The sequence below is a fragment of the Camelus bactrianus genome, chromosome 6 (genome assembly GCF_048773025.1).
Source record: "Camelus bactrianus isolate YW-2024 breed Bactrian camel chromosome 6, ASM4877302v1, whole genome shotgun sequence".
Classification (NCBI taxonomy): domain Eukaryota; kingdom Metazoa; phylum Chordata; class Mammalia; order Artiodactyla; family Camelidae; genus Camelus; species Camelus bactrianus.
The window spans coordinates 35,797,090-35,916,184 of record NC_133544.1 but is presented as its reverse complement, the minus strand read 5'-3'; the positions used below and the strand labels follow the sequence as shown (position 1 = coordinate 35,916,184).

Here is a 119,095-nt window from a genome sequence, read left to right as displayed (position 1 = left end):
AGCTTTACTAATTTTATTCTAATAAAGTGCAAAGTACAAACATACTGGAAGAAATTAATTTTAACCACCAAATAGCTATAGCAAGTATTTCAACAAAATGTTCATTCTGACTGGGTCATACATAATTCAGAGTGACAAAAATAGGCATTACAAATACAGCCTCTCTACATACACATAATCACTCATCCTCACTAAGGACTTGAGCTGTGCCAGTTACCTTACTAAGTAATTTAAAGTTATTTGATTTAATCCAGTTTACGCAACTCCGTGTAGGGCAACTTCTGTATCTATTATTAGCCCAATTTTACAAGATGTGGAAACTGAGCACTAGAGAGATTAGGTAACCTCAAGATCACACAAGTAGTGAGGTGTCTGGGTTCTGTCCAGGATGGGGAAATTTCCCCCTCTACCCTCACTCGAGTTCTTATGGTTGGACTAATAATAAAATTGACAAAAGGCAGATTAGCAAGAGAAAAAGAAACAAATGTTAATTTATGTATATGGATGTCCCATAGAAATGAGGGCTAAGAAGCGGCAAACCAGGCAGCTTTTATACTTTTTAGACACAGAAACAAACTTGTGAGGAATTGTCAGGCGAAAGAAACTCAGGCTTCAGGTGCTTAATCAGTGAAGAACCTAAACAGAATTTGGGTTTGGGGTAGTAAATTAAACAAATGACAAGCTCTGTTTATATAGACTTTGCCTATCTCTGATGGTAAGGGTATCTTCCTACTTCCTAGTACAGGGAGCATCCTATTCACGTAGGAGATTTATTTCCTGGTTTCAGGGACACAAGAGGGTCAAAGTGTCACTCTTGCATCAGCCATTCCTCAAGTAACTTTAATTCAAAATAATCAAAATAATCAATAATCATATTTTGGGGTGGCCTGCCCTGGGCCCCAACACTTCCAACTCAGACTTCTGAAACCCAGAGCCCCTACTCTTAAACACACTATACTGACTTCCTAGCAATAGCTGATGCTTCAAAGATGCTTAATGTGGTACCCTGACGCATGATGACTGATGTTATGTCTTCCCCCAGACTGGAAACCATCACGGATGGACCAGGAGCACACTTTCCACACCAAACTGACAAGTTCTATCTGCAAACGGTACCCTTGAAGGTATGTGTACTTTGCGAATGCACAGGGTTTTTTTTCACATGCTTTCAATAAACTACACTTTTCCTCTAGATAGAGTTATATCTGTTTTTTGTTTGTTTGTTTGTTTAATAAGCCATGGCTTTCTTTCAATTAACACCAAAAGGTCTTTCCCATTGTGGCCTGAAAACCTAAAAGCTTAACAACTAAGCCATCATTTTCAGTAAAACCGCAAAAGAAAAAAGGCTCATTTACAGTTTTGAGATCAGAGATCCAAACGAGACAGTCCTCGAGCCAATTAGGAGTCTCACGAACGCAGAACTGCCAGGTTATCAATCACTTGGGGGAAAACTCTGGTACCTTGATCCCGACAAACTGGCTTCAGAATTCCGTTACAGGAGCCTCTAAATCGTTTGAGACCAATTTAAAGAGCTCAGGGGCCGTCTTGCGGACTTCCAACCAGCAAACTTGGAAGGTGTCCCAACATGGGGAAGAAATCAAACTTCGTGGAAAATGGAAGCGGTGGGTGATGGGCATATGTTTAACTTTTAAACCAACAAAACCAGGGATTTTGAGGCTACCCTGTAAAGATTCCCATATCTTCAGTGAACGTCACGAATAAGTTCGCCACAGCTTTTTTTTCTTCAGGTGAAACACAGTAACTTTGCCTTATTAAGAAAGCGATACCTTAGTGGTATGTTTCACTTATTTTGGTTCCTTGCGTTAACAAAATGCAGACACAAATTCACTCATGGTGGGGAATGCAACAAAAGGGGCAGTAGCCAGCACGTATATGTATGAAGTATCACTTAAAAGCATTTATTACCGTCGCTGTGTGTTGCTGGTGACAGCCAAACTACGGATGTGGTTAATGTAGGTCGAAGGACCCCCAGCGGTTGGAGTCGCACTACCATCCTGACTCGTCAGTCAGACCACAGGGTACCACACATTCTCAAAATGGCGGCCGCTCCTCTTTCCGCGGGAGAGCACTACCCGGCGGAGGACGTCACGTCACCAGGGCAACGACGCTCTTGCGTAGGGGCGCGACCCGGGTGAAAGTTCAGGGCTGGCGCTGCGACCCCAGCCGCCGTCTCTGGGCCAGGGCGAGGACAGAGTCCAAGCGACTTCCACGGTCCCCGGCCAGGCGAGCCTGGGCCCAGGCCTGCAGCGAACGAAGCGCGTATCTCCCCGCACTCCGCCTCGCGGGGCCAGTTGGAAGCAGGACGCTTGGACGCGAACGCAGGCCGGGGGGCGGGGCGAGCCGGGCGCCCGGCCCGCCCCCGACTGCGCCCTGGGTTCCGCGCCGGGCGGCACCAGCCGGAGTTGACGTTAGCCATGGAAACGCGGAGCGGGCCCCGACGCCACCGTGGTGAACTGGTAGCCCGGCTGCTACAGCTTCTCCGCCTCCGCGTTCGGACCGCAAGCAGTCTCAGCGGGAGCGCCCAACCCGGGTCTGCCTGCAAAAATGCAGTCCCCGGGATGCCTTCGCATCGCCTCTTCTCTTGGGTGACTCGAGGTACGTTCGATCCCCGACGCCCACCTGGGAGCTTCTTGGTCGCCCTTAATTTTCAAAGCCTGTGCAGAGCCACGTTGTTCTTACAGTTTTAATTGCCATAGATATTTTTGTTCTTCGTTATGAAATCTTTTAAGTTTGGTTATTGCCAAATGGAAAATGGACCTTTCATTCTAGATTTCGGGATGGCTTTGTTATCCCAATGATGTTTACAGACTCTGCCCTTAGTACTGTATTCATTCTCTCTTTTATCTCCACTTTTGCCCCAGATTAGTCGTATCATGGCCCCTGAATATCATGGGCCCCCGAATTTGAGTAATTCCTTCCTCACTGTTCTGCACAACACTCTGTCTCTCAAGGACCAGCATTTACTTAAGTGAAGTTTGCTCCTCTGAAGTTCCTTATCAGGGCTTTGAATTGATTTGCTGCTGTATACCAGTCATTTCTCTCTTATTCAGCTGTGTAATATTAGGTGGATTTTTTTTCCTCGTTTACTCATACCTGCAGTTAGGGCAAAGGCCATCCTTTATGTTACTACGTATCCACTGCCACCCATGCCAAACCTTTGTCATAGCATCCAAAGCCAGACTCCAAGTTCAGATATAGCTGCTTTAGTAATTTAACTGGGCACCTGTCCGCTACTTTTAAATTTCCTACTTAAAGGAGCTGCCTACTAGTTACAAACTGCCATAGAAAATACCAGGTAGGGAACTTTTTCTGTTTCTGTTTCTTTTTCTTTTGTAAGAACTTTATTGTTTTCACATTGCATACCATTCAATTTTGGAACATTTTCATCACCCCAAAAAGAAACCCTGTAGCCTTTAACAATCAGTCCCTCAGCCCCCCAGTTCTCACTGTCCCCACCAGCCCTAGGCAGACACTTACCTCTTTTCTGTCTTTATAGATTTGTTTATCCTGGACTTTTCATATAAATGGAACTATACAATATGTGGCCTTTTATGATTGGTTTCTTCCACTTAGCATTCTGTTTTCAAGGTTCATTCATGTTGTAGCATGCAGTAGTGCTTCGTTCTTGTTTATAGTGTAGTATTCCATTGTATGGGTATACCACATTTTATTTCATCTGTTGATGGACGTTTGTGTCGTTTCCAGTTTTTCGCTATGAATAATATTTCTGCTATGCGTGTACAGATTTCTGTGTAGACTTAAACGTTTTTATTTCTCTTGGGTAAATACCTAGGAGTGAAGCTGCTAGATAATATGGTAACTCTATGTTTAGCCTTTTTGAGAAACTGTCAGACTGTTTCCAAAGCAACTGCACCATTTTACTACTTGAGATAATTTCTCCATAACCTTGTCAATACTTGTTATTGTCTGTCTTTTTTATAGCCAGTCAGGTGGATTTGAAGTGACATCTCATTGTGATTTTGGTTTGCATTTTCCCAATAAGTAATGTCAAACATCATCTTTTGTGCTTATATTGGCATTTGTATTTTATCTTTTGAGAAATGTCTATTCAGATTCTTTGCCCTTTTTAAAATTACTTGTTTTTTCATTATTAAGTTGTAAGAATTTTTTCTATATTCTAGATGTGAGTCCCTTTCATATATATGATTTGGAAAAATTTTCTCCCATTCTGTCAGTTGTTTTCTCTTCTTGTTGGTGAGACCCTTTTCTTTCAGATACTTTCCCCACTTGTGTTTCTTTATGTCTTATCAAGCAGTCCTACCTGCCATTGCCAAACAAGATCTTCCTATTCTTACGTGTGTAGCTAACAAAATCTTCCTATTCTGACGTGTGTAGATTCCTCTAAAGCTAACCTTTCTTTGAACACCCATTCTCCCAATTTATCCTTCTATATCTGAATCCTCAAAAGGAAATTCCCTTTCATATGGCAGTAACTTGGTGTGACTGAAAAACCCAATCTTCCTCCAACTGACATTGGGTATTGATTGAGTCACTTAATATCACTGGTTCTCAATTTTATTTTCTATAAAATGGATGGATTTATTTCTGGTAATTCATATGAGTGGTAGATTTCATTTACCTGATACTTGATTTTGAAAGAGAACTTGTTAATCCATTTGAATTTATAATGGGTAAAATAAGTAAGGTGTGAGAAGGGTAGACTGGGATAGGAGCAGAAGTATTGCAGACTGTGCTGCACACTTATGATGCTCTGATGTGACCTTTGGGTATTTCCTACCATCTTAGTTTTCCGTAAATAACGGAATGCTGTCGATTCATATTTTAATGTTCTACATTTGGAAAGTGTGAATCACAGATCCAACATCTCATCATTCCACCTGTAAAGCATTGCCAATACATATTCTGCAGTAAATAGATCATTTTAGCTATCTAATCACCCTTCCCACCCAGTCATAGTTTTCCCTACAAATGAGTTCCTGTGAATTTACAAAAAACTCTTAGATTCAAAGACCCTTCAAAATCTGGAATTTGAATAACTATTTAATATATCCAAAGAGATGTTAATGTTCTTGTTCTTTTCTTTTTAGGTGTTTGGGTAGATTTTTGTTTTGTTGCTGGGAGGAAGAGAGTGCTTACTACATAACTGATAAACTATAACATGAAATGTATTTTTCATGTTTCAGCACCAAGTGTTTTTCAAAAGAATCTTCAAGAATTTAGCTGTTTGTCCATGGCATAGCATTTGGTTAAGATCCCACAGAGTATTTTCATAATTATAGGGGTAGCTGTCTTTGCATCTCTAGATTCCTACTAGGACCCTCAACAGTTAGTACATGACTATCAAAAAAGTCTACATATCTGTACTTTTTAGAGCTGTTCTGGTAGTGTCAGATGATTTTTCTCTAGAGCAAATGAAAATTAAGCTGTTTCATATTTTGCTTTTTGAGTAGTTAGGTGTAGACCATTTTGCTTTTTTTCCAAACATAATGTTTTTTGTTTTCCAAATTAGTAAAGGTGATGATGGAAAAGTAGAACTTTAGTGTATTTCCTTTCAAATTTTAAAAAACACTTTTTAGGAACATGGATGAGTGCATTCTATTCATTACTCTACTGACAAAGATTGTGTAGGCATTTTTAAACATCAGCAGGAATTACTTTTCTTAACAAGTTTAATATTTAAAATAATTTTAGGTTATTTATATACTAACTTTCTATTCCTTATTTATTCTCTTAATAATGAAAATTAAAATAATTCCACAGTTGCTTTTAACAGTAACAATTATTTGAGAGGAAAATGATCTCTACCCTACTGGACTGTAAACTCCTTTGGGTCAGAGAGCAGTCTTAGTACCATCACCTAACACATTGTAGGTATTCAGAAGTTATACAGAAGTTTACAATTGTGAAAAGTACTAATTTATCATTTAGCTGTTTCCTGTGAGAAGGATAACTCATTTAGTCTATTTTAAAGACTATCAAAATGTAGTCTTTAATCCTTGCCAAAATCTTCTTTAACAGTGCTTTTCAAGAGAAAGTTAACATAGAGGGGGAAAAGGGACTGTAACATGTCAGAGTTAATATCCTTCATATATAAAAAGTTCTTTCAAGTTAATAAGAAAAGTGAACACTTCAGTAGAAAAGAGTCAAAGGACATAAGATAGTGTACAAAAACATAGCATTTATCTACACACACACATACACATATGTGTAATGAATATTCCCTGAGAGACAGACTATATTCATGAAATAATAATAGGATTCTATAACATTCTCTAACACTATATACAAAAATAAACTCAAATGGATTACAAACCTAAATGTAAGACCAAAACTCCTAGAGGAAGACATAGGCAGAACATTCTTTGACATAAATTGCAGCAATTTTTTTTTGATTTGTCTCCTAAAGAAAATAAAAGCAAAAATAAGCAAATGGAACCTAATTAAACTTGAAAGATTTTGCACGCCGAAGGAAACCATCAGCAAAACAAAAAGACAACCTACTGAATGGGAGAAAGTATTTGCAAGTGATAGACCTGTAAGGGGTTAATATCCAACATTTATAAACATTTTATTCAACTCAAAAGAAAAAAAAAACTCAAGTAAAAAATGAACAGAAGAACTGAATAGGCATTTTTCCAAAGAGGAAATGCAGAATGACCAACAGGCATATGAAAAGATGCTCAGTATCACTAACCATCAGCGAAATGAAAGTCAGAACTGCAGTGAGGTATCACCTCACACCTGTCAGAATGGCTGTCATCAAAAAGAACAGAAACAACAAATGTTGGTGAGGATATGGAGAAAAAAGAACCATCATACACTGTTGGTGGGAATGTAAATTCCACAGCCACTGTGGAAAACAGTCTGGAGATTTCTCAAAAAACTAAAAGTAGAACTATCATATGACCCAGCAATTCCATTCCTGGATATATATCCAAAAAAAAAAAATTACTAATTTGAAAAATTACATGCACCCCAGTGTTAATAGCGTCATTGTTTACAGTTGCCAAGATATGAAAGCAACCTAAGTGTCCATCAACGGATGGATAATGAAGATGTAGTGTGTGTGTGTATATATATATATACACACACAGCAGAATACTACTCAGTCATAAAAAAGAACAAAATTTTGCCATTTGAAGCAAAATGTTTTGATATACAGAGAGAGGAGAGGCACATTTGGTCTAAGTGCCCTGCAAAATTTTCAGAAAGGGTTAGACTGAATTTTTAAAGTTGACTAAAATTACTAATTATGAAAGGAAGAAGAAGACATCCTGGGCAAAGAAGGGGGTCATGAGCAGAGGCACCCAGAAGGATAAGCATGGAATGTGTTTGCAGGGGATCGGCTGAGAGTTCTAGAGGATATTTGGTAATTTGAAGAGGTGTCAAAATGTTATGTTTAAAATACACACACAAACATAGCCTAGTGTGTATGACTTCTGAAATTTTTTACACTTATATACACTGAACAACCATGTATACATGTGTGTGTACTCTTTTTGTATATACAAGTGGGATATCAGTATGTTTATTTTACTTTTCAATATATTGTGGGCATCTTTCCATTATTCCACATCAACAGTAAATCTTCTTCAGAATATTCCACTGTTTAGAATATAATCACAGAGTATTCCATCGAATAGGTAAGAACATTTAAACTAATTTAAATTGGAGTATAGTTGATTTACAATGTTGTGTTAGTTTCTGGTGTTCAGCATAGTGATTCAGTTTTTTTTCATATATATATATTTTATTTTATTTATATTTCATATTCTACTGAACGTAGTTCTCTGTGCTGTATACTAGGACCTTGTTGTTAATCTATTTTATATATAGTACTTTGTATCTGCTAATCCCAAACTCCTAATTTATCCCTCTCCCACCCCTTCCCTTTTGGTAATGGTAAGTTTGTTTTCTATGTCTGTGAATCTGTAACTGTTTTGTAAATAAGTTTATTTGTGTCATATTTTTTAGATTCTACATACAAGTGATATTTATATGATATTAAATCGGTCTCTGTCTGATTCACTTCACTTAGTATGATAATCTCTAGGTCCATCCATGTTGCTGCAAATGGCATGTTTCATTCTTTGTATGGCTGAGTAGTATTCCATTTGTGTGTGTGTGTGTGTGTGTGTGTGTGTGTGTGTGTGTGTGTGTGAATATTTGTATACCACAACTTCTTCATCCAGTTATCTGTCAGTGGACATCTAGGTTGCTTCCATGTCTTGCTATTGTAAATAATGCAGCTATGAACATTGGGGTGCGTGTATCTTTTTGAATTAGAATATTCTCCAGATATATGCCTAGGAGTGAGATTGCTGGATCATACTGGTAACTCTATTTTTAGTTTTTTAAGGAATCTCCATATGGTTTTCCAAAGTGACTGCACCAAATTATATTCCCACCAACAGTGTAGGAAGGTTCCCTTTTCCCACTCCCTCTCCAGCATTTATCGTTTTGGGGCTTTTTAATGATGGCAATTCTGACTGGTTTGAGGTGATACCTCATTGTAGTTTTGACTTGCATTTCTCTGATAATTAATGATATTAAGTATCTTTTCACATACCAAATGGCCATCTGTATGTCTTCTTTGGAGCGATGTCTATTTAGGTCTTCTGTAAACTAAACTTACGAAAGACTCAGAAGTACTAAAAGGTAAATGAATATGGTTAGTAACATGCAGCTAGATAATCTAGTTTATAAGTTTATCTTCAGTTTTTGGCTTCCTTTCCCAGTGAGCCACATCACTTTGTTCCTGACTTGCCTCAGTAGAGAAGGGGCCAGCTTTTACCTAACTTCCTGGAGAACTTTAAGGCACATCTAGATTTTTTCAAAATGCCCAGGCCAGCTATCCAAGCTCATTTTCCTCTCTGATAGCCTCTTCCATAACTAACTGAAATAAGAATGTTTACACATGCTCACAGGAGCATGCCCTTACTTACCTATGGCTTCTACTGAACAATCATATCAGAATGTAGTACACTGAGCCTGACATCCATACAGGAAATATTCTCATTCAGAGGGGAGGAAGGCAATCTTCTCATTCCAAGATTGAACCATCAACCACTAAGGCTCCATTTGGCCCACTGGTTCTGTAATTTTTTAAGTACTTTCAGGACTGTCATGAGTAAAAGCTATGACTTTCTGTGCAGAAGTAAGACCAGTAGCTGGGGAATATGAGATGATAAGTGTTTGCAGTATAAAAGACTTCCCAACAGTATAACAAGAGGTGCTGTAAGGCAGTAATTCTTAATGGTGACCAAAAAACCTTCTGTGATGGCCAGAACCTCTCTCCAGGGCTGATACTGGTTGGGTAGAAGTGACTTGAGGAAAGACTATGTTAAACTCATTGGAAGAAAGGTTACTTTAAGATGGCTGTAAATTTTGTGTGTGTGGTAAAATGCATACAACATAAAATTTACTGTCCTAACCATTTTTAAGTGTGCAGGTCAGTGGTATTCAATACGTTCACACTGTTGTAAAAACGTCATTGCCGTCTATCCCCATGACTTGTGATCTTATAGAACTCTATAGCCATTAAACAATAGCTACCCATTCTTGTCACCCCACCAGCCCATGGCAACTACCATTCTTCTGTCTATGATTTTGACTACACTAAGTACCTTGTATAAGTGAAATCATGCAGTATTTGTCTTACTGTGACTGGCTTATTTTACCTCACATAATGTCCTAAAGGTTCATCCATGACATAGCATATTGCAGGATTTCCTTCCTTTTTAAGGGTAAATTATATTCCGTTGAAAGTATTTTAACATAGTTTACTTATCCATCCACTCTTCAATGGTCACTTGGGTTGCTTCCACATTTTAATTATTGTGAATAATGCTGCTGTGAACGTGAGTATACAAATTATCTCTTTAAGACCCTGCTTTCAGTCCTTTGGGTATATATCCTGAAGTGGAATTCCTAGATTATATGGTTATTTGATTTTTAATTTTTTGAGTAACTACTTGTTTTCCACAGCAGTTGTACCATTTTACCTTCCCACCAACAGTGCACAAGGGTTCCAAATTTTTAACATCCTTGCCAGTACTTATTTTTTGTGGTTGTTTTTTTGGTAGTGGCTAGTCAGATGAATGTGGGATGGTATCTCATTATATTTTTGATTTGCATTTCCCTAAGATTAGTGATGTTGAGCATCTTTTCATGTGATTTTTGCTGTTTATATCTTTTTTTGAAAAACGTCCATTCAGGATCTTTGACAATTTTTTAATCAGTTTGTGTTTTTGTTGAGTTTTAGAAGTTCTTTATATATTCACATCTTATCAGAAGTATGATTTGCAAATATTTCCTCCCATTCTGTGGGTTGCCTTTTCACTCTGTTGATAGTGTCTTTTGATGCACGTAGTGTTTTAATTTTCATGTAGTCCATTTTGTCTATTTTTTCTTCTGTTACCTGTACATTGGTATCATACCCAAGAAGTCACTGCCAAATCCAGTGTCAGAAGTTTTGTCCTATGTTTTCTACTAAGAGTTTTATTGTTTTAGGTCTTCAGTACTTGATCCATTTTGAGTTAATTTTTGTGTATGGTATTGGGTAAGGATCAAACATCATCTTTTTACATGTGGTTTACCAGTTTTCCCAGTACCATTTGTTGCAAAGATTGTTCTTTACTCATTGAATGGTCTTGGCACTCTTGTCAAATATTTGACTGTATATGTGAGAGTTTATTTCTGTACTCTCTATTCTTTTCCATTGGTCTATATGTCTGTATTTAGGAAGATGGCTTTAAACTTAATTTTTCTTTTCTAACAACATATGACTCCTAAGGTAATGCTTTCCTAACTGATCTTGTGGCAGACAACTTTTTTTTTTTTTTCAGAATAAGCTACTGAGTATATCCCAAGAAAAGAGAAGTTTGACAAGAGAATTCATATTATTTGATCTTAGGCTTTTATGTCTGTTAAATGAAAATAATCTAGGCTAAAGCATGTATGAGTCCTATTATTATTTCAGCTTTTCCTAGTTCTGATAGATTTTGGTAATTGACAACAGAAAGAGAGACTAAAAATTGAATCATGAAGTGGTTTGCATGTGGTAATGTAGTTAAAAATAAGCATTTAATCTGACTTGTGGAGTCTTTTGGTTTCCAGTTCACTGTTCTTCCTACTACATGTTGAGCTGCCAGTACCTTTTTATTGAAATGCTACTATTTTAGCAAGATTTGACTTTTTAAATTATCAGAAAATCCTAAGTTTACTATAATTGTAAGTGATGTGACTACACACTGAGTATTTCTATTTTCCACTTCTATTTCCATTTCAATTCAACAGCATTATAGAGAATATCCAATTTTATAGAGCAGGGGTGGGCAGACCTTGGCCCACAGGCTAAATCTGGCCCCCAGCCTTTTTGGGTAAATAGTGTAAAGTTATACTGGAACACAACTACTAATATCCACTAATGTATGTATTATCTGTGGCTGCTTTTCTGCAACAACAGCTGAGTTGAGTCATTGTAACACAGACCGTATGGTCCACAAAGCCTGAAATATTTACTCTTTGGCCCTTTATAGAAACTTTGCTCACTCTTGTAATAAAGGAAAAAGTTCAAAAACAAACAACAGAAGCACTCAGGGAAACAATCGGTTAAACCACCAGCGGAGTTAAACTGGCTTTTTGAACTTTCCTTTGATCTTAAAATCTGACAATGTGAGTTACTTAAGAAATTCCAAATTTATCTAAGTTCTAGATAAATTAATAGTGAAACGTTTCTTTTTAATAAATAAAAACAACTTAGCAACTATTTGTTTTGTGCCAAGTGTGTGTAAGACAATGGGAAAGAACTAGAGAAGTGAAGTTACAAATCTTGTCCTTGAAGGAACTAATAGAAATGTGGAATTTTTCTCCCCCATGTCTCAAGTATGCCAGTTTCAAACAGTGACTTTTTTCTTTTTCTTAGAGACTGCTGTGTTACAGAAAAGGATGTGACTTTCAGAATAATCCTGAGTGAGAAGGATGAGTCCAGATGTCCCTCTGCTGAATGATTACAAACAGGACTTCTTTCTGAAGCGCTTTCCACAGACTGTTCTTGGAGGCCCTCGACTCAAATTAGGCTATTGTGCCCCTCCTTACATATATCTTAATCAGATTATCCTTTTTTTGATGCCATGGGTTTTAGGTGGAATAGGAACACTTTTGTACCAATTAGGCATCCTGGAAGACTATTATACAGCAATACTTTCAGGTGGACTAATGCTTTTCACTGCGTTTGTCATCCAGTTCACAAGTTTACACGCCAGAAACAAATCGGTAACAGTAGAAAGAATGCTGACAACAGATATCTTAGCAGAAGAAGATGAGCATGAATTTACAAGTTGTGCTGGTGCTGAGACCATCAAATTTCTAATTCCTGGCAAAAAATATATAGCCAATACAGTTTTTCATTCTGCTCTTGCTGGGTTATTGTGTGGTCTTGGAACATGGTATTTGCTCCCGAACAGAATAACCTTGTTGTATGGCAGTGTAGGAGGCACTGTTCTACTGTTTGTCTTTGGATGGATGACGTTATGTATTGGAGAATATTCATTAATTGTAAACACAGCTACAGAGACTGCGACTTTCCAAACCCAGGATACTTACGAAATCACTCCTCTTATGAGGCCTCTTTATATTTTTTTCTTCTTTTCAGTAGATCTTGCACACAGGTAATAAGCTATCAAATATTTTAAACTTGCTTTGTTTTTAAGCATACATAGTTAAAGCACTCTCCTTAGTATTAAAAAAAAAAAAAAAGAATCTGTGAATTGAAGGTCACCAAACCATTGGGTGATAGATTGTTTTGATGATTAATCTCTTAGGACTAATCTCTGTTAAACACACATCCTAAAGCAATAATTTAATCTTATTGAAGAATGAAAAAAAAACCTTTTTGTATGATAAGATAAATAAGCAAAATTCCAATCCTGTGTTTTACTTTAAATAAAGAGCTATGAATCTATAAGATTGCCTGACTGAAACCTGTGAAAAAAGATGAAAGTCTCCTGTTAGGGGAAAATGAAGAATTTAAAGTTTATACAAATAAATATTATGCATAGTTGGAGTGGATTTAAGATGAATAGAATAACTTACTTCATTTTGTTATAGTAACTATATAGAAGGAATCTTGATTTTTTAAAATATAAAGAAATAGAAAATAGCAATTTTAAACAAAATTGTTTGATAACTCCTTTTGCTTGCCTTTTCTAAATCTGACTTTTCTCTGTTTCTTTGGATTGTAGCTTTCTCTTTCACAGGTTAGTGTCCAGATAGAAATGTATAGGCATGTTATGGGCTGAATGTTTGTGCCCTGCCCCATCCCTGTTTCAAATTCATATGTTAAATCCCTTAGTGTGGTGCTATTTGGAGGTGGGGTCTTGGGGAGCTAATTGGGATAATGAGGGTGATGCCCTGGTCTGATGGAAGTAGTGCCCTTATATGAAGAGAGACCAGGGAGCTTGATTTCTTCTTCCAACATGTAAGGATAAAGTGAGAAGGCAGCTGTCTGCAAGCCAGAACAAGAGTTTTAACCATACTCTGATCATGATGGCACACTGGTCTCAGACTTCCAGCCTCCAGATCTGTGAGAAATAAATTTCTGTTGTTAAAGCCACCCAGTCCATGATACTTCATTTTGGCAGCCTCAACTGGCCAAGACAGATTTTGATATGAAAAAGGTGGGTGCTCCCATAACAAATACCTAAAACTGTAGAAGCAGCTTTGGAACTGGGTAATGGGTAGAGGTTGGAGGAGTTTTGAAATGCATGCTAGAAATGTGAACGTTAAAGGTAATTCTGGTGAGGTCTCAAGACAGAAACGAGAACATGTTACTGGAAATTGGAAGAAAGGGCGATCCTTGTAAAGTGACAAGGGACTTAGCTGAACTATTTTTTAATGTTGTGGAAGGTAGAACTTGAGAGTGATGAAGTTAAATATATAGCTGAGGAGATTTCTAAGCACAGGGTTAAATGAATAGCTTGATTTCTCCTGGCTGCTTGTAGTAAAATATAAAGAGAGAGAGATGTATTGAAGAAGGAATTGTTAAGCAAAAGGGAACTAGAACTTGAAGATTTAGGAAATTTTCAGTCTATCCATATTACAAAAAATAAGAAAGCATGTTCTAGAGGGGACATCAAGGATGTGGCTAGACTATCACTTAATAAATAGTTTGTGGGATTAATGAGCAGAAGCACTTCCAGTTTGAACTTAAGATGTAATGAATGAAGGCTGTCAACTTCTTAGATTTGACAGGTTGGGGATAATAGAGCTATTTGGCTGCGAACATGCACTATACTTTGAGAGGAAAATTACCCCAAAATGATTCAGAGATTATCACATGTCAAAAAACTAGGACTCTGCTGGAAGGCTTGGGGCTGCTAATGCCCTGAAACCCTGTGGGGGTGTGGCTCCCCACCTAGCGCTATTTGAGTGACATTACCACACTGGGGACCTGGAGGGCAGAGTATGTAGCCAAAGAGGATTATTCTTCAAACTTAAAATCTAATGGAATTAGCCATGCTAAATATTGGATTTCTTTGGGACCTATCACCGCATCTTTCATTCTTGTTTCTCCCTTTTGGAATGAGAATGTCCATCCTGTGTCCTGCCATTGCATTATGGAAGCACATAGCTTGTCACAGGTTCATAACTGGGGAAGATTTTGCCTCAGGATGGATCTTTCCTCAAGTCTCACCTGTATATGATTTAGGTGATATTTAAATGTAACTTTGGGCTTTAGTGTTGATGCTGGAATGAGTTAAGATTTTTGTGGCTGTTGGGAAGGAATCAATGTGTTTTGCATGTAATTTGTAACCACGAATTTGGGATACCAGGGTGGAATGTTAGGGACTGAATGTGTATGTCCCTTCAAAATTCATATATTGAAGCCCTAACCTCCCAATGTAGTGATACTTTGAAAGGGTCTTTGGGAGGTAACTAGGTCCCTGATGAAATTAGTGCCCTTATAAGAGGAGATACCAGAGAATTTGATCTCTCTCCACCATGTGAGGATACAGTGAGAAGTTGGCTGGCTGCAAGCCAGGAAGAGAGTTCTCACTTGAATCAACCAAAATGGCACTCAGATCTCAGACTTCCTACCTCCAGAACTGTAAGAAATAAATTTCTATTGTTTGAGTCACCTAGTCTATGGTATTTTGTTACGGTAGCCCAAAATAAAACATGGCATTTAAAAGTATTTAGCTAGTTTGTGTACTGAAACTGACCAGTTCTTAGGTGGTCTGTCTGCTATTCCTTAACTCTTAATCTCTTCTAATTGTGCTGCATTTATGGGTCAGAGGACACTCTTTAATACCCTTGTAATTCTTCACTTAATCAAATATGTAAGGGGAGAATTAATTTGTGGGAAGTTCATTTATAATTGGTTTTTTAGTACCACTACCATTTACTAACTATAAAATATATTACAGTTAAATGCTTCATTTTGAAAAGTTAGCAATAAAATTGAGTTTAAATGTATGTCTATATGACCCCTTTTGAAAGATTTAAGTTTGTAAGTTTATTATTTTCAAAATACAGACTATTGAGTTACTATCTCACTGCCATTTCTGATATCAGAAATTATATACCTGCTATAATGCATCTTTATGTTTAAATGATGCTCTAGGTTCTTTAAATGTTTTAAAAATCTCAGTTAATTTATATTTGGTTTTCTTGACTTCCTGTGTTACTTATTTCTAAGTGAAAGAGAATAAAATGTTTTTTTACTACATTCAAGTTGGATTTAATATACAGTTTTAATGTTTACATTTTAATAGTTACAAATAGGTTTTTTTCAACTATAGCTAGAAGAAAGGACAAAGGCAATCCTCAAATCTATTTTTGAAGGGAAAAATGAAGATTGTGCAGAAAAATTACAGTTTTAGAATAATCTTAGCTTCTGATTAATAAAATAATAAAGGATCAAGGTATTCTTTATACAGTTGGTGTGATACTGCAGATAAGTACTATCTGAAATGTGTGACTATTCAAATTTGGTGAGTTGTCAGATATTTCAAGTTGTATCTTAATTTTCTTTCAGAGAATGTAAAAGTTGAAGAGATAAGCCCGAGAGTGTAATAATCTTTTCTCTTTTCTCATTCTTTATTCTAACCAGTACAGTTGTATATTACTAATTTTAAGTGACTTTTTCTATGCATTTTTAACAAACACCAGGGTTAAACCTACCATGCTTGCTCATAGACTTACAGGAATTGTTTGAATGGTGCTTGTTTATATCATCTTAACCATTATGAGGAACATCTTTTTTCTGGGCATGTGGATCTTAGAGAGTGTACAGAATTTGAAATATTTTCATGGTTGTTAGAAAAACAAAGTTTTTTTCTTACGGATTTAGTTTAGGTTTTTTTTTTTTTTTTTTTTTCCCCTAGCAAATTCCTGTTACATTATCAAATGTTAGAATTTAAACATTTTTCCATTTAAAAGAACCATAGTAATCATCTATTTGGGGCTGAGTCATACACACAGGAAAGTAATCACAATGTTTGGTTACTTCAATTATGTATTCTTGTATTTATTTATGATATCCTTATACTTGTGTATAAATACTTTTCCATACTATTGGTTGTTGTTTAAGAACAAAAAGATTGGGTGGGTGAAATAGAACTTGACTGAAATACTTCCTGCTTATACTTGATTTTTACATAAATTATCCTTTCCTTGAATATGTCGGCAAGAGAAGTGTTGTCTTTAAGGAAAAAAAAAAAACTCGACAAATCTACATGTTTTCTTTGACCTTCCTATTGCTTATTGTGTGTGGTTCGATTTTCTTTTTTGCTACTTGGGTGTTTTCTTCTCAGAATGAAATGAATTTTATTTTAAAACTACTTTAGAGAATGTAGTGCCCTCTAGTTTAGCATCACATTGTTAACCTTGTAGTCATTCATTCTCTCGGCTTATAAAAATTTGAAGGACATACATTATGAGGCAAAATACATTAGCTAGCCTAGTCCTGATATCTGTGTGAGCAACCACATTATGCCATTATTATAATCGTAGTTGCTGTGCATTTGCTTCTGGGCTATTAACATAAAATTAAGTATATAATTATTCTAGAAGTTGCCTTTCTCCTTGACTTTGATTCCTAGCAGCTCAGGTATTGAAGAACAATGATAAGTTTTGAGATTTAGTTTTCTCTTTTGTAAGTTGTCTTTGGAACTCCATAAGTACTACAGCAAGTGTTGGTTTCCAGGCAAGGTGTTTGGTCAGCCTTATTCCAAAATCTTAGTAACATACTGATAATGTTAATTCTTATGTGCTTTCAAGTTCTTATTACATTATTTGAAACAATTTAATGATGTTATGTTTAACGTAAGGGCAGTACCAAAAACCAGTTTATCCACTTTAGAAGCCTTCACTAATTTATGAGATTGTATTTCACAAGTTTGTGTTCTCAAACCCATACCGTTATTATACAAAATAGGAACAATATTATGTGCCTGTTAAGTTCCCAGGCTAACCAACTGAGATACATTCATAACCTAATGTTGCTGACCTCTGATATTAACTATACTGACTTAAAATTCTAGCACCTGGGAGCAGTACAGGAGAGAGTAGGAGAAAGAGAAGAGCTTTCTTTCTTTGCTAGCTACTAATGTGTGAACAGTGGAAATGCTTTCACTTTCCCAGAGTTGCTTAAAATTTTAAATTTAAAAATATTAAACTCTAAAGAATCATTGGTAGAATTTCAGCCAATGTGGTTTAGACATTTAAGGGAGAGATATTTTTGCCTTGGACTCAGTTCAGTTTTACAAATCCCTAAATTAAATTTTATTCAGTATTACTTCTAATTACTTCTTTCTTCTTTTCACATTTGAATATACATATTCTCTAAGTACTATACTTGTACAAAATTGAATAGTTGCTGGTATAGGGAAAGGACCATGATCACAATTTATATTTGTTGATCTTTTGTAATTTGGGGCTGTAATTTGTTTCGGGTGGGAGTGGGGTGTGGAGGTAGATGTATGTGTTGTTTTGTTTTTTCCTGGAAAGATCTTCCATATATTGCTTTGTATGATTTAAATTTTTTTTATTGTAGGTTTATGGTAAATGTACCAGTTCTACAACAATTGAATCAACTTTTACACATCTTGTTTATATTTTTACCCTTTCTGTGGGCGCTCGGGACTCTGCCCCCACCTGATGCGCTTTTCTTATGGGCAATGGAGCAGGTTTTAGAGTTTGGCCTTGGAGGCTCATCTGTGTCAACCCACCTATGGTAATTATTTTAAATATTGAAGTTATATGTAACTCATTCTTAAAGAACATTTTTTCTTTTCAAGCAAATCTTTTTTTTTTTTCCTCTGCAGGTTATTAATAATGTTCTTCATTTCTGCTGGAACAGCTGTAACATCGTATTTCATTCCCAGCACTGTTGGTGTGGTTCTTTTCATGACTGGACTTGGGTTCTTACTGAGTCTTAATCTAAGTAAGATAGGTTTTGTCTTCAAACTCAACGTGATCAGACACAGAGTTGGAACCAAATCTAAGACTTTACCCAATTGTTCAGAAAAACAGTTTACTTGGAAGGAATACCTTTTCTACATCATTGTGTTAGTCTTGGCTCTCTTAGAAACTGGTTTGTTGCATCATTTTGCTGGTTTCTCACAGATTGCCAAAAACAGTCCCCAGGCTATTCTTGGCTATATTTTGATGGTATTATTTATAATACTATGGATACTTAAGGAAATTCAAAATGTCTATATCTTTGGAATTTTCCGGAACCCCTTCTATCCAAAGGATGTGCAGACTGTGACTTTATTCCTAGAGAAGCAAACAAGGCTCGCGAAGATTGGTGTTGTCAGACGGATTTTGCTAAATCTAGGTAGGAAGATAAAATCTAATAAACTTGTATTATATCTGGGAAGTGAAAAATATTATGGAATTCCTGTATTTGTATAATATTATACTACATACAAGTGTTTATTCTTTCATGTTTTGGGTATTATTTTTTTTTTTTTGGTTAGTTGCTTAAATGTGCTCATAAAAATACTCATACTGACCAAAATAAAATATGGTGGAAGGTGTTATTTTGCCTTCATTAAATTTGTTTTTTTGTTTGTTTGTCTTAGTGTCACCTTTTGCTATGATAGCATTTCTTTCATTGGACAGTTCCTTGCAAGGGCTTCACTCTGTGTCTGTCTCCATTGGATTCACAAGAGCTTTTAGAATGGTAATCCTAATATGCGTTTAGTAGTATTTTCCTATTTTCAAATTTAATTATAATTTTATTTACTCTCACAGTTTACTTAGATTATAAAATTCTGCCTAATAAAGTAAATTTGTGTACTGCAGGTATGGCAGAATACAGAAAATGCTTTATTGGAGACAGTCATTGTATCAGCAGTGCATTTGTTGATCTCTAGTACAGATATATGGTGGAACAGAAGCCTGGATACAGGAATCAGACTCTTACTGGTAAATATGTTTTTTAACAGCTTTAATGAGATGTATTTCATACACCATAAAATCAGTCACTTAAAAAGTATAAAGTTCTGTGATATATATTCAGAACTTTGCAGCCATCACCACAATCTAATTTTAGAACATTTTCAACATCCCAAAAAGAAACCTCATACACATTCATAGTCATTCCCCATTCCCACTCTCCAATCTACCCACCCCTCACTCCAGCCCCAGAAACCATTAATGTACTTTCTATCTTTAAGGATTCGCCTATTCTGGACATTTCACATGAATGAAATTATATACTATATAGTCTTTTGCATCTGGCTTCCTTCACTTAACGTGTTCACGTTTCATCTGTGTCGTAGCATGTATCAGTATTTTATTCCTTTTTATTGCTGACTAATGTTCCATTATGTGGATATATCACATTTAATTAATTCACTCATTAGGTAATATTTCTACTTTTTGACTATTATGAATAATACTGCTATGAACATTCATGTACAAGTTTTTATATGGACATGTGATTTCTCTCAAATATGTTTACCTAGGTCTGGAATATCAGTTATTTATGAATTTTATGTTTTAATATTTTCAGGGTATTGCCAAATATTTTTCCAAAGTGATTGCACCATTTTACATCTCACCAGCAATATATGAGGATTCTAATGTCTCTGCATTCTCACCAAGAGTTGTTGTCTGACTTTTTCATCATAGCATTTTTATGGGTGTGAGCTGCAATCTTCATAATTTTGATTTGCATTTCTCTGAGTGCTTATGATGCATATTTACATATGTTTACGGGCCATTTGTGTATATTTGGGTGGGGAATGTGTATTCAAATTCTTTGTCCATTTTTACTTGGGTTATATATCTTTTTATTGTTAAGTTTAAGAGTTCTTTGTATATCCTGGATCCAAGTTCCTTGACAGATATGTGATAAGCAAAAATTTTCTGCCATTCTTAGGTTATCTTTAGCTTTTTTGATAATGTCCTTTGAAGCAAAAGAGTTTTGATTTTGATGAAGTTCTGGCTGAAAGGTATAGCTCAATTGGTAGAGCACATGCTCAGCATGCAAGAGGTCCCAGGTTTAATCCCCGATATCTCCTCCAAGCAGACATCAATGAAAAAACCCAATTACCTGTCCCTATGAATACAAATAATTTTGATGAAGTTCGGTTTATCTTTTTTTGTTGTTGTTGCTTGTATTTTTGGTTTCATATCCAATAAACATTGCCTTTTCCAAGATCATAAAGATTTACTATGTTTTCTTCTAAGAGTTTTACAGTTTTAGCTCTTAGATTTGGGTTTATGATCTACTTGGAGTTAGTATTTGTATATAATGTGAGGTCAGGTTCCAAATCCATTCTTTTGTATCTGGATTTTCGATTGTTCCAGCACCATTTATTGAAAAAAAAAAATTCTTCCCTCAATGACTTTTTTTGTCACCCTTGTCAAAAATCAAAGAACAAATGTAAGGGTTTATTTCTGGACTCTCTTTTTTTTTTTTTTTTCATTCATCTATATGTGTATCCTTATGCCAGTACTATACTGTCTTGATTGTAGTTTTGTAGTAGGTTTTAAAATTGGGAAGTAGTTTTTAAAACTGTGAGTCTTACGAGTTTGTTGTTCTTTTTCAAGATGGTTTTGACTATTCTGGTACCCTTACATTACCATAGAAATATTGATTTTGGCTTCTCACGTTTCCCAAAAAGATATCTAAGACTTTGATAGGGATTGACTTGAATCTGTAGATCAATTTGGGGAGTATTACTATTTTAAAAATGTTAATTCTTCCCATTCATCTAAGTGACATGTCTTCACATTTAATTATACCTTCTTTAATTTATTTCACCAGTGTTTTATAGTTTTCACTTCACACATTATTAAATATTAGCCCTAAGTATTTTTTTCTTATTTGATGATATTATTAATGGATTGCTTTCTTAACTCATTTTTTGGGTTGTTTATTGCTCAAGTATAGAGGGATTGATTTTTTTAATGTTAATCTTATATCCTGAAACCTCACTGAAGTATTTTATTGTTTCTAATAGGTTTTTAGTGGATTTCTTCAGATGTTCTGTATATAAGTCATGTCATCTACAAATTAGATATAGAAAAGATAAGTTTTGCTTTTTCCTTTCCAACCTGGATGTCTTTCATTTCTTTTTCTTACATAATTGCCCTGGCTAGAACCTCCAGTGTAACATTGAATAAAAGGGTAAGAGTGGACATCTTATGAGGAAAGCATTTAGTCTTTCTCCATTAAGTTGATGCCAGTCTTTTACCATTAAATGTGATATCAGCTCTGGGCTTTTTGTAGATGCTCTTTCTCAAGGAGGAAGTTCCCTTCTGTTCCTCATTGAGTCTTTTTATCATGACAGGTGTTGGGTTTTGTCAAATGCCTTTTCTGTGTCTATTGAAATGGTCATGTAGTTTTGGTTCTTTAGTCTATTAACATGGTGTAATACATTGATTTTCAGTTCTTAAACCCATGTTGTATTCCTGGAATAGATCTCACTCAGTCTTGTTGTAGTCTTGTTTATATGTTGTAGGATTCAGTTGGTTAGTGTTCTGTTGAGAATTCTTGTGTGGTATATATATCTGTAGCTTTCTTTTCTTTTTATATCTTTGATTTAGATATCAAAATAGCACTAGCCTCATAGAATGAGTTGGGAATTTTATATCAATTCTTAAATGTTTGTGGTATTTAGTATATATCATAAATATCTTATAGTATAGGTATTTTGTAGTATGGAAGCCATCTGGGCCTCAGCTTTTCTCTTTGGGTAGCTTTTAAAGTACTAATTCAGTTTCTCTACTTGTTATAGGTTTATTCAGATTTTCTATTTCTTTTTGAGTCGGTTTTGATAATTCATGTCTTTCTAGGAAGTTGTCAGTTTCTTCTAAGTGATCTAATTTATTGGCATACTGTTGTTTGTGGTATTCTCTTATAATCCTTTTTAATTTTTCCTTAAGATTGGTGGTAATGTTACCTCTTTCATTCCTGATTTTAGTCATTTGAGTTTTCTGTGTATTTTTCTTGGTCACTCTAGCTAAAGGTTTGTCACTTTTGTTGATCTCATTGATTTTCTCTATTTTTTAAATTCTCTATTTTATTAATTTTTGCTCTAATCTTTATTATTTCCTTACCTCTGCTTACTTGAGATTTAGTTTTGTAGTTTTTGTTTTGTAGTTTTTCTAGTTTCCTAAAGAGGAAGATTAAGTTACTGGTTTAAGATCTTTCTGCTCCTTTAATATTGGCATTTATAGCTATAAATTTCCCTCTGAGCACTGCTTTAGCTATATCATAGGTTTTGGTATGTATTTCATTAATCTCAAAATATTTTCTTATTTATCTTGTGATTTCTTCTTTGTCCCGTTGGTTATTTAGGAATGTGTCTTTTAATTTCCAGATTTATTTCTGTTGTTGATTTAATTCGGTTTTGATTGAAGAACGTACTTTACATGATTTGTATAAATATACTTAGCATGACTTCAGTCTGTTGAGGTTTGTCATATGACACAATATCTATTTCTTAATCAGTAAAATACTCTCTAAAATAAGGATAAATTGAGGATAGTCTCTTAACTGTTTACTATTTCTGGGTCTCATGACTTAATTAGCATGTAATGCCAAGCTTAATCAACCTTAAGATAAACATAGCACTCTGTCAGTTCTCTTTTGTACTACTTTTTTTTTTTGAAGAGCCCAAACTTTAAAAAATGTAGTTTCATTTATTAATTGTGAGATTGGAGAAAATTATAACAAAGAATCTCAAATAAGGGCTATTTTATCAAAAATATTAGCACAATAATAAAATTATACAGTTGTTCTTATATGATCTTGAAAATTCATGAAAAGTCTTTAAGAATAAAAAAGACATTTTTATGTCTCTACAGGTTGGTATCATGCGTGATCGTCTGATTCAGTTCATCTCTAAATTGCAGTTTGCTGTGACTGTGCTTTTGGCATCATGGACAGAGAAAAAACGTAGAAAATCAACCACCACTTTATGTATACTCAATATTGTCTTCTCTCCATTCGTGTTGGTCTTGATAGTTTTTTCTACACTACTCTCATCTCCCTTACTCCCTCTGTTCACCCTTCCTTTGTTCTTGGTGGGGTTTCCTCGACCTGTTCAGAGTTGGCCAGGAGTAGTGGGCACAACAGCCTGTGTGTGTGCAGATACAGTGTACTACTACCAGATGGTCCCTAGTTTGACCACTGCACTACAGTCTGCAATGGCGGCTGGAAGTTTAGGTAAGTAAATGAGCCGTGCTTAAGAAATCCTCATTAATGTATTTAAAATACAAAAGGATGAACACACAAAAGAACAGTCTTGATCCACCTATTATACAGATTCTAATACTTTTGATGTGTAGGCAGAAGGACTAAATATAAAGTAGAAGTATAATCTCCTACTCCTTATTTTGAGGTAAATAAAGTTATAAAATAAAAATACTAAGGGAAAATTTCATTAGGGTGATTTAACAAATTTTAAAAAACATTTTCTTGAATAAAATCAGGTGATAGTCCCACTATGAAACATGAAAACCCTTTATCTCCCCAAATTTCCATGAATTTGTAATGAGCTCATGCCAAGTAGATGGAATAGCTTAGACCCACTGAGAGTGAAAACAAGCATTATATAATATCACTGAAATGCTTAAGGTAATTTGCTTGTATCTTATTAGTTACTGTCCAGCAACTTAAGCAGTCTGATAAGATCAGAGGGCAGGTAACATAAAAGCTTTGGTCAATGATCAGTAGCCTCCCAAATGAAGGGCTGTGCGAATATTAACAACATTTTTGATGAGAATGAATTTATTTTATGGTAATTATAATTTTGTGATAATCTTATAATTTCATCATATACTAACTGTAAATTTATATTGTACTTCCCAAGATTGGTTTTAGATAAGGTACAAGCTGATGACAATAGTGTGTTGTCTCCCACCATGTGCCTTAGCCCCTGAAACTTGTTTAATTATGTCCAGTGTCTTCCTGGCAAACTTATTCCTGGCAGAGTAGCAATTTAAAATTAGAATTTTAATGAAATATTTATTGGGGTTGAACTTTTCTAATTATCTATTATATGAGATAATTTAGGAAAAACTTTTATTTTTGTAGTATAAATTTTTATAAATAATCATTTCCCTTTCTTAAAGGAAATATTCTACACTTCTAATACTTTTATCCAGCTCTAGTTAATTTTTATTATATAGTGCAATGCTACTTTTTAAAATATCTGTAAGTTTTAACTCACATCTGAAATAATAAATATCTTAGTAATGAGGTAGAAATTATACTTTATTATCCAATCAATTATATTCAATCAAGAAGTGTGTTATAAAGTATTTCCTGGGGGGAAAAAAAGTGAGGTAACATTTCACACACATGTGATTGGCAAAAAAGACTGACATTAACAAGTATTGGTACGGGAATGGGGAACAGGAACTCTCAAACCCTGCAAGAAGGTAATGTGTAAACTCATACAGCCACAGAGAAAAGTAAACTTAATAGTCTGTAGTAAAGATGTACATATCCCATAGCCTAGGGATTCTAGTTTTAGATTCCGTGATGCAGTGATTCCAGTTCTAGAGAAACTCTTACACATGTGTTTTTGGAGGGCCCCCAAACCATTTCCATTTTGATGATTTTCTAGGAGGACACACAAGACTCAGCATATAGTTGTACTCATAGCTAAGATTTATTAGGGCAAAAGGATGCAGAGCAAATACAGCAAAGGAGAAGTCACATGGGATGAGAGACTGGCTGAAAACTTCCAGGTGTCCTCTCCCAGTGGAGTCACATACAGCATGCTTAATGCCCCAGCAACTGATTGTAACAGTATGTGTGAATACGTTGACTACCAGGGAAACTTATTTGAGACTCATTGCCTAAGGCTTGTTTGTATTGAGGAGTTGATCAGTAGGCACCCTCTGCCTGCCACATACCAAAATTCCAGAATCCCAAAAAGAAAGCAAGTATTCAGTATGAACTATATTCTTTGCAGAAACAGTTTAGGCACAATGAGAGATTGTTTATCAGTTAGGGTGGTGTGAACGGTCTTGAAATTCAAGTTTCAAGTTGCCAGCCAAGAGCCAACTTTGTAAGCAGGCCTTTCAAAGGACAGCAATCAGTTCTGCTGTGTTAACTCTTTTTTGCATAATATGTTGTACAAGCAGACTTGCACAAAGATAATTTATACATCATTATTTATAACAGTGAAAAATGAAACATCTGAAATGTTTAAGTTAGAGAATGAATATTTAAATTCAGCTATATTCAGACAGTGAATTCTCAGTGCAGTTACAATGAATGACTGAGCTGTTTGTCGTTGACATAATGTCTCAGAGACATAATGTTGAGAAAAAAACTAAGTTTTAAGAGTATTTGTAAAGTGTGGTAGATAACATTTTATGTAAATTTTTAACACCATAAAACATTTGTATATGCTTGTATATAAAAATATCCAAAATGTTTTAAGTCATTAATATGAAGTTGGCTTATATATATTTAATATGTTTTCCTAATATATTTAACATGTATTTAGGATTTTATATAGCAGGTTCTAAATTGTTGTTTTTTGGAAAATATATCCTTGAATTCTTATATATAGTCACCTATAGATTTTTTTCTTCCAACTGTTCCTGTAAAGAGCTTAATTTAATGCCTCCTTATATGCAATGAATAGTTGTTTTTATTCTTAACATAAAAAGAAGGTAGAAAGAGTTATGAATTAGTTCCCAGTGAGTTATTGATTTTGAAGATTCACATGGCAAAATAAGACAAACTTGAACAATTACTTAACTTTTTTTTTCTAATTTGTTTTAGGTCTCCTCTTACCTGGGTCTCATTACTTGGGCCGTTTTCAGGATCGTTTAATATGGATAATGATTCTAGAATGTGGCTATACTTATTGCTGTATTAACATTAAGGTCAATGTGCATTTGAAACCTCTCTAGTACATGTTTAAAAATTTTGTTTGTTATGCACACATCACTTAGTAGCTCACTTTCAAAAAGTATCTTTTAATTACCTGTGAAAACACCTAGGGATTTTTAAAGTATATTTCAACATGCACATACTGAAAGGCAGACTAGTATTGATTGTATAATAGAGCATAGTAACAAAGTACACTTGCCCCCTTTTCGTCCAGTTGTATTATTTTTATCCCTGTCTAGTTGAGTGTCTCAAAAATGGGACTCAGTAGTAATATTTTCCTCACTCCTATATCATTTAAGCACTCTCAACTTTATAAAAACCTTCTTTTGACCCCATTGCCCTTACCTGCTAACACTCAGTTTTTCTCCTTCCTATCAGAGCATTTGAGTTGCTTATATCTCCAATTTCATTTCTCCCATTCTCTCTTTAACTTACTCTAGGTTTTTGACCCTGTTACCTATTACTTCACTAAAAACCACTGTTGACAAAGTCTGCAATGGCTGTCACATTGCTAAATCCAGTGGTCAGTTCACAGACCTGACCTTACTTGACTTGTCAGCAGCATTTGACACAACTGATCTCTTCACTTGTTTCACCGGTTAATCCTTGTCAGTCTCCTTTGATAGTTCATTCTCTTTTCCTTGACCTCTTAAATCAGAGTGCCCCAATCCTTGCTGACAATTCCATCCTTCTGGTTGCTCAACTCAAAAACATTTGGGCTTTAGTCCAGTGATATTTGACTCCTTGTTTACTTCTGTACCCCACATCCAATCCAATAAGAAATCCTGTTTACTCTGTCTTTAGGTCGTAGCCTGTGTCCCACTGTTTCTCACCACCCTGCTCTCCACCACCTTAGTCCCTTTCCTGGGTAACTGCAGTGCTTCCTAATTGGACTCCCTGCTTCTACTTCTGCCACCCTACAGCCTATTATCAATCAGAGTGATCTTTAAAATCTTAGTAAGATCATGTTACTTTCCTACTCAAAATTCTACAGTTGATCTCTTCTTTCATTCAGAGTGAAAGCCAAGGCCCTAAATGGTGAGACTCCCTGTTCCCTCTTTGGTCTCATCTACTACTTGAACTTTCTTACTGTAATCCAATATATTAGCTGTTCCTTCTGCCTGGAACACTCTTCCTTCAGATAACCACAACAGTTAACTCCCTAACCACCTTCAAGGTTTTGCTCAGATGTCACCTTATCAATGAGGTCTACTATGCCCATCCTATTTAAAATTGCATACGCACTCCCATACCTGCTTACACTTCCAGTCCTCCTTGCTTGCTTTACTTTCTGTCTATTTCCTTAGCACTTACACCTTCTAAAAAACTATGTAATTTACTTATTAATTTTATTACTGATTGCCTGTGTCCCTCCACTCTCTAATGTAAATGTCACAAGAGCAGGGATCTCTCTCTCTTTTTGGAGGATGTATCCTAAGCCCCTGGAACAGTGCCTAGCACATAATAGGCCCTTAATAAATATTTGTTGAGTGAACAGTGAATGAATGAATTTTTTTGTCTTAGCACAGATTGGATAAAATTGCTGGTAACTAAAAAGCTTTTCCTTTAGTCCCGTGATTCTCCAAATGCAGTCTCCCAGATTAGTAATATTGACATCTCCTGGGAACTTGTTAGAAATGGAAATTCTTAGGCCTCACCCTGGATGTACTGAATCGGAAACTCTGGGGGAGTGTCCAGCAATCTGTGTTTTAACAAGCCTTCTGGTAATTCTGACTCACCTAAAGCTTGAGAACTACTGTTCTAGTCTAACATGCTTAAGTAGGAGAAGGCAAAACAAAAAATCCTGAAAAATTTAGAGGATGTTTTCATTGCTTAATTTAGTTCTGTTTTTTAAATGGTATAGTTTTATAATACCTAGTAATGTGAGACCTTTATTGATCTTTTGTGCTCTGTGACATTTGTTGTATGAACACAAATGGTGGCAGTCTTTTTTTTTTTTTTTTACTTTTTTGGACATAGGCTTGCTTAGCTACTACTAACATTTATATAATACTTTAAAATTTACAGAGGACTTTAATTACTATCTTCATAACCCTATGTACTAGGATTACTTTTCTTTGAAAAAGAAGCAAAAGGAATGTTAGAGGATAAGTGATCTACTCAAGATTGTGTACTAGAATCTGGTAGAGCCATGGTTTAAAAGCAGGTTCTGATATCACATTCCATGTTCTTTCCCTGGATCATAATACAACCTAAAAGCCTTGTCTTTTATTAAAGACACTGGTAGTTTTATAAAAATGTATAAATAAATAAACAATAATTATAATAATAATAGTAAACAGTGACCTGGCATATCCTCTTCAAGTGATTCATTCTAGGGAAGAAATCAAAATGTGTTTAAAATTTATATAAGAACTTATTCATAATATTCATTCTTTCAACATACATTTGTTCCATACTTCACTGTGTGCCAGGTACTGGTTTAGGTACAGAGGATATAGTAGTAATCAAAAGAGAGCTGTTTATGTAGTTGGAGGAGATTGACAATAACCAAATACATAAACCTTTATTTTTTTTTTAAAGACCAGAAGAGAGAAATGGTTAAATAAATTATGGCATATCCATACCATAGAATAATGCTCTCATATAATGCAGGATGGAAAGGATACAAACCTGTGCCTATTGTGTAACTCCAATTTTGCTTCCCCCTCCAATTTTTTACAATTTAAAAAAATTTTTAAAAGTGTGATTCAACCTTGACTATAGATATAGTCTTATAATTATCATCATGCATTAAAATTGTTTTATCAATTTCTAGTAGAGTTTTTATATTATTCTTCATCTCTGTAACCAACATCAAATGTATTAAGTGCCATTAAGTTTGAATTAAGGTGTAGCTCTTGTGTTAAAGAATTTTTTTCCATTATATATATTTTTATTATGAGAATCCAATCCATGAGCATTTACAAAACTAGTTAGTTTTCTCTGTGTAGTAAGGGATCATAAGCTTAAGTACTTATTTCCTCTTTAGGGGTTAGAATTGCAAGAGACTTCCTGTCATACTGCTGAAGCTCGAAGAGTTGATGAAGTTTTTGAAAGTGCCTTTGAGCAAGAAGAATATGCAAGAGTATGTTCCATAAATGAACACTTTGGAAATGTCTTGACACCCTGTACTGCTTTGCCAGTGAAACTGTATTCTGATGCCAGGAATGTCTTGTCTGGCATAATTGATTCTCATGATAACTTAAGAGAATTTAAAGGTGACCTTGTTAAAGTACTTGTGTGGATACTTGTTCAGTACTGTTCCAGAAGGTCCAGCATGCAGGAGAATGTTCACAAAATTGAAAATAAAGGGAAAGCATCTCTAATAGTTCTGCCTGCTTTGAATACTCCACCGCAAACTGAATCCCCAGAAGACACAGACAGTTTAAATTCAGAAACTTTGGATGACTGGTCTGATGATGTTTTTGGTGAAGAGCCAACTATCAAAAAAGGAAGAGAAAAAGATCAGTTGAAAATTTTGCCAGGTATAAATTTGCCTATTCCAGGATCAGTAGAATCACAGAGGGTTGGTAATCATTCTACAGGCACAGTTACTGAAAATAGTCTTTATAAAGCAATTGTATTGGGATACCCTGCTATTGACAAAGGAAAACAAGAAGACATGGCATACATCCCTCTCATGGAGTTCAGTTGTTCTCATTCCCACTTGTTAAGCTTACCTGAAGAGTGGATGTCTAACTGTTTGCCTAATTCCAAAGTGAAGGAGATGAGCTCATTATTTCCGGAAGACTGGTACCAGTTTGTTTTAAAGCAGTTGGAATGTTTCCATTCAGAAGAAAATGCCTCAGTTGTCGTGGAAGAAATTGCAAAGGACAGAGTTTTAAAAGACTTTTATGTTCATGCAGTAATGACTTGTTATTTTAGTTTATTTGGAGTAGACAATATGATTCCTAGTCCTGGTCATATATTGAGAGTTTACAACGGTGTTTTGCCTTGGTCTGTTGCCTTGGATTGGCTCACAGAAAAGCCAGAATTGTTCCAACTAGCACTGAAAGCTTTCAGGTAATTCTTTTTGATTACATGCAAGTTGAAATATTGGCTGGAAAATGTTGATTTTTTTTTTTATAACCTAGGGGATACTCCTTCATTTCTAATTTTAAAATCACTTTCCTAAAAATGTAAAATATGTTTTGTGTAAGAAGTACACTTTGTTTTGAACTTCCTTTTTTTTTTATGTGGAGAACCTATTTTTCATATTGCTTACTAGATTTCTTCCCTTTAACTCTACCATTTCTCTCTGATCTTTTTTTCTGAAATGTGTATGATTTTACTTCAGTGTCTTATAAAAATACTGATTGAACAAAATCTATTCATCTATAAGGTTGATTTTTAGAATTCTAAAATTCTCTGTTTCTCCATTATTTAGGTATACTCTGAAACTCATGATTGATAAAGCAAGTTTAGGTCCAGTAGAAGACTTTAAAGAGCTGACTAACTGCCTTGAAGAATATGAAAGTGACTGGTATATTGGTTTGGTATCTGATGAAAAGTGGAAAGAAGCAGTTTTACAAGAAAAACCTTACTTGTTTTCTCTGGGGTATGATCCTCATATGGTAAGGTTAAAAATGTGTTTTTGAATGATTTTTATATATTAACCTTAAAGAACAAATCATTTATAAGGTATTTGATCTAAGTTATAGAGATATAATATTCTACTTATGGATATAGTAATTATAATATTAAGGCATTTGTAATCAAGACTTTATGGTCAACATAACCCAGTCCTAGAATGACTGATTATTTACTTTGCAAACCTAATAAGTGCCAATTAAGAATGCTGTATAGCCATTGTGCAATAACTAAGCTATAAGATAGTCAAGTAAATGTAATCTGCTATATAGCATATTTGACTAGATGGATTATAGTTATGACAGTATAAAGTGTATGAATTATCAATTTGGGTTTGACTCCTAGAAGAAAAATTAATTTATAAGTGGCAAAGTATTTCTCTTGCTGACATTCATGCTTTGAAGCAGATCTGACTTGTGAAAATATAGGAAGACTCTAAATAAGGAATGACTTTTTAAAGATTAAGTACTATTCTCGTTGCATTTAAAATGTCATTGAGTGTATGCAATATGAAAGATTCATTGTTACAGGCTTATTGTGGGTTCTGTGTCTGGTATTACTGCAAATGCTCTTCCCAATGAAAATGATGAAAGTTATTTTTAAAAGATAACAATTTGCAGTCTTGGAAATGGTCCTAAAGGCATATAGCAAGTGAAAAAACATTTATTCAAGAAAATCTACTAAAACCTAGGAAGAACAGTTAGAGACTGTATTATTGAACAACACTTATGCCCTCCCAGCTCAGCAAGGCAGAAACTCCACTCAGAATGGTATTGCCAAGAACACAGGGCTCCCTCTCCCCTCAATTCCCAGTTGGAGGACTATTTACCTAAAAGAGGAAGGACATCAGAACTTCTCATCTTACTCCTACCTGCCTATTGTGAGACTTGTTTCTAAACATGTGTAGTCAAGAGGTGGGAACTCCCTTCTGGCCACCCCAACTTGTTGGATGGAGGCTTTAACTGGGCATGGTTCCAGTGAGAATAGTGGGGCTCTGATGCCCCTTGCCTACCTGTAAGGTGAAGGTTGCACACTGGGAGAGGCAAGCCAAGAAGACCTGAGTTTACTGCTCCTCTTCTACCAAACACGTAAGTCCTAAAGCACAGGTGTCACTCAGAGAGAAGTAAGCCATTGTCTTACCCCCCAGTTACAGAGCTCTGGCTCAGAGATTTTGCCCACTAGAAGAAGCAAACCATTTGAAGAAAAAAAAAGAAAAGCTCCAGATCTCTTTCCAGAGGAAGTGACATTTGCACATAGTGTGGACCCACCGAAGCTTAAGATGTTCTCAAAAATAGTGGCTGTTGTGGTAAAAAGTGGTTAGAGGCAATTGGTAAAATCACTTGAGATCCAAGTTAAACTGTAGGCTAGAGAGATTAACAGAGAGAACCAGGGAAAGAAATAGCAGAGAAGAGCCCTCCAGGGGTCAAAACAAACTTCAAACATTGACCTCCAAAACTATTCTTTCAGAGGAGCCCAAATTTAATTGGATCAGCTTTTGGAGCAATTTAGGTCGCAGGTCATTGTAGAAAATGTAGAGCCACCAGCTAGGTGTGACTATTTAAAAAAGGAGAACTCTGCCAAAATCACTGCCGTCTCATTGTAACTGTGGGCATTCACAAGGCTGCACTCCCTGAGAAACAGTATCAGAGACTTTCTCATTTGGGGGGAGATAGGGATTAACTTCACTAAAGTCATCCAGCCATTCACCAAGTAAATATGCAAATAACAATAACAAGGCCTGGGATAGGTCAGTACCCAGAATTGCTAGAGTGTTATCTAAAATGTTCAATTTTCAACAAAAATTATGAGACATGGGGAAAGACACAGGAAAGTCTGACACATACACAGGGGAAGTGAGGTGGGGTGGGACAGGTGACGGAAATGGCCTGTGAGAGTGACCAAATGTCAGATTGAACAAAGATTTCAAAGTAACCATTATACGTATGTTCAAAGGACTGAAGGAAATCCTGATTAAAGAACTAAACAAAGTGGGAAACACAGTGAATATAGAGGGAATCAACCTCAACATAATAAAGACCATATGTGACAGCCCACAGGTAACATAATACTTGTCAGTGAGAAGCTGAAAGCTTTTCCTCTAAGATCAGGGACAAGACAAGAATACCCACTCCCATCCCTTTTATTCAGCATAGTTTTGGAAGTCCTAGCCAGAGCACTTAAGGCAAGAAAAAGAAACAAAAGCATCCAGATTAGAGAGGAAGAAGTAAAACTGTCACTATTTGCGGAAGATGTGATATTATATATAGAAAATCTTACACACTAATCACAAATGATCAGAAAGAGAAATCAAGAATACAGTCCATACAAAAGGCACATGAAAAAATGCTCAATATCACTAATTATCAGAGACATGCAAATCAAAACTACAATGAGGTATCACCTCACACCAGTCAGAATGGCCGTCATTCAAAAATCCACAAATGACAAATGCTGGAGAGGCTGTGGAGAAAGGGGAACCCTCCTACACTGCTGGTGGGAATGCAGTATGGTGCAGCCACTATGGAAAACAGTGTGGAGATTCCTCAAAAGACTAGGACTAGACTTACCATATGACCCAGGAATCCCACTCCTGGGCTTGTATCCAGAAGTAACCCTACTTCAGGATGACACCTGCACCCCAATGTTCATAGCAGCACTATTTACAATAGCCAAAACATGGAAACAGCCTAAATGTCCATCAACAGGTGACTGGATAAAGAAGAGGTGGTATATTTATACAATGGAATACTACTCAGCCATAAAAACCAACAACATAATGCCATTTGCAGCAACATGGATGCTCCTGGAGAATGTCATTCTAAGTGAAGTAAGCCAGAAAGAGAAAGAAAAATACCATATGAGATCACTCATATGTGGAATCTAAAAAACAAAAACAAAAACAAACAAACAAACAAAAACAAAGTGTAAATACAGGACAGAAATAGACTCACAGACAGAGAATACAGACTTGTGGTTGCCAGGGTTGTGGAGGGTGGGAAGGGATAGACTGGGATTTCAAAATTGTAGAATAGATAAACAAGATTACACTGTATAGCACAGGGAAATATACACAAAATGTTATGATAACTCACAGAGAAAAAAATGTGACAATGAGTGTGTATATGTCCATGAATGACTGAAAAATTGTGCTGAACACTGGAATTTGACACAACATTGTAAAATGATTATAAATCAATAAAAAATGTTAAAACAAAACAAAACAAAACAAAAGAATACAGTCCATATATAATTGCATCAGAAAGAATAAAATACCTAGGAATAAATTTTTTTTTTTTTGGTAAGTTTGTACCTCAGTCTCCCTCACCTATTTCTTTCCTCCTTCTATCCCCTTCCTCTCCTCCCTTTCCTTTGGGAAGCACTTGTTCATTTCCTATGTCTATAACTCTTTTTCTGTTTTGTTTTTTAGATTCCACATACAAGCAAAATTGTACAGTATTTGTCTTTGTCTGACATTGCACTTAGTATAATAGCCTCTAGGTTCATCCATGTTGTTGGATGGAAAGATTTTATTCTTTTTTATGGCTGATTAATATTCCATCGTGTATATATACCATGTCTTCCTTATCCAGTCATCTGTTGATAGGCACTTAGGTTGCTTCCGTAGCTTGGCTATTATAAATAATGCTGCAGTGAACATAAGGATGCATATATATATATTTTTCTAATTAGATAAATACCCAGGAATGGAATTGTTGGGTCATATGTAGATCTATTTTGAATTTTTTGAGGGACCTTCATACTATTTTCCATAATGGTTGCACCAATTTACATTCTCACAAACAGTGTACAAGGGTTTCCTTTTCTCCACATCCTCACCAACACTTGTTATTTATTGTCTTTTTGATAATAGCCATTCTGACAGGTGTGAGAGGATATCTCATTGTGGTTTTGATTTGCATTTCTCTGATGATCAGCAGTGTTGAGTATCTTTTCATGTACCTGTAGGTTATCTGTATGTCTTCTTTGGAAAAACATCTATTCATGTCCTCTGCTCATTTTTAAATTGATGTTGAGTTGTATGAGTTCTGTGTATATTTTGGACATTAACACCTTATCAGACATATTACTTGCAAATATCTTCTGCCATTCAGTAGGTGGCCTTTGCATTTTGTGAGTTTCCTTTGCTGTTCAAAAGCTTTTTTAGTTTGATGTAGTCCTAGTTGTTCACTTTTGTGTTTGTTTCTCTTGTGTAAGGAGACATATTCAAAAAAAAAAAAAAAACATTACTAAGACCAATGTCATAGAGCTGACTGCCTATGTTTTCATCTAGAATTTTTATGATTTCAGGTCTTCTGATTAAGTCTTTCATTTATTTTGAATTTACTTTTGTACATGGTGTGAGAGAGTGGTCTAGTTTCATTCATTTGCATGTAGTTGTCCAGTTTTCCCAACACCATTTATTGAAGAGGCTGTCTTTTTCCTACTGTATATTTTTGCTTCCTTTATCATAGATTAATTGCCCACATAAGTGTGGGTTCCTTTCTGGGCTCTCTGTTCTGTTCCATTGATCTGTGTGTCATTTTTGTGCCAATACCATACTTTTGATTACTGTAGCTTTAGTATATATTTTGAATTCAGGGAACATGATACCTCTAGCTTTATTTTTCTTTCTCAAGATTGTTTTCACTATTCAGGGTCTTTTGTGTTTCTGTACAAACTTGGGAATTATTTCTTCTTGTTATGTGAAGAATGCCATTGGTATTTTGATAAGGATTGAATCAGTAGATTGTCTTGAGTAATATGGTCATTTTAACAATATTAATTGTTTCAAACCATGAACATGGTATCTCTTTCCATCTGTTTGTGTCATCTTCTGTTTCTTTCATCATTGTCTTACAGTTTTATGAGTACAGGTCTTTTACCTCCTTAGTTAGATTTATTCCTAGATATTTTATTCTTTTTGATGCAATTGTAAATGGGGTTATTTTCCCCAAAGAAATCTGGGGTGGCAATGCTTTATATCAGACAAAAAAGACTTTAAATCAAAGACTGTAACAAGAGACAGAAGGACATTACATAATGATCAACAGATCAATCCAACAAGACAGTATAACAATTGTAAATATTATGCACCCAACATAGATGCACCTAAATACTTAAAGCAAATACTAACAGACATAAAGTGAGAAATTGACAGTAACACAATAAGAGTAAGGGACTTTAATACCCCACTTACATCAATGGACAGATCATCCAGACAGAAGATCAGTGGGAACCACTGGTCTTAAATAACCCATTAAACCAAATTGGCTTAATAGATATATATATAGAACATTCCATGCAAAAGCAGCAGAATACACATTCTCTTCAAGTGCACATGAAACATTCTCTAGGGTATATCACATGCTAGCCATGAAACAAATCTCAGTACATTTAAGAAAATCAAAATCATATTAGGCTTCTTTTCCAACCATGACACTAGAAGACTAGAAATTAACTACAAGAAAAAAAAGCTACCAAAAAAAAAAAAAACCCACAAACACCTGGAGGCTAAACTGTATACTACTGAAAAGACAGTGGATCACTGAAGAAATCAAAGAGGAAAAAAAAAAAAAAAAAAAACCTGGAAACAGATGAAAACAAAAACACAATGATCCAAAATCTGTGTGATGCAGTAAAAGCAGTTCTAAGAGAGAAATTTATAGTGACACAAGCCTACTTCAGGGAAGAAGAAAAATCTCACATAAACAATGAGCCTTATGCCTAAAAGAACTAGAAAAAGAAGAGCAAACAAACTGCAAAGTTAGAAGAAAGGGAGGGAGGAAGGAAAATCAGAGCAGAAATAAATGACATAGAGACTTAAAAAAATAATAGAAAAGCTCAATGAAACTTAGGGCTGGTTCTTTGAAAAGATAAACAAAATTAATAAAGCTTTAGCCAGACTCTTTAAGAAAAAGAGAAGGGGCTAAAATCAATAGTCAGAAATGAAAAGGGAGATGTTATAACTGACAACACATAAATACAAAGGATCATAAGAGATTACTGCACATGACTATATGCCAATAAAATGGACAGCCTGGAAGAAATGGACAAATCCTATAAATGTACAATCACCCAAGACTGAACCAGGAAGAAATAGAAAATATGAATAGAATAATTACCAGTAATGAAATTGAATCAGTAATAAAGAAACTCCCAATAAATAGAAGTCCAAGACTAGATGAATTCACAGGTGAATTCTACCAAACATTTCGAGAAGAGTTAACATCTGTCCTTCTTAAATTATTCCAAAAATTGCAAAGGAGCGAGTGCTTCCAAACTCATTCTATGAGGTCACCGTCACCCTGATACCAAAACTAGACAAGGATATCACCAAAAAAAAAAAAAAAAAAGAAGAAGAAGAAGAAAAAAGAAAAAAAGAAAATTATAGGCCAATATCACTGATGAACAAAAATGCAAAAATCCTCAACAAAATATTAGCTAACTGAATTCTACAATGCATTAAAAGAATCATACACCATGATCAAGTGGGATTTACCCAAGGATCCAAGGATGGTTCAATATCTGTAAATCAATCAATGTGATACACCACATAAACAAATTAAAGAATAAAAATCGTATGACCATCTCAATAGATGCAGAAAAAGCTTTTGACAAAATTCAACATTCATTTATGATAAAAATTCTTAACAAAGTAGGTATAAAGGGAACATACCTCAACATAACAAAGGCCATATATGAGAGGCCCACAGCTAATATCATACTCAATGGTGAAAATATTTCCTGTAAGATCAGGAACATAACAAGTATTCCCACTCTTGCCACTTTTATTCAACATAGTATTAGAAGTCCTAGCCACAGCAGTCAGATAAGAAAAAGAAATAAGAGGAATCCAAGTTGCAAAGGAAGAAATGAAGCTGTGACTGTTTGCAGATGAGATGATCATATACATAGAAAATCCTAAAGGCACCACCAAAAAATTACTGGAACTCATCAATGAATTTGGTAAATTTGCAGCATACAAAATTAATATATATAAATCTGTTGCATTTCTATACACTAACAAAGAACTATGAGAAAGAGAAATTATGGAAACCAAGGAATAAATTTTTTAAAGGATGTGAAAGATAATAAAAACTATACGGCGTGATGAGAGAAGACACAAATAAATGGAAAGATATTCCATGCTCATGGATTGGAAGAATTAACATTGTTAAAACGTTCATACTACCCAAAGTGATCTACAGATTCATTGCCATCCCTGTCAAAATCCAATGGCCTTTTTTACAGAAATAGAACAAACAATCCTAAAATTTGTATGAAACCACAGAAGATCCCAATTACCCGAAGCAATCTTGTGAAAGAACAAAGCTGAAGGCATTATGCTTCCTCATTTCAAACTTTATTACAGAGCCATAGTGATTAAAACAGTGTGGTATTGGCATAAAAACAGACACATAGGTCAGTAAAACAGAATAGAGAGTCCACACATATATGGTCAATTTACAACAAAGGATATGCAGTGGGCAAAGGACAGTGTCTTCAATAAATGGTGTTTGGAAAACTAGACAGCCACATTTGCAAAGGAGTGAAATTGGACCACTGTCTTATACCATACAAAAAAGTTAACTCAAAATGGATTAAAGACTTAAACATAAGACCTGAAACCATAAACTCCTCCTAGAAGAAAACATGGATGGTAACGACTATGTAAACATAGGTAAGCAAAGCCTTAACATCAGTCTTGGTGATGATTTTTTTTTGAATTTGACAAGAAAAGCAAAAATAAACATGTGCGCCTACTTCAAACTAAAAAGCTTCAGCATAGCAAAGAAAATCATCAACAAATTGAAAAGACAACCTACAAAGTGGGAGAAATATTTGCAAAACATATATCTAATAAGGGATTAATACCCAGTATATAAAAAACTTATATACTTTAGCAGAAAATCAGTCTGATCTTTAAATGGTCAAGGGATCTGAATAGACTGAATCTGCATTTTTCCAAAGAAGATATATAGATTGCCAACAGGTATATGAAAAGATTTTCAACATCACTATCATCAGGGAAATGCAAATCAAAGCCACTGTCACCTCATACCTGTTAGAATGGTTCTTAACAAAAAGACAAGAAATAACAAATGTTGGCTAGGATGTGGAGAAACGGGAATCCTTGTGTACCTTTGGTGGGAATATAAGTTAATGCAGTCACTATGGAAAACAATATGGACATTCCTCAAAAAATTAAAAATAGAACTACCATATATATGATCCAGCAAGTTCACTTTTAAGTGCTTATTCAAAGGAAATGAAAACACTAACTCAAAAAGATACCTGTACCCCCATGTTCATTGCAGCATTATTTATAATAGCCAAGACATGGATACAACCGAAGTGTCACTTATGGATGAATGGATAAAGAAAACACACGCACACACACACACACACACACACACACACACACACACACACACTATTACTCAACGATAAAAAAAAAGAAATCTTGCTATTTGTGACAGCATGGATAAACCTCCTTAGAGGTTTTATGTTAAGTGAAGTAAGTCAGACAGAAAAAGATAAGTACCATATAATCTCATATGTGGAATCTTAAAAAAATTTTTTTTGTTTAGGACTGGGGGCATTAAGGTATAGGCTAATAGCTAAAGAGCACAGGGTTTCTTTTTGAGGTCATGGAAATGTTCTAAAATTGACTGTGGAGATAGCTGTACATATCTGAATATACTAAAAAGCCATTGAATTGTACATTTTACATCCGTAAATTATATGGGATGTGAATTTTATCTCAGTAAAGCTATTTTTTAAAAAGAGTCTATTGGATGACTGTTCACTGACTAGTAGTTATGACTTATGCATTGCTGAGGCCGGATGGGGTGAGGGAATAGAGAGGAAAGGAGAGAGAAATGAGTGCAGTGTCTGTCAGGGAACTTTCTTTCTCATACTTACTCAGAGAACTACCGAATAGAAGTGATTCTTGATTCTGAAGACAAGTAACTTGTGTGTACATTTTGATAACACCACTTTCTGTTTGCCTAACTACAATAGAATTTTTCTCTAAGTTTGTATAAAATATAAAGGCCTGAATGTTATCTCTCTTATTTTTCACTCCCTCCCACCTCCTTTATTCTTTGCAGGGAGTTTACACTGGGAGAGTACTTACCCTTCAAGAATTACTGATCCAAATCGGGAAGTTAAACACTGAAGCTGTTAGAGGTCAGTGGGCCAATCTTTCATGGGAATTGCTTTATGCCACAAATGATGATGAGGAGCGTTACAGTATACAAGCTCATCCACTTCTCTTAAGAAACCTTACAGTACAAGCGGCTGATCCTCCCCTGGGATATCCAATTTATTCTTCAAAACCTCTCCATATACGTTTGTTTTAGAGCCCATTTTGACTTGTAAATGTATTATCATCAAATGAGATGTTTTTATTTTTTCACTCTAGAAAAGTAACAGTGTGATTCCTCATAACTTCACTGGACTTCCCTCTCTCCTTCCACAAGTCACATGCCTGAGAAAAGCTAAGCTCTGTAAAGTTGATTCTCTTAGATATCTCAATGGTTTAAAACAACAACAACTTTATGTCTAACATAAAAGTTAGAACTAGTTGGCCAATATTTGTGCCCTATAGATTGTGGTAGGCTTTGGTAAATGTAAAGCATTTGTATGAGATTAGATAGTTTTTTAATGCTTTCTTAAATGTGTGATGATAAGTGACTTGCCTTAGAGGTGTCAACAGCTATGTAATTTTTACATACTTAAAAGATACACATATTGTTTTTAAGATGCTAATGGATCCTATTGAAGGTTACATAATGTATATATATTTATTTCAAATATAATTAAATTTTATAGTATTTTCAAACTTTGTACTGTTATAACATTTAACATGGTCTGAATGTTTTCACATAATCTATGTATTTTCTTTTCTTTACTTCAATTCAAAAATCTTCAAAAATTTTAGTCAAATCTCTTTAAAAAAAATCTTTTTTCTTCCAAGTGTCCTTTTGATACATGTGAAAGGAAAAGAGTTCATCCCATTCATCATGTGAATACTCACAGGATTAGCAACATTAGGGCAATCTGCTTGTGACTATAGAAGCCATTCTTTCAATCTGGGTCCTTCTGCGTTTCTTTTCAACTGAATATACTGCTTCAGTCCTTATCTAATAGGACTACCAGTTACAAGCGTCTTAAGGTATCTAAACTCAAGGCAGAAAGACATGAGAGAAATTTTTTCTTAATGTGATCACTATTTTATTTTCATCCTCTTGCTGCTTAGGAACTTTTTGCATGTTCCTCCTAAGGGGGATGAGCAATGAATCTGTGTCATTTGAGACATGAATTTCCTCTACCCCTTACTTTATTTCCACCTTATTTAATCTATAGTAGCCTCCTAGGTTGGTAGTACAGTAGTATATTCTTTTAGAAATTATTGAAATGATTTGAAATGTACCAATTAGGTTTTTATTACTATTATTCCATTTATTTGTTATGTGGAACAGTTCAATACAGCAGTGTTAAAGGATAACAACTTTTGAACTGATTTCAATTAATGAATTCATGAGATTTGTGTGTTAGTCATTTGGGGGAAAGCAATATAGTATAGTTATTAAGATGGTATTACATCTGAGTTTAGATCTCAGGCTTATGATTTACATAACTGTGATTTACTAGCTAGAAAATTATATGTGTGTGTGTATATATATATATATATGTCACATAGAAGATGTTCTCATATCATTAAAAACACTATCAGTTTTAATGATTGGCTAACATTGACAGATACAACAGTTTATTAGACTATCCCCCCAATACTGGGCATTTTAAGTTGTTTAAAGATTTTCACTATTATAATAATGCCAAGCCATGCTTTCCCTTTACCTTTTATTCTTCTCAAACTGCTCCCATGTCTCTCCATTTCATTCCTGGCCAAGTTTCCTCATCTTCATTCACTTGTCAGACCATTCCAGTCTGGATTCCATCTCTACTATCCCCCCAAATAAAGAAAGTTTTTATTAAGGTCATTATTTACCTTCATATTGTCAAACCAACTACAGTTGACCCTTGAACAATGCAGGTTTGAACTGTGTATGTCCACTTGCATATGGATATTTTTCATTAGTAAATACTAAGGTACTACCCGGTCTGCAGTTGGTTCAATCCATGAATACTATATGTAGATTAACCCCAGTGCTGTTCAAGTTTAAATTGTAGTTACTTTTATATTCTCATCTTACTTATCCTTTTTTCTTTTTTTCTTTTTTTTTTCCTTTCCATTATCTTCATTTTCGTCTCATATCCCTGACTACTCCTTCTCAACCACCTTGGCTGCTTTTCCTTTTCTACCTTAACTCTAAATTTTGGAATTTCTTAACAACTGGTTCAGGCCCCCTCTTCTTATTCTACATTCACAGTGGACAACCTCATTCACTCCCAAGATCTAAAATATCAGCAATAATTTGATGCTGTTCAAACACAGGTACCTAGCTCAGCTTCTCTTAGCATCAAACCTGTATGTGTAACTTATCTCCATCTCCACCAAATTTTCTCTAAAACCAGCTTTTTTGACTTTCACTCTTAGTAGTTCATCGGTAATTCACATCAGGCATCTCATAGAGAACTGGCTGGGCAAAATTATATTTTTAAATCTGCTTAAGATATCAGAGAACCAAGAAGACAGTGAAGAATTACATCACCAAGATCCAAGGTAGAAATGAAACTTAGAGACCTGAGCTCAGCTTTTGAGCTGCTTTTCTTCTAGGAGCATTTGCCAATTCAGGAAGAGGTGGCTGAGAAGATAACTAACATTTTTGGCATCCTAGCTACTAAGTTAGAGGGTTAAAAATTGGAGTTCAGAGCTCTCCAAGGAAGAAGGGACCCTAGTAACTGAGCACACAGTGGATTGGGACCTCAAAGACTACATCCTCATTGTAAGGGTGAACAAAAGAATAGATGCAGTTTGAATCTTTTCAGTCCCTAAAACTGAATTAAGGTGACCCTGGATTTGTAATGTACCTAGCTACTAATCAGAGCAAATGTCAATCTTCTCTGGACCTTTTAAGTTATTTTTATAATTTTTCATATTTATGTTAGACAATCTAAAAGCACCTGAGGAGATAAGACAACATGATCAAAATCCAAGAGAAACAATAAACAATAGGAAGAAACCCATAGGGGTTTATAACTAGAAGTTTATACCTCTTAATCCCTTTCACCTGTTTTGCCCCCAACCCTCCCCACCACACCCAGCCATTTGTTCTCTGTATCTATGCATGCTTTTTATTCTGTTTTGTTTTTTAAACTCCATGTATAAATGAGATCATGTGGTATTTGACTTTGACTTATTTCACTTAGCATATTACCCTCTAGATCCATCCATGTCTCAAGTGGCAAGATTATTTTTATGGCTGAGCAATATTGCATTGTGTACATATGCCACAGCTTTATCCATTCATCAGTGGACATTTAGGTTGCTGCTAAATTTCTCAATCTTGCGTTTTATATCTTTAAAAGTACTAAACATAATTTTCAAGCTTATGTTTAATAACTCCATTATCTGGACCCACTGTGGGCAAAATGACCACTATCCTCTATGCACATAAATTTAAGTGTATGTAAACAGGATTGTGTTATAGTTCATCATTTACTTTTTTCACTCATCACCATGCTTTAGGATATATCCATGTTGCCATGTGTGCATTTATTCCATGGCTTTTACTTGCTGTGTCCCATGGTATAACCCCACCATGTACCACCTTCCCAACCTCCTCCACCAAAGTACAGCCACCAGGGTGGCCTCCAACTTCTCCAAAAACTATTCCACAGTTATTTTATGGGTGTTACTTTGCCCATAGCTAAACAGTGAACTGCTTATAAATAAGAACCATGTTTTTCTTCCCCTCTTATACCTCCCTTGACAGTAAACAGTCAAGGAATATTTGATTTTCTTTTGTGGCCTATGCATGTTTTCTCCTGTAAGGTGCTAAAGATTAAAGTAAAATTAATTATAATAACGAAAGTAAGGAGTTGCCAATGGAGTCTTCCTGAACTGAGTTTAACTCAGGCTTTACCTTCTACTAGCTCTGTGACCTTTGGAAAGTTACACTTAATTTACTTTGGGCATTTCTTTATTCACGTATAAAGGTGGATAATACCACCTACCTTAGAGGGCTGTTAGGAGCAATAAGCACCTCAGTACAGCAAATGACATACAATAGGTTTTTAATAAATTATGACTGCTATGAGTCCTACCAACTGCTTCGAATTATAGTCATTTGTATCTGTACTCTTCTGAGAGACTGTAAGCACCTTGGAGGCAGGACCATTTCAGATACTTCTTTGTATCTGCCCATTACCCAGCACTCTGCTTCCTGTAATAGTCCATGCATTTATGTTAAATGGATTACTGTAATTCTTTGGTTAGCATTCTCCTAGCCTAGGTTTTAGGCGTATATGCTAGAGTATGTTAAAAATGCTCTTTTATCCAAGAATATCATATCTGCTTATATCTTTATTGCAAGACTCATGGCAATCTTTTGTTATTTACTACATATTGAAAGTTGTGTCTATTAAGAAGTAAAAATCACAAGTTAGTTTTCAGTGTATAAGAAGATCACTGTTATCATGTTTTCCATTTCTCTCCAGTGGCTTAAAAAATGCAAATACTCCTTCAGTCATGTTTTGGCTTCCATATTTTAAAATAAGAAGAATCCGCATCCTGTAACAGAGTGGCAGAAACATGAGTCAGTCCCTCTCCTCCAGTCCTGATGATTGATTCCTTCTGCTTTGAGGAGCTCTATCATTATGATTCACTGTTGAGAATCCTTATAAAACCTGGTCAAGAGCTTAAATAAGAATAAAAATCAGCCAAAATTCTACATCTACACAAAAATTTTTCTAATGGGCTTAGTTAGCATCACTGTTTCCTCCATCGTTGGTTAGCATCTGCTTATGCTAGTTCATAAATGCTGAAATCTATCATTTCTCTTCTGGATCAGCATGTCATACCCACACCGACTTGCCTTAATAAATACAAAGAATAAGTCAGAGTATTTAGAATTGAAATATTTGACAGATAACTCTAAAATGACTTGTGAACTTTTAGTATATTGCTTCAAGAGTAAAACAAGGCAACTCAATAATCCCGAAGAGGTGACATTTCATGTGGGAAGATATGCATTTACCACTTGCAAGAATTTGCACTAGATAAGGCAATAAATTATAACACGAAGTTCAATGCAGCTATTGTTCTTGATCCCTAAAATTAATAAAAATTCATCAAAACAAAGTTCCAGACATACTGTTCCTAGCCTAAAAGACAGAAACAAATTCAAGTATTATCAACAAGTACATTTAATTTGGGTTAATACTGGCATTCTCTTAACTTAGATGCTTATAAACAAATCTAAGAAGATGGATATGTACAATAGAAAATAACAGTGGCGAGGAAAGAAGCAGGGAGGAGAGAACTGAATTTAAAGAAGTGAGGAAAAACTTTTAGAAGTTTCTAGAGTTTTGTGTAAAGAATGAGGTATATCTCAGAAATAGTTCTGAGAAATAAAAGGATGCCCAGTTTATCCTAGAGTGATAAAGCAGTAAGACTATGTAATAAGCAACATTTTAAAGATATTGGTAGGGAGAGAGAGGTCATCATTTTTAGCAAATGTTAGATAGAATCAAATGCCTTTTACTGAGTGATGTTTATATTTTAGAGGTAGGTATTTTGTAAACAAAACAAAATAACCTTATGGACATTCCCGAAAGAACAACAACTTCTACAGTGGGACTGAAACTCTAGCCCCTGGTTCTTCCTTCCCTTCTGAAACAATTAATTCTATCATGTATTCTCTCTCTGCCATATAATTTAACTCTTTGACCTTTGCTATCTGTTCACTGAATATCCTGCTGCCATCAAAACAAAAGCATTAACAGCTACTACCTTAATAAGCATAACACTGCATGGTATGTTTCAAGAGCTTTCCACATACTAACTCATTTAATCCCCATAACAATCCTATGACTAGACGCTATTAACATTGTTAATCTCTATTTTGTAGATGGGGAGATTGACTTACAAGAATTAACTTGCATGGGACAAGTATGGGGTAGAGCTGGTGTAGCCTGGCACTAGGCTGTATGCTCTTTACCAGGATGCTGGGTCACTTCCCTAGTAAAGTGGCCTTTCCCTCTCAACTCTTACCCATCACTAGGCACAGTGCCACTATATCTGCTATCCTTCAAATTTCAAACACAGATGTAATATTTGATGAAGCCCTACCTTTAGAACCATCCCACAGTACCAAGTCCCAACATTACCAAAGCAAACTGGTCCTTATTATAAGTTGGTTGAAAAAGAATTATCCCCTTTGATTTTTCAAGCTCTAGACACATGAGTGCATCATGAGAGTTTTATAACCTTTAATCTCTTGAAGTATTTTGTTTTGTTTTTTGCTTTTTTGACTAATTCATTTTCACTGTCCTACAAAAAGTTGGAACATATTTAACATCTAACAATTTGTGATTGCTTAAATAGTGGTAGGTTATAAAATGATACAAATGGTATGATCCTATTTTATAATTTTCTTTATATACAGTCCCTACTAACATTTCTAAAGAAAGTTAGTGATCATTGAAAGAAATACTTTAACAGTAAAAACCAGCCACAGAAATAACCTTTCTTCACATAATCATGTTTATAATTTTTGGCTTAACTTATGTTTCCTGTGCTGTTTATTCATTAAACTCTTTTGATGGCCACAGTTTTCTCAGAGTTTATAACATTCCTCACTTTTCGGTGAGAATGAGTGTTGAAAGAATGATCAGCATATCTTCTTAGACATGGACATAGGCACCTCAGATGTGCAAAGTACTTCTGGGAAAAGGTTGAACCAGTACTACACATGAGAGTACATCTCTTTTAATAGTGTGGCAAGTGCTTTGACAGAAGTAAGCAGAAGGCTGAGGTTCACCCAGTTGGGGAGAAAGGAGAGGGGAGGCCAGGTATCAACCCAAGGAGGTGACACTTGTAAGATGCTGAGACTTGTAGGATGCATAGGAGTTAGTGGGGAGAAATGGTGGAGAAAGTGCATTTTGGCACAAACACTGGCCAAACAGTAAGTGTAGAAGAAAAAAATAGCAATCTTTGGTTTGATTTTACCTTGTAGAAAACTTTTCCCAAAACCAGTAGCAATTTATAGTAAACCAACAGTTATGCTTGGGGGATGGAAACCTTTTTATACCTTTTGTATTCATACCATGAGGTTGGTGAGGGGTTAGTAAGAAAAGTGTTTAAGCACTAGAAAATTTCATACTTTCCTACAAGATTGATAGGTTTTTTTAAAATGTATAAATTGGTCTTACCACACCACTCTTAAAGTTCTCAATCCTTTTCTTCCCTAATTTGTTGGTTAGCCACCAGGCCCAGGTTGGCATATATTGCCACAAATATGCCGTTAACAGAAAAGGCTGCTCTGCGATCCAAACTTCTTTCAAGTCATTGGCCATGCATATTAACATGAGCCGTACACAGCGACTGGTTGCCATCTTGTGGGACTGGTCTGCCTCACTGCCCAGAGTCTAAGAAAATTTTTAAAAATTAGTGAGTGGTGACTATTTATCCAAGGCATTTCACAGAACTTTTAAGCTAGAAAGGACCCAGAGGACATCTAGTTGAGTGACCCCCTTAATGCAGCCTCATGCCCCTTAGGAGTCCCCATAGGTTCGAATGGCTGTCTATAAGCTGTTTGTAGTATTTCAAAAAGCATGAGGGAATTCACAGACTTAACCAGATAAGACTGTGCAGGCTAACTAAAAGATAAAGGTTCTTTGCTTTTAGTTAGAATTATACCATCTGAATGATAACTATGTCACTTTAATAATAAAAAATTTTAAACAAATTATTAATACATTTAGCAAAGGAAATTCTATAAAACATGGAGTCCGTGGTGGATGAAATGGAGGAAGAAGATAAATGTGGTTTCTTGGTATTGAACAAATCTGGTACTGCCATTCTAGTTAATCTACTTCCATTCTACAAATAAATAAATGAAGGCCCAGAAAGGCAGTGACTTATCTGTGCTCACACAGATCACTTAGTGGTAACCAAATCTATATTCCAAGTTCCTTGATTGCTATAATAGAGTTCTTATTCTGTTTTACCATAGCACCTCCACAGAAAATGTGAAAATGTAAATTTTCTGTAAACATTTACATAGAAGCATATGCAGATGTATGTCTCAGTATAAATAGGTATTAATGGAGAAGAAGGAAAATTTCATGATCTTTAGAGGGATTTTATATTGTTGAGTGATACTAGATTCTTCATGAGACATTTACTATTCATTTGATAGATCACTTATATGTAATCTGAGAGCTGAGAGAAGCACTGGGTGAGGCTAACCTAAAATTACCACAGTTTGACAAGGCTTCTTCTAAGCTCCTTCATATTCCAGCTTTAAAATCCCAGTAAGATTTAACGTACTAAAATTCAGCCACACCGAACCTTTAAGTTTTGCTATAATTTGTTAATTGATAGAAACTTGGCTTTTAAAATATAGATAGCCCCCATAATAGTGGATTACCTATAAGCAGTATCTCAGTAACTTTAGCTTTTATTAAAACTGGATGCCAAAGCACTATCAGCTAACATCAAGACATTTCCTAATGCTATGAGTTAAGTTTTGTAAGTAATTCATAAGCAATTCTAACATGAAAACTCTGAGGCATAGTGATAACACCAGTATGTAATTACTAAAGCATTCAAATTATTCTCCAACTAGAAATGTTTACCTTTGTGACTTCTCCAGTTAGAGAATTCTTCACAATATTTGATATCACAGGTCCTGGGCAAATGTTAGAAACTGTTACACCTGGGTAGGCGTCAAGCTCCATTTGGAGGGTACTAAAAAAACCCTAACAGGCAAAAACCAAAAAAAGGGCAAATAAAATTCAATACAGACACAAATCTCATGTTTACTATTAGCATGAAATTACTTCAACTTCAACTTTTTATGAAGGACAATGGCAGCACATTATCAAAATATGTTCTGAAATGCTTGAGTAAAGGACAGGAAATGTAATTATGCAAGATGAGGCATTTTTAACTGTAATACTGGAGGCAATCTAGAACAGGCCTTCTCAGCTCTTTCCTGGTATGAATGGTTCGCCCCTGTTGGCAGTGGTGGCTTGTGCCATCAGTCATTTTTATGGTAGGCAAGCACTGGATAAGCGAGAGACTACCCCTGGAGATTCTGATGCACCCTCTCACCCAGTCCCTTGCTCCCCATTGCAAAAAGGCTGCATGCTCTCCACTGAGCATCACTGAGGCTGGGTTTTTTTTTTTTTTTTTCATCCCTCAAAGTGTCCTAAAGTGCAGATGGGGGAGACAGAGGAGATAAGTACTTAACAGAAACTATCATAGAGGATAGAGTTCAACTTTTTTAGTTACTGTTTTAACAGACCATTAGTTTCAGCAAAGATTTATCTTTTAGGGGTAGTAAGAGAGTACATAGCTATTTAAAAATGTAATATGATTGCTTACTCAATAACTTTTGTAAAAACAAGCTAGACCTCCTAGACTTTAAAGATACTGGCCATTTCTAAACCAAATAGGGAGTGAACATCTGCTTCCCCTCATCTCTTCTCCTAAATCAGGAAACATTTCAAGACTACATTGTTGTAAGCTGAGTTAACTTTCAAAAGCCCAAATAGCTAACCCAGGGTACATTCATTTATGATCCAATAACTTTAAACAGTTACCAGCCCTTAGTGCAAATAAACACAGGGCCTGTGAGGGTTCATGCTGTCAGAGAGTAATACTGTGCCTGACTCAGATGGACAGAGAAAAAGGCTTCATAAATGAATGCACTCCTGTACCCTTAACCCTCTGCTCCTCTATAGCAAAAGAGGGGAGAGGACCCCATGAAAGCCAATACAGCAGACGCTAAAACCTCTCCTTGTCTGAAATCACATGTAGCATAGTCTGTAAACTTTTCAATGACAAGTTCACTCCCTAGCTTGCTGGGCATCAAGAAAGGAAATGTGCTCTTCAAAAAGAAACTCCTGGTTTCAGTGTTCAACTACTGATATAACTAGAGTCTCAACCTGCCACATGGTATCACATAATCAAATCCAGTAATAAAACTGAGTCCTGGGAGGGCAGGCCAGACAACTCATATGGTGTTTGACTGAAAGCATCCTGCAGGTCTTATGAGATACTTGGTGCCAAAGAGATGGGGTGGCCACCTTCTGTCATCTGCCTGCCTAAGACTTGCCCAACTGCTCTGCAGGAAGCGACTGATACCTCATTACCAAATATGAGGAAATCATCCGTGCAGCATTTCATTTCACCACTCTCTGCAACTGTCTGCTCTTCACAGAGGAAAGAGGACCCTAAGGAACCAAAGCTTCAAAGTTTCATGAAACTGTGATGACCATTCAGCTATTGCATCTCATTATGCCAACCGTGAAACATTCTACTTAAAGTGACCTTCGACAGCATTAATTATAAATCTTGTGTCTTTCACTATTCTCCTCCTATTGGCCTTATGATTTAATTTGTTCCATACCAGTATAGTAACATTTCTTCATATCCATTCATAAGCCAACATTAAAAATTCGTTCATTTCTAATATTTACATCTCATCAGTTATGCAACCCAATCAAGCTTTCTCCTAGCCTCTGCCTTAACTAGATTTTCTTCTTACAATGAAACCAGGGTAAATAGAGTCCAGGCTAGACCCAGGAGGGATATGAAGCTGAGGACTAATCATCCAGTGGGCAATTCCTACCTCTGACATGCATGTATATTTAGAAATTCAGGTAAAATAAACAACAATAATGGGGAAGGAAAAAAATCACAGAAATGGGGAGGACAAGTGTTTGTAGAAGAAACAAGGGGTAGACCCCAAATTTGCCATGAAGGTGTGGCAGAAATGAGGATAAGGTAAAGGGTGACATGCCAACTAGCCTATATGCTTCTTGAGGGCAGGGACCATATCTTATCATCTTTACATCCCCAGGATCTGTTGCAGTACAACAATGTAGGTGCTCAATACATGTCTGTTCAATTAAGAAGAGGCATGTGAGGCTCAAGTCTTTTTTCAGCATCTTCCGGGGACATCTTCTATCCAAGGTCTCCTTGGGTCTTTCTGTCTCCCTACATCCCTACCCAGTTCCAATGACCTCTTTCAGTCATGGCCAAATCCCCCATATACACATTCAGGTCAGTTCTATCAGAGTTGAGTTTTGGCAGCCTTACCCGAAGAGCATGTTTGCTGGCACAATATCCACCAGAAAGGGGCACAGATATAATACCCAGGAGGCTATTGACAATAACAATCTTTCCTTGCTTCCTCTCAATCATGTGAGGCAGAACACACTTTGTCAAGGACACGGTCCCTAAGTAGTTAATCTCTATTAGCTCCTTGTAGACATCCACGTTGGTGTCCATAAACAAAGAACGCTGGGATACTCCACCATTGTTGACCAGAATGTCGATCTAGTTAAAGAAAATCAGAAAAGGGGCACTTTAGGGATGACCTATAGATAGATTGATGGAATTCCTAGGAATAGTTGGTTATGTTGTTAATGTGATGAATCAATGGAACAGACTGGTATATTTCCAGAAGTCAGCAATAAAAAAGATAAAATGGAAGCTAGAATTCACCTGTGAATTAAATCCTATCTTAAGTGACTTTATATGGAAAGTAGTAAGTGTCACAAAAATAGAAGGCACAGTGAATTTTTAGCTTCTTTTTACTACACAGAGGAGGCGTTAGTATTTGTTAAGTACTAATTACATAAAGCCACAGACTCGGAGATTGAGGCCCAACTCATTGGCCTTGATCTCACTGCATGAACCCATTTACCTAAAGCCCTTTTAATGGTAGCACCACAGATGGGAATCTCTTTTGTAGCTACTTCAGAGCAAGATTTACCCAGTCAAAATGTTACTTACTTTCCCAAACTCCTGGAGAACCGTTTTGGTAGCCTCTTCATGGGAACTTCTGTCAGCCAGGTCAAGGGGCAAAACAAGTATATCTTTTCCTTTCAAATTGCCATTCTCTGAATAAAGACACTTAAAAATTAATGTGGAAGTCACATGATAGTTCACTTAAGCTCCTTACTACTTACATTGAGTCTAACACCCACCCTACAACCAGATTTGGCAATGGACTCAATTCTGGGTGGCTCTGTGGATGAGGTTCTCTCACTAACCAAGAGGAAAATGGGTGGTGATATGGCAACATCTTATCAGACAGCGAGCTAGCTGGGTACATGGGAAGTAGAAGGGCTCTCTTCACCTTGAACGATACAGTCTAACCGAACAGACTCTAGAAGAAATCAGTATCATACTCCAAGCTAAAAAAAAAAAAAAAGCAGAAATTTTAGAGCAATTTCTTTAGAAGTATAGAGGTATATCTGCTTCATGACAGGTTCACAAATTAGTTGCTTTTTTACATAACACACTAAAAAACAGAAACAATTTATGCTGAAAATCAGTAAGAAGTTCAGAGTCCTCCAGCTGCATGACACCTAGAAGCTTCCTTCCAGAGGCTAAGGATTCCAGGAGGCAAAGACGGAAAAGGACATAATCCTGAAATTCCCAACCAAGAAATATGTTGGACTGTAATGCCCCTTTTCTATTTCTATTCATCCAAAGAATAGAAAATAATCTTTTTGGATTCTAACCTTGAAATACAACAAGGTTGTGTTTCAATAAGAGAAACAAGCAAGTAGAGAAAAACATACGTGGTGTAAAGGCTTTATAGGCAAAGGAGTAAATTGTGAAACATGAACTGTTTTAAAAGAAATAGCATAGTTTGCACCAATGATCTGACAGATAAAAGGAAAGCAGCCTTCTTCCAGCTAAGAAAGCTGTTATGGTTCATTTCTGCCAGCGCAAGTCTCAACAGTGGATGAGCAACTGCCATAAGAAGTGGCCCAGTGCAAAAACACAAGGGGCTTTTGAAAGCAATACCGTGAAGGAGGCAATGTGGCAACTAACTCTCTATTTCTGGGTGGTTAGTTCCATCAGCAAAGTGAAAGAAATATTTAAAGAATGACAGGTAGATGACCAAAAAAAAAAAAAAAAAAAAAAAGTCTGCTGGAAAACTCAAAATTATTTCAGCTTAGATACTAAATGTCCCATGGGGAATAACTACTTGGGGCTACTTTCAATGTGAACATAACTACACCAAAATCCAAAGAGACAGACAAAAACCCTGTTGTCCTATATATATGAAAAAGTATGATCTCAAGTTTTATTCCAAACTTAATTCCATTCCTGTTCTTTCATCGTTTATAACAAAAATCTTATACCATCCCATAGGACTTTAGTATCTGACATTTTAGCAAAATGAGTAAGGATCTTTTCTAATTAAATTTCTATGGTTACACGTATGTCATACGTAAGAACCACACTGTTCTTCCTCTAAGATGAAAATATAAGACATTTATTTGGTCACTAAAAATCCACCAGCATTTGAGAGAATTGATGGCCACTCCTTAATGGCAAGAACCAGTACCAAAAACAGTAGAAAGGGGCAGAAAAAGAGAAGGCAAAGGCCAGGGAAGCTAAGAGACGACAAAAGGAAGAGGATTTGGGTCAAAGCACTTGGAGCATTTGGAACCCAAGTGTACTTCCCAGAAGAATCCCCCCCCTAAAATTCTCAGATTTTGGACTTTGGATTCTGATGTACTTGTAGGAATCCCTGCTGCTATTTTAGATTTACTTACCAAGGCATCTTCTTTTCACCCTTTCCAGCTCGTGTGCTCTTCTGGCTGAGAGCACAAGAGAAACTCCTAGTTTAGACAGCTGGTAAGCCAGCTCCTCACCAATGCCACTTGATGCGCCAGTCACCCATACCACCACATCAGTCAGCTCCCATTCTGTTGGAAAAGGGGCGGGGATTGAGAGGAGAAAATAAACTGTGGGTTACATCTGTAAATCAAAGATTAACTGAAAAAAAAAGTTTTAAACAAAATCACTGAATATGAAGACATAATGTGTGGAGCTTAAAAATGTAAATATCCTATGTTTACAGCCTTGATTGTAGTGATGGTCTCACAGGTGTATACTTATTCCCAGACTCGTCCAGTTGTATACATTAAATATGGACAGGTGTTCTTATATGACAATCATACCTCAATAAAGTGATATAAAATTTTTTTCAATTAAATACCCTGGGAAAACACGTTCTACCTAGGTAAAAAAAAAAAGCATGAATACAAATTATATTGATAACAGTGATCAACACATTATTTTGTATATTCTAGACGCTTAGTGAGTTTTCTAGACTTTACTTCAAAGTAAGCTTTATAACTCCATGGCCTGACTCTAAAGCTCTGATTATCTATTTTTTTGATGGAGGAAAGTAAGGCTAAGAATCTGGACTCACTGTCTCACTTTCCTTATCCATAAATGAAGGATTCAGACAAGATGACCACTAAAATTCTCATCTAGTTTTCAGCTGTACTGCTCCAACTTCTTGCAATGGAGGTATTGATGATGTATCTGAATATGCCAAATTCTCCTCTGGGGTATGGAGGAATCATCTCGGATTTTTAAAGTCATGTTTTCTTCATTTATCAATCATATCTGATACCTATCAATGAAAGGTCATTTTGTAAAAGTGCTCCCCAAATGCCTGAGCTTTCATCTGAGGAAAGATGAAATGCATATGACAGAGAGATGAAATGTTGTACTCTGCTTGCCCAAGTATGTTCTTGTTAAAGACTATAAAAATGTTACAGTAATAAAGCAATGATGGGTGGTTTATTCTCCAATGAAAAACGTATTTGCACCGCAGGACATGCTAGCCAGTGTCCATGTGAATTCATAGAAAGTCACTGTGGTACAACGTTCCAGTGTGCCTGAATTATTGAAATGTGTGTTATTTATCAAAAATAACAAACAAGGTATTATTTAACACACTGATTTTAGATCATAAAAGTTAAAGTCAGGAAACCAAGTTGCTGTTTTAGTCAAACAATTCTAAAACCTGACTGTTGGGTTAACAGCACAAGCACTGGAACTGCCAGGGTTCAGATCTCAGCTGTGTCACAGACAGCAGTGAAATGCTCCCATGTGAGAACTCAGTGCCTTCATTTTCCACAGCTCCTTCATAGGACTGTTGAGAAAAATGACCCAAAACATGTAAAGCACTCAGAGCAGTGTCTGACACACACCTAATAAAATGTCAACTGTAACTGTTGCTAAGCTTGTTAAACAAACGGACTTTTTGCCAGCAAAAAACATTCAGTCAATAACGTGTGTTCTAATTTCTCCAGCCAGAGACAATGGGGTTACTAACTATAATGGTTTAACATTTGTTCAATGCTTCCTATGAGCTTAAAGGCATTACCTTATTAAAACTCACAAGAACCCGGTGAAACAGGAATTACCTCAACTTTATAAAAAAGGAAACTGAGGTTCACAGAGATTCATTTACATAACTAGCCTGTAAATTCCCTCTGTTTTCCTTGTTCATTACTGTGTCCACAGAGCCTCGTACAGAAACTGGAATAGAGAAAGGACTCCATAAATCACGGTAAATAAACACCCAGGAACCCTGGCAGAGCAGGGACGTGAGGCTCCAAAGCCCACACTCTGAACACTAGCTTTATCGTGCCCACATTTTAATATGATCAATATTTTAAAACCCAACTGTTTCTTAGCCACTCTAGAAAAAGCAATGTGTCCTCAGGAAGAAGGTTTCATGTAAACATCTGAACTAAGGACAGAAACATCCCAAATTCTGTGTCCAGGCTACAATGCTTTCCTACCATCTTTGGTACTTCTGTGTACTGAACAACTTTCCTGAAGGACTTTACTAGCAATAGCAGAATGTATATTCAGCCATTCACTAACCACTCATTATTCCAAAGTTCTTCAAAACGCAGGCTCCATGGTGAATATTAATTTGTAACTATTTACTAACCAGCATAGAACAAAGATTTCTTCATTTGTACACCAATATGCAAGTATTATTTAAATACAACAATGAAAGCCCCAGGCTCACTTTTACTTTAGTACCCCTGCAGTTCTGCCACCCTTCTTCCCACGATGGAGAAGAAAACTTTTTTACCTAGCTCCAGCTTTTGTTCACCAAGTCTACAGAATCTGGAGTACATAACGCCCCCCTCCCCTAACCAAAGTCCTCTGAAAGCAGATTCTGAGTTGGAAGGAAATTTGCAGTTCAATCTCCAACCTAGTTTGAAAATTCTCCCCTCAAGCTGTTGCCTAGTCTCTGCTTAATTTCCTCACAGCAAGAGGAAGCTGCTTATCTTTGAGGCCCCTGCTCCTTCTTTGGACAAGTCTAATCACTCAAGGGCTTCAACGATTCTTTCTTATACTAATGTGCTATACCTTTAACTTCCACGGACCAGCAGCTGTTTCTGCCTTGCGGTAGTATCAGGATGAATAAGTCAAGCTTGTCTTGCACAAGACAGTCCCTCATCTACTTGACAACAACTGTTATGTCCTCCCTAAGTCCCTTCATCTCTTGCTTCTTTAAGGCTAAGTAAACACCTCCAGTGTCTGCTACCTTCCCTCAGATGACATGGCATCCAGTTTCCTCACTCTTCTGCTCACACCCTCTGCACAAGCTCCAGTTGGTCAATGTTCCTAGTGAAGGGAGCTGGCCAGAGCAGGACACAGGATTCCCATGGGGTCCGGACAGTTCAGAGTGGCTGACATGACTTATCAGCTCCCTTGTCCCCCAGAAGGGGGGCTCCGTGAGGACTCAGAGAGTGGCTGGGTTGGTCACTGATGTTCCCCAGTGCCCAGCACAGAGGCCAGCATGAACAAGCAGGTATTCAAGACATCTGTTGTTGTTTGCAGTTTGTGCCATCAGACCCTACACGTCTCCCAGGCTTGCCTCATCTTTTCTGGCACCTCACTACACAGTTGACTCATATTGAGGTGACTGTCAACTAAAATCTGAGTTTTCCTCACATGTGCGGCTGTTAAGACTTTTCCTACTCTGGACTGGTGCCATGGATTTTTTCTGGATCTACATGCAATACCTAAAATTAGTCACTCTTAAATTTCACCATGTGAGATACGTGCTTGGAAAGGCAGAGAATTTCTCCAGGAGGATACATAAAAGGCAGGAGGAAATGGTGGTTGTCTCCAAAGAGGCATACTGGGTGGTAGGGGGACAAGGGTGGGAAAGAGCTTTACTTGTCACAGTATAGCCTTTTGTATTTTTAAAATTTGCCTTATGTGAGTATATTGTCTATTTTTTCAAGTGACAAAAAAATAACAAACCTATAGAGAAGAAAAGGAGGATAATTTTTTTCTAACCTTGACAGAGTCTGCCCATCTTTCCAGTCTGAGCTCTTTTGGAAACTTGAGTCTGTCTTCATGTTCCTTTAATTTTTTTTTATTATCACCCTCACCCCTCAGTCCCTAGGAGTCTTTTGAGTCATTTTTTTTCCCTAATAACTCCCCCATGAAATTTCAATTCCACAGATACACTGTGTATCTGTTTTTGTATTTACATGTATCTATCTGTGCTTTATACATAAAAGAAGTTCTATTAGGTTTACTCTTCACTCAATGCAGGTTTTAAGAATGGTGAAATTTAAAAAATAAGTTAAAAGTTAAAGTAAAATGTAAAAGCTATTAACATTTAACTTTGTACCTGTATTTGCTGAATAACTTGTATTTACTTAATCTGTAATATATCATATTACAGATATAAATTAGCAAATTATATAACTACATACTAATAATGGCAAAGTAATCAAACATATTAAAAAAAACCTTCAAAAATTTTATTTTTCCAGTGAAAGTAAAATTGAAAAAATTAAAGTTCTTAAAAATTATCTTAACTTGTAACTTTTGCTTGATATGTAAAAATGACTTTTAATTTAACTAGCTGCTAGATATTGTCAACATTTTTCCTTTCCAGCACTTGATGTAATGGGTGAAATAAGTTTTCTAGACTAATAAATTATAAACTATTTGTATACAATTCTCACAGTCCAAGTTAACACAAAAGCACTGAGGATCAACCACAAACATCCACAAAGCAGCCAACAGGCATATGCACTCCACCTGCTGCGATGGAGCAAAGGACCGAGAGAAAAGTCTGGCAGTCACTGCCCTCCATTTGCCATAGTTTTGCGGTGTTGACTTTGTATATGTGTAATATACTTTCTATGAACTCAACATCAGCGCTGCACACACTATACCCCAAAAACCCGAGGAAGAAAAATGAAATACTAACGAATAACATTTTGTCAGGTAGAGTTGAGCTTTGGAGGGGCAGAAAACAATGTACTATCTAAGGTTTTTTCCGGTCCCCAAGAATGAATTTTCACCCCCATGGAAGCAATATGGTCCCCCCCTTACTTCCCGGGCCCCATTTTTAAAGCATATTAGCTATCGCTTCCAAGCAAACCTCCTCACATGACTTGCATATTTTCACACAGGAAACCAGGCCCAGGGAAACCCCACTTCCCCCAGCCCTTGTGAATCCAAAGCCTAGCGCTGGGTAGGCCACTGAATTTCTCTGAACATTAGTTTCCCTGTCTGGAGAATAACATTAATAATGCCTGCTTTACAAGAATCATTGTTAAGGGTTCATGTGTGAAAAGAGCCGAGCACACTGCTTAGCACATAGAATGCGTTTAGTAAAAGACCATTAAATATTAAATAGAGCACACAGAAAAGTGAGATAGGCAGAACGCCCTTTATTATACCAATAATCTTGCTCCAGGCAGAACGCCAACCCAGTTCTATCTAGGGTTATACTTTCAGCCCAGTGAGAAGGCAGGTATGTGGGTGACTGGATTATCTCGGATTTTACAACTCTGAGTACAGTGTGAAATGGACGATAAATAACAACAGGAAGTAGAAAAACCGAGCTCTAGTCTTCAAAAGGAAGCTCCTTTACAAATGCGCTGTTTCTCAAAGCATTGTCCACCGACCCTCCATCAGAATCCCTGGGAACGGGATTCGGAAACCTGAGGGCGCCCCCGCCGATTCCAGCGCTCTCCTAGTTTGGCAACCCCGCGAGTCCATTTGGACGAGGGCAGAAGACAAGAGGCAGACTCGCCCCGCCTGGCCCCGGCCCTTTCCTCCCGCATCCACAGCGCCCCCACCCCCGGGAAAGCGCCGCCCGGAAGCTCCGCGCCACTCGGAGAGCCGCGGAAGCAGCGGAAATCGGACCGCACGGAGCCCGGCCTCCCACTCCGGAGAGGCGGCTGCGGGTCCTCACCTGGGCGTCGCCCCTGCCACTCGGCCCACAGCAGGGTGAGGTCGCCGTCGGCCCGCAGGAAACGCAGCAGCTGCACCACGAGCGCGAGCAGCGTGCCCAGCGCCAGCAGCCATAGCAGCAACTCCCAGCTCATAGCGGCCACGCGCGCCGGGCTCCGCGAAAGACTTACGGACCCACCGGCCGACTGACCGCCTCTCAGCCCCGCGGCAGAGCTCGTGCATCAGCGCCGCTGCCCCGCCCGGCCGCGCCCGGGCCCGCCCCGAGAGCAGGCTCGTGGGAGGAGGAGCGGCCTGGCGCGGCCGGACCCGCACCACCCGGCCGGTAGCCGCCCCCGGGCAGCGCTCTGCCCATAGGGCGTGGGGAATGCCGGCCCAGCGGCGAGCCCCGGGATCGCTGCCCAGGTCTCATCTGCTTGGGCGCCCAGTAAAGGATTGCAGTAAGAACAGACGGCATAGATGCCAAGTACTTGGCGATGCTTCTGTTGGTACAGTAGTCACAGCATTTGTGACATCAAGAACGATTCTTTAACAGTTGTCTTGAGGACATAGAGCCTTCAAAGCTCTTGTGTCAAGAGAAAGAGCAAATATTCCAACCTATGAATTCGGCCTCCTCCTCCTCCTCCCCCTTCTTATCTTTCCTTCTTTAGCTAAATGAACCCAACAAACCATCCATTTGTTTTCCACCCCCCTCCCCCACCGATTTAACCCAATGGCTGAGTGGGATTGTCCACCCACATTTGGAAAACACTTTGCTGGTGACCCTTGCCTCACTGCTGAGTGAGTAAGTGCAGATTCACACGGATGTTGAGTGAAGTGCTAGGAGCCATCTCAAATGGAGTTCAGTAGCTGAGCCCTCCGGGACTTTGAGTAAATTATCTCCTAAACTGTACCCGGAAAGAATATGTAGGGAGACTTAAATGAGACAATGCCTGTGAAGGGCACAGTGGCTCATATGCAATAATTATATTCATTCTTTCTTTCGTAGTTATTAGAATTATCATTATTAATTATTATTTATTGTTTCTATTGTAATTATCATTTCTTAGACTCCAACCAGAAAGGCAGGGACTTTGTTTATAAACTTCTATATTCTCACCTTTAGAGTTCCTTGCACCTGAAAGCAATAAGAGTGTTTACATTGTGATGAATCGGAATGTTGTGATATTCTGGGTTCCTGGAGAAAGATGTGCCCTAGGTAAAACTTGACCCTGACTGGTGATTTCCCCCAATTACAACTTGGAATAATATTGTCACCTTTGCAATATGGGTTTTATTTTCCTTATGAAAAATGACTTTTCAAATAAGGTGCTTAAAAATACTGTTACCGTTATAGCTGGACCTGAGCTCAGGTTCCTCTCCTCATTTCTCAAGTCAACGTTCCAAGAGACAAAGGTTGGTGGGGGCCAAAAAAACAAAAAAGATGGTTTATTCAGGAAGCTGGCAACCTGGGGACATGGTGCACTAGCTCCCCAAAAACCATCTCCCACTTGTCAGTTAGAGGGAAAAGGGTTTTATAAGAAGATATCAGGAAGTTTCAGGGGTGTGCAGGCCTGGGCTATGTGCAGAACAGCACAGTCAGCTCCAAAAATCACCTTGAAACTGGTTATGTGGTGGTCTGGTCAGCACTGTCTTGATTGTTTTAAATGCAGTTAATCTTCAGTTCTAGGGTCGATTTGTTACCATTTTGTTGAAGCCAGTTCTTGGAATTGTGCAAAATGGAGCAGCTTATGTATGTTATGTCTACAGTCTGGTCATCATGCAGTTAGCATCTTCCATTTGGTGGCAGTTTTAGTATCTGCAAAACAACTCAGGAATGTGCATCAGACACTGTTTTCTATGTCCTTCAAGGAGGAACTAAAGATTCTGTGACCCTATTGTCCCAATCAATAATTGCTTGAGCCTGCTCTTTTGTGACTCAGGGGAGGCCTAGGAGACTACAGTTTTTCTACAAACAAGAGACAGGGTACATTGAGTTTTTGTACCTGGGAGGGCTATTCAGGGTCATGCTTGGTTTCAATACTATACTGAGTCTCACTACAGTGAACAAATTCTATTCAAGAGTTTCCTCTGAGCCTTTTTTCTCTTCTGTAAACTGAATGGATTGAGTTATACTTTGTATCCAACAAGACCACACCATGGATGGGTACACTGAATTCTCCATCACAAACTCCAGCTGTGTTTGCAGGGGAGGAGGGGGCAAGGGTGAAAGGGGACAGATCTGCAAGTGGCAATTATGGGAGTGGGATATGGGACAGCAGGTCGAGGGCTGGGAAAAACTGGCCCAAAGAATACGATTTCTGATCTGTCAGCCCTGGAAGGTAAGAGGTTTACATGAGCTCTGAACACATCCAAGTCTCAAAAATCTGCCTTTGTCTTTTAATCTGATGATTTGGTCCAGTATAACTGTCTCATTCATTCCAGGGTATGTACTTGTTGTAAACTTATGTACATTTATTAATTTACAAGCTGTGATGGTTAATTTTATTTGTTGACTTGGCTAGGCCATGGTGCCCAGTTTTTTTTTTTGGTCAAACACTAGTCTAGATGTGGCTCTGAAGGTATTTTTTAGATGTAATTAACATTTAAATCAGTAGACTTTGAGTAAATCCGATTAGCCTCCATAATGCAGGTGGATCTCAGCCGATCAGTTAAAGGACTTAAGTGAAAAAAGACTGAGATCCTGTGAAGAAGAGGGAATTCTGACTCCAGACTGCCTTTGGACTCCAGATGCAACATCAACTCTTCCCTGGGTCTGCAGCCTGCCCAGTGGCCCTGCAAATTTCAGACTTATTGGTGCCCACAATTCTGAGTCAATTCCTTAAAATAAGTGTGTGTGTGTGTGTGTGTGTGTGTGTGTGTGTGTATGCATGTGTGTATCTCCTATTGGTTCTGTTTCTATGGAAAACCCTGACTAATTCACAAGCTATAAAAAACTTACTGAACCAAACTTGCATCTGCTTGCCTGGTGCAGCAAAGCCAATCTACTGACACCAGGTTGTGATGAAGGAAATTGCAGCATTTATTGCAGGGTGCTAAGCAAGAAGTCCAGGTAGTTGTGCTTAAAAGACCTCACTGTCCTGAGTTACAGTTAGGGTGAGGGAGGGGGGTTGTGTGGTGTGTGATCAGCTCATGGACATTCTTCTGACTGGTTGGTGGTGAGGTAATTGGCAGGCAACACCATCAACCTTCTGGTTCCAACCTGTCTGGGGTCTACGTGCTTGTGGGCAACATACTTCTCCCACCTGGTGGGAGTTTCAGTATCTGCAAAACAGCTCAAAGGACATGGCTCAGAATACTGTCTATAGCCCTTGAGGAGGAACTAAAGGTCCTTGACTTTTTTTAATGGGTAAACTATAATTATTTTGTCTTGCTTGACTATTTTCCTTTCTTTCTGTATTTTCTCATTTCTCTGATTAATTGTATTCTTTGGAACTTGGGGAAGCCTGGGAGACTGAAGTTTTTCTACAGACGAGAGGCAGGCAGAGGACATGGGGGGTTTGGGGGCAGTCTCTTCCCAGAAGGCCCCGTAGGGTCCTGCTCAGTTACAAAACCACACAGTCATTTCACCTCACCAGCAGTTCTCGCATTGAAAAGTGAAAACAGCAAATTAATACACAAATTTCAACATCAGAAATTTTATTTTACTTCAACAGAGGCATAATTCATTTTGCAGTTCCAGTATAAGTCTAAAGAATCAATTACTATCATCAGGAAAATAACTATCATAACTAATATCTTTGCAGTGCAAAAGGTCCTCACTGTTCTATTCACCGGTAAGAAAAATCCAGCTTCAGAATCTGCTGCCTCTGGGGAAAATACTCAGCAAGTTCTTTTCACAAATAGTGTCCATCTGGGTTGCCTCTTCCCATTTTGTACAGAATTTACCTCAAAACTTGAAGCCAAAATGCTCAAAGCAAATAAGATCAACAAATGAAGGAAATCTTCTGAGATGGGTGAGGGGTAACAGGCAGAGCAGGGGAACCCCAGCCTCTCCTGAATCAGTCCACTCATGAGCTGACTAATTCTGAACCATTTAAATATAACATTCCAGTAATTTTTTTAAAAACTTGATCAAACATAAGCTACATTATTTCCTCAGGGTAGGGGAAACTTAAACAACTGCCAAGAGACAAGGAGAGGATCACTGTCACTTCAGCCCCACTTCTCCATTCTCATCTGAAAAGAGCTGTGGCTACTCCTCTACTCAGGTCTCAGGATCTTTTTATGAGGCCAGGACAGTGCTGGAGAGAGTGGCCATCATGCAAGTCCCCACAAGCCAAGGCAAAGGACCCTCAGTTAGGACAGGGTGCTTTCACAGAGAAAAAAACTAAAACTTAATACTGTATTTTAGTACCTTACAACATGATTCTGAATACACACAAACTTACTCTCTGCAAAAGTATCTGCTTTGGCAAATAAATCCTTTATTTGGTCTTACATCTCCTACCCAAGCCATGATTCACATCCTAAACTACACAATGCAATGAAAACAGAAAGTCATCAAACACCACAGTCTAACTCACTAAATATTAAGATGCTGTTCTTGGTTAATTTGCACTAGAAATATGCTTCAAAACATTTAATCACTTCCTTCTAGACACCTACTTGTGTTAGATAAACATCAAGAGCAGCAACTTTCTTATTCTTAAGCATTTAAAAGCAAGAGCCTCAATCCACGAGCCTCGTGAGGACCAAGTGAGAGTGCCTAGAAACGGGGTCATAGCTGATAACAACAGACAGTCAAATGGAGAATGTTCTAGGCATTGATGCTGCAGAACTTCATCCCCTCTAACTCCTGTAGTACCTTGTATGCTCTGATCTCAAAGGCTGCTCTTTGGCAGAAGCGCAGCGTAACTTTATACAGTTATGAAAGTGAGATAGTGGCTTCCCTCCTCAATGTTTTATTTCTTTGTCTTGCTTACCAAACTTCCTTTTCTTTCGTCCTGAAACATTTTGAAGAATGTTGCTTGCGATAATTAAATTTCCTTCAGCAGCTCTTCCTTCTCTCTTTCCAGTCCCATTGCAATCCCTCCACCACCACCCCTGCCCCATTCTCATCCTTCTCCGGAAGGTTTTTTTCTGGCTATTTGGAGCCATATCACCTCCTCCCTGGTCTCACCTCTTTTTACAGTTGCCTCTGATGGGAACTATGATATCTCTAATTACTTTCAGGATTAATGTATTATTGCCCCAATGAAACTTTAAGCCCCTTGAGATAAGGTAGCAAAGCTGATGTTTCTTTTGAAGAGACTACAGAACTTAGCTTAGTGTAAATATAACAATAAGCCCAAGTTGAATTAAATTCTCCTTTCCTGGAAAGTTAAACCTCCTTTAGTTCTCAAGTTGGTAATCAAACTTCTCTGAATGTCGTTAAAATGCTTTGAACAAAGTCCCAATCAAAGCCTTTTGTATAATCAGTAACCCTAGTTTTTAATTCCAGCTGTGACAGAATGATATCTCACCTTCCCTCCTTTCAGTTTTGATAGTATGGGCTCAGGCCCCATCAGGGTACATCAGCCAAGATGTAAGCAGTTGTGTGTAAGAAAATTCTCACCTTCCATAATAAATGCATGTATAAAAACAACTTAGAAAATCTAGATCCTCCAAGACTGGCAGTCTCTGGCAGCGGGGTGGGGGGCGGGGCAGGGAGAGAAAGACCCAATGAGTGGAAACAGAGACTGAGGAAGCCTGGGGACAGAATATTCTCCCTCAAGAGCAAGATGGGGGATTGTGGCTTTTGACTGGGGACAATGATTACAACCTCTGGGTACTTTTGGAAAGTTGTTGGGTGTGCTTTGTTTTTGTAGTGCCTGGTGACCAAGAGCCAAGTATGCTAAAGATCCCAACAGCATGTAAAGACATACCCAACCGAGAACTGTCTGGCCCCAGATGCCCACAGCACTTGTCTAGAAATACTGCAGCCTGGCCATGGTGGACGGAAGCTTCACGGTCTGCTCCCTGCTTAAGGGAGGGAGTCTTCCGCACCTCTGCATCTGCTGGGCCACACTTCATGCACAAGCAGTCAGGTTACTGTTTAGTATCCTGATATTCTGCAGACAGACAAGCTTAGACAAAACCTTACCCAAAGAGCCTTGCGCCTCTTATATAGTTGTTTCCTTTTCTTTAGCAACTTCATGGAATTTCTCAATAGGAACATTTCACTGTGCTCCTGGCCCCATGTTGGTCTGCATATCGTTGCACTGATTGCTTCTTTAGATTTAGATTTCTTCTTTAGATTAGCTAATTTCCATGTTATCCTGAATCTCTTAAACTTGGAAAGTTCACTGTGTATCTCTCTCTCCCTTTCTCTCTTTCTCAATGAATGCCTTATTTCAGACTTCTTTTTATGTATCTCAGTAAATTATTTAGTCAATGGTGGTGGTTACTCAAATTTACAGGTGATAAAATTGCATAAGATCGTGCGCACACTCACACAGATGGAGAAATGGGCACACATAAAACTGATGAAATCTGAGTAAGGTCTGTGGATTGTGCCAGTATCAATTTGCTGGCTCTTGACTGTTCTGAAATTATGTAAACTGTTACCAGTGGGAAAAACCGGGTGAAGCATACCCAGAACCTCTCTTGTTTCATTTCTGCAACTTCCTGTGGCTCTATGGTCATTTTATAGTAAAGTAGGAATATTTTGTTATTATAAGGTTCCTGCACTATAGTACAATGTCATTTGAAAGTAGACTTGGATTACTTGTAAATGTATATTGCAATTCTAGGGCAACTACTTTAGGAAGTTTTAAAAAAGGAACAGAAATATAATTAATATGTTAGTAAAGGAGAGTGTAGAGAAACAGAACCAATAAGATATGTGTGTGAGAGTATGTATGTTTAAAAGAAAGTTTATTATGGGAATCGCCTCATGTAATTATGGAGAGTGACAAGTCGCATGATTTTTTGTCTGCAAACTGGAGAACCAGGAAAGCCAGTGGTGTAATTCAGTCTGAGTCCAAAGGCCTGAAAAACCAGAGAAACCAGTGGTGTAAGTCCCCATCCAAGTCCAAATGCTCAAGAGCGCTGATGCCAGAGGCAGGCAAAGATGAAAGTCTGGCTCAAGCAGAGAGCAAAGTCACCCTTCCTTTGCTTTTTGTTCCATTTAGACCTCAAGTATATTGGTGAGAGTGATCTTTACTCAGTATACTGATTCAAATGCAATATCTCTCAGAAACACACTTACAGACACATGTTTTATCAGCTATCTGAGCATCCCTTTAGCCCAGTCAGGTTAACACATAAGATTAACCATCATGTGGAGAAAATAGAATCATATTAAATGCTCAGTTAAAAGCACAAAAGGCATTAAAAATGCTGGAAACAAAATTAGGAACAAAGAACAAGGGCAATAAATAGAAAACAGTAGTAACAAATATGGTGGGTATTAATCCAGTTATGTCAAGAACCACTTTGAATGTCAGTAGTCTAAAAGCACAGATTAAAAGACACAGATTGTCAGAGTAGATCAAAAAACAAGACCCAGTTATATGTTGTCTATAAGAAACTCACTTTAAATATACAATAGATTAAAAGTAAATGGATGGACTAGGCAATGGCTTTTATTTATATGACACCAAAAACACAAGCCAAAAATGCAAAAATAGACAAATGAGATGGCATTAAACTAAAAAAACTTCTGCACAGCAAAGGAAACCATCAGAATAAATAAATAAAAGGCAACCTACGGAATGGGAGTAAATATTTGCAAACTATATCTCTGATGAGAGATTAATACCAAAAATATATAAGGATCTCATACATCTCAATAGCAAAAATAAAAATAACTCAATTGAAAAATGGGCAAAGGACCTGAATAGACATTTCTCAAAAGAAGACATACAAATGGACAACAGGTATATGAAAAAGTACTCAAAATCACTAATCATCAGAGAAATGCAAATCAAAACCACAATCACAACTCCTCTGCCCTAATCTTCTGCCTCTACTCCCACTTGTCCTTAAGTGATTCCTGTAGAATGAGTTGTGGAAACCTCACTGCTTCCACTCACCATTGTACAGGCTTCTGTTTCCAAGGTTTCTAGTCTGGATGCAAGACTGTCGCTGGTTTCCTGAACAAGGAAGGGAAGCGTCTTTTCCCTCCTTCATGTCTTATGTACTGTTCCTTGTGCTCAGTCTCACAAAGCTAATGTAATATCTTCCAGATCTGATCAGCCGCAAACCCTTCTCTCCATAAGAGCCACAAACCAGTCTTGAGGACCAGTTAAAGACAGCAAGCACCACTGATGCCTTGAATCATCTTCCCCACTGCAAGCCCCCAACAAAGTCTCTGAAGGGACACTGGGGACTGGGACTGGAAGGCTGGGACGTGGTGTCTGCACTGCCTTAGTCTAGGCAGCAGTCAGAATCTCTTCATCAGTACCTGAGCTGAGCTAGCACAGAACGCTCTTAGGTGTTCAGAGAGCAAAGCTGATGACTGCACTTCTGCTTTATAAAAAGGCATTTTTGCTGAATTCAAAAATATTCTCAGGTAAAGCTATGTATTATCTATCAGAGGCTTCCTTTAAAGAAAAAAGAAAAAGGCTTTTCATTACTAAATTTTGCATCGGCTGTTGAAGGCATCCATGAATAAGTCAGCACTGCCCTCTACTGGGTGATCTGTGTTTATTCCTCAATTGTGTCCAAGGTGATTTAAACAGAATTTTTGATATTTTTTCTGAATTTCAATGAAAGCTGCTTGGAAACTAGGAGATCCAAGCTGTCTGGATATTCCTCTATGCCTATTTATGTGGTCAAATAAAATGTTCCTCAAAAATAAGGCCTTTTTTTTTCTGATTTTAAGAATTGCAAGTTTAAAAAATGAATTCCAATACATTAACAACAAACAGCAAGAGTCAAAGAGACAGAAAAATAGATCATTAGAGAAGAGGGAGAGAGAAAAAGAGACAGGAATACAGAGAGAAAAAGCCAGAGAATGAGAGTCAATTCTCATCGGAGTAAACAGGGACTGGTTTCCTACTCTGGCAACCTCAAAAATAAACTCAAGTAAATGCTTCCTTTGTGACATCCCCAGCTGCAGTTCTTACAATGTGTATGTTAATTCTAGCACATGAGATAAACTTTTTATCTTCTTGAGACAAAATTTAAGCTGTAATCTTGGTCAAGTATAATGATCGGTTCTCCTGCTATGAAAATTCAATCTGTATAAAAGTAGATTGAATTGTGTTTGGTTGGGAGTCACCGGGCCAACTGACTGGCAGTACCCAGCATAGTGACAGCATTAAAACCAAGAGATATCCAGCCCAAAGTCTGACTTAATAAAATTTAAAATAAAACAGTAATTAAAAGATAACACTACATGAATAGTTCTTAAAAAGAAAAAGAAAAAAAGGAAAATCTAATGTAAATTAAACACTATGCCAAAAATTATCCCAACAAGAACACCTTGATGCAGCCTTAATAAGACAAATGCAAATGCAGAATAAGCCATCATTTCTGGGTTAAAGATCCCAAACTAGATTCTCCAACCCTGACCTCCAACATCTCTCCCAGAAGAATTCTTAGATCCTGGGAGGGTCATGGGCTTTGGCATAGAAAACCTGGATTCAAATACAAATTCCTGCTCTGCCATTGTGTGGCTTTCAGAAAGCCCTTTTCTTCCTTACCTGCAAAGTGGAGATAATAATACATAATTCACAAAGTCTGAGGAAAATTAAATGAAGTAAAGCATGTAAATCACTTAACAGTATCTGGCATATATTAGGTTTCCAGTAGAACAATGGTCTTCTTTTTTCCCCTCAAAATTCTTGTAACTACCTGGTTACTAGACAACTCCAGATGACACACAGGCCATCAACTCAAAGCAGCATGTCTAGAACTCTTCTCCTTCTGCATCCTCTTTCCCAATTACTGCCACCCTTATTCACCTAGTTGTCCAAGCCAGACACCTGAACATCACGCCAGGTGCCATCCTCCTGCTCACCTCCACGTGGGTATAAAAAACTCCTCTACCTTCAAGGCTAAGTAGATCTTACCCTTCCTGGGAAAATCCTGGATTTCTCTGGTCCTCTCAGACTGAGTTAAGTTCTTGATCTGGTCCCCACAGATGTGTCTATCAGAGAACTGGTTATACCATGTTGTGACTTGCTTCTCTTTCGCACTGGGCTGTGAGTTCTTTTAGAGCAGAGATTTTGTTTCATTCAAAGTTTTACTCCCAAGTTCTAACATTGTACTTGCCACATGAGGATGCTGAGAAACATCTGTGGAATAAATGAATAGATGTATGGATTAATGAATATGTTCTTGGAGTTTCTGAAATGGTGATCTCACCCCTTTCCTCTATGGATCGATAGAGTTAAGGGTCACATGGGGAATGCCACCAGAACCCACAAGCCACCATCAGGCTTCCTATTCCTTTCCCCAAGTTTAGATGTCTAGTCCCTGGAAGTCAAGCAAGATTTGCTGAGCAGCCATTGTCCCACAGGGGAAGTGGCCTCCTGTCTCATTCCTATCACGTACAGAGTCAAGAGAGACCTGCCTCTGGAAGTCGGTCCTTGGGCCTTGACCCAGATGTGCTGACCCACAGAACCAGGGGCAGAGGAAAATGCATGCTTTTTGCAGGCAGGGCATTTCTAAAAATGAGAATGCTCATATAAGTGCAAGTTGTTCCCTGCACAGGGTGCCAGCTGAGGGGCAGGAGGGGGCTGAAATCCAGCTCACTCTCTGTTAACTGAGCTGGCACACTGCATTGTGCCTGTGTTGAAAAGAGATATCATCTGCTCATCAAGCCTTGTGTTTAGAGGACTGTGTCCACCTGGAGGGGGACCTTTGTCTCATTTGTACAAAACTTCCATGTGAACTCATGGGGCTCTCCTAAATGTACTTTCCTCAAATCTCGCCAGTCAGATGAGTCTTTTCCCCTTCCTTGGAAGAGAACATAACAGCTGGAAGGAAGGATGAAAACTCCCTTGTCAATGCTTCCAAAAGGGTGAACATTTCATTTTTTATGAGCTAAGAGAAGAAGGGAAGAGTTTTCTGTAAGAAAAATAGGTGGAGAGGAGAGAATTAGCATTAATTGAACATCTACTGTGTGCCAGGCACTGGTGCACATGATTTGGAGAAATCACTTCATATCATTCAAACAAGTCCATCAAAATCGGTATCTTCAGATGACTATACTGAGGATTAGCGCCAGAAAGACCACACATCAAAAACAGGTGACACTGACTCCAAAGCCCATCATCTTACCCTCACCCATGATATTCTGTACTCTTGCAACAGAGATCATCCTAGCGGTGACTTATTCTTTAGTAGTTCCGAGAGCAAACAGCATGACATTGAACAATGCAAACACCACTATTTTCCCAATGAGGTGAACTGAGAAACGCCACCAAGGCAGCACCTCTTTTTCAAATAGATACATTCCAAAAGTTTGTTCTAAGACTAGAACTTAGCAAATAGTTTTTCAAAGTTATAAATGAAGGTTAGGTTCTTAAGCTAGCTCATGAAAGTGTTTTTAGTGTGGTTTGGAACTTGAAGCCCTGAAATAAGTTTCTCTGATCCTCTGAACATAGAGTCCTACTGGGCACCCTCTCGAGCTGGTAAACCCCAAGATGGACTGACTAGTTATGCATCAAGAAGGTTTATAAGGTAAACAGCATAAAATTAAGAGTCTGTAAAAAGTCCTACAAATAATGTTTTGAACATCTCTATTGCAGGGTTTCTCCATCCCAGCACAATCAGCATTTTGGGCCAGATAATCCTCTGTTGTAGGGAACTGTCTGGTGGATTGTACGGTATTTACCAGCATCTCTGGTCTCAACCACTAAATACCCCTAACAACATCCCACTACCAGTTTTCTGTTTACAGCCAAGGAAATGTCCCCTGAGGGACCAAAATCACTTAATGTCCATTGAGTCTTTGGAATGCAGTGGTCTCTGAACAATGACTAACAACTACTTCAGTCCTCTGTAACTCTTCAAGGCCAGAAACCCAGGCTCCTGTGGATAAACTATTAATATGCAAAAACACATAAAATTTTAAAAAGGAAAATGCAGTTTTGAGAGTTGTGAAGAATTATCGCAATACCTTTAAAGACTTAATACCTTTAAGTATCTAGACATTTTTAATACCCAAGAAAGATTTAACACCATTTTCTTAAATAAGAGATGAGTAAAAATTGCTTTCCAGAATAAAATAAAATATACTGTTCCCCAGAATAGTTTAAGATATTTTAGATGAATTATGATACACTTGTTTTCAGGTGCTGATTTGGTATCAACAATGGGCCTTTTCTTTGGCTGTAAACAGAAAAATGTGGGTGTGGACATAACGAAGCAATTGTATGGTTGGAAATAGTGAATAACTCATATCCCTCATAGAGAGAGGGTCATGCTACCTTCACTGCCCAGGCCAAGAAAATTCCCATGATGCTAAGTCACAGAGAAGAGTTTCAGATTCCCCAAAATACTTTTTTCTTGTATACCACTATTCTCTGCTTTCAAAGGAGCAAAAACTGAAGTTTCCTTCACAGGCCATCAAGCTAATGCCCAACTGCCCCCCCCCCCCGGGAGAGTTCAACCTCTCTTTCAGATGAAAATTAAAATTCTTATCTGGTCAACATCAAAATCTCCATTCAAAGATGAATACGCAGGCAGTGAGTTGCTGTAGCTCTCTAAAGGTTACACAAAGCAGAGGAAGGAGTCAAATTCCAGGACTCTTGTCCCCTGAGTCTTCTGCAGACAGTATTATGTATTCTCTACTTGAAAGCTGCATTCTGGGAGCTAGCTGTTACCATTAAACTGATCTCTCTCCTCATCCGCCTTCCCTAACACCAAAGCTTTCAAAGAGAGTGGAAAGCATTCACAGTTTGTATATGAGCACAGTGGAATGGTTAAGAGTGAGGACTCTGGAGCCAGTTCCAGACCTGGATCCAGAATCTCAGCCCTGCCACCTACTGGCTCAGGAGGATCCTTGGTACCCTTCCCTCGACCTCTGTGTGCATGTTTCCTCATCTGGCACTCAGAGATAATGGAGATCCACTGGAGATAATAAAAGTGCCTAGTGGTTCTGAGAAATAAATGAACTAGTACTTGTAAAGTACATAGTGTAGTGTCTAACATCTAGTAAGTGCTGTGAAAGTATTTGTTAAACAAAATTATAAAGTTAATAAAGCCACTTGAGGCTTTGGTCCAATTATTGAAATCAAGCAATGCCCTCAGGGAAATATTAAGAAACAGGCTTTTTGTCTTTCCTACCTGCACTTGCTTCTTTCAATCTCTTCTTTCTTCTATGTTCATCTTGAGACCCCTTTCCAGGTTCCTACCAGGGTATTAGCAGATCACAGCTGGTGGTGCTTTAAGGTGCTAGTCTAAGCTTTCTTCTCAGAGGGGCCTTTGAATTCCCCCAGAGACTCTGAAAGGCTGAAAAGTCACTAGAGCTTAAAGAAATGAGTCTCCAACACTGACAGACACATCAGTGAGGGGTTGTGTTTTCAGGTGGGGAAATGCTTCCCTACCTGGTCTGCACACTCCTGAGGCTGGTCTTGGCAAGAATGGTAATGTAAGTGAATACTTTTGAGCTTAAAAATTAAATTTAAAAAATAAGCAGCCTCAGATTTCTGTATTCTAGCATATGGCAATTGTAGCACAGTCTTGAAATGAGTCATCCTAAGCCCAAGTTAGAAACAGACATAAGTTTCCAGATGTCAAAAAAAAATTTTATTTTTCACTAAATAAAAAAGCAAGCGAGATGGAGTGTGGTTTTTAATACTGCTTATTTTACTAGCTGTTAATGTTTACTCACTTCTGATTTTCCTAAGATGATCCCCTTGTAAGCTGTGGCCTAAATGCATTTAAATTGCCTTTGAATATCCCAAGCAATCTTTACTACCATGGAAACAGAACCAAGGATATGCAAGATGACTCCTCTGGGGCATAATTCATTGCTTTAGATACTTTTGATTGGTTGCTCCCTCGTCTGCCACTCCTTTCTGAAGTGCAATCATGTTGATTGGATTTATTCTTATTATCCATGGGAGTATACAGTTCACCAAGGAGTGGAAAGTGCCATTCATCTGTTAAAAGTCCTTCCATAGACATTCCCAATCATGGGCAGCATTACCAAGGGCAAATCCATATGTTTCAGAAAAGATGGGCAGATCGTTCCGCAAAGATTTAGGCATTTGTCCAGTGGTCTATGAGCTAACCTGCACCTTTTGTACTTTGATTGGCAGAGGAGAAAAGACCATGGCCTGGTGCCCCCAAAGAGTGCTGCCTAATTCCCTGGCTCTTGAGAATGTGATTTGGCAGTTGTACAGTTCTGTCTAAAGGGCACAGGAGGTGCTAACAAGGAACCAAATTGAGAAATACACGATTCCTGACTCTGCTGGTAAATGATCTATAACCTTAATAAAACAAGCTAGCTGCTTTTCCCCCATAGGTAAAATGGCCATTTGTGGAGTGCAGAATTAGGGCTTGGGTTCAGTTCTAGGTCACTGTTTGTAAACTAATGATCCTTTGGACGAAAGATTAGACATAAAGAACAAGTATTATTTCCTTTACCTGTTTCATCAATCCATGATGAAGAAGGGAGAAAAATGTCAAGGTCAAGTCTGTCTTTCTTGTTCAAAAAATACCACTTGAGACATGATGAGGATCCATCCATCTTAGCCTCTTGCAGGCATAAGGTTCTCATGCTTCCTAGAATAACTAGATCCATGAAATGCGCAAAGGCTTAAGACAAATACCTGTGGTTTTCTATTCTTTTTTTCTTCTCTTTTTAGAGTCACTTGGAATTCTCTGAGCATATATGAGGAGACTTGCTGCTTCTTAGAATAAATGATATTGTGGACATAAAGGGGCACGAAGACGAAACAAGCTGAGCCTACCTGAGCTTTGCCCTGCATAGAAATGATGTGACATTTAGATGTTGAAAGATGAAAACATTGGCAACTAAGGTTAACCTCTACTGTATATAAAAGTTCCTATACACTTATGAGAAATAGATTAATAAATACATTCACAGGTGTTTTTAATAGATGAAGAATGTGGACTGATAATTTATGTGAATGGATATAAAATTAGTACTTAGAAACTTAAAATTTAATTAGTAATCAGATAAACAAAAAAAGAACTATTTTATAACTGATTCGCAAAAGCAATTTAATTATCTAACACTGGTATTTGTGGAAGGTGAGGCAGACACATACTGCGTCTGTGGTCACGAGCATCTTTTGAACAACCTTTTTATATCTGGGGAAGTTGTCAAATTATAAGTCCTACCTCTTAAGGAAAAACACAGAACTCATTTTCCCAGGCTCCTTTGCACCAAGGATGTAGACATGTACTCTACAAATACATCCAATTAAGAGTTTGAGTAGAAGAGGGAAACAGGAGGAAGCAGGCAATGCCCAGAATTCATTTTCTGGTGGGGATGACAGCAGAGGTGTCCAGCTTTGGGGGCAGTAGAGTTTCTGTCATCAACCAGCAGCCAGACTCAGCAAGTGAGCTGCAGTGATGTCTCCTGATGACAACAGCAGAATCTTCTTAGAATAGTCCTGTAGTGTGGTTTAGGCATCCTTAAGGATGCGGAGCCTCCAAGATATACTTTCTGGACCTCTGGAAGGGCCAATAAATTCCTTAGTTTGCAACTAATGACCGTGATGAATATATTATGTACATTCATACATCCTTCATGAAAATATAAATTGGAATGCCACTTTTGTAAATTGCTTCAGTATTATATATCAGGATCCAGAAAAAAATTTCGTCTCTGACTCATTAACCCTCTTCTAAGAATTTATGCTAAGGAAATAATCCAAAGGAAGGAAGACAATGGTATGAATGAGCATGATTTAAAACTCTGAAAGATTAGAAACAATCTGAAGGCCCACCAACAGGAGAACAATTAAGTCAGCTATGGTATACCCTTGCTAGTTAGTAGAACCCCAGCGTTTGTACATGGTAGGGATGTGGGATACACATTTTGTTGAAGGGAGGCCAGAGGCTTAAAGCTACATTTCGAGTGCATGCTTTTTTTTTCCTTAGTTGGAATATTTTTTATTTGAGGCTGCTTATGGGGAATGAAGAACGAGATTAGGGGGGAATAAAACCTGACCGAACTGTCTCCTCCAGAGATGCCACTATTGGCAGAATATTGCACAGTGAATTACAGTTATTAGGAAACTTATGTAGCAGAGTAGGGAAAAAATGCTCATGATATCTTGTTAAGGGAATAAAGCAAAACACAACATTTTATCTATGTTGTGACTGCGATTATGTAAAAATTGAAATAGTAAATTGAGCCAGGTCTGGAAGGAAACAGAAAAACAGTATGATTTGTTGAGTGACAGAATTGTCAATGAATATTTTGTTCTTGTTTTCTGCTAACATCATTTAATGCAACAAATATTTTTATGCTTTACAAAATTATATCTTTTCTTTGGCAATATTTGTGATATTATGACAACATGGCCACCTGCCCAGTAAGGATGACTTTGACACCTATTGTCTTTCGGCAGAGTTAGACTCAATCTGGGTTCCAGGTAACTTGGCTATTTTTAACATCCATGGATCCACAGAGAAGCCAAGGAAAAAGGCATCACTCTGTGATATCACCAGCCACATAAGCCTCTCCACCAGAACTCTAAAAATATACCTGCTCACACGGAGCAGTGGGGACAAGAGTAAATTGGCAAACCTCTTCAGCATTATCTACTGAAGTCGGATACACTGTGACCCAGAAATTCCACTACTGTTATTTACTCTGGAGAAATAATTGGCACATTTGCACCAGTAAATAGGTACAAGAATGTTTATAATTTATATTCCTATTCACCAAAAACTGAAAGCAACATCGGTGTTCATCAACAGTAGAATGGATTAAAAAATAGGTAAATATATGTTGTCATCACATAATACTATATAACAATGAATGTGTACAAACTACATTTAGATTCAGCAAAATGAATGAAGCATCAAATAATGATGAATGAAAGAAGCAAGATATATGGTATGACTCCATTCATGAAAAGTTTAAAAGTGGGCAAAATTAAACCATGCTATTTAAGGATGCATACAAAATTGGTAAAACTATGATGTAAAGTAAGGATATGATTAATTCAAATGTCAAGATAGTGGTTACCTCTGGAGAGGGAAGGAGTTGGGTTTGGAAAGGGGCACGCTAGTGCTTCCGGCCTGGCAACGTTCTTCCTTGATTAGATGGTGTTTTGCAGATTTTCACCTCGTAATTCACATTAGACAGTGGTACATTACTGTATGTGATTGTTAATGTTTTGAAATAAGAAAGAGAGGAGACTCTAACAAAACAGTCTGTGTGTCAGGAGTGAAGAGTTAGAGAAATCACCTTTTCTAGAAACAGAAACCACTTTTGGGTCATTGAAGTAGAAGTTGAATGGTAGAGCAGCTAGCTGAGACCTTGATTAATGAAATAGAGACACCTTCAAGATCTGGTTATCCAGAAGCATGATTCAGAAGCATTACTTAGTGAATAAATATGATCTTTTGAGTTCCTCAAAGCGAGGTGGTTAGAGAACCAGGAATTGTGAAAGGCTCTGGGCAGTAGAAATAAGAGGTCCTTGCAGGTCCTGGAGGCTGGTGCCCTGGGAGAAGGAGTCCTTTCAGTTCATGCTGCCGCCTTCTCCAGGCATCAAAGAAGTCGTGGCTACAGCTTCTGGATCCAAATTAGGGTTGTCCATCACTGCCATGAAGAGTCATGAACGCAGGCATGTGTGTTAACTGAGCAGCCCCACAGGGCCTGGTGGGCCATGAAAGTGCTCTGAGATGAAGCAGGAAAGCATTTCAAGGACTGTTAGCCTGGAGACAGGTCTCCAACAATTTAAAATAGTATCTAGAATGACAGAGCAGTGACGCCTATAAGGTTGTCACCACACTTTGCCGTGGCCAGTGAAGCCACCTGACTCATTGTCCTGGTTATAAACGCTGCCCTAGAAGATTTAAGTGAAGCCTATTGAGCCTTCCTCACACTGACTTGGAAAGCAAATACCCAGCAATTTGCTCAGTTGACTGGTCTGCATCAACTGGATGGCCTGCCCAAAACGAAATATTCTACCAAGGCCCGGAGGTTTGTATCGATTACCTGTGCATTTGAAATCATCCTTTAAAACTCATGAGCTGAAGAGTCTCATTGACATTAGTTTAGTTTCGTGTTCCTGGCACATTATTAAACTTGGAAAGAAGGAAAAAGATGACTCAGTACTCTTGCAATGTAATGCTGAGCTTGACTTTCTATTGTTTGGGCTATTTACAACTCTGTAGAAGTGTAGGTGAATTTATAAGTTCTTATCTGGGTAGAGGAGCAAATGACTTCTGTCTGGTGAAATAGATAACCCTGAAGGTTATAGTGTAGCCCTTTGGACATTAACTAGTTTTGTATATAACTCAGCAGTCTTATACTAGTACTGTCAAAAATACCTACTTTCTCATTGGACAGGTTTTTTAATGAATTGGAAATTTGTAGGAGAAAGAAAGAAAGAAAAAAGAAAGCAAGAAAGGTCTTTGCTCTGTGATAGATCATGTAAATAGGTTAGACAAGCTACAGACTGAGAGAAAATATTTGCAAACCATATATCCAACAAAAGACTGATAGCTAGAATATACAAAAAATAAAAACTCAACAGTATAAAAAAAAATCCCCCAAATAATCAGATTAGAAAATGGATATAGGTCATGAAGAAATATTTCACTGATGATGGTAAATATGAACATGAAAAGATGTTTACCATCATTAGCTATCAGGGAAATTCAGATTAAAACTACAATGAGCTATCACTATACACCTATCAGAATGGTGAAAATAAAAATTAGTGACAGCACTAAACACTGGCGAGGAATGCAGAGAAACTGAATCACACTTGCATTGCTGGTGAGAGTGTAAAAATGGTACAGCCACTCTGGAAAACAGTTTGGTAGTTTCTCAGAAAACTAAACACACAAATACCATAAGATGTAGCAACTGCAGTCTTGGGCATTTGTCCTAGAGAAATGAAAACTTGTGTCTAAATGAAAACCTGTACACAAATGTTCATAGCAGCTTTATTCATAGTAGCCCCTAACTGGAAATGGTCCAGAGATCCTTCAGTGGTTGGATGGTCCAACAAACTGTGACATAGTCATACCATGAAGTACTATTCAGCGCAAAAAAAAAAAAAAAAAAAAAAAAAGAGAGAGAGAGAAAGAGAGAAACTACTGTCTCTAGGGAGTTATGCTGAGTGGAAAAAAGAAAAAGTCAGTCCTTAAAGGTTACATACAGTATGGTTCTATTTATTTAACATTTAAATGTTAACATTTCACATCCCAATATGTACTACATGTATTTTAACATTTTGAATATTTAGCAGTCTGTTTCTTTAACATTTCGTGTTTTATATTATTTAACAAATCTAAGTATTTATTTAACTTATTTAATAGAACATTTTAGAAATGGAGAACAGATGAGTGGTTTTCAGGGTAAGGGATCAGGAGGGTGGATGGGAGAAGAGGGAGGTAAGTGTGGGTATAAAAGGAAACAGGACGGATGCTTCTTACATAAAGAAACTGCTCTGTATCTTGCTTGTGATGGTGAATACACAAACCTACAGGTGTGATATAGCTGTAGAGAGCTAAACACACACACACATACACACACACACAAATGAGTACAATGAAATAAGAGATCTGCAAGGGATCCCTGGATTGTATCAGTGTTGATATCCTGGTGGTGATAACTGCATGTGAGTGTACAGTTACCTCAACTAACAATTCAGCTAAAATAATAACACATGTTCTTTGTAAAAAATATGGGAAGTAAGTAAAAAGTATAAAAAATAAAATAATCCTCAATTTCATTGCTTAAAAATAAACTAAATCTTTAAAGTATATCCTTCTAGCTTTAAAAAAATTTATATTAAAAATGCTAGTACTGAACTTTTTAAAAGCTAGTGTTTTCACTTAGTATGCTGCAAACAGTTTTCCATATCATTAAGTAGTTTCCTAAAACATTATTTTAAATGAATGCATATTGTCCCTTCATATAGGGAAAAACAATCTATTTACTCATTCCCTTGTTTTGTTCTTTTTCTTTTTTCTATTACGAGAAATGTTCAATGATTATCTTTGCAGATAAATCTTTGGCCACATCTCTGATTATTTTCCTCAGATAAATTTTAAGAAGTGAAATTACTCTTCAAAGGGTATAAGAATTTTTAAGACCTTTGACCCTTATCACTTAAATGCTCTGAAGAAAGGTTGTAGCAAAATACACTCCTATTAACAGTAAAGGAAAATATTTATTCCTCAAACCTTCACAATAGTGAGGACTATAATTTATTAAAAGTTGATCATTTTTGATAAAAGGTGGTAAGAGAAATATAGTATCACATTTTTAAATTTTGTATTCCTTTAAATATTAGTCCAATCAAAAATTTTTTATTTACTAGCCATTAGAGTTTTTTGGGGGGTAATTGACCTCCCATGTCCTTAACCCATATTTTGTCTCATTGGGTATTGTATATTCTTACTGATTTGTAAATGAGCTTTATATATTAAGACTTTTAACCCCATATGCAACATTTTTTCCAAATCTTTATTTTAATTAAAACATTTTAATGTACAAGTACATTTTTTGTATTGAAATTAAGCTCTTTTTCCTTGTGGCTTCTTCCTTTAATTTCAAGCTCGTTAAGTCCTTTCTCACCCTGATGGCTAATTAATAATTATCTTTATCATCTATATTTATTTTTCACATTTTATATTTTCATTTTGTTTTTACATTTAACTCTTTAATCCCCTCAGGTTTTGGTGTAAACTATAAAAAAAAAAAGACCTAACAACTTTTCTTAATTGTTTATCATTTGTCTCGCCACTACTTTGGGTGTGGCTAAACTTTTCTTTACAAATTTTAGATGTTAATTTTGTCAATTACTAAAGTGTGTTTTGGAATTACTTTAGAAGATTTCTATTCTGTTCCATTGTTCTGTTTAATGAAGCAATAGTTTCACTTTGTTTTACTAATTGTCTTGATGGATTGCATTTATATATTGTAATATATAGCTATATATATTATATATTGTCTGGAATGCAAGATTTCATTTTATTAATATTCTTTTACAAGTTTTTCTTCTGTGCTCCCCATTTATATATCAGATATATTCACCAATATATTTGACAGGTTTTTTTGCTTATGAGCATCTGACTAAATGTATATGTAGATATAATCTATACTTAGATTTCTTCAATGGCTAATTATAATAGGGAACATCTACTGAGTGCTTTGTGCCAGGCACTGTTCTAAGTGTTCCTATATGCATCAACTCATTCAATGCTAGCAGTGACCCTATCAGGTGGGTACTTTTACTCTGTTTTATGGAAGAGAAAAGAAGCACAGAGAGGTAAAGTGAACTTGCCCAAGGTCACAAAGCCAGCATGTGGCTCAGCCAGCTGCTGTATGTGATACAAAATCCAGGCAGTCTGGCTCTGGAGCTCACTATCTGCCAGTTTAACAGAGATTAATATTATCTTGATTTTTTGCTCTAAACTGGAAGTTAGTATAATGTGATAAGCCTTTGAGATATACAATGACTAGAAACACTGTTCAAATCAGCTTCGTATGCATGTTCTATAGTCATGTGACTTTTCCCTTTAAAGTGATGAAAGATGGAATTTTCTTTAAATTGTAAAATATTGCTAACAGTGCTGAATCCCAACAAAGGAGCAAACAAGGGGCAGCAAACTATTACCAGATGGGTCTGGACTGGGTAACAGGGAAACAGGGATTCTAGTCCATTTTGTTGCTAACTAGCTTCCCCCTCATCCGAAGTGCTTTCCTAATTAGTCTGTAACTCTGGCTAACATTCCACTATTACAGATTCCTTGCTTCAGGTTAACTCTCTTTCTAAGGTGTAACTAGTGCTAGCGATGTAATACTCGTAGGGCATTTAGTGTCTATACTGTGGTGTAATTTTACTTGCTCCTAACCAAGAAACTAGTCCTAACGTGATAGGAGGCGTTGTGGTCCAACAGGGAATAGAAGGCCATGCTCTGCTGGAGCCTGGCGAGAAGAGGATCTAAGAGGAAGGTACAGGGTGTGGGAGAGCACAGTTGACAAAAGGAGGCAGTTGGAGCATAGCCTCAGGTGACAGAGGGTGGTGAGAGAGGAGGCTGAGAGGAGGCAGAGGGTCCCGTGAGGGGACGTGAGGAGGGCCTCCTCTACTTGAGGTTTTCCCAGGACTGGTGCCCCGTGCAGCTGAGCTTTCTAAAAGGAGGACATCCTCTGGGGATCTGGAGGGAGGGAGGGAATGTGAAAAGAGTCCGCACCCTTGACATTCACCCAGAGGCTCTGAGGTTCATTGGAAAAGATGCATGAGAAGCTATGTCTAAGGGCATGCAAATATACACACACAGCACCATAAAAGGAGACAGTTTTTTAGACTTTCCTCAGACCCTCAGACCTATGAATTTCTTCAACAAAGTTCCCGGAAAAATTATGTCTCTCCCAACCCTTGCCCCATTTATCACTGCCACAGGGATGCTGACCTTGAATTCCAATACCAGGGGAGAAGGATGTGGCTGGGGGGAGGGTTAATAGCTCACCTTTGATGTAAATGCTTAGTGGCCCACATAGACACTTTTTATTTCTTTTTGCTTTATGGGAGTTGTGAGTGGAACAATTTTAATGGTTCTGCTGATTCTATGAATGCTTATTAAAAAAAAAAAAAAGAAAGAAAAGAAGAAAGTGAGATTCTCCTTTCACTCTACCACACTGTAGTTGTGTCTCTTTCAGATTTTTCAAAATGGTACCACACTGTTTTGCCATCAGTATTTTTACTTAACATAATATTGTGGACACCTCTTCATGTCAGTCAGTGTAGCACGCCATCATTTTGATCAATGGTTCCAAAGTATTCTACTATATTTGCTGTACTATAATTTATTCAACAAACCCAGCTGATGGACATTTAGGTCGTTAAACTTTCTTCTGATTATACATTATCCTTGAACTAATTTCTCCCAAAGTATTAATTTCCTAAGAAAGATTTGCTGAGACAGATCACTAAATTTTACTACGTAGTTTTATATCTCGGGTTCTTGTTTATATCCTTTGCCATGTCTTTTGGTGGTGGTCAGCTTTTATCCGGAGTCATTTTAAAACGTGCCCTATTGTTCTTTATTCCATTTCATGACTGGTAGAACATTTGTTAGGTTAATAGGGCACTCATAGATTCTCAAATGTGGGGCATCCTTTATTCTTTAGATTTTAAAGAAATCTTTCTAGGAGCATCAGACATCATGATATTGGCACATGAGAAATCTACATGAGAAGACCCACCACAACAAAGGAGTGAGGCTCTATGTGCTTGGTGTTCATTGTCGTATAATTAAATCTTCTTCATGATTGTTTTGGTGAAAATGAGTTAGGGAGAAAAGTGCACTTTTTTGGGCTTGATTATCTTGGACCACATGAGAGAAACCGGGACAGAATTACTGAGACCAATGACTGCCCTTTGCCCTTGTGCTGAACACTGCATAGAGAGATCAAAGCCTTGGGCATAATTTCTTCCTGGGCCACTTAGCTGCATTTTCTTCCCCAGTGCCCACTGTACCTTTAAACCTTGCCAGACTTAATAAATGAGAACTGGAGATTGGGAGAAGCCCAACCAGTACCACGTGGATGGCACCTGGGCAGATCTATTGGCCCCACTCAGAAGGTAGCAGCATAAGGTCAGAGCGAATTAGCATGTGTTATGTTCAGTTCACGGACTGCAGGCTGAGCTGGACTGGGCGGAGAATCAGGCTGTGGTGCCTATTGTAAAATCAACAGGAGAAGGAAAAAAACAGAAAATGTGCTGAATCAGGAAGCGGATATTTAAAATCCCCCAGATTGATCATTCCTGACGGTGTTGAGGGGTGGCTGATGAAGAAAGTCACAAATTCAATTGACAGGAACTCAACAAATAAATGCCTGACATCACCTGGATCTTCCCTCCTCCCCAGCAGGCTTCATAAATCTGTATGTTTTTGTTTTCTTGGGTCCTTCTTTTTGTTTCTCTACTTCTTGCTCCTTCTCCTTCCTTCCTTCTTCTTCCTACTCTAGGTACTGAAAATCCAGTGACAAATGAGACCTACATGGCTTCTTTCTCTCAGTGACTACCTTCTCCCTTCCATACAAACTGTCTCAGGCTTTCCCCATTCTAAAGAATTTCTTCCTTCAACAATGTTCTCCCTTTTAGGGGAATAGTTTATACCATACTTCATACTTTATAAAAACTTCATTAGCATCCATTCACTCTTTAACCAAGCTTTGCCACTAGAGCCTTTTCTGAAACCATGTTTCAAACATCCCAAGTGATATGATGGCCATTCGGGGATATTCAGCACAGAAAGCCTTTTTATATGTGAGAACTCTCCCATTCATGAGGATTGGCAGATGCAGACTTCATTGGCCTTTTATGAAAGTTTAAGAGGATCAGATTTGTCTTTCTCCCTATAATAATGTAAGTACATGATCTAGGTTTGGCCTTTAAGATTGGTAGAAAATACAGAAGGAACTTTGATTTTGGAGAACATGAAGCAAGAATACAAGGTCAGCTAGGGATTATTCATCGTAGCAGGGGTGAGGGTGCAGTTTCCATTTGAATGCAGCGAGTAGCTCAGATTGGGGGAGCTAGTGCGACTCTTCACTAGACGGTGAGTTTCCAGTTTTCTTCCAATACAGCCTTTTCTGCTGAAGTCAGCTGGAGTTGGTTTGTTCTGTTTGCCACCAAGAACCCTGTCCTCGTCACCATGCAAAGGCCTTTCCCAGTTGCATCCTTCCTTAGCTCTTTGCAGCTTTTGAAACTGAGTCCTCTCCTTCCTGAAACGTCCCTTATGTTGTCTTAGTGACTGTGTACTCTCAGGATGTCCACCATAGTCTTTTACTGCTCCTTCTCCATCATTCTCCCTCATCCTGTCCTGACTCTTTTATTTCTCTAAGGTGTCTCCAGTGATCTCACACTCTCCTCTGACTCCAGTGAATCTCTAAACTTAGCCTATGATCCATGGGACATCACCTTTACGTTCTGTCAGGACCTCAAACTCAACATCACTGTCTGTCCTGGCCTCTGTTCTCTCAGGCATCAGATGCCAAACCTCAGAAGTATTGTTGATTCTTCCTTCTCCCTCACCCCTCCCCACATTCGCGTTCATATTAAGACTTTTCTTGCCGCCTGATGAACTCATGGGAGAAGAAATATTCTCCTTTCAAGGTCTTACAGCCTTGTCCAGAGAGAGGCCGTGGTACTAAATGAATTGTAACATCTGTTTCCACTCTAACATTCCGTGGTTGTACAGATGCCAGTGCTACAGTGGATACTGCCTCTGCTGTCATTCTTCCCATGTTCTTTGTCACCCTTGTGGTGAGGCCTCACTTTGCAATCTGGGGAGCATCAAGTGGTGGCTCCAAGCACAGGTTCCAGAATTAGGCATGTTGGGTTCAGACTCTGGTTCTGTCTCCACTACTTTTAAGCTGTAACCTTGGGCAAATTGTTTAACTGGCCTGAGGCTCATTTCCCATTTCAAATGGGAGTAATAATAACAGTGCTTATCCAATAGGGTTGTTGTTGGGATTAAATGAAATCACACTTGTCAAATACTATGCCTGGAATCTAACAAATGCTAAACAAGTGCTAGCTGTTATTAATTCTTCCATAGACAGTCACGGTGGCATTCCAGTTGTCTTCCCATCATCAATCTAGCTTCCATTTCACTTTGTCATTAATCAGATGTGATTAATAAATTTGCATAACTTTAATATTCTGAATAATAATTTTAAAGTCCTCAAAAAATATTTTTATGTCCCAAAATAATTCTCAGTAACTCCGCATAATTTACCTTGACATGATCTTACTTTTAAGTGACTCAGCCTCTCAGTTTTCTAATTCCCTGTCCCCAAGAGAAGAGCACACTTTTGTGAGCCAGGCCACATCAGGGACAGAGAGCTGGCAAACCTGTAAGTGAGCTGGCCAAGTTGAGTGAACATTTGTGTCCAACCAACTCCAATCAGAGGTGCAATCACAGGATCCACTGCCCGGTAGCTGGGGCTGTGGGTGGACCAGATTCTCTTAGAAAGGACTGTGGGTGGGCAGAAAATGACTGACATTCTTCCCTGCTCTATCCCATTGCCACCTGTAGAATCCCTCCTCTTACTTCCAAGCCCAATTCAGTACTGCCTCCTTCATGAAATATTTGCTGATCCTCTCAGTCAAATGTGACAGCTGTCTTATCACTGCTCATCCACTTGGTTTGCATCTCTGTGTGGTGTCATCATACCCTAGCTCCTGTTCTGAGGTCCTTGTTTCTTATACCCATACACACAGACCCTCTAACAGCAATTGGACTGTATGCTTCTCAAAAGCAACTTCGTATTTTTCAATGTGTTAAATATAATTGACAACTGATTTGCTTAGGGTCTTCCAACATCAATGAATCCTGGGCCATGTACATAAAAACCACTTACTGCATCTGTTATAATGCAGACTCTCTGACCTTGTCCCAGAGCTAAAGAATCAGAATGGGAAGAGGGAACGAGGTGCAGGAATCTGGAGTCTAACGAATCTCCCAAGAGATTCCTGCATTCACAATTTTCTGAACTCTCTACTCTAGCAATCATCTACCCCAATGAGGATCAGCATCTCCCCTTCGCAAACTGTAGAAAGAACTGTGACCAGCTCTAAGCAAAGCAAGATGCCTCCCACTGATGGCCTAAGCAAACACACACCGCCTCTATCTAGCTCTTGCCGCTAACCTGAACCTCAAAATCCATATGACCTGTCTTCACCATAGGCTGTGAAGAGACTCTGATGGCTTTTCACATGCTGAGAGCAGCTGCAGTTGCTCATGGCCCTTTTGTAATTATAGCTCAAGAGTAAAACCTGAGAATGATAATGCCTTGAGCTCTGCTCCTGAGTGCTAAACAATGAACTAGAAATGCTCAGCCTTGAACTCCACCTCCCTGCTGACCAATCACGAACTTTGTGGTTTCTCAGTGAGGTTGCAAGGACAGCAGGTGGCTTCAGAGTGTGTGTGTGTGTGTGTGTGTGTGTGTATATGTGTGTGTGTGTGCAGGCACCATCTGCTTTACACAATATAGCTGGGGACTCCCCTGTGAGTTAAGTTGGAGCATAGGCAGGCTTTAGGGCAAGAGTTCTTTACCTTAGCTGCTAGTTAGAATCACTTGGGCAGCTTAAAAAAAAAAAAATCCATAACCCAGGCTGCATCCCAGCCCAATTAAGGCAGAATCTCTGGGGGTGAGACCTGGCATCAAAACTTTTTAACAGCTCCACAGCCATTCCACTGTACAGGAAAGTTGCAAAGCCTCTGCTCCAGAGAAAGTTAATGTATTAGTTAACCCACAGCAATTAACCTCCACTCACTGTTGTCATCATCAGCTGGAAGCCAGGCTGTCTTATGCTGAAGCACCTACAAACTGAAACACGGGAAAATTCTGACGCTACCAGATATGAACCAGTGGTTTTCTCAGTCCCAGGTAAAGCGTCTCACCAACGGAATCCTAATTCTGTTGAACAACTGAATTTTACTACTGGTGTTTTGAACAGCTCATTCCTTAGTAAGATGGGAAGAGCCTTTTGTCAGAGAGGTTACGTGAACCTCTCGGGCTGTTCAGGCTCTCCTGTGGACTCACACATTTATGTGTATGTGCATTGTGTGTGCATGTGTGTGTTTTCACATCCTTTCTTTTCAAAGTGGCTGTTATTGAATGTGACAGTAGCGAAGACAAGGGAGGAGAGGTGGAGTGCTGCCATACAGTCTTGTCTGTTTCTGCTCACCTCAATGATTTCCCAATGGCACCATGGCACTTAAGAATATTAGCACTTTTTTGTGAAGCACTATATGGATATTATCTTGTTGAATTTCAACAACACTGTGAGATAGGTGTTATCCTCAATCTATAGATAAGGAAATGGAAGCACATAGAGATTAAATTTGCCTGAAGTCCATCTGAATCCAGATCTATCTGACTTCAAAATCCAGGCTCTTTGCCACATTACATTGCCTCTTAGAGCATTTTTGTGATCATCCTCTGTGATCCAATGTCAAGTATTAATAAAATGTGCTTTATATCTTAAAGAATACCAGAAATCATCTTTACTGATCCTATCCACAATGACAGTTTATGAATCTCTAAAGATGCACAGTGGGCAAATTTACTAAGGCAGTGCTATGCCCAAACAGTGCTTAATAAATGTTTGTTGATAAATGGATGGATGGATAATGGGTAAACCAGTGTATAGATGGATAAAGAAATTAATGAGGTATCTAATTGTAATTGACACTGTGTTTCTTATTAGATTAAGCTCCTTGGGGGAAGAACTATATATTGTTAGCCACTGACTCTCTGCCTTGCATAGTACCTGGCATTCACCAAGTTTTCAGATAACTACAGGAAGAAGGGGTTACAGGTCACTGAATCCAAAATTATCCTCTTGGTTGGAATTGAAGAAAATAAATTGTATTCCAGTATCTTTCTATAGAATGAGAAGGCCTAAATCTTACCTAAATCCAGGGGGAAAAGGTGCCAAAGAGGTGGCTGAAAATTGAAAAATATAGAGAACTTCTTCATGTTTTCTCTATAAAATAAGCATCCATACATTACATTTCCATATGTTTCTCTACATTTGGAAAGTACAAATTTTAAAATATCTTTTGCACTGTGATTTTATTTCTCAGTGTTGGATATGCAGAGCCTCGGGGTTCTACAGACAATCACAGTGTACTTCATCCACAGGAAGGGAAGTGGGATTCTGTGTAGCATACGAAGAGTTTATGAAATCTGATAGGTGTCAAGCCCCTCAGGGTTGGGAAGTGGACGTGTTCTCTTTCTTGGTCTCCAGAGCCACTTTCAGACTATTCCTCTCCAGCGTACGTTCTTATAAAAACCTCTTCTCTTAGGTTCACCCTATATAGACCACATCATACCTGCCCACCTTGGAATAATGATCTGCTACTCACCCCTTTGCTTCCTGCTCACATGGACTGAAGGGCCTGGTTTCCAGCCCTCCCCTCCTGGTTTACAGCTCCTGCCATTACCCTTGAAGGATCTCTTAGGCAAGGACATGACCCATCCAATGTCCTTGCACCCCAGTTCCTTAACCTCCTAGTTCCTGATGATCTCCTCCATTCCTCTGTAGCCACACATGGTCACACCCTGCTGCTTTTTACTACCAGAAATTCATCACCTCCCAAATCACAACTTTTCACATCTCACGTCTCATCTGTATCCTCCACCTTCCAGCTTTCCTACTTGGCCTCATGGAACTTTGTCAGCCCATGGATCCTTTCATTTTTTTCTTGTGTTTTTTTTCATTATACCCTTTGGCCCGCCCTGCCCTGACACCAGCTTACATTCCTGGGCCATCGTTACAGTTGTCCCATTGCAGAGATGCTGGCTCACTGGGCCTCTTCTTTCACAGCATCTGGCCATAGGACCACAGTCTTGTATGAACTCCATCATCCCCCTCCCGTGTTGGTGCCTGAGGAACTGGGTGTTGTCATAAAAATCACAAAACCAGTCCAGACTGGCATTGCAATAAAATTTCAATTATAGATTTCAGAGGGTGGTCTCCATGGCCCAGTGATCTTACTTTTGTTCTCTTATCTAGAAAGCTTGAATTCGGCAACTAATATTTCTGACTCCTTTCCCTGTCACTTTCAGAGGACTACCTGTCGTAAACATTGTAGGTCCGCCCTTGTTTATAGAATCCTAATTTTATTTCAGTCACATGTAATCAAATTTGGGTAAGCCTGCAACTTTTAACCTGTGTTATGTAAACGTTCACAAGAACACAAAGACGTTTCAAGGGAATATCAGCACAGCACCTCAATTACCTTTTGTAAATTTTTCTGACCTGATCCACCTGAAAATACCCTATCTGTCCTCTGGTCTCACTTCCCATCTCACAGTTACCTTACTTTGATTTTGCAGAAGAAATTCACAAATTTTACCTTTTAAAAATCTTACTGTGAGGAATTGTATAGTGATAAAAGCTCTGATGCACTAAATCAAGGGATATTTCAAAATACTGGTATCTGAGAAGTTTTCTTTAATTAAGTCACCATAAACTTAAAATAGGAATTCATGTCTTTATAACATTTTTCAATTAAGAGTGAAGTATAGTTTTAGAAATGGGACATTTGGCTTATATTAGGATGCTTTGAATTAAAATACATTGTAGAGTGTGACAGTGGGAGTAATGACAACTTTCATTTAATGATGTAGAAGAAATGTTGAAGATGGTGTACCTTATTTTACCCATGGCAAGGCTCCAGAATTTCTCTCTATCTTAGAATTTGTGTATTTGATGCAGGAAAAACGGATGTGGGGAGTGAGGAGGGCCATGTCCCAGACTTCGGTTGAGCCCCTGGAATGTGCCCTGCCAAGTGTGGATCCTCGGCTTCATGCAGGAAAGAATTCAAGAGCGAGCCACAGTAAAAGTAGATTTATTCAGAGAGATACATTGAAAGGCAAGAGAAAGGCCACCAGGTGTGGGGGTTGGGGGCTCAGATCAAAAGTAGGTACACATTCCAGAGACAGAGTGTGGGCCCTCTCTGAAGAGGGAGAGAAAGGGGGCAGCGGTGGCTGGTGGCGGCGAGGCATTCTGGGCTTGGTGGCTTCATATGCTAATAAGTGGAAGGACCAGTCTAACTGGCCTGGGGAAGGGGCTGGGATTCCCAGGAAGTTGGCCATTTCCCACTCTTTGTCCTTTTGTGGCTAGCCTTGGGACTGTCATGGCGCCTATGGGCATGTTATTCACTGTGTAAATATATTACAATGGGCGTATAATGAAGCTCAAGAGCTGCTAGAAATCAAATCTCCCACCATCCTGAGCCTCAAGGCCTACTGGGGGTTGAATCTTCCACCATTTTGATGTTAATTGCTGTATCATTCCTTGAGTGGCTGTGCCCTGCCCCCTTCCTGTCTCATATTCAAGACAGTAAAAAGCAGGCTGGCAAATACCAACCTGCATCAAAGCTAGTCTCTGAATCTTCACCATTCACAGTAGTAAGAAATTGTCAGATGAATACTTTCCTTTATCTGTGTCTACAGTTATGCCTCAGTTGCATATTTTGTTGGATTTCAAGGAGGTAGAGGTGAAAAGTTCTATGGTGCCTTCTTCCAGGTAAACAATACAACTTAGAGTAAAAAGAACATGGGTCAGAGTTAATGTTTTATTTTGTCAACCAGACTAATAGGAAAACATTTTCACTAACATTTATCAAAAGATTATTGGGTATTTTAAATCCACACTCATTTTGTGAGTGAACATCTCCTACTAGCTGTCAGCAACAAATACGTCCTTGTTAATTTATTTATACCTACCATCCTCTTATACATGGACTATCCCAGCAGAAATTTATAGTGGATTCTACTATGTGTTTAGCAACTAGTGCTGCAACATTGCACAACCCCAGGGGGTACCATTACCATTCCTAGGCAGCCTTGTTAACAACAATCATTAATGATCCTTTAGGAAGCCTGAATTTACAAGGGTCCATTATCTTCCACCCTGCTTTCTCTCTCACTTTCTGTAAATTTGCACAAAGTCCATTCAACTACACTACAAAAAGCAGAATTTCTACTTACGAGATGATGCAGGAAAACGTGAGGAGGGCCGTGTCCCAGGTCTTGGTTGAGTCCCTGGGACATGCCCTGCCAGGTGTGGGTCCTTGGCTTCGTGCAGGGAAGAATTCAAGTGCGAGCCACAGTTGAGTAAAGGCAGGTTTATTTAGAGAGATACATACCGCATAGAGTACAAGGCAAGAGAAAGGCAAGGAAAGAGGTGTGGGAATGGGTGCTCAGGTTAAAGTAAAAGTAGGTACACACTCCATAGACAGAGGGAGGGCCGTCTCCAAAGAGGAAGGAGCGAAAAAGGCCGCTAGGCGTGGTGTTGCCAGTTTTTATGGGCTCACACAGCTTCATACGCCTGAGGCAGGAGCTGGGATTCCCAGGAATTGGGCCACCGCCCATTCTTTGGCCTTTTGTGGTTAGGCTTGGGACTGTCAAGGCTGTGGGCATGTTATTTATCACGCTGTTACAATGAGCAAATAACGAAGCTCAAGATCTACTAGAAGTCAAACCTCTTAATCCTCAAGGCCAGCTGGGAGTTGAATCTTCCACCATTTTGGTGAATCTTCCACCATTTTCATGTTAAATTGTCATTCCTTGAGTGGCTGTGCCCTGCCCCCTTCCCTCCTGTCTCAGTGTGAGTGTAGGACAATAGGTTCATTAAATGCAGCCTAGGGTGTAAAGCTGGCTTCATCATTTCAGGCAAAGCTATTCAATTCTAACAATTCTAACTGCTCAGCCCTGGACTTTACATTAAGAGAGAAAAGTAAACCTTAATTTGTTTAGGCTGCTTTTGGTTGGGTATTCTATTTCTTGCAGCCAAACCATCCAAAACTCACTTTGCATTCATCAGACAGTAACTCCCCACCATGAATCCCACAGAATTTCCTGGACCCACATACAGACTCTCTCTCTCTTTTTGCCACGATGGAGGAGACACCCCTCCTCCGATCCAAAGCCACTTAGCCATCCAGAGTTTGCCTTCCATCTGAGGACATTGCTCGGGTGGTTAACCTCCTCTCTATTTTGCATCTTTAGCCTCTTAGTCTCCACCCAACCCTTCCAAACAGCAGCCAAACCTCCTCTTATATCCTCCCCTCTCAAACAACAAACAGAAATACCTCCCTGGATTATATATTCTCCTCTGCCTGTGCTCCTTTGTCTTCTCTCCTTTCCGACTCAAGGTCCACAAGTTATCTGCACTCACTATCTCTACTTCCTCTCCCCCTTTCATTCTTCTACCCCACCAATCTACAAAAACAACTCTTGCTAAGGTCACCATGACATTCATGTTACTAAATCTAGCAGACACTTCTCAGTCTTATCATATATAACTTCTTAGCAGCATTTGACATTGTTGATTACTGACCAATCTTAAATCATTTTCTTCACTTGTCTCCTACGAAACCACACTCCTGACCTACTACCACCCCTGTGGTCGCAGCTCCACAGACCCCTGTTCTGATTCCTCCTTCTCAAGCTGCTTCTGATTGTCCAGCCTCCTCATAACTCTATCCTAGGCTGTCTCTTCTTGTGCTCTGTTCTGTCATCCCAGAATGAGTTCATCTGTATAGGCTGCTGACTCTTAAATGTCTATCTGCAGTCTGATCTCTTTGCTGAGCTCCAGCTTTGCATAGATAATTGCTAACTTGATTTCTTTATTTGGACAGCTCACAAGCATCTCAGACTTGAGATTTACAAAACTAGACTCTTAATCTTTACTCACTCAGCTGTGCTCCCCTTTGGTCTTCATCAATAAATGACATCTCATCTACTTAGATGTTCTTGCGAGAATACTGGGTGCATCAACATTGACATAGCCCTTATCTTCAATCTCACCTCCCTCCTTCAAACATGACTTCAATCCCAAATAACATATTCCCAAATCCTATAGATTATACCTCTAAAACCTTCCTTGTATCAATCTACTTCTCTCTGCTTCCACTCTAACCACAGTCCAAACCACTAAAGACTTACAACAGTTCTTAACTGATTTCTCTCTTATCCTTTCTCTAATCTATTTTTCACTCAAGAGCCAGGGCAATGGTTGAAAAGATAAACTTGATCATTCCATTTCCCAATTTAAACCCTTCAATAGCTACCTAATGCACTTGGATAAAAATCCACTATCTTTTTTTTATTATTATTATTGAAGTATAGTCAGTTTACAATGATGTGTCAAATTCTGGTGTACAGAATGTTTCAGTCATTCATATACATGCATATATTCCTTTTTGCATTCTTTTTCGTTACAGGTTACTACAAGATATTGAATATATTTCCCTGTGCTATACAGTAGAAACTTGTTGTTTATCTATTTTATACATAGTAGTTAGTATCTGCAAATCTCTAACTCCCAGTTTATACCTTCCCATTCTGTTTCCTCCTTATGGTTACCACCTGGTAACCATAAGTTTGTTTTCTATGTCTATGAGTCTGTATGTCTGTCTTATTTGTAAATAAGTTCATTTGTGTCCTTTTTTTTTTTTTCAGATTCCACATATAAGTGATATCATTTGGTATTTTTCTTTCTCTTTCTGGTTTACTTTACTCAGAATGACAATCTCCAGGTCCATCCATGTTGTTGCAAATGGCATTATTTTATTCTTTTTTATGGTTGAGTAGTATTCCATTGTATAAATATACCACAACTTCAATGGACATTTAGGTTGTTTTCATGTCTTGGCTATTGTAAACAGTGCTGCTGTGGACACTGGGGTGCATATATCTTTTCAAATAAGAGTTTCCTCCTCATTTATGCCGAGGAGTGGGGTGGCTGGATCATAGTAAGTCTATTTTCAGTTTTTTAAGGAATCTCCATAGTGTTTTCCATAATGGCTGCACCAAACTACATTCCCACCAAAGGTGTAGCAGGGTTCCCTGTTTTCCACACTCTCTCTAGCATTTACTGTTTGAAATTATCCACTATCTTTAATATTGCCTTTGAGGCATTGCAAAATTTATCTCCAATCTACCATCCCAGTCCCATCACATGCCTTTGCCCGTGGCTCTCTCCTTGACCCAACCACATTAGCTGCCTTCAGTTCCTTGAGGGTGCCAAGTTCTTTGCTTATTCAAGGTCTACTCTTTGCCAGGCTTTGTCTTCTAGCCTGAATTTAAATGTCATTTCCTCAGAAAGTTCTTTCCTAATATCACAATCCAAGTTATACCCCTGCCATTACTCTATATACAATGTTGATCTTTGGCCATAAGCGTTTTCCACTTTTCTTTTGCTGTTTCAAACAGTGTTGCTATGAACATTTTTGTATATGTGCACAGGATTTTCTCTAAGGCCATGTTTTTCAAACCATGAGTCTCAAACTGCTGTTGCATAGTAATGTCTATTTTAAAAAGAAAGAAAGAAAGAAAAATAAATAGAAGAGAAAGAATGGAAAATATTAGAGTACATTGCATGTAACAAGAATAAGCTTTGTTTAATGAAATTTTCATTTCAGTTCTGTATGTGGGTGTGTGGGTGTGTGTGTGTGTGTTGGATCACAAGGTAAAATAGATTTACTAGTGCAGGTAAAAGTCAAAGGTTGGAAAGTCACTATTCCAGGGTGTATTTTAAAAAGGGATATCTTGGGTCACAGTGTTCAACTGTAGTTTTAAACACAAATATAGGAAATCAAAAGCTCCAATTGGGAAAATAAAATAAAGTAAATACATACATACATTGCACTTTACCCTTGGTTTACTCATGTTAGTTCCCATAAACTTTGGCTCACATTAACAGTTCCTTTTTTTTTTAAAGGGAGGAAATTCTTAGAGAAAAATATCTTACAAATGTTGTATAAGAAGTAAGTTATTTATGTAGAAATCAGTGTTGTTTAAGCATGGAGAGTGGTGACAGAAACCAGGAGGTCTGAAGTTTTAGCATGCATTCTCTTTTCATAACTTTCCACATCACCAATTTACATTATGGCTAGAAATAAATCCTCCATGTTTATTTAAACACTGAAAGTGCAGAACACATTTATTTTATTGTATAAAACTCTACTGGAAAAATCCTGGCTGCTTAGGATAGTAATCCCCAATCCATGGACAAAATGCCATCTCCGTGTGCTGTTCTCTATTCTCGGTTCCATTTGGTTCCCTGCTGACCTTTAACCTACCTTTATTGCACGGCAAAGATCTGAAACTGCGCCCAGTTCTACCGAGCCAGAGCAGACAACTGCCTCTGTGTAGGACTTGAAGGGAACTGAAGGACAGTCTGCCCTGAACTATCCATCCTACTGCCTGATTCCCACCGTTAGAGTGGCTTGCCTGCTTTCAGCCAGAAGATGTTAAAATCCAAATACTGTACGTAGGAGAAAGTCACATCTTTCAACAGCTAGTTTTAAAAGTAGGACCAGGACCTTGAATGAATGGGATGGAGATAAGTTAGCTGCTAGGGCAGGCTGAGGTGGGAAGCAGCTGCAGCCCCTTTGGTGAGGGAGCAGCCAGAGTTCCCCAGCTGGAGGCGGAAAAGAAGGGCTGGGGACAAACTCTTCCTACTCAGCAGTTCTGCCCTGCCTGTCAGTACTCTCCCTGATACTGCGGGGACATCTTGGAAGCACCAGGAATCCAAGCCAACATTTATTTCAGCTCTGCTCTATTCAACCTCATTCACACGCTGCATCCATTGTGAGGTTTCAGCGTTGTCCCGTGTTCAAACGCAGCCTCTCAGAAGTCAATATTTAGAATCTAGAAACCAACCAGGTTCGGATACTCATCTGGTTTATGTGTCACCCTTTCATTTCTATGGTAATTATCTTTAATTACAACAAAGGGACTGGCCTGACCCTTCTTTTAGCCAGTTTCGTTTTTTCAGTCAACTCCAAATAGATATTCCACTTGAGCAAAACCAGTACTGCCCTGTAAGCTAAGCCAGAAACAAAAAGGGGAATGCTGGATTTCAAAAGCAGTAAAAGAAAACAAACCCAGACAGAGAACAGGTCTGTTTCTTGGGACACATCAGCGTTACACCACGTTGCCAGAGTCACTTTTTATTGAAGATGACAAACAGATAAAATCCCTCCATCGCCAATGTAAGACGTCTTTTGGTAAAAACAGCAGTAAAGAGAACTTAGGTCCAGGTCAAGATTGTTGGGCGGGTGAGTTATGAACACCCCACCTGACTCAGATATACAAGATGTACTTGACTTGATTTTGCTCCAGAAGCCCAGCAGCTCTGTGCTTGGGGGCATTGCCTTCAAGAGTCCACAGCTTCTACTTCCCCATCACCACTCCCTGGGCAAGATTTTGAATAAACTCATCCACCATGAGGCACAAGTGGTAAGTGTGGCTGCCTGTTGGGTTTTGACCCTCTTCCTACTGGAAATGCACAATCCACATTAGCATATGAAGGTACTAGGATGTCCCACAGAAAAGGAACCTGTCTAACTTGGATTTATTCAAAGTGTTTGACCCAGACTTGTTTGACTCTGGAGCTTTGTGTGCCGTCAGAATAACTTAACATTTTTAGGGGCGCTAGCACTGTGATAAACATGTCTCTTTAAGTTCAGTGAATGCATCTCTCATTCATTCTTTCTTTTTTAAATTTTTTTTTTATTTTTTAAATGTCTAGTTTTTTTCTTTTTAAAAAATCATTTTTATTTATTTATTTTATTTTTTCTGGTGTGGGGAGGAGGTAATCAGGTTTATTTATTTATTTATTTAATGGAGGTACTGGGGATTGAACCTAGGACCTCGTGCATGCTAGACATGCACCCTACCACTGAGCTATACCCTCCCCTCTTCACTCATTCATTCTTTTTAGCAAAGTGACTGAGGCCCAGTATGTGCCAGGCACTAGCGAGTGAAACAGGCACCTTCATGAAGCTTATATTCTTTAACCAGTTTGTTTCCCCTACAGTTTTTGTATAGTTAATTAATAAACATTAATAAAATAATAGCACAAGCAAGGATATGGCCAAGCAAAAGTAGCCCTGAAAGGTTCTCTTCCAGATGACCGAGGACACCTGGAGGCAGGTGCTAACCAGGTGAACGGGGAGGAGGTGTGAGGGGAATAATGTTCTGGAAAGAGGGGATGCAGGGACAAATATTCGGTTACAGGAGAAAGCATGGTGCTATTCAAGGAAGCAAAGTGAGAGCCTTCTTCCTGGTTGAGGTTGAGGAGGTGGGTAGAGGCCAGATCACATCAGGAAGTTGGCAGGGGAGGGACTTGCTTTGGCCCAGGGGTCCTTCTCCGTGCCACTGAAATCATGTCACTGCCGTGTGGGGAACTTGCTAGAAGAGGTCACTGCACAGCAGGCGTCAGTGGCCCCATTTTCCAGAGAAGCATGTGACCTTCCCAAGAGCTCCTGGGAGCAGAGACAGAATTTAAACTCAAGTCTGTCTGAGTCCAAAGCCAGGTGCCAAACTAACAGCCTCCTGAAGAAAGCTGCCTGCTCAGGAGGCCTGTGACATCATGCGTTCCCTCCCAGAGCACCTAGTTCCTGAGGGCTTCTGTTCCCTGAGGTTGGTGTGGCCAGAGAATGACAAACACAAATGTCACGTTCAGGGTGAGAAAGCATAAGAGCAGGACACCAGAAGGCACCCTTCAGGACCCAAAGTACAATTACAATTCTGAGTACCAGAAATGGAGACAATTTTCCACTTTACATTGTAAATTAGGCCGTACACCCCAGTGGAGAAGGGAAGACCGGACTGCCCTAGGGAGGATTTCCCTATGCTTCTGAGCCCTGAAAGGGCAGTGGCCTTTAGACACCCCAGGAGCATAAGCTTGTGGCCTCCCAGGGGCCTCCATGCCAGCACTGCAGACCCCAGACCCCCTCTGAGAATCTCCGGGGCCCTCAGAGAGAGTGGCTGGTGATATGGATGAGGCCTGAGGAGATTCTTAGCTGCCAAAGAGTGCTTGAGACCGGAGGGCGGGGAGAGGGGGAGTTGGTTTCAAGGCTATTTAGGAGACCTCAGAGTCTGGTGGCCTGCTTCATCTATAGAAAAAAAGTATGCCCTCAAAAGGCCCCAGGTCTTCCGTTTCCTCTCTAGACTTTCTTAAATGTCGAGTGGCGGATGGGGCCAGAACTCTGCCCTCCTGTTGTCCTCTACACCATATAACCATGTGCATATGTGTGCGAGTGCATGAGTGCGCATGCACACACACACGCGCACACACACGATTCTTTCCATCTCAGCATGTTGCACCTTGTGCCTGCTGTGGCTTTAACAGCCAGTTGAGTTCCAGCCTCTTGTATCTGGTCATGGTTCCGGTTGGAGATGCCCCAATGATATGTCATTTTTGGGGCTGAAATAGCCCTCAGGCCCTCAGGCTAACCATGCCATTACCCACTGGCCTACACAGGGCGAGCGTGGGAGACTCCCAGGTGCAACTAATTCCTGTCTATCCTACCTGCCCTTCAGAACATCACAGCCCAGAAAGCAACCCTCCTGCAGGGGATAGGCTTTGATCATGCATACATCTGAGTTTGATTCACGGCCTTGCTATGTGATCTTGGGCAAGACATTCAGCCTCAGTTTCCACATCTGTTTCCACCTTCCTGCTGGGATACTTGTAATGATTAAACAACATCTAAGTCAGTTCACAAAGTCCTGGGCACACGGTAAGCCCTTAATAAACAGTTGCAATCACTTTCTCAGTGACTGTCAAGAAGTCAAGAGACAGAGGTGGGGAAGCAGGAAGGACTAACAAAGAAAATCTGAAGCAGTGTATCTCTGGCTCCAGTGACCCCACCCCTTCTCAGACTGATCTCCAATTAGATCTAAGGGTCCCTGGACTAACTGACAAGTGGCTGAGGCTGTCAGCCATCTTGCTGGACCAGGGCATATCTTCAGAATTGAGGCCACACAGGGTAGGAGATCAGGAATAATCCTCACAGTAGTCCTGCCTCCATTTTTCTTGGTTATTTGATCTTAGGCAAATCATTTACACTCCCTGCATCTCACTTTTCTCATTTGCAAAATGAGAATAATAATGACACCTATCCCACAGGACATTTGTGCAGATTAATGAGGTAATATAGAAAGGTGCTTGAGGGTATAGTTATGTTTTATGGTGAAGAGAGAGGAATAACTTTGTAAATTCGGCCTCTGCTGGAAAACTTCCAGTAACTATGAGTTCACAGAAAGGATTACATTATCAATCAGTTTTAACTGTCTAAAGTTTTCCCTTTACGTTAAGTAGATGCCTATTCTTCATCTCAACCCCGACACATAGAGATTTCACAGGACAAGCCTCAGACTCCCTAAATCAGTATCTCTGCAGACAGGAACTGGGCTTGTGTAGTTAAAATCCCTACAGGTAACGGAGGGACAGCCTAGACTACCCACCACTGACTTAGGAACCAAGACTGGCCTGGAATTCGGGCAGAACTCTCTGGGGCTAACATTGATACGCTCAGTTCTATGGACAGCAAGGACAGAAACCTACCCAGTGGGATTCATATGTTACCCTTGGACAGGAGTTCAGCTGGGATGAGAAAAGATATATTAGGAAAGTCTCCAATTGGATTAGACCTTCTAGATTTAACTGGCATCCTCCAAATGACCCAAACTCAATTTATTCCTCTAATTGTTGCCCCCAGATATCTCTGGGGTGTATTGGGGTGGGGTGGAGATTAGCCACAGCAAGGTTGGCAGATGGACTGGAGAGACTGAACACCCCCAGGTTCAGAGGCTGTCAAACAGTGTACTCAGAACAAAGTGAGGAGTGCGTGAGGAGACTTCTCTGCTGTTTCCCTGCCTTAACCGGGCCTCTGTGTACTTGGACTGAAGTGGACACATTCTAAAGCAATAAGAAACTTTAGCCATTATTGGTTTGTGGGTACATGAGAGATTCAGCTCATAGGTCAAGAAAGTGTTTTGCCACATAATGTATCTTGTATAGTAAGTTATTTAAAGTGTAGAACATAAGCAGTACACAGTCATCCCTCGGTATCCTCAGAACACTGGTTCCAGGACCCCTGTGGATACCCAAATTCGCAGATGCTCTCAAGTCCTTTATACAAAATGGCATTTAAACTACACACAGCCTCTGTATACTTTAAATCATCTCTAGCTTATTTATAATAACTAATAAAATATAAATGCTAAGTAAACGGCTATAAATACAATGTAAATGCTATGTAAACAGTTGTAAATACAATGTAAATAGTTGCTGGTGTATGGCAAATTCAAGTTTTGCTTTTTGAAACTTTCTGGAATTTTTTCTTCCAAATGTTTTCTATCTGTGGTTGGTTAAATCTGTGGATGTGGAACTTGCAGATAGAGAGGACCTACTGTAGTTATAAGAAAAATATATTGTATTTTCCATGCTCTTCATCTTGGAAGCTATCTATACACTTTCTTACAGTGCTTTTTTGTTTAAAATTGTGTTATTTTCCCAAGAAGATCAGGAACTCCTTGAGGAAAGGGATTCTGTCCTATGAAACCTGATATAGAATTCTGAGCGTTTGGTAGGGGTACATCAAATACTTGATGAAATATTGAATAATGTTGTACTTTATGCTGCCAGCTCTGTGTCGAAGATAGGGCTGGCTTCTTTGGAAAGTACCGCCCAGTGCCTTATGTCAGACTATGACAAAACATCCCTGGGAAGGCCCCAGAAATTTCTCTGACTACTTTCTATGCCTGCCATCACCTGAGTGACAGGATATGTGGGTCTCTAGAGACCAGGCTGATGGAATTCACTTTCTCTTCCCTTTTCTTCACAGGGCAGCATGTACATTGTTCATCGAAGGGTACATACTTTTTGTAGAGGGCAGGTTAGGTTTCAGACAGATGCTGTCTCCATTACTCAGTTCCCTGGGTGTGAATCTGGGGCAACAAGCTCTTCTTAGCCCAGTCTTTTGACTCCCATCCTACTTTTCTTCCCTCCCTCTTTTCTTATTTTTAATTGATATATAATATTATATTAATTTCAGGTGTACAATGTAACAATTCAATATTTGCATATATTATGAAATGATTGCCACATTAAGTTTCCAGACAGTCCCTGACTTATGATGGTTTGACTTACAATTTTCCAACTTTATGATGGTGAGAAAGCATTATGCGTTCAGCAGAAACTGTCCTTTGAATTTCTGTCTTTTCCTGGGCCATCACTATGCAGTACGACCCTCTCTGGTGACGCTGGGCAGTGGCAGTGACCCTCAGCTCCTAGTCAGCCATGAGATCACGAGGGTGAACCACCCATACATGCACAACAGTTCTGCACCCATACAGCCATCTGTCTTTCACTTTCAGTACAGTATTCATAAATTACTTGAGATATTCAACACTTTATTATGAAATAGGCTTTGTGTTAGATGATTTTGCCCAACTGTAGGCTAATTAAGTGTTAGGAGATGTTTAAGGCAGGCTAGGCTAAGCTATGATTTTGGCAGGTTGGATGTGTTAAATGTATTTTTGCTTTATGATATTTTCAACTTATGGTGGGTTTATTGGGATGTAAGCCCACCATAAGACAAGGAACATCTTCAGTTGACATCCATCCATCCATCCATCCAGCTATATCCATATATTATACATAGGTAAGTTTTTTTCTTTTTATGACAACTTTTAAGATCTACTCTCTTAGCAACTTTCAAATATGCAATCCAGTACTATTAACTATCATCACCATGCTGTACACGACATCCCTGTGACTATTTTATAACTAGGAGTTTTTACGTTTTGACGACCTTTGCCCATTTTGCCCACACCCCACCCCTCTCCCAATTTGTCTTGCTTCTGCCAATTTGTTTTGAGATCCTTGATTTCCAAAGTATAAAGTGACTTCTCCTGAGTACCTGAGTTTCTTTCCTAGAATTTTCTCTCCTTCTAACCACTGGAGCCCACCATCAACCAACGTCCTGAAGTGCTATTGTGGTGTAAGTCTTGACATTAAGGCTTAATATTATATACTGTCTTGATATCTTGTAAAATCCAGGGGTCCTCAAATGGCCTAACTGCAAGTTCCCCTCCCTACTCTATACTTGGGGACAAGGTCTTCTAGCCAAAGAGGTCCCTCCTTATCAAAGGGACCAGGCACAGTGCCTGCTAATCAGTTCCCTGCCAGCTCGCAGAATTATCCAAACAAGCCAACCACATCCTCCTGCAGGAATGGGGGGGCACCACACCCTCTTGATACTACAAAGCCTGCCTCGCACAGCCCCTGTTTGTTCATTCTGTTCTCAAGTGCATCCCCCATGTGGCCCTGCACGACGTGCAGTGTTCTCCTCCCCCAGGCTGTAACTATAAGTGACTAATAAACTGCTGTTGAATTCATCTGTCCAGTGTTGGGTGTCAGGTGTTCCTCCATCCCCGTAATCCTAGGGCAGGAATCCCTCTGTCACCAATGGGGTGAAGGCGAGGCAATTAAAACAGCTATGCCCACACTGTTCCTGAAGCGGATCCTGTAAAGCAGTTCTTGTGCCCCTTTCTCAGCATTCCTAAGCTGCACCTGTTCCCTGCAGATGCTTCCCTCCTTCTGCCGCCTTTCTGGAGTGCTGTGGGCTGCATCTTCCCATACTTGCTCACCTTCACATTCAGCTCTTCACATTCAGCACGTTACCAACTCTTACAACACCAACAACATGGAAGAAACTCAGAAGCAACTTCTTCTAGATCAGTAAAAAGTAATATTTGAATATTTCCCTTTCTTTCTCTGGCCACATTAATGTTCTTCAAATCCTCTTTAATATTTTACTACATCCATCCACCACCCTGAGGGTCATCCACACATATTCTGAGAGCAAAGGAAATTTTTGCTATAGAGACTCAAATGTCAGGTTGTTATACAGTAGTATACTTAAAAAAAAATCCATTACTTGAATGAGAAGCCACTTATTTTTTCACTTTCTTGCAACACTTAAGCTGACTAAAGTATGGTCCTAGGAGGTTGCATTATTAACTGACCAATTTACTTCTGGCGTGTGGTGTCGGCAGTGGGCTCTGTCATGCCCTCAGGAGCAGCAAAGGAGAAAGAACATCGCTCCTGTGTTGCCTCTACTGAATTTTGGTGGATCCCTTACATGCTCTAGGATATCTCTCTTCTGTAACTTTATGACAGTTTGACCAGTTCACCTGAAGATTTAGAAGTTATATTTATTTGGATTAGCCAGAAAATGTAGGTAAATATTTATCTAACTCCTGATTAGGGAAGGCCTAAGTTTGAAAGCAAAGTAAGAAAACATAGTAGGAAAAGGTGATAGATTTAACTTTATAAAACAGGTAAACTTCAGCAGGCTAAAATTAAAAATTCCTGAATGAAGTTAAAGGTCAAATTGGGGAAAAGATGAAACACATATGGCTGTCAAAGTGTTGGTAGTCTTACTGTTAAAGAAGCACTTACAAAAAAGATATATGCCCCAATAGAAAGTTAACTATTCTAATAGAAAAGTCGTCAGAAATGTGATTAGGCAGTTAACAAAAGAGGAATCACAAACTTTTGGATAGTTCTATCCAAAATGTCCATCCTGTCTGGCAAACAAGTAAAATGCAAATTAAAGTAAGACAAAAGTGCTGGGTTTTACCCATCAAACTGGCAGTGCGTGGGCTCTTCCACCTTTCAAATACTGGTGGAAGGCAGGGTTCTTCTCTCTACAGTAGGTGCAAACACCAGATACTCTCATTTCCAGTCTCCAGGCTTGGGCACTCAGACATAAGGACCCAAGATTGTGTGTCTGTTGCTTGTCATGCTGAGAAGCTGGGAGAGAGCAGAACTCCTCTGTCTGTGGCAGCAACACCTAGTTTCCAGGAGCTGCTGGGGCAGTGGTGCCAGCATGGTGTCTGATGTCCAGGGTCCAGTGTGCAGGCCCAGTGCCAACAGTGGCAGTGAAGCAAGTGCAGGCCCTCATTCGGCCTCAGTGGCCCCGACAGAGGCGTCCTTGCTCACTGGCTATGCAAGGCGTCCTGCTGGGACTCTGCTGCACCGCCTTTCTCTGCTCCTACCTGTTATCAGTGCCTGTGCCTCTCATTTTCCTGACAAATCTGTGGGCTGCCCAGCACATTGCAGTAAAATCCGACAGTGATTTCTGCTGCTTGACTGATATATAAGAAAGCTGTTCAATCTAGTGATTCCACTTCTTAGGACATATCCTAAGTGAATAACTAGAAATGTGCATGCTTAAGTAAAAGGATATTCTTCTAAGCCCTGTTTAGTGTAGCAAAAACACAGAAATGATCCGAATGTTCTACCATAGGGAATTGGTTAAGTGGGTAATAACACGTCGGTACCCGTGGAGTATTACACAGTAATTAAGATCATGTTCCTAAAGAATATTGAAAGATGTGAAAATAGTACTCATAATGCTATTTAAAAAGCAAAATATTTGGTGAAAGTCCAATTTTTTTTAAATAGATAACCAAAGTGTAAACAGTTCCTTTCTCTTGGAAAGAAATATGGCATATGGGATTATTGGGGAAGGATATTTTCTTTGCATTTATTGTGTGTCTTCTAATCCCTTTAGAGTAAGCAAGTGGCTTTTTTTTTGCCAGTATAAAAAAGTAAACAAAAGCTAAATTAAAAACGAATAGATTTATGTGAAGTTGCCCCGTGGGTTAATTGGTTTTTTATTTGGTTGTGTGTTTGCTTTTAGCAGTTTGGTAATAGATCTTCAACTTGCAAAGGACAGGAATAGTTTTAACAAACTTCTAAAGAGACCCAAACTTTATTTTCTGATGATTGTTTGCATCCCCCAAAATTCTTATGTTGAAATCCTAAGCCCGAAAGTGATGGTATTTGGAAGCAGGGTATGTGGGAAGTGACTTGGCTGTGAGAGTGAAGTCCTTATGAGTGAGATTAGTGCTCTTATGAAAGAGACCCCACAGAGCTCTCTGAATCCTTCTGCCATGTAGGACGCGGTGGGAAGGTGGCTGTCTGTGAACCAGGGAGCAGGCTCTCACCAGACATCTGATCTGCTGGCGCTTCGATCTTGGTGGACTTGCCAGCCTCTGGAACTCTGAGAAATCAATTTCTGTCGTTTATAATCTGTGCAGTCTGAGGCACTTTGTTATAGCAGCCTGAACCAAGATTCTACATTTTTTTCACAATTGCCAAAAGAACTGTCTCAAAATAATTTTACCTTAGGAAACTTGGTTTAAAAAAAAAAAAAAGGAGTGTAGAATTCACTTGTCTACTCAAGGCAGGAGGCCTGTACTGGGGGAAAGGTCAGAAGACAGGTGTATGGACTGTGAGAAGGCCCACACAGGGAGGGTGGATGGTCGTAAAAGCAACACAAACTCTAAGAACCTGGGAACATAAATATAGCATCATCCTCCACTGAGAACATGTTAATTGTCTTTGCCTTATGCTGATGCTGCTCTTAATAACATTTATTACATTGGCAGAATGCTTTACAGTTTATGAAGTACTTGTGCTTCCCCATATTTTATTATTAGGCTCATTTTACTGGAGAGAAAACGAAGCCCTAGAGAAGTTAAATGATTTGTTGAATGTCTCATGCTGATTATGTGGCAGAGCTGAGCCTAGAAACCAGGCCTTCTGCTCTTTTGACTATTCCTGGAAATGACAGAGAAAAGTGATTAGAAGCTTGGGCTTTGGAGCCAGGCACACCGGGCTATGCATCCCGCTCTGGCCCTGTCTAACCGTGTGAACGTGGAGAGATTGCCTCGCCCCATCTCAGCCTTAGTTTCCCATCTCTGAGGCAGAGATAAAGACACCTACCTTGGCGAGTCCCTGTGAGGATAAAAGGTAGCTGTCACTGTTACTCTGCCCACCTCCTTGACAAGACTCGTTTCAGTTTCCTGAGAACTATATCCCTGTTATGGGTGGAACTTTGTCCTCCCAAAATTCATATGTTGAAGTCCTAACCCCCAGTAGCTCAGAATGTGGCCTTATTAGGGAATAAGCAAAATGTAATGAGTGAAGCTGAGGTCATCTGAAGTAGACTGGGCCCCTCGTCCAATAGGAAAGAGGGGAAATTGGAAGATAGACACACACAGGGAGAACACCATGTAAAGACGGGCGCTAGGCTGCCACAACAAAGGAACTGTCAGAAGCTAGAAGAAAGGCCTGGAAGGGATCCTTCCCTCCTGTGTTTGGAGGGAGCATGGCCCGGCCGACACCTTGCTTCTGGACTTGTGACCCCGCTAAACTGTAAAACAATACATCTTGGTTGTTTCAGCCAGCCAGTTTGTGGCACTTTGCCATGGTAGCCCTGGGGAAGTAAGACAGTCCCCTCTCCAGTGTGGCAGTGGTACTGCTGTGCCAGAACCTGTTCACAGTCCCCCTGAGGTTTTTTTTTTTTTTTTAACCATCTCTGGATTGCAATCAACTGCCCTCTGTGATGCCTTCTTGCATCCAAGTTCATTCCTCAGAGAAAGATGATTATAAGAAAGGTCTGAATACTAAAAAAGTCCAGGTCCTAGGTTTTTTAAAAAACAGTCTGTTTGTAAAAGTCACATTAAAAATATACCCTAACCATAAATGAGCTTAAAGTTGCCACTTACACTTTAACCTCCCACCTTATTAGAGGGGACTCTCCCATCAATCGGTGCTTATTCTAGAACAACAATCCCCAGCCTAGAATCTCTGGGGAAGAAGCTCAGGAAAATCTATGTTTAAAAAGCTTTCCAAGTGATTTTGATGATCAGCTGATTTTCTGTAATAAAATGACATTATTCAATTAGTTTGAAAATATCACCTGATAACAATAAAAGCAAACCAAGATCCCAAAGAAGTACAGTATATATGTTTTAGTAGCCTACTGCTGCTATAACAAATTATCATAAACTAGTGTCTTAAAGCAACATCAATTCATTACCTTACAGTTCTGCAAGTCAGAAATAGTAACACCTGTCTATAGTGCCATGTTCCTTTTGGAAGCTCCAGGGAAGAATCAGTTTCCTTGCCTTTTCCATCAGGCCACCTGAATCCCTGGTTTGTGACCCCTTTTGCATATCACTCTGACCTCTGCTTTCATCATCACACCTCCTTCTCTGATTCTGCCCCTCCTGCTTCCTTCTTATAAGAATGCTTGTGATTACATTGGACCTACTAGGACAATCCATGATAATCTTCCCATCTCCATATACTTAACTTAATGACATCTACAAAGCCCCCTCCAGTGGTTGTCAGACTGCTGATTTTCACTGTGATTGCATGGCCGTTGGTTTTCAAGGTTATCATGGAGCTGGAGAGGAGAGAATTGGAATAGAGCAAGTTAAAACACCACACAGTTCACTGCTCTTACCAAGATTCAATAATTCTTCTTGAATAAATGTTCCAAGATTGTTGCAAGACTTTGGTTTATTTCCAGAGCCCTGAAAAAATAGATTCTGAGAATCTTCCCAATGTTCTCACTGCTTTTATCAACAAGAAGATTTTCAGAGGTCCTCACTCCACCATTTTCACTGTCATCCTGTAGCACCTTCTAAAACCTATTATCATTTTAATCAATAGATGGAGTCACTTCTGTTATATTCTCTTATTAAGGCAGTTACAAAAGCATTCCTAGTTTCAAGGAAAAGGGACTCTTTATGGGGGAAAGGTTCTGGAAGAACACATGGGACAAGAAATATTAATCTGGCCATTTTGGGAAAATACAATTTGTCAAAGTCCAACCTCTAACCATAGTATTTTGCACTCTCCCATATGCAAAATTCCCTAACCTCTTGGCCAAGAACCCCTAAAATCTTATACCATGATGGCATCATCATCAGGTCTAAAGTCCAGGATTTCACATCTGAATCACCTCTAGGGATGGATGATGTTACTTGTTATGGCTCTTTGGTCATAGCTCCTTGAGTACCTTTGATCCTTTGATCTAAAGACCTACCACCTAAACAAGTTATCTGCCCAGCACACACCTCAAATAAAATGTTAGGATGCAGTGAGGATGATACTCCACATTGTCTAGGGCATCAGCTGGAAGGCCCAAAGGCTAGGAATAACTTGATGGCTGGGTGCTGGAATCAGCTAAAGCTTATTCACTCACACGTCCGATGGTTGATTCTTGCTGTCAGCTTGAACCTTAGCTACGGCTGTACAATGACTTCTGACATCAACTACCCAGGGTTGGGCCAAACTTCACAGATTAAGTGCACAGTCCTCCATAAGACTGCCCTCACTTGAGATATCAGTTTTAAGTTTGGGGATCTCCAGGCCACCCTCACTTCTGACCAGATGGCTACAAACTCAGGGGTTCCCACTACCCCATCAAGATGGATAATTCACTAGTATGACACACAGAACTCAGGAAAGTGCTATGCGTATGATTAAGTTAAATGATACAAATCAGAACCAGCCAAAGGGAGAGACGCACAGGGTGAGGTTTAGGAGAGTTCCAGATATGAAGCTTCCATTATCTTCTCCCCACGGAATTAGGAATTAGGACATGCCACTCTCCCAGCACGTCAATGTGTGAAAATATGCAGAATATTGCCAATTGTAGGCACTCACCCAAACTTCAGGGTGCAGAGTTTTTATTAGGAGTACATTACATAGGCATGATTAATTAAATCACTGGCCATGTGACTCAATCTCCAGTTCCCTCCCTTCCCATAGGTTGGGTTAATATCACTCAGTTCAATCCCAACCTTTAAATCAAATGGTCAGTCTTGCTGGCATGGACAGCTTCTATCCTGAGTCATGTCGCTTGTTTAAACTGTCTAGAGACCCAACATTAGTCACCTCATCAGTAAAAGCTATCAGGGAACATGACAAATAACAAAGACTCTCTTATCCCTTGGGAAATTCCGGGGTTTTAGAAGTTATTTCCCAGGAACTGAGGACAAGGGCCAAATTCTTTTTTACACAAGCTGTCAACTAGAACATCTACACACAGCCTTTCCAGGCTAACTGGGCTTCCTTACAACATGGTGGTGTGGTTCTAAGGGTAAGTGTCCTGAAAGAGAGAGAACCAAGTAGAAACTGTATTGCCTTTTATGTCCTAGCCTCTGAAGTAATGCAGTGTCAATTTAATCACATCCTATTTGTTGAGGCGGTTGCAAAAACTTGTCCAAGATCTTGATGGGAGAATGGCAAGGTTTGGGTGAGGAGAGATGGAATTTTTTTGAAAAGTAAATCTGATATAACCATTAAGTCTAAAGTCCTCCTGGAGGTTTTCAAAATCTTTGACAATTTGGTCTTCTACTACTTTTCCTTCTAGATATCTTAACTGCCTCTTCACACTTTGCTTCCAATTCAGATAAGGGAGTCACTCCCATCTCAAGGATTCTAGGCATATCTTTCTCTCCACAGAAAATATTCTCCTAATGAAAATCTAACCCATCCTTCAAGGATTACCTCTATCATGACATCTATGAACCAACAGACAGAAACCCCAATTAAACTAACTTAACAGAACAGAGAATTTATTGTCTCAAGAAACTGAACATTCCAGAAAAGGAGTTGGCTTTGGGCACACTCCCTAGAAGCTCCAAACTCATATCACCTTTACTTCTAACAATCACAGAGAAATAGGATGTCTTTCCTCTAATGTCTCCCAAGCAATTCCAGGATTTAGGTCCACTAAGGTCATGTGCCCCAACTCGTACCAGATTCAGAGCTCAGAGGAAGGAATAATGCTGAGAGAGAGGAAGATGTGGTTCCCCCTAAAGAAATGTGGATTACTGTTACCAGTCTGCGGAAATAGATGCCCATTTCTAGAGTCAATGTTTTTTTCCTTGCTAGAATGTGGAATATTGAAGCTGGAAGGGACTGTGAAGATTATTTTGTTCAACACCTTTATTTTACATTTGTGGAAACTCGAAATTCAAAAATTTGGAGTGCCTTTTCTGGATTGCACACAGCAGCATAGCATCAGAGTCAAGACTAAACCCTGTGTTCTGACTCCTCAGGCCAGAGGCTCATTGTATAGCCTGATGTATGAATAGACACCAAGATTATATGTTTTGCATTGTAAAAAACAGCAAAAAAAAAAAAAAATGCAGTCACATGAGGTTCAAATTTTATCCACTCACATGGTGGATAAAATGCTCTATGAATTTGGACAAGTTACTTAGACCTCTTTAAGCCTCTATTTCTCATCTGTAAAATATAATAATAACAACTATCTTGAGGGAATATTGTCAGGATTAAATTAAATACTATAGAAATAAAGATTCTAGAAAACAGAAAGTGTTCAATAAATGGTAGCTATTATTTGCATCTCTTGCCATGTTTAATACGGTTTGACACATATTAGGTTTTTATTCTACACTTAGTGTTTGACTAAATTCTTTTCATAAGTGGAGGGTTATGATTTACATCATCTAGAGTTTTTATTGAGAAGTCAGTGAAAGTTCTTGCCCTTAACAGGTTTCAAACAAATATTAAATAACCAAGAAGGCTTTATCTAATCCAAATTAGACAGAATTACAATCTTGGGCTTTTAAACACCCTTTTGTAACATTGCCTTTGGGAATCTAAGCATAGGACAGCAGAAATGTTATATGTTGTCAATTCCATGTGTTTATGTATTTCAGTTTTCGCTTTTGAATTCAGACAGGACTGACATGTGATGATGAGTTTAGTGATGACAGTCTAAATAGTCTGACTGCCTTTAAGCCAATGTTTATGGGTACATAACCCAGATATGATACACATGACTCACCAGGCCATATAAGTCACTGGTATTTTATATCAAGCCAAGATTTTTCTTTTGGCATCACATGTTTCAAGTACTCACATTGTTTCCTTTAACCTTTCCATGCTTTTGTTGTGCCTGACAACACAAAAGAGTTTTGTATCTTGCCTACTTGGACAAAGGTCAGTACTTTTACTGACCCCCGGGAGATGTACACATGGTTCTTTAAGAGAACAGATTCATATATTTTATTAAATATCTCTTTCAAGAACTTATAATTGTCATAAAATGTAATTTGAACAATAAATTATTTCTAATAGATATTTTTGATGGAACAGCTATGACATATTTAAGAGTCTGGTAAATAAGAGGTTTGAGTACATTATGGCAGCTATTATTTGCATCCCTCTGCATGTTTAATGGTGTTTGACACATAGTAGGTTCTTAATAATTGCTTGGTTTTGAATGATTCTTTCCAGTGGTGAGTACTTATCATTTATACCATTTAGTACTTAGGCTGAATTTGGCACACCAGTGTAGAGACTACTAATTCTACGGTTGCAATGTAATAGTCATAATAACTTTTACTATGAAATATTTCTTGGTTATCTTTAATGTACTAGTTATAAGATTAAACATAAAATTAGTTGTCATCTTTTCCCAAAAGTCTATGCTAGGTTTGCTTTGAAGACTACCAATATATGACCATTAAACTAAATGAATAAAACCCAAGAGCCAATATGAAGAATAAACATGTGAAATGTATGTATCACTTTCACAGTTCCACGAGCAAAGCTGACCCTGGGCATGGCTATGGAAGAGGTAGAATTCATCTTTGGTGTTATTGAGGTCTTTATTAAACCCTTCCTTAAATTTCTTTTACCTCATTCTCCCCAGTGCATGTCAAGGCAACTTGTGTCTAGAATATTGAAACTTCATTTCATAAAAGATGTAAAAATTTCAAATTAAGATGTAAATGTCTGCCTTAGGTTAGGGACACCTAAATTATCATCCTTCCTGGATAGCACAAGGTATAAATTAACTAGTAGAATTTTAGTCTTCTGCCTTCAAATGTGTGTTGGGAGAGTCGTGAGTAGAGAGGGAGAGAACAGTGAGATTTTTGGAGAATATTTTTGCGGACACTAAGTATTCACCTGAAATTACCTATCCTTAACTTGGCCTTTCCTACAAGGTACTCCTTGCCACATTTCACTAAACTTACAAAGAAAGGTTACTCGATGAGTCATTGGTAAAAATATCTAAGTATAGTTCTCAGAAAATGAAAACATAAAGCCCGGCAACAAGAGCTCTCTAAAAGACCATACTCCTACCACCAAAATGTAATCACTCTGTGCCATTTAAAGTTGAAAGCTAATTTCACTTCCTCTTTAAGGATTTATGAAACTGACATGAAAGGAGTTTTCTACTTCCACTTTTGCTTTTCTAAAAGCGCTTCTCCACACTGCACCAAGAGCAAAACAAATTAGATCACATCACTCCCCTGCATAAAAACCACCAGTGGTTTTCCATCGAACTTAAAATAAAATCAAAGTCCTTACTGTGGCCTAAAGGCACCTTGCCTATACAGCCCTCTGTCCCTCCTTGATCAGGCCCTAGACATCCTAGAGTTCTGGCTGTTCCTTGACAAGCTCTCTACTGTCCCAGGGCCTTTGCTTTTGTCTGGGACACGCTTCCCCTAGATTTTCACATGGTGACTTCTTCCTGTCATTCTCCCTGCACAAATGCCACCTCCTCTAACAGGCTCTTTTCTTTGCCCTCTCTACCATATTGCCTGCCCACATCATACTCTGCTCTACATCCTTTATGGTACTTATCCCTCTGCAATGACCTTACTTGTGCTCTATTGACCCCAAGTAAGTGCCATGAAAATTGCCTCTCTTTTTCACCACAGTATCCCCAGGGTCTAGAGCAGTGCCTGGCATATTCCTGGAATACATACCTGGAATACAACAAAATGTATGGTGACTCAAATCTATAATATACAAATTATAAATATGATAACACATGTATTTTAGGGCTTGGAGTCCTTTTGAAGCACTATATAAAGAGAAATATAGTGTTTAGGTTTATAACCAAATGGTTACCTTTGGTGCAGGTGGCAGGAAGGAGAAACTCACACAAAAAGGGTCAATGTTGGTGGGAGAGGCAGAATATTCCAGCAGAGGATCCTTGTCATAGGTCAAACATACATTTCCATAGGCCTCACTAAGGCAAAAAACTGAAAGCTAAAACAAGTCTTGAGGATAAAGATTTCAGCCCTGTAACTGGCAACTCTAGTGTGAACATGTATCTAGGCCTGTAGGAGAGATAAAACATTGGGTGGATAACATGTTGTTACTACTAACAATACCACATGATGTGCTTAACAGTAAATGTTACATTTTCTTGTGTGTCTACGCACCATGGTATAGGGCCATGTGGCAGGTTCTTTAAGTATAGGATCTTATCTGTCTCTGCAACGTGATTATTGCCGTGTTCCAGGTGAGGGAACCAAGGCTGAGAGAGGTTAAATAATTTGTCTATAGGCTAGACAGAGCAGAGATAGGCTTTGGCATGTCCTCTTTGGCTCCAACATGTTTAAAACATTGAACAATTATTGTTTTGGATGTCTTCTAATGGAATATATATGTTCTCCTTCTCCACAGTTCTCACCACTGCCTATTGTGTTATACCCAGCCTGGTCTCATGCTTAACAGTTCACCTGGCTCCAGTCTCTTGAGTTTTCAGTCTCTGATGCTAGCCAGAATTCTTCTCACTCTACACGGTGTCCTCTGCCTCGTTTGTAACAATTGTGGGATGAAGTGGCTCTCCAGGGACATGTGGGGTGGGGGTCAATGGGTGTTACATTAGTTATGGTCTTGCTAAGTGGAGTTTGTAAGAAGTATGCCCAAAAGAAAGGAGAGTGTCTTAGGAGAAGGGAAGAGAGCTGTTTTCCTTGAGTGGAGAAAGCAGGAGAATGGAAGAGGTGACAGCTGGAAGCAAAACTCTAAGATAAGTGATGATTTTACATGGAGCTTGGAAATATTTTCTGCATAATATGCAATATAACACCTCTCTCATCTTACTAAGACATCTTCAGTAAGGACACCATTGTTGGAATTGCTCTGTTTTCTTGGATAGGAAAATGCAGTGGAAAGGGCCTCAAGGAGAAAGAAAGTCATCTCAGGAAGGCCCAGTCTGTTTCTGCAATAGAAAAAGCAAGGACTTTGAAATCAGAGGTCCCAGGTCTATAAAGGATCTCTTTTTCTCAGCTTTAGTTTCCTCTTTTATAAAATGGAAAAATAGATTCTTCTTTGCATGGTTATTTTGAGAATTAAATAACACCCATGAGGGGCCTGGTGTGGAGTTCAGCACATTTCTAGTTCAAGTTCATTCCCTTCCCCTAATTTTGAACTAAAGTGGTCTTCTCTGTAATTCCCATGCATTGGTTCTAGTTCTACTCTGCAGAACATGAAGGGACTTTCTCATGTGATAGATCTCCAATCTGTCAAGACCCTTCAAGAAAAGAAAATTCACATTAACACCTCTGTGTCTAATTGCTCTCAAGCGTAAAATGACTTCATTTTTCAATTACTGCTTTTAGTATCCAATTTAAGACATTTTAAAGAAAGAATCAAAATAAAGATTAAAAGTGAATCTAAGTACTGGACAAATCCCTCAAATGCTTAAAGAATAAGTTTACATCGGACTGTGCAGCTTTTCTATAGGCAAAGGATCCGATCTGGTGATTAGCTAACCTTACTGAGCACTCACTAGGTGTCTGTTGGGGATATACCAGCTCTTCTACTCCTTTTAGCTACTATAAGAATACAAAATAAAAGTGCATTACACAATGAGGAATATTTATTATCCCTGCTAAGTGTAGGTTGCCAAGGTAGACAATTGCAGGAATGGCTCAATGGCTCAACAATGTACAGGATCCAGACTTTTGCCATCATTTGCCTTCTCCTTATTACATCGGTTCTTTGCAAGATGGCCCAGGAGCTCCAGGCTCATGTGTAAACATAACAATGTATGACTGAGAAAGATACATTCTCTCATGTGACTCTTTTTATTAGGGAGGAAAATCATCCTACGATCCATCCCCTCCAAGACTTTTCCCCAGGTTCCATTGGTCAGAATTGCATCCCACATCCATACCTTAAGTCAGTGCTACCCAACTTCTTCACAGCATGATACATATTTAAAAAAAAATGTTTTTATGACACAGAGTGGTGGGTGGGTGGGGAGATGGGATCATCTCAGGTTTCAGCAGCTGAACCTCACTCAAATGTTTCAAGCTTAAGTGATCAATACATTGTCACATCTATAACCCATATGAGATATACCATGGTGTACTGGCATATAGGCTGGGCTACTGTTCTAGGCTACAAGGGAAACTGAGAAAGCACATATCCATTCACATGCTCTAGCGAGAGAAGGATCTGCCCATGAGGAGAAAGAAGGATGTGGTGGTCAAAAGTGCCTCACATATTCTAAATCGCACAAAACACCCCAAGAGGAGGTATTTCGTGGAGAATGAAATCAAAGCTAATAGTGTAAATGACTTGCTTAAGGTCACAGAGCCAATAAGTAGCCCAGTTGGCACAGTGCAACAGATCCAGTGGTGTCTTGGTAAATGTTTAACAACCAGCTCTCCAAATGTAGTTCTGACATGACTGTTGGTTAATATTTTCATTTAAGATAAAAGTGAAACAACAAAGATGCATACGGGAACTTACTTGCCAATAATGTGAGTGACCTGTTTGTTGAATTGGATGTTTTTGTGCCATTCACTGTGTAACAGTTACATACATAATGTGCCTTTTAGGTTTAATTCGCATTCTTAGTAGTTTTTCTGTCACTATCTTAAGTCTAGACCATCAACAAAGCAATAAATTAAGCCTTAATTTGTGACATTTGCTGATTTCCATTGTGTAAAAACTCTGTCCATAACCAAGTTCAAGCTCCCAAAGTGATCACTGAATGTGGAATTGGAAAGAGATGTGCAGTAATACTTCACAGAGAATTTCTACCATTCAGACACAGTACACATAAGTACATTAACAGCATAGATTATAGTAAAACAAAGATAATATAGAAGTGATGAGTTTTTAATATATATTATCTTTGTTTAAAATTTATTTAATTGGAGGTTTATATAATTTAATTTTTCACGGTGGCTGTGTTTAACAAACGACTGGCAAAATTCCTACAAATTTAACAGTCTGTTCTCATGAGCCAGCATAAGCCAGTTTCATACACCGCTGACTCTAAGTCCATGCTCTTTCCACTCCTGACTCTCCTTGTTACATTTATTAGTGGCATGTAAAAGCCAGGGATGATCTGTGGGATACAGGAGAAAAACTGGGTACCAGTCATTCCTTCTGGTGACCCCGAGCAATTGCTAGGTCTCTGATATTCAGTTTTCTCTTCTGTAAAGGATGAGAACAGTTCTTGCTTTGCCAAGGGTTGTTGTAAAAATAAAATTGGTTGGTCTCAGTAACAGGGCTTTGTAAACTGTAAAGCGAGATACAGAAAAGAAGCATTTATTGTGATCGTCATTTCATCACTGGTTTTCAACCAGGCCACTATTATTAAGGATACAAAATGTGTTGCAGCTTTCAAAAGTACACTTTAGTTTGAGATCTTTAGTAATGACCACAATGAACAATAAACACCCAGAAAAATTGTTCTTGAGAAATCCAAATTTTTGTTAGTCTTTACTCATTAATAATAGCTATCTATAGTGGGAGAAAAAGAATTTTTTCAGAACTTAGTTTATTTATTTCTGACTGCTGTTGGATTGTCTGAAGGGCCCTCTCTCTGGCATTGTGGAATGCTTCTTAATTTCAATAGCTGAATATAAGTCCTTTGATTTTTAATTTTGATTTCTTAAGCTGCTTTGCTTTTGGGACCAGACCAATTCACTAAGTTATTTTGTATGGATTGTGCCCCTCTACTCAAGGCAGTTTCCTAATTGTAAATTGGATTAATTGTCCCAAATATCCTAGGCTAAAATTCTAAACTTGAGCAACTTTAGAAAATATATGCTTGGCTTTGCTGCGCTTCTTTGGTTTGTAGACAACTTTTCTGCCAAGCTCTTTCCTGCATCAGGCCCTTTGCCCATGCTGATCCCTCTGCCTCTAAAGCTCTTCCCTGATTCTTTACAAAGCTGACTCCTCATCTTTTAGTTCAAATGTCCACCTTCTAAGAAAGGTCTTCTCTGTATACTTGTTTTAAGTCATCTCCCCAGTCTATTTCCTTACTTATTTCCTTCACAGCACTGATCACAATCATAAGTTTCCTTGTTTATTTCATTACTTCTTTGTCTGTATCCCTCATTATAATATCAGCTCCTTGGGGGCTGGGACTTTGCCCACTGATGTCATTAACTACCCCTAGCATCCAGCACAGTGCCTGGTACACAATAACCAGCTGTTGAACAGATGAACTTGTCTGACAAGATCCACATCAGTGTTTGTGGGGCTGTGGCCATCCATAGTTCTTTTTGAGGCGAGAGCCTACTCTAAGCTTATCCAGAGCTTGACCTCTGGTGCTCACAGTGGGCCACACACATTTCTCTCAGGTCCCAGGAGGAGCCATAGTGGCAGCACAAGACTGCTGGCTCCTGTCTGCCCCACCCTAATGGGACTGCCTCAGTGATGTCACACAGGACAAGATTCTCTAATCCTTTTCATTCTGTGACAGTCCTTTCATGACCTGATATGGTAGGGGTGGATGGAGGAAGGAGGACCAGGTGGGGGGTATCCCCCCCACCAACAAAATTAGTGTAGGGGCACTATCTGCTCATATGTATTGCTTTAGGAGAAAGTGGGTAGCAGAAGCTGTAATTCGGACTAAGCTAAGGAAAAGTGAGAAGAGAAAAATGGGGAAAAGAAGGGCAAAGGAGATAAAAAGTAAACAGAAGAAGGGAAGAAGTGTAATAAGGAGAAAAAGGAGAAGAGGAGGACAGAAGAAGAGGGTGTTTATGAGAAAAAAACATGGAACAGGTATTGAAGGAGGAGGAAGAAAGAGTTGAATGTATGTTCTGCTTGGCTTTGTGGCTCTTGGGTAGTGACTGGCTTCACTGTGAATGAATGGATGACTCAGGTGAGGGGGAGTCTCAGGTACTCCCCTGAGGGGCCACTTAAATTGCTGAGATCATTTTGAGAGGCCCAAGCAAGACTGTCTCAAGGGTGACTCTCCTGGATGGATTCACAGTGGTAATTTGGTTTTACAAAAAAAACCAAAAACCAAAAAACATAAACTTTTTTTTTTTAAAAAATCATGATTGCGGAGGAAAAGAGGAGAAAGTATTACCGACCAGATTAAGTTTCAGACTCCTACCACCTGTCCTCACCCCAAGCCTCCCAGTTACTAGGGCTGATGGCATACCATTAAATTCAGGACTTGAAAGCCAATCTTCCAGAAAATCTTCTTCCTCTTTGGTAATTTAAATATAAACAAATTTCCAAAGCAGAGTAGAATAGTTTTATAACATACCTATAAAAATTACTGAAATACAATCATGGCAATATATTCTCACTGATATTTTGTAAAAACTTACCATGAACATCCCAAATATGTGTAGGAAGCCCAGGCAAGTCCTTGTAGTTCAAAAGAGAAGAAAATTTTCACTCTGTTTTTTCAATGTCATTTCCTTCTCTTTGAAATAATTTTTTGTCCTTAGCATAATGTTTAGGGGATATTTAATATAATATTTAGGGAATATAATATTTAGTATAATAATAAGGAAGGGGATATTGTGATATCAAGCATATTTATTTAAACAGTATTAAGATATCTTTGTTTCAAATTTTAAAAAGTTAATCATATAACCCATGAGTTTCCTAGTTCATACCAAAGTGTCCCTGCAAGCTGTATTCAGAAATAGGAAACAGTAGGAAGGTGCAGCTTAATTGGCAACCTGTGGTACACTGTGCAGATTCCTTAAAAATCTCTTTATGTTCATATTTCCTATTTTTCTACCTCTTCTGCTATAATTGACCTAGAGTCTCCTACAAGTATAGAGGAGAGACAAGAAATATATGAAAACCTAAAGGAAGGAAGCAGAAAGACAGGCAAAATCTTCAAGCTCCCTGTGGTTCAACAGTGCTATTGGTGACCCAGGCTTTGTCTTATGAATTAAAACATTTGTTTTCTAAGGCACTCCAAATAGTGGTTGCCACATAGGCTTTTCTATTTCAGAATAGTAATGAGTCCACTAGTATGCTAATCATGCTGTTACTTGTCTGAAGTATTCAGGATTCCAATAAGGCAGAGATTCAAAGATCTTTGATCTAATTTCCTTTTTTTTTTTTTTTTTTGGCAAGTGTGAGGAGAAGTAATTAGGGAATATGTCCTCAGATGATACTGGGACCAAATGAATAAGTGAACTTTATTTTTACTTTGTATACCTGGAAATTACTCCTCTTCATATCACTGTGAGAAATCCTAACCCCAGAAATATTGGGTAGAGTAATTTTGGGGTTCCTTGAAGAACTGGCCTGTCAGCAATCACTTGGTGGTATTGTTTGATCCCGTTGTTGGATCCCAGGCCTAAAAGTGATAGAAACAGAACCCTCCCCCAAAAAGTCATGTTGAAAAAACTGGAGCCAGCTTTTACAGCTTTAAAAGCAGCTAAATGTTTGCTAAATGACAGAGACAGAATAAATAGGCTGCTTTTGATATAAGAGTTGAGGCAACAAAGTGCTTTTAGGAGATACAAAGTTGCAGGGGACAAGCTCCTGGGATAAAATGGAGAGGCTGCATCACAAATTTACCTTTTTATCAGACTGAACACAACTTGG

General features: G+C 38.5%; 2 protein-coding genes across 4 annotated transcripts; one reads left to right on the top strand and one right to left on the bottom strand.

The window, feature by feature from the left end:
* Positions 1-2,112: 2,112 nt before the first annotated feature.
* Positions 2,113-40,823, top strand: PCNX4 (pecanex 4). Of its 3 annotated transcripts, XM_010962226.3 has the most exons (11): positions 2,113-2,616; positions 11,930-12,674; positions 18,062-18,241; positions 18,333-18,847; positions 19,095-19,195; positions 19,318-19,440; positions 23,335-23,695; positions 26,273-26,376; positions 29,376-30,409; positions 30,774-30,960; positions 40,090-40,823. In XM_010962226.3, the coding sequence occupies exons 2-11, from the start codon at positions 11,986-11,988 to the stop codon at positions 40,339-40,341; spliced, it is 3,546 nt and encodes a 1,181-aa protein (XP_010960528.1). In that variant the 5' UTR covers positions 2,113-2,616; positions 11,930-11,985; the 3' UTR covers positions 40,342-40,823. The 3 variants fall into 3 exon arrangements, with proteins under 3 accessions (XP_010960528.1, XP_045378018.1, XP_045378019.1); XM_045522063.2 differs by lacking the exon at positions 2,113-2,616 and having other exon boundaries at positions 12,532-13,682; XM_045522062.2 differs by lacking the exons at positions 23,335-23,695; positions 26,273-26,376 and having other exon boundaries at positions 2,120-2,616.
* Positions 40,824-44,453: 3,630 nt separating this feature from the next.
* DHRS7 (dehydrogenase/reductase 7) lies at positions 44,454-59,533 on the bottom strand. Its single transcript, XM_074365446.1, has 7 exons — positions 59,191-59,533; positions 53,699-53,851; positions 51,918-52,024; positions 51,219-51,458; positions 48,749-48,871; positions 47,321-47,536; positions 44,454-44,678 (listed from the first exon to the last, which is right to left on the bottom strand). The coding sequence occupies exons 1-7, from the start codon at positions 59,321-59,323 to the stop codon at positions 44,631-44,633; spliced, it is 1,020 nt and encodes a 339-aa protein (XP_074221547.1). The 5' UTR covers positions 59,324-59,533; the 3' UTR covers positions 44,454-44,630.
* Positions 59,534-119,095: the final 59,562 nt, after the last annotated feature.

Coding starts and splice junctions, on each gene's coding strand:
- DHRS7 (XM_074365446.1), bottom strand. CDS start 59,323: ATGAGCTGGGAGTTGCTGCTATGGCTGCTGGCGCTGGGCACGCTGCTC. Junction 51,459..51,917: donor TTCTCCAGGAGTTTGGGAAA/GTAAGTAACATT, acceptor TTCTTTAACTAG/ATCGACATTCTGGTCAACAA. Junction 48,872..51,218: donor CCAGCAAACATGCTCTTCGG/GTAAGGCTGCCA, acceptor TTTGCCTGTTAG/GGTTTTTTTAGTACCCTCCA.
- PCNX4 (XM_010962226.3), top strand. CDS start 11,986: ATGAGTCCAGATGTCCCTCTGCTGAATGATTACAAACAGGACTTCTTT. Junction 18,848..19,094: donor ACGGATTTTGCTAAATCTAG/GTAGGAAGATAA, acceptor TGTTTGTCTTAG/TGTCACCTTTTGCTATGATA. Junction 19,196..19,317: donor TCACAAGAGCTTTTAGAATG/GTAATCCTAATA, acceptor TGTGTACTGCAG/GTATGGCAGAATACAGAAAA.